The sequence below is a fragment of the Glycine soja genome, chromosome 6, assembly GCF_004193775.1.
Source record: "Glycine soja cultivar W05 chromosome 6, ASM419377v2, whole genome shotgun sequence".
In the NCBI taxonomy this organism is placed as follows: Eukaryota; Viridiplantae; Streptophyta; class Magnoliopsida; order Fabales; family Fabaceae; genus Glycine; species Glycine soja.
Window position 1 is genome coordinate 47,749,610 of NC_041007.1, and position 139,589 is coordinate 47,889,198.

The window sequence follows — 139,589 nt, forward strand, 5'->3', positions numbered from 1 at the left end:
AGTGTCATATTGGTCTTTTATTAAGTGTGTTTTTGCCTCTGTTTGTTTGTTTTATGCTGTACTTGTTGATCGGTGACCGGATAGTGGCATGTCTTATGCCTTTATCTGTGTCCTCTTTATATATAAAATTGCTTTTGTTTAACAAGAAAAGAAACAAAGACAACGATATTACATAATCAAACTATAAAATTATCTATACTCAAATATAATATTGTTGTAATTAGTTTTGTATCCCTTCGGTCTCTTCAGTAGGCATGCTCCTGCCTAAGAGCTTTGGATTCCGACCGATACTCTAGGATTATTAGTTGGACACCCCACCGCGCACATCACCCAATCCTTAGCCATTAAGCGACCTTAACAGTTTAAGATATGTATTCAAGAATCTCATAACAACAATTGAGATCAAATACGATAAAACCTTGAAGGAATATCGGATCGACCAATGGTGAAAGATCCACATATAAATCCTAATGTTTGATCTAGGCAGACACATTATACTTTAGACAAATTATACTTTACACTTGAAAGTTTAGGTCTCTTTTCACTAAAATACGATCTAACTACAAGAACAATTTTATACCAATGAGAATTGAAGAAAAGATTGAATTTGTTTAATGTACTTGTACTTAAAAGGAAGAAAAATGTGTTGGTTTGTATTTGAATTTCACTAGATCAAGTAATGTTGGGTTAGATGGCTTTGACTAGTGAAATATGTCTTTTGTTGATTAAGGTCAATAGTGTCCCCAATGATTTTTTTTTTCTATGACACAACTAAGATGTCATTATAAAAGATATTTCAATGCTCGAGTTAGTAACAATTTTATCAAAGCAACTATGTGAAATAAATACATACTTGACATTGTTGAAATTGATTGTTTTTATAGGACTTTGAGATGAGTTAAATTTTCTCTGTACATTAATTCTTTATTTTAAGTTGAGATATATTTTTCCGTATCTAAGTGTATAGTAGCATTAAGTATTTATATGGTGATGATGAATCAATAACTATTGATATAAGTGATGGAGACTTATATCTCTTAATAAAATAATATTATTTGGAATTCCAATACTTAAACCTATTTTAATTTTTGATTATGCTATGAATGGATTTGGAAATCATAATGGTTTTGTTGGAATACTTTGTAGGTATCCACAATTATACCTTATATTATGCTCTGTCCTTTGAACAAATAAATTTTACAAACTTCTAGTAGGCAATGCTTAAGGGTCAATGTCATGACAGCTGGTAGAACCAAAGAAATATCAATTCCCGTTTGTAAAAGTTATAACATTATCATGGACTCCTGAACTTCAGTATCGGTTGCTATACTACTGAATAGTGGCTATGTATTGGAAAGTTCGTCATAAAATATAAATGCTTATATAGAAAAAGGTCAATAGAACTTGGTATTTTAAAATATAATTTGTGAAGTTTTATTATTTAGGTAAAAAGAAATCGCAAGAAACACAAGTCTAATTTGCACAGTTTCACTAACCATCATTCTTCTTTATAACGTTTACATGAATCTATTAGCTTTTTCAAGTAAAAATCAATGCTTACAAACAAGTAAACCAAAGACTCGGGAATATCAAGGATAAATAAGACAAATCCGTATGAACAAAGGGGCAGTTGGGCTCTCACAAACCATTATATTTTGCTGTTAAAAAAAATGTTAAGCTTGTTTTGAGATTATACCAACGCGTTCTTGAAGTAAAAATAATTGGAATCTTTATTAAAAATTGGATTTGAAGATTCATATGTTTTTATATGTTAACCGATGAATAATTATGCATAATTATATTGAAAGTCATACTAATGATATATTTTTATGAGAAAATAAGCAATATACTGGTTGTGTTACAAAATGTACATAATCATTTAATAAGAATTTATCATTTATATTAAGTTTATTAATTTTTATGATAATTAGTTTTTTTTATAAAGGTTTATAATAACTGATTCGAAAATCATATCAACGATTATTTGTGATCGAATAATAATGTAAAATTATTTTACACTTTAAGTGTAAGACTATTATACTCTTTTTTCTTTACTTGAACCGGCAACATGTTATTATTTTACTTATTTGAGTAAAATTAAATTTAAATATCTTAAATAATATTTTTAGTTTGGGCCTTTAGACAAGAAAGACGTAGTTTAAATAATAAACCTCACTAAGAGAGTCTTTAATACAAGAAAAAAAATTAGTTTCCTAAAAATTTAAAGTTGTAAATGTTTATTCATGTCTAATTTATTTAAAAATAACATCACCAATAAACATTATTTCTCGAGAATATTTTTTTAATATGTTTCTCACAAAATTATTTACATGGACGAGCTCCCGAGTTAGAAGAAATTTTTTACTATTTGTAAAACTATCATGGTATTCCTATTATGTTATTTAATATAATTATGTGATAACGAGAAAAAGCATAACTCATTAATATTTGTTACATGCTAGTTTTATTCATAAGTATAGTTTAAAAAAAAAACAATTTAAAACAAATTTAATGTTATTAAGTAAATTCTTTAATATCATTAACTGAATCTTATAATAAAGAATAAAGATAATAAATAGCACTACTTGTTGTACTTATTAAACACAACGCATGATATTATTAAATATGATGTTTTTTAAATATAATTTATTAATTAATGTTAGTATTGATAATAATTAATGTGATATTTAGAAATCCTTCTAAATCTGTGAGGGACAAGGTTTCTCATAAACAACCAAAAATCCAACAATCCCTCTCTATTTGTGACGGATGTTATCCTTTACAAATTTGCGAGGAATTTATAATCCATCACAAACAATGAAGAAAATAAATATAAGAATGTTTTATTTATTATCAATTTGTAGTGACAAAATTTGTATACTTTGTCATAGTTTTCGATAAATTATAAAATCGCTCGATAAAATTTTTTGATGCCAGTTGTGATGAAAATCATGGTCATCACAAATTCCGCCACAATTGTGTCAGTGACGGATTTTCATATGTTTAGTGACGGAATTGACCCACTAATAATCATTTTTATAGTAGTGAATCATATAAACATAAAATGGTATTATTTTATTTATTTATTAAATTTAATATATAAATAATGAATACTATTATAAAAAACAACACTGTATTTAATGAATTGATATTGTATTTGCAAAGACATTAAATAGTAATATTTGTTATACTTATTAAATATAGTACATAATGTTTTAAATATAATATTTTTGCAATGTAATTTATTTATAAATGTATGTATTGAATTTTATTAATGTTATATTTATTTAAAAATTAAATATTATTAATTATTTTATTTATTAAATGTAATGTATGAATAGTTTAATAACATTATTAAATATCATATTTATGAAATAGTATATTTTTTAAAATTAGCGTAATATTTATATTTTTATTTATTTTTATACATAGTGTAGTGATTTGAATTTTATTTTCTGCAAATAATTAAATTAAAAACTAAAAATATAGATTTTATGTAATTTATAGGATTTTTTTACAAGAATTTATAGGATATTTGGTGTATCGTGTAAATTAAGTCACATTATTTTGTATAAGATAAATAAAAAAATTGAACTAAAAATTTAATTTAATTCTTTTATGTAACATTGAAAAACATAATAAGTGAAAAATTTTAATACCATATTATTAATTTTTTCATTTGAGAGAAAAATTATTAAGTCAAATTTAAAAAAAATATTTTTTTTGTCACTTTTTCCTTGTCTCCTTCGTAAAGCCTATTATAAGTCTCTCCTTGAAAAAAATGGTTCACCACTTAACTCAATATATAAATTTATAACGTATTTTATTTAAAATATTAAATTATTATTCGAATTAAAATCATAAGATTTTTTTTTTAAAATCATAGTTGAGCACCTTTAAAATAAAAAATCTGCGTCCTCTCAAATTAATTAATTAATTAAGCTATAAAACATGAATCTGACTTCATAGATTTGTCAAATAATGCATTCAATTTTATTCTCATTTCTTTATTTCCTCATTTCTTTTTTCATATAAATCATATTATATTTTTTCTCAAAAAAATAAAACAGGAAAAATCTAAGGCCCTCATAAATAAATATGACATAAATCATCCAATTTAAATTGACTGTAATCCAAAATCACACAGTTAATGCAGTCCCAATGCAAAGTGATGATAACGAAAAATTTGATATATTTTTTATAAATTAAACGCATTTCAATGTGAGTCATCGAATGAACATCAAATAAAACATTCTTTAACTGCACCCACTACGATATTTGTTGACAACAGCAAATCCAGATTGAGAAAGGGACTGCCGTTTAGAGCAGCCTTGCTAATGTCGTTTCTCAAACCATAAGTGAAGGTATAAACAATTTGTACGTAGTAAATCCAAATTGTTTAAAATAACTAACAAATGTGTACACTAATATATATATTATTTTAGATTATTTATAAAATAAATAAAATTATTATTAATATTACTTTTATGATAATAATTATAAAAATATATAAATTTATTATATATATGATAACTTATGATGTGATGATAATATATTTGTGTTTATATTATCATATATTTTTTTTGTTTGTTTTAGAGTTTAATGATTATATAATGTGAGTATAAATAATTTTACACATTTGTTAATTATTGTAAACAGTTAATTATTTAACATGATTCCAATTCCATACGGATAGAAGCCCACTTAAATATAAAATCTTACGTCAAACGATTATAATTCTATTTCTCAGTCAAATCTGACACCCCCAACAATGAATAATAAACGTACCCTCTTAGCAGACTTTCTAGAAGACTAGAACATCACCCCAAACTTGATCTATTTATGCTGAAATTGAATATTTAAATTGCTTACCTGACCCATAAATAACGCATCTATCAATTCTTCTCTCTCAAGAAAGATTTTTCCTCCCAATTCCACAGATTAACTCAATAGATTAGTATTATTAGTACAAGTCAAAGACACCACCGAAGCCGTTTATTATCTTCAACTTTTTCTCTCCCACTTTAAAATAACATTATTTATTATTCTTAATAAAATTTTAACTAAATATATACTATAGTATAAAGTATATTATTAATTTTATTATGTGTTTCTAGCTATACACATGCTGTCGCCACCAATGACGACTTTTTCTTCACAAATCTTCTTCCTTGCAATTCCCTCTCATAGACTCATACCCTTCTTCTTCTTCTTCCCTCTAAAACTACTTTGACCTTAAATATCTCCCTCCCCAACACGCTAACTCATCTTCTAGAAATTAATGTGTTATATATCTTTTCCTCTCTTTTCAGATACCCTTCTCAAAGTGTGTTCATAATTAAACTGACATACATACGCGTATATATATTTGTTGCACAACACAACCACAACATTTAGTTCAGTTAGTTACTTCCCTAATTGTATTTCCAACGTTGTAGTTTTTTTGTTTCTTCAAGCCTTCACATGTGTTTTCACATGAATCATGGGTTCTAATAGGCCAATTCTAATGACAGTACCATCTCCAACAACTTCTAGTAGTAATAGCCAACAACAACAAGATCACCCTCTCACCTCTATTGATCCTGAGCTTCCAAAATCAAACTCAAGTTCCATCAACCCTTTTGAGAACACTTTCAACAACTCATCATCACGCAGAAGTTCTGCTGGGAGCAGGAGCAGCAACAACTCTATCCATGAAGTGATTAGTTTGAGCCGTTCAGAATCCAAAACCAAACCTCTTAAGTACTATGGCTCATCCAAGGGTGGTGGTGGTGCAGAATCTGAAGGACTCAGCATGTCACAAAGGGAACTAAGAGATGAGGATGCAAGGTTAGTGTACATAAACGACCCTTTGAAAACAAATGAGGCTTTTGAGTTTTCAGGAAACTCAATCCGCACAAGCAAATACTCCCTCCTCACTTTCATTCCAAGGAACCTCTTTGAACAGTTCCACAGGGTTGCCTATGTGTACTTTCTCATAATTGCAATCCTCAACCAGCTTCCTCAGCTTGCAGTGTTTGGAAGAACAGTTTCCATCTTGCCACTGGCCTTTGTGCTGTTTGTCACAGCTGTGAAGGATGTGTATGAGGATTGGAGAAGGCACCAGAGTGATAAAATTGAGAACAATAGGTTGGCATCAGTTATTATGGTTGATGATGATGGAGGAGGAGGAGGAGGAGGAAGAAGAAGAAGCTTTGTGGAGAAAAAATGGAGGGATGTTAGAGTTGGTGAGGTGATAAAGATCGAGGCAAATGAAACCATCCCTTGTGACATTGTGTTGCTCTCAACTAGTGATCCAACTGGGGTTGCATATGTGCAGACTATAAATCTTGATGGTGAGTCCAATTTGAAGACAAGGTATGCAAAGCAAGAGACACATGGTAAGGAAATGTTTGGTGGGGTTATCAAGTGTGAGAAACCAAATAGGAACATTTACGGATTTCTTGCTAACATGGAAGTTGATGGCAAGAAGTTGTCACTTGGATCATCAAACATTGTGCTTAGAGGATGTGAACTCAAGAACACTAGTTGGGCTATTGGTGTTGCTGTGTATTGTGGGAGTGAGACCAAGGCTATGCTGAATAACTCAGGAGCTCCTTCGAAGAGAAGCCGGTTGGAGACACGCATGAATTCAGAGATCATTTGGCTATCTTTCTTCCTTGTGATGCTGTGTACAGTCACCTCAGCTTGTGCTGCTGTGTGGCTGAAGCGCCACAAGGAAGAGCTGAATCTGTTGCCATATTATAGGAAACTTGATTTTTCAGAAGGGGATGTGGATAGCTATGAATACTATGGATGGGGGTTGGAAATTTTCTTCACATTTCTCATGTCAGTCATAGTTTTCCAGGTCATGATTCCCATTTCCTTGTACATTTCCATGGAACTTGTGAGGGTTGGTCAGGCCTACTTCATGATCCAAGACAAGAGAATGTATGATGAGGCGACAAAGTCAAGGTTTCAGTGCAGGGCTCTGAACATCAATGAAGATTTGGGGCAGATTAAGTATGTTTTCTCTGACAAAACTGGCACTCTCACTCAGAACAAGATGGAGTTTCAATGTGCAAGCATCTGGGGGGTTGATTACAGTTCTAAAGAGAACAATAGCATAATGGAAGGGGATGAGCTTGTTGAACATTATGTGGAAGGTGAGATTTATTTTAGGCTAAAAAATATGTTTGCAATGCCTAATAAATGTCTGAATTTTATGATTGTTCCCGGTAAAACAAAAAAATTGTTTTTAATCCTTGACACATTTTTTAGTCCTTATAAATTACTAAATTTTGTGTTTGTTCCCTGATAAAAAATTTTTGTTTGTTATTAGTCCTTTGGAAAAAGATTAATAACAAATGAATTTATTTTATTAGAGAACAAGCACAAAATTTGTTAATTTATCATGGACTGAAAAAAGTGTCAAGGACTAAAAATAAAATTGTTGTTTTATTAGGAATTCAATATCATTTTTTTTTTTATCAAGGAACAAATATAAAATTTGGATACTTATTAGAGATCAAAAACATATTTTAGCCTTTATTTCATCATAACTTTCTAATACACACTTTTTTTTAGCATTGCCTTTAGTGCATCCTGATTTTGTTTATTAGTGATATAATAATATAAGATGTTTCTTTTGTGTCATTATGTGCTCAGCGGATGGAAAGATCTTCAGACCAAAGATGAAAGTGAAAGTTAATCCAGAGCTTTTGCAGCTATCAAGAAGTGGACTTCAAAATGTGGAGGGAAAATGGATTCATGATTTCTTTCTGACACTGGCAACCTGCAACACCATTGTGCCTCTTGTTGTTGACACACCTGACCCTGATGTCAAGCTGATAGATTACCAAGGAGAATCACCAGATGAACAAGCACTGGCTTATGCTGCTGCTGCCTATGGTTTTATGCTCATAGAACGAACCTCTGGCCATTTAGTCATTGATATTCATGGACAAAGACAAAAGTAAGTTGAATCTTGTTTTTAATACTTCTTTATCTTTCTCCACAAATGGTTACTGACAAACTTCATATTTGTAGCTAATAGTCTAAGAGTGTTGTTTAAGAAGATAGGAAATCGTGTCTAAATATTTTTGTTGGATTTTCATGTCTATTTTATTAGTAACCTATATATATGATAACTGGTAGAAGTAAGTCTTGATTCTAGAATATGCTGTATGCAATTTTTGTCTTTTTCTCCCCTGGCTCTATAATTATGATATAGGAGTGCACATGGTAAGTTTACTTATCTTGATGGTTAGATGATAAGCATGAGCTGAAACTCTCTAATGTGGTACAATGGTGATTACTCCTGCTAACAAAAACTAACAAATTAACAATTAACATTTTTTCATCAAGAAAAAAAACAATGGTGATTACTCTTTTTTTCTAATGAATCATCCCATTATGAGCATTGCAGGTTCAATGTCTTGGGTATGCATGAATTTGACAGTGACAGGAAGAGAATGTCAGTTATATTGGGGTACCCTGACAATTCAGTGAAAGTTTTTGTCAAAGGAGCAGACACATCCATGCTTAATGTGATAGACAGGTCATTCAAAATGGACTTAGTAAGAGCCACTGAAGCACATCTTCACTCTTACTCTTCCATGGGTTTGAGGACTCTTGTTATCGGCATGAGAGACTTGAATGCTTCAGAATTTGAGCAATGGCATGCATCCTTTGAGGCAGCAAGCACTGCTGTGTTTGGAAGGGCTGCGATGCTCCGCAAGGTTTCGAGCATCGTAGAGAACAGTCTCACCATATTAGGTGCATCTGCCATTGAAGATAAGCTGCAACAAGGTGTGCCAGAATCCATTGAGTCTCTAAGGATTGCAGGCATTAAAGTATGGGTTCTGACTGGAGACAAACAAGAAACTGCCATATCCATTGGCTACTCCTCAAAGCTCCTAACAAGCAACATGACTCAGATTATAATCAATAGCAAGAACAGAGAATCATGCAGAAAAAGTTTGCAAGATGCCCTTGTCATGTCGACATCTGGCGTTGCCAACAATGCTGGAGTAAGTTCCCATGTGACTCCAGTAGCCTTGATTATGGATGGTACCAGCCTTGTGCATATTCTTGACAGTGAACTTGAAGAACAGGTTAGTTTAGTACTTTAGTCCCATTAAATCTTGAATGGTGTTTACAATGTACTTTATTCCTTGCTGATTTTGGCTACTTCTTCTGTTGATTTCAGCTATTTCAACTTGCAAGTAGGTGTTCTGTTGTTCTATGTTGCCGTGTCGCTCCGCTGCAAAAGGCTGGAATTATTGCCCTTGTGAAGAATAGAACATCTGACATGACACTAGCCATTGGAGATGGTAATTGAGTTTTGTTATACCTTGTCATTCCCCTTCAAAAGTTTGATAGCAATAGAAAATATTGAGAAGTTTTTGGCTGGTCTGATTTATGTTCTGAGGTGTAATAAATTCCATTATGCATGTGTTACATTACAGGTGCTAATGATGTCTCAATGATTCAAATGGCTGATGTTGGAGTTGGCATCAGTGGACAAGAAGGCCGGCAAGCTGTAATGGCATCTGATTTTGCAATGGGGCAGTTTAGGTTTTTAGTTCCTCTCTTATTGATACATGGTCATTGGAACTACCAACGGCTTGGTTACATGATACTGTACAATTTTTACAGAAATGCTGTCCTTGTTCTTGTCCTATTTTGGTAAGTTACAATCCAACAAATGTTTGTGTGTGTAGCTGCTTTTATCATACAACTTCAAATTATGCCACAAACTTCACCTTCAAAAGTTTTTGTTATTGGGTGGTGTGCTTTGAAGCCTGTGTTTCATTCAACCAACCCTGTGATTTAAAAATAAATAAATGGCTTTTATGGTTCTTTTTTGGTGGCTTTTGACTTGTTCAATTTTCTCCTAAAGTATGATAATAATGATATTTTTCTCTTTTTGTCAGTTAGATGTTTTCTTCACATTTCAACATGTTAGTAATCTGTTATGTGTATGTGTTTTCTAGGTATGTGCTCTTCACTGCCTTCACTTTGACAACTGCTATAAATGAATGGAGCTCCACGTTATACTCAATAATCTACAGTTCATTGCCAACTATAATTGTTGGTATTCTCGACAAGGATCTTGGTAAAAGGACTCTCCTTAAGTATCCTCAACTTTATGGGGCAGGACAGAGACATGAGGCCTACAACAAGAAATTATTTTTGTTAACAATGTTAGATACTTTGTGGCAAAGCATGGTTATCTTCTGGGCACCCCTCTTTGCATATTGGAGTAGCACAATTGATGTGGCAAGCATTGGAGACCTTTGGACTTTAGGAGTTGTTATTTTGGTTAATTTACACTTGGCCATGGATGTCATAAGGTGGTATTGGGTGACACATGTTGTCATTTGGGGGTCCATTGTTGCAACTTTCATTAGTGTCATGATCATTGATTCTATCCCCAATCTTCCTGGCTACTGGTATGCATTATCCATTTCCTCCCATTCTTTTGCTTTATTTCATTTTTAATTTTTATACCATAAATCTAATGTCCTTGCATTCATGTAAGGAGGCGTTTGGTAGGGAAGAAACTTTTAGTTTCCTAGGAATCTTAGGCTGGGAATCTAAATATGTAACTTATTTTACTTTTTAAACCACCGAAGAAGAACAAGATTAAAGAAAGCTTGGTGAGAAACCATTAAAAAATTTCTAGATCTAAATTACTCGTATTTGGTTTTCAATGACATAGTTTGGTACATGGCCGACCTCAACTAGTAGGATAAGGCTTGTCTCGTGTTGTTCTATGAGTTGACTAATCATGGAGAAAACCATATCCAATTCATAAGATATTCTCTGTTGCCATTGTGTGCATTGAAAACCTTTCCAATCCTATATTGCTTCTGCTTCTGTATATAGAGACTAACCTTGGCATCTCCTTAACTTTGCAGGGCCTTCTTTGATGCTGCAGGAACTGGATTGTTCTGGTTATTGTTGCTTGGAATCATAGTAACAGCATTGCTTCCGCATTTGGTTGTAAAATTTGTTTATCAATACTATTTTCCTAATGATATTCAGATTTGTAGAGAAGCAGAGAAGATTGGGTATGACAGGGTTGTTGAAAGTGGACAGGTAGAAATGCTTCCTATCTCAGATAATCCATCAAGATAAGAGAAGTGATCTTCTGTCTTTTTTTTTCTTTCTTATGCATAGTTCCATATTCTTTTGGCTACATGAGAGTATATCTGTTTATTACCGGATTTCATTGGTTGCTATCCGAAGGATAGAGGTTTTGTTATCACTGCAGAGGTTTGTTGTATCTTCATTCTTTTGTATCATAAATTTAGCATGTTGTAAATTAATCTTGATTACAGCAGAAAAAGAAAAAGAAATAGTTGATTGCATGTTACAATCCTTGCCTCCTTGACGATGTTGAATTTATCCCTTCATTCTGTTGAGTTCACTTTTTTGTTCGGTTCAATTTTGGTAATTCATATTTTCTTTTGTTTGCATTGGATGTGGAATATCGTTGGCTAGCCAACACATGTTGTAATATGTTGTAGGGTGCATTTTATATTATGCTGGCCTAGGCATACTCTTGACTCTTGAAGCAAGAACATGAACAATAAGATTGGTCAACTAGTAAGGGTGAATGAACTTTCTTTAAAGGCTTAATTTGATTCCTATTATAAGCATAACATTGTTATTGTCACCTACAAGTGAATGAGTGATGGGTCTAAATGGTAATGGACTCATGTCTTTAAAGCAAGTACTCAAAGGTTCAAATGACTCTAGTGTATGGAGAAAATCTGAGTGTGAGAGGGGGAACTCATCTTTGAGTACCTTTAGATCCCCCGAAGGAGATTGGTCTCGGTAAACAAGGAAAAATAGTAAGACTCTTTATAAATACGTTGATGACAATGGTAATGATGCCAACAACAATAACGATCATTTTAGTGGTGGTCAGAGATGGATATATGATCCTTCCCACAGCTTTTCTTTAGTAATCTTTCCTCAAAAAGTTTAATAAATATACAATAATTAATAAAATATATACTTATTAATAAATATAATAATATAGTTATAAAATTATTATATATTAATTTTTTTAATAATATTTATTACTACTAATTATAATCTAACCCAAAGAGATATGTATACTAATTAATAGATATGATAAAAATGATATTTTATGACATTTTATCTATTGTTATTACCTTGGTTAATTATGCTTTGTGTATTATTATAAGTTTCATTTATGTATTTATATATTTAATTATTAACATTATTTATTATTAAGATTACATTATAAACATATTTATATATAATTATTATAAAATTGGATGACTTTTAGTTATTAGGATAAAACATTTTAGTCTTTATATTTTTATTGAATCTTGTTTTTAGTCCCTAAATTTTCATATCAAGCAAATTTAGTTCTTGATCTTTATAAAAGAGTGAGAGAAAGCTTGTGCCTTTTCTTCTTTCTGCCATCCTTGGAGTGAGCAACGACTCCAACGACCTTCTCCATAGCCATTGTGATGGAACTTTTCATTTGCGTCATTTGAAGATGAAGATCAACCTGTAATTGTCTACACCACATCACAGGGTAAAACGATGAATCAACTTCGGTAGTTTTTTTTGCGTTAAATAATGATTTCACTAGGTTGATCGTGGGACGTGCAACTTGTTTTTGGTGAACAAATGCCAATATAGTCCACGAAATGAATTGAACCAAAACCCATGTGAATATCCAATTTTATTTAGGTGTATTGTTATCTTTTAAATAAAAAGTATTTAAAATATTTTTGAAAAAAAAAAGAGAAAAGTAAAAATTACAGAAGATGTGACAGATACAAAAAGACTCTCATCAGAAGATATTTCAGTTACACTAGAGCAACGATAATTCAAATTGAGAACAAATAAAAGGTTATCAAAAGATAAGGTCATGAAGCTACAAGCCTAAAAATAAAAACAAGAAGATCATGATATAGTGAAATCAGTTAGTTACTTGGAGACCAAGTTGTCCTTGGATTATAAAAGAAATATCGAAGGAGGAAAAAAAAAACTGGTGAAGGGCAGGGAGAGAAAGACGATTTCTTCATAATTGTTTGAAAAGGTGATTATCCTGCTATAATGATCAGTAGTTCCACACTTGCAACATAAGTCACTAGGGCCTTATTCCCAATCCTAAATTAAGTCCAAGTTTGCAGGTTTCTTTTACTGTTGCGTGCTTTAGATCAAGTGTGTTCTTTTTCTTTTCTCTCGTTCATATGTTGTTATGTTTGGCTTCTTCATTTAATTTTTGGTTTCATGAATTCGTGTATGTATGCATCCCATATGTTTATTTTCTGAATAAAATACGTATATATATTGTGACCACATGTTTACCTTCGTATTATGAGTCAAAAGACAGTGTTTCTTTTTTTATTTTAGGATTAGAATATTAAAATATGTTGTTTTGGTGGATAAAAAGAAAGTTCAACTTTTTATAAGATAAAGAACTAATGATAACTCTAGGATACAAGAGAGATAAAGAACTAATGATAACTCTAGGATACAAGAGGCATGAAAGATTTTTTATTTCTTCATTGAGTTTATTTTTACTTTTGTTATTTTATCTTTTAAGTTAGAAATATTAAAATAATGATAAGAAAATGTAAGGTTGTGTCCTTTGCAATATGTGCTTCTTTGTATAGGTTAGTTTAGTTTTGATTTTCTTTCTTAAAAAAAAAAAAAACAAGAATACAAGGTCATGATTTAGTTTCAGGGACATGTATTTTCTTTTCATTTTCCTTTTGTTAGAAAGTGATGAATAATTTTCCTTGTAGTATAAAAGTTCTGATTTTACTTTCTTTCTTAATTCATATTGTTTGTGTTTTCAAATCAAAATAACATTTTTTTTAATTTATGCAATGGTTTGTGACATTGAGTAGCAATTCTACCTTTTACTTAAATCATAAAAGTTCATAAAATAACCATTTGTTATCTAAGCTTTTGGTGCACAGAGTTATTATTTTAACAAAATAAATAATTTTATTTGAGTAAGCAACAATCTATTTTTAATGTTATTTGATTGGGAAAATTTAATGACTAATAATTTGCTAGCTTAAATCCTTGTGCAAAGATCATTTCTCTCATATAAAAAAGATAAAAATGACAATAAAAAAACTAAAGTATTTTCTTTTTGGGGTAAAATAAATATTTATGAGATTGTTTAGATCTTGTGTAATTATTTATAAGTATCATTTTCTTAATGGGGTTGTAGGGTGTTAAAATCTTCTTTATGCGTAAGTGACTCCCGAACCGATCTTTAGTTTCAAAGACCATTTCTTAAAAAGGGTTTTTCATTATTTGTCCTGAAGATAAAAAAATATTTGTGGTGATTCCATTTTAAATATTTTTGCACTGCTCCCGTCGTTACCCCGTTGCAACAACCCACACAATATGGGACCAATTACAAGATCCATAAACTAGCCACAACAGATAACAAACCACCACCATACATAACATATAAGTATTTTATAATCTTCACTCCTTGGTTAGAGTAAGAAAAACTTCTAAATTAAATTAGTTTGTACAAAACGACTATTACGTAACTAACCCAAATTCCACGTGTGTGCTCACATTAAGGTTCATGATGGTGGGTCAATGGAAGGACAAATATGTCACATTTTTTTAAATTCGAGGACTAAAAATTAATTTTTTTGATCTTTCAAGGGTCAATTTGTCACTACTTGACACTTCTAGGTACGAAGATGGGTATTTATACCTTTTTCCCCTAAACAGTTAGGCCCAACAATTTTGGACTGAATGATTAAGATTGTTTGGTGAAATTGATTATGTTGGTGTTACATCACACAACACAAGTAGCATAGATTATAAGAAGAATAAGAAGAAGAAACATCCATGTTATTCTATAGTCACTGAAACAAAACTGCCTTGAACGACAAGGTAGAACAATGACCCCTTTTTGCATTTTGACCTTCGATTTTGAAACTCTTCAATGTTGCAAGTTTTTTATTTATTTTAATTGAACAAACAATTTGTTCATAGTCATGAAATGGTTTAGTCTTGATTCCATGTTGAAGGCTAGGAATTGCATGAATTGAAATAATCTAACTGATGGATGGGGTTATGGTTTCGTCATTAATTTTGGGTTTGTTGGATATTGATTTTTGCTATTGAAATCTAATTATATGCCATTGTGGGGTATAAGAATGGGAGAAGAACAATAACAACATTTTATTAAATAACAACAATGTAGGAATTACATAAAAGTAGATCCAATTACATTAAACTCGAATGAAAGATAAGATAATTGCTCACAACCATAGGGAAAGAAGCCCTTGTTGAAGAAACAATGGTAGATAGGTCCCTACGCATCCAAAGTTGTCACAAAAGAGTTCAATTTAGAATATTTTTTCTCTCCTTAATAGGTCTATTTAAAAGCCTAAAAACAAGGAATAGGTCCAAGCTCAACTAAAAATAGAATTAAATATATTTAAACATAATTCTGACACACCCCACACCGGTGTGCCTATGCCTCACACCGGTGTGGGTACGCTCACAAGGGTGTTGAAGGCGCACTAGAAGAGAAAATGCATGTCAAGAGTGCCCACAACACTGTGGCTCAATCCGCAGAAAATGTATGTCAGTTGTTCGCCTATTGGCAAGTGTACCGATGTGTACAAATAGTATATAAAACGGTAAGATTGAGTATTGTATCCACTTGAAATTTGTTTCACCTAGATTATGTATATTCAGTATGTAAACACTTTTTAACTTGAAAATAAAATAAAGATACAATGATGGATAAGTTTTCTGCAATGTGTTAAACTACTTAGATAATGGCAAAATAAACTCAAAGTTGTAAAGATGCGATAAATATCAAGATAAAAGCGTTAGGGGAGTTTTCTATTGAACTTTCTCTTGCCGTATAAAATATTTTTCTCTATTTAATGCTATTCTAGCGCTCTTGCACCAAGTAAATACTCAGACCATGATTCCTCACAAGAATGAGCTTAACTCTCTTAGTTTTTGTCCTTGATTCCTCAACAAACTCGTTCTAAAAGAGTTGCAATACGCATAGAGTGAAATCATACTAGATTACTGCATTCTATTCCTAGAAACTATTCCTAGAAACTGTATAAGTAAATGTAATCTTCATTTTTGGGTAATCTAATATATAAAAGATTTAAGACCCCTTATCATGAAATTACTATTTGGATGTATATAGTTTTTTAAAATTTCCCAAGTTTTTTTTATGTTGTATTTCAAGGGAAGACTTTAATTGTATCTGGTTTAGCTGAATCAAAGAAAGAACATGGAGTTGAACTACTTAATAAGCTGGAAGCTGGTATAGATGAGCTTGATCTGATAGTATAGGATAGGAATCGAGATGCAGTTGCACCAAAACAGAAAGAGCTTCTTCAATATGTTGAAGGGTAAGTATCTCAATTATTACTAAATCACTTACATAAACCACACAAAGACCTTATCCTTCCAGAAATGCGCCCTCTCGTTTTCCCGGTAATAAAAATCACTTTTTCTTCACTGTACCTTCATATTTGCTCTGCCCCTTTTGTTTCCCAGAATCTTTCTTTTTTTATATTATTCTTTCATTTTTGCTCATTTTGTTTTTCTTGTATATAAATAATCAGGGGAAAAGCTAGAACTTCAAAAGAGTGCGTCTTTTTATTTTCTTTCATATTTTATATTTGTCTATTTCATTTGGTGTTCGTTAGCTACAACTTTAACACTGACACGTATGTGACTGTGTAGGGCTACGAGTGAAAACAGTGAGGTTATGCTGGCAGGGTGTCATTATCGTCAAGCTAAAAACACCTTTAGGTTCTGGTTGAAATTTGAGTTATGATTTGAGTTATCAAGAATGGTGTTAGAAAAACTGAAATTTTGTATTTTTTGTTTTTTGGGCTAATGGGGTTTCTACAAACATTATTATCTCTGCATTTCTATGGAATTCTTTAGTTTTATCATTCCAAAGGAATGTAATGTATTATTTTATAACAAAGTTTAATGCTTTCTTAGTAATTGGTAGGAATTTGGTAAATGGGACATTGGAGGTACTGTCAATGATTTTTCTGTTTATTAGTCCTTTTTTCTTGGATTATTATGGTTTGTGTATGAGTTATGTTTGTCAAAACAATTTTTGTAGTAGTTATTATCATATGTATCTTTTTTCTCTTTGATCTCGTTTCAGCTTCATTTTTCTTCCTTAATTATCTATTCATTTCTCCTCACATCTATTATTTTCTCTCTTTCTTTATCATTTTTATCTTTCTTCCTTCCTTCCTTCTACCCAATGCCTCATTTTTGGAGTGTAAGTTGTGTCCATTTTCCTTTCTATAACCATATGCATGTTGTTTCTCATGATATTCCTATGTACAGGTTTTGCAAGAGAGCATATTGGAGCTAAAACTGAGTACGATTTTGGAAGGGTGAGAGTTCACGGTGAAAGATCACTTGGAAACAATAGAAGGGCACGTTTCAATGCATTATATCAAGTTCCAGAATATTGTGACATCAACAAAATTAAGGGGAAGTTTGATGGCAAAACTGTCATCATTACAATTCCAACGATTCCAGGGAAAGTCCCTAAGAAAGAAACACAACCAACTGAACAAGAACCACCCAAAGAACCATCACAAGAAGCAGAATCAAATCCAGAGGAAGAAAAAGAAGGTACTCCTCCTTCAGATGATAATCAAGAAAGTAAAGAAGAGGCTGGCCATGCGACTTCAACTTCAAACCCACCAAATGCCTCACAAGAAGAGTCTATGGATCAAAAGGGTCAAGAGGGAATTCCCCAAAAAGCTACACTTAACAAAGTTGAAAGTGAAAAACATGTTGGTCAAGAGGCTTCTTCAACTTCAACGCCACCAAAAGACACACAAGAGTCTAAGGCTCAAAAGGGTCAAGAAGGAATTCCCACAAAAGTTGATAGTAAAACACAAGTTGCTCACGAGGCTTCTTCAACTTCAACCCCACCACAAGACACGCAAGAGTCTTGCCTCAAAAGGGTCAAGAAGGAATTCCCTCAAAAGACACCATTACAAAAGTAGATAGTAAAAGTCAAGTTGGTCATGAGGGTTCAACTTCAACCCCATCACAAGACCCACAAGAGTCTATACCTCAAAAGGGTCAAGAAGCAATTCCCCCAAATGCTACACCAACAACAAATGCCAAGCTTCAAGGAGAGGAAAAGTTTGAAGGGGAAATTGATGAAAATGTGGAAAAGCAAAAGGTTCTTGGAAAGGAAGAAACTAAAGACCATTCCGAGAAGCCTTTGGAATCAGGAAAGCCACCTGAGAAGGTTGTGGTGGATGATTCCCCCAAAAAAGAAGGCAAAGAAGAAAGTAAAGGGTTGGCCGCATTTGAAGGAGAGAAGCGAAGGGAAATAAATGGGAAAATTAGCAATGATGTTGGAAGAAAGAGTGATAAGAAGGCCAAGCCTGACTCAACAATAAGGGCAACAATTAAGGAAGTGGCTGCTTCTGCTTCTCAAGCTATGACTAGTCTAGCAAAGAAGTTCAATGAAGAAGATAAACAAAGGATAGCATACATGGGTACAGCAGTTCTTGCGGTGGCACTAGGAGTTTATGCTACCTACAAGCTTCGTTCACGTGTACCATAGGCAATTAATGGCACCATATCTATTTCCTTTCACGTGGTTCTTTTCTTACAAAAAAGTTTCCTTTCAGAACAAACATGTTTGCTTCACAAGGTATTTGTTCAGGGCTATTAGTGTATGCAATTTAAACAATATGCTTAGAAATAACATTTGTGGTACTTGCAGTATCAAGGAATTGGGTAACCCCATAATTTTACTTTTTTCCTTGTTATTGATCTTTTCTCCTTGACATCCACATTAAATGAACTCAATGCAGCCTTTGAGTGGAAATATAGTAAATAAAGGTGTCATAAGGGGTGGATTAAATGAATTTTAAAATTTTAATTTTTCACATTTTTCTTATTCTTTGATTCTCTAGGATTAAAAAATTAATTAATCATTAGTTGATTATTTAATTGATCATAATTGAGTCTCTTAAATTTGAAGACGACACTTAAGGCATAGGCCACACTAAAAAGAGGCGTTTCAGATAAATTATGAACAAACGTGCACAAATATATATATATATATATATATATATTTTATATATATATATAAAGTTAAAAATTAATTTCAGAAATTAATTTCAAAACTAAATAGTAGTACTAGTACATCTACAGCAGAAAAAATGAAAATAAAGAAATAACATTTCACAATACTCTAAACCGGAACGCCTTCATTTGTACATTAAACAAAGTTTTGGACCATTATTAACAACATACACCCCAAAGCAGTTCAAATTAAGACTACTTAAAATCGACAAATGAAGAACACTTACATCGAATAATCGTAATACAAATAGTGAGATCTTAGTTTAAAAATTTATGAACACATTCAAATAACTTCAAAATCACTACCAACATTTTTAAGTAAACTTTCCATGAGAACGCATAAAAGCTCACATACGACTTGAAAGTCTAAAATTCATAACTTCTAAAGTACAAGTTTTGATCACTACTCAAAATACCAAAAGCAAAAGCAAAACAATCCAACTCTAGATCATTACTCCAGCAAATCATTCAAGCTCAAATCATAATAATCATCTTCCATATGATCTTCATACCCTTCATTATCCATGGCATCATCTCCATTAAGGTCATCATCATAATTATGAATCTACAAATCATCAACAGGGTAACACTACCATCACCATTAGCTTACTACCATCACCATTAGCTTACTCTCCATCTTGATTGAGGCTTCTTTATTTGGAATATCCAAGTAGTCCATATATATATCTAAACTCTCATGTTAGACGAACATTCATCATTATCCATAACCTAATTATCATTGCATGAAATATCATTTAACATTATAAACAAGTTTTCCCAGGTTGCTTCTTGGCTAATTCATCACAAATAAATAATTCATCATTTCTTCGTACGGACTTAAAATAACAAAAGCAAATATTCAACTGCCAGTAGATAAAAATGAATCTCAAAGGCACTCAAATTATGCTCACACCCAAAGGAACTGCATGCAACTTTAATATTTTAATAGAAAACATTTTAGAGTTCTATATGTCCACCCCCATAAGATTCAAGCCATCTTGATTTAGTTTTGGTGTTCCCTAGAATCGTGCCTATCAAAAAAACTTTTATTCATTAAGTCTTCAAACTAAGAATCAACCTTAGTTACTTTTAAAACACTTACCACCATCCTTTCTGAATAGTCATATAATCAACTTTTCACTTCAAAATCAACTTAAATCTAGGACTAGAGAGTAATTGAGGGTTAAGGTAGTAGGTTACAAGATGCAATGGCCTATGGAATTGTTTGTCTCGTCTTTCAGTAATGATATCCTGTAGAGGCATATATAATGAAGAAATAATATTACTTGTCAAACAAAGACTACCAAAATTTAAACTAAACTGATAATTTATCCTGTAGACACCATTGAAGGCATTTTGCATATTCTCTTTTGCCCAATCCATTTCCTCATATCACAATTGGCTTCTCATCCGAATCAACCAAACAATACACTTTGCTTAGATAAGCACCCCTCAAACAAATCAACAATGTTTTTTTTAAAACTGCTTATACATAATCATATTTTCAAAAGACTTCCCATCCTTTGTCTTTGCAAACCTAGATTACCATTGACTTGATGAGAACATTGTAATCAATGCTCCTTTGTTGTCATTGAGAGAGATCCTAAACTTAGGTAAGATGTGGGAAAGCAAGTAATGGCAGGTCCCACCAGATCTTTTCCTTTACTCCATTTTTCCTGCAACTTTGTAGTTTGCTGCATTATCTGTCACAATAAGGGCAACATTTTCTTCATGAATCTCCACAACAATGTAATCTATCATCTTAAAAAGTCTGTCAACTGTTTTTACAAGTGGATACAAGCCAACTAGGCTTGAGCCTAGCCAAGTTCATGATTACAAAACCCGAGTCTGACTTTTTTAATGTTACAGGCCAATTTTTAAGGCCTAGCCTGTTTGAAGGACTAGCCTAACCCAAGTCTACTTACATGGCCTGTTTTATATAAGGCTTATAAAAAGGCCTATGGGCCTTTAAAAAAATAATATTAATGACTATATCTTTTTATGTTATTATTTGGAGAAGGGAGGAGATGGAAAATGAGGGAGCTAAAATCCATCCCTTCTAACATTAGGAGGATTTTGAATTGGAAGGGGAGTGAAACTGGTTTGTAATTTTTAGAGTGTACTAACAAAATTATTCTTGAAGTTCTATTTCCCTTTCTCTTCCCTTCAGTAATTCTTATTACTATTATTTTCCCTCTCCTCCCCTAGCTAACCAAACAAGGGGAACCTCACTTCTCCCCTTCAACCAAACCAAAAGAGAGAGCCCTTTCTTTCCTTTCCCTCGTTTGAATCATAGTGTAACAAAAGTAATATGGGCCTCCATCTTTTGTTTATCCACCCATCCATCATTATGGTACATTTCATTTTCTTTCAATGAGCTCTACATTCTTCAATAGCTTCCATAGTCGTATTCATTATTCTTTAAAAATTTGACTCTAATATTATGGTAGGATGGTGGCTTAAAGTTAAACTGTATGCTATGTCTTGCAACAAATTCCATCAAACTTGTCAAATTCATCACCTAACCATATTGAATGGCCTGGCATCCTTGTAGAAAAAGGAAGCAATTGCATTCTTCTTCTCTCAAACCCTTCTTAACAATGTTGTTGATGGTGGAATGACTGCTTTCTCCCCTCTTAAAAATATTTCCCCAATGGTGGATTGATTTCTTCCTCCCCTCTTCAAAATGTTTCCACACCTCTCAACCTCTTTATTCCCTTTTCTTTTTTTCCCTTAAAAATGGTATTGATTTCCTAATTGATTTCTCTTGCAATAATAAAACAACTTCATACATTTTTTTCCTCACTTTATCTCTAATAGATTTGCAAGACCCAACATTTTTGTGTTCTGGCCAAATGATGCTTCAATCAATAAACACCACCAATAATTACCGTCTACATTGTTTGCATTTAATTTTTTGGGAATCCCCATCAACTGAGATAACACTTTCCATCCTACATCACTCCTATTTCCAGGAGCATTTTTCTGCATTTAAAAAATCCCACTCTCACTCTTGGCATCATCAAAGCGACCAGCAGCACCTGCACCCCCATTAACTCTCACAGCACCACTACTCCCACATGAAAACATTTCAAACCAGCATGATACAACACCAAAACAAGTCAAAATAGAGAAGCAAAGGAGAGAACAACTTCACAAGCACTTAACCCAGAAGCAAAGAAGAAAGCAAAAGCAAAAGAGAAACCAAACAGAAGCAATCAAATAAAATATACCAGAAGCAGTTGAACCAAAAGCAGTCCAACAACCCAATCATATAACGAGGCGGAAAATTAAAGAAAATGAACCTGGTCAAATGGAGAAGATGAACACAGAACAAAAATCTGAACGGTAAATGAGAAGTAGCACAAAGAGGTCAAAATGAGCAGGAAAAAAAGTTTGAGAATTTTGATGATGTGGGGCAAGGGTGGGTCAAATAATGGATCTTTTGTTTCTTTTTTATGCCAAACTAGAATCAGCCTATTCTAATGATTTTAGGCTCACTATTATGCAATCTGACCAACCACCCCAAAACAAATTCAGCACAGCATAGGATTGTAGGGTGCTTGAAAAATCATAAGATCACGCAATCCTACACAATTTTTAACTAGCTTCACAAACCCTCTTACACCAACTTCCATATCTGTATATTAAACAAAATACAGGACACTGTAAAGCAAAACAAATCTACATTAAAGTTTAAACTATACTTTAACTAAAACATTTTTTACATGGGACCACACAAAATTTAAACAATAAACACAAATCATTGTTAAAAAAGAAAGAAAAAAACAAAATGCAGAATGCAACAGTGCATTTATACAAAAGAAGACCACAAAACAAAGCATTGAGCATGCTTCAATAAATACAAAAGCAAAAGGGGTGTGGATTTTGCATTAACCTCAAACAACTCCCCCCCCACTTCAAAACTCCACCCACAACAAGATCCATCAACTCAGAATGGGATTGGAAGTTAGGCCTTTGTATGAGAATGGGGTAAATCAGTTTGGAGGAAATTTTGGGGGAGGGAGAGAGATGTTTATTGTTGGCTTTGTTGTCATTTACATGTGACACTTAACATACCAACAACAAAGTGTGTTGTTCATTGCTCCAAAATATAGCCATCCAATGTTTAGAACAAAAAAAGACAGACATATGATATGCAATATTTGAGGACCTCCACATGCATATTTTTTAGTTATAAACATGGTGGTAAAGTTAATAATAAGATTATTTAATCGATTAAATCAAACTAATTGAGAAATTTATTTAATATTGCTAAGCCAAAGTTTCAACAAGTTAACATTGGCCAATTCAGACGTATTCATATGAACTCAAACCTATATGGACAAAACTCTATTATCAATGAGGATGGCCAGAAAAATATAAGTTAAAGGACACATCAGCTTTCACTAGCCGCCACCAACTTAGAAACATAGGTCAAGGATAGAGAGAAAGGAGGCAAGTTTAAATAAAGCTATGCAAAGGTAAGTTTTTTAGAAAAGAAAAACAAATAAAGACAAAAAATAAAGAAAAAATAGTGCTTTTGTAAACAAGAATTTCATAATCTACAATTATTCATCATAAAGCCCACCACCATGAAAACCGTTACCATTATCTTGATCGGCCAAAGATTTGCTCTTAGGTTTTTCCGATTTGCTAGATTTTGAGGGTTTCTTAACTTTTTCTGCTTGTAATTCCAACACCTTCTCTGAAGGTTTCCGCTTTCTTTTCATGCGCCCAGCATCATCTTCATATTAATAGAAAAATAAAATATTATTATTAAATGCATAAGAGGAGTCAGAAGTTCGTATCAGAAAAATGCATAGACAATACATTGGCAAATCAACCACCCGTTGGGGATAAAAAGGGGGACTTTTAAGTCTAATCTAAATAAAATTGGGGAGACTTTGAAACTTTTTAGAAGCATAATTAGAGACTAAATGAACTCAGATTCTAAAGAACTCAAATACTAAGCAACAAGCATATAATTCAAAGCAAGCATGCCATTACCTTCAAGAGGACTTGATGCATGATTCATCATATGTCCATTTGGTCCAGCTTCTTCTGAAAGAGGGGATCCAGTGTTATTGCTGTCCAACAACTTTGAAGAACTTTCTACACATTTCTCTTGCTGCTCAGGAACATCACGACTAGGGGTTGATGGCAAGTAACATAACTCTTCTTGAGACATATCAGAATCACTGAAAGTGGCATCTTTCTCCACGGTTACAATGTCAACTTCCTCATCTTCATCAACATCGGGTCCTTTAACCTGCAAGCATATAACATCAAAAAAGAATGGGCAAAAAGAAAGAATGATGTCCATGACCAATCGAATAAAAAACCTTTTACCTTCTCAGTCTCAGGAATCAGATCAAATTCATCTTCACGCTCTACGTATTCCTCATTTTCCTCAAGCTCCTTGAAATCAGGAGCAAATGCACTCCAGTTCTCAGTATAATCTTTTGCCCATATATAAACTAAACCATTCAGCGAAACAGATACAACAATAGGATGCACAGGATGCCATGCTAAATCTATCAGAGCTTCCTTAGGTCCTTCAAGGATTTTCACAAGATGTCCAGCTCTATCCCATATGTAAATCTTGTGCTCACCTTTGCTAGCAGAACCACCAACTACCCACTCACCATCACCACTGAAACAAGGTGCTTTCCAGTGTACCTTTGTGATGGAATCTTGAAATTCCCGGAATAAAGTTAAACATTTTGATCCAACAGCCTTTAAATTCTCAATATTATTTAGATCGTTGTGGTTCCCACTCAGGTCATCAAGGGCTCTGACTTCATCTTTCAGAGGCAGAAGGTTTTCATAGATTCGTATTATTCGATCATTTGAATTCGTGAGCAGATACTGCCCATTCCTGCTGAACACAATGTTCTTTATAACAGAACCACCAGAGATTGGAACTACAGCATGCACGTCACCATTTTTGTAATCAATGACAAGAATTTCCCCTTTTGAGTTTCCCACATAAACCAGAGTCCCATACTTATTAAAACAAGCAGCAGTTGGTGTGAAGGAGGTAATTCCATCAGAACATTTATTACGTGAAGGAGGGGTTGGTCCATTGCATGTCTCTGAGACAGAAACTTTAAGTAAAGTTGTGTCTCCTGTATTCAGGTCAACAATCATTGGAGCACATGAAAGAGGACATGCTAAGCAGAGAGACGGGGTCGAGGATCCTGGATGAAGACGAGCTTGTAGAGGGGTTTGTTGCAGAACTATCCGCGTTATTTTCTTACCACTCATAACATCCCACAATATCAATGATTTATCAGCAGCAGATACAAGAATTCGATGACCATACTTTGACCAGCAAATGCTGGTTATGGGAGAAGAACATTCATCATCATGCAGAATTTTAGCAATGCCTCGGGTTTCAAAATCCCAAATAACACAACTTCCATCATTGCATCCAGCTGGTGGCTCAATTGAGCAAATCAAGATCAAAAGTGAGAAAATTGATATTGAAAATAACTCCAATAAATATTTAATAGTAGTTCAACACTTGCTATAATATTTACTCCACCCACATTTGAACAAATAGCACACAAACCCATTATTGCCTCACAAACTTATTCCAGTATAATGGCAAAGTAAACATCAACTACATCATACACACATGTTTATCCAATGCATTGAGCATCAATTGCATCATTACTACGTTAGGGAAAAATGTATGCATACCCTTTAATATTTCTTCATCACCAAGCCAAGGCATGAAAAAATTAAAAACAGGACTCCGGCCTTGATGCTAGAATCCCAAAGTTCCACATAAATCCCACAAGAAAAAGTGTCCAAAAAAACACCCTATACATACAATCTGAGTAAAAATAACGTCCTTTTCTTATCTGGGTCATCAGGGAAAAAGGGAATTACTCACTAAAGTTCGCTACTTTAACCTTGAAATCGACATTAAAAACATAAAACTCAGTTTTTTACCCACAACCCATTTTCCAAAACCAAATTATTAGCATAAACACAGGCTACCAAAAATCAAAAGATAAAAACTTTGTACGAAAATGCATCAAAGGAGAATACCCAGAAAGGACAGAGCAGCAGTTGAATATGAAAATAAGAGAGACAGAGAGAAAGGGGTTACCAGCAAGAAGGGTGCCACGGCGATTGAAGGCAATGCATTTCATACAGCCATGTTCCAAATACTCCTCTATCACTTCTGGGAAATCGCCCTGCAACGGATCTTCAATATGGTGCACAATACAACGTCAGCAAAACAAAAAACAAGGAAGATGAGTGAAGTGTAGATAAAAGAAAAGGGTGTGAGAAAAAAGAAAACGAACCAATGATGGAGGCGTTCATGGTTTGTTGTTGCTGGAGAGAGGGTCAAGGTGCACAACACAAGTGTAGCAGAGAAAAAAGAGAAGAGAAGGTGCACAACATAAGTTTATTCATTTAAGGATTTTTTTTTCAAATTAATTATCAAAAAATAATAAAAAGTTATTTAATATGTGATTGGTTATCAATTCATATGGATAACAAAAAGTGTGTCCTTGTTTTTAAGGTTTTAAATTCTCATTTGCCTTCATTTTTTGGTTAAAAAAATTAGAGGAAGACACAAAAGTAAGGTATTTGTTGATTTTGGAAATCCAAGTCTAAATGATTCCTTATGAAACATGTTCAAAATATTACTTTTCCAATAAATAACCAATTTAGCTACTAAATTTATATTTCTTATCATTTTAGTCTCTAAATCGGATAAAAACTCAGATAAATTTTTGGTTTATTTTTAAATTTCATCTAAGTCCCTAAAATTAATCTTCATTTCTCATTTTAGTCTCACAACTTTTATTATTAACACTCAAGTCCCTAGAGTTGGACCAAGATGAGAAAACTAGTTAATTTTAGGAACTTGAACAAAATGATGAAGGGACTTATTTGAGTTTTTTTTAATTTCAAGATGGCAACGAAATATAAATCCAAAGATTAAATTGATTATTTACTATATTTTGAAATGTGTTAAAGCTGGTTTGCAATGATACAAATAGGTTCACAAACATGTTTTCAGTAGTTTAGACTATAATTTTTTGTCGGCCAACTCCACCACATTATTTTTGTCACCATAATATAATAGTTTACCTTGTAACAAAAACTATCCCAAACCAGAAAATAACTTCTCTTTACATTTTTCAATAATTAGTTTGGGAAAATGCCTTAAACCTTCTTCCATTACTTCTTTCTGCATTGTTTCAAAAACCAAATTAAACATAAGGTGCTTAGGAAAAGCATTTTACCCCTGATGAAACATATCGATACATAAAGAGAGACAAAATAGCTTGATCACACGATTATATGCTCTAGTCTTGCATACAAAAATCTACATAAACACAAACCAATGAAGATAAGTTTTTTTCAGCCCAAAGCAATTAAACTTAAGGTCATATCAAGGTATACTTGCTAATGAGCGTGGTTGGAAACACGTCTTGGATCCACGTTCAAGCAGCAAAACCACGTCAAAATGATGCAGAAGTTACATTTACTTGCTTCTATATGGATGGAACATGAATCTAATTCAAACACGCACTTAGTCTACATAAAAAACAAATCATCAAACTGCCTGCACCCCATTGTAAGACAAGTTCTGGCTACTAGTTTGAGGAAACAAAATAAAAATAGACAAATCATTCACTTCCACCTGCAGGACCCACAAGAACCCCTTGAGCAGACCCTTCCTTCCTACCAGATTCATCCTTCACCTCAGCATCAGCCTTCCTTATCCTGATTTTATATTTAGCCTCAAACTCAGAAATTTCCTTTTTCTTCTTTTCCAATGCCTCGTTAAGCCTTGCCACAACCTCTTCGAGTCCTTCTTTATTTCGCTGCACAGCAGGCAAGACCTCTTTGATGGTTCTCTCCACAAGCACCCCTCCAATCATACGATAGCATCGTCTAGATTGGTCAAGTGGTTGAATGGCATTGGTAACCAATGTGTGCTCACTAACTTCCATCTCCAGTTCAGTTATTTTGGAGTAAATTTGGTTGAGCTCAGACCTCATTGCAGCATACATATTTGCAACTGCTTGTTCATTTACTGGTTCCTTGCCACCTTCAGCTTTGGCCATGATTCTACACAAATGAAAATAAAGCATCCTCAAGGTAAACAAAGAGAAGTGTAATAAGAATAAACACAAGTATACCAGGAAAACATTTCAAATATTATTAGCCTTTTCTTTCTATTAATTCAGTATAAACCATTTTTTACAGTGCTATCCATTCTATGAAGAGATATAGAGTAAGATGCAATAACATCGACAAATAATATGAAAGCAAATCCAAAACAATGCTAAACTTCACGTGTTTTGCCTATACTTTCTTGTAAAACTCTTTATAAGATGAATCGCAGACAGATAGAGTTCATTTATTTCTCAGTAATTAATCAAATTAACCCCTGATAATGAAAATTGTCTACTACCAAGATTATGCATTCAGCAATTACATTTCAGTTGTTGCCAAATTATCCTTCAAGGACTAAACTTTGGAAGGTAAATCTACCAATAACCGACTTGATGAATAAAAAAGACAAGGGGGCACAATTTTTTAACTTGCACAAACAGACGCAAGAAGAGAAAACAGAACAGCTGAACAGATTTGAGACTAAATATTGTTATAGACCATACATCATTGAAAGAAAGAAGCTTTCACCATAATCCCCCAACCCTTGACCCCACATGGGCACACCCAACTCATGCACACACACAGTCAAACCCCCTAGTTCCCAAATTCCCACACGCAAGTCACACACACACAGAATCAATTCTTCCCTTCCCTCCATGCACAGAAGTCAAATTAATCACTACTGAGCAGAGATTGGGAAGATGCAAGCGTAGGTGAACGGTGGGGTTCTATGCTCATGAATCTTGATGAAGGGTGAAGCTACGAACTAAAGGCCATACAAGACAAACTCAGGGTTGTTGGCAACTTCTCCCTCACTCAACCACAAACTCATGGGACCTATATATAGCTTCAATATATACACACAAACTCATTCTTTCGTCTTACAGCACTTGAGAAAATTTGAAGTTTGAATGCTACCAATGTAGCTTTTTAACTATATTCCATATTGTATTGAAAGTGTTGTCCATGCCTATAGATACTTGACAGAAGCACATAAACATAACAAACATTGTATTATTATTAATTAATATATTTATATAAAAGCATAAACATGTGCTTCAAAATAAGAACGGTACCTTTAAATCCCAGATGAGTAAGGGTTTGGTAAGCCGATACTGAAGCCGCAACCAAGCTGCCCTTCGTCCGTGGGTTGAAAATCGATAAAGGCAAAAACAAATGATGGTGAGAAGATAAAGCAAATACAATCAAAATGACAATGACATTCATTACACAGTCAAAACAAAGGCCCCTACCTACCACCGAAGCAAATATAGAATAAGAACATACAAATTTTCAAACACTCAAAACTAGTACAACCATGGGTAGTTACCAGTTCGTACGACACGACAGCGGCGCGACACACCTTGAACAGGGCCTGAGTAGACGAATGGAGATAGCGACACACACCTTCGACAGAGCTCAGTGGTGACGATGGCCACCAAACACGTACGACAGAGCAAATGGGACGCTAGCTGGGTCACAGACGGAGCAAATCAACAGTGGAAAGGGACGGCTCTTGTATCCAAATGGAATCCCTAGAAATGTCCTTTAATTTATTATTGGGATAAAATACATAAATACATAATCTCTATAAAAAAAATAATTTATTTTTAGTTTCTTTGTTTATTTTATATTTGAGATTAATTTTTTAGTAATAAAAATAAACGAACTACAACAAATAAGATTTTATTTTAATATGTATTAATTAACAAATTAAAAATATTTATAATGGAATAAACATAAAATTTATTAATTTATTAGGGACTAAAAATAAATGTCAAAAATTAAAAACAAAATTAGTATTTATTAAAAATCAAAACATATTTAAGCTGTTGTTTTATTTTTCTGTTTTATAACTATTGGTTAGGATTCTAAAAAAACTTATGGTTAGTAGGTGGCGTGGCAAAACAGTGTACACGTGAGGGATGATGAAGTCAAAACAAATCCAATCTCAAAACTCGGAAGAACAAGATACCTGTAATTTGTTGTTGAAAACTGAAAGCATCAAAACCTATGAAGCATTGACACGGACACAAGATACCTGTAATTTGGTGGTACAAGTGGACACCTTCTAATATTCAAAATATAAAACATCCTGTCAGTGTCCCGATACTAACACTCGGACACCGGACACACCAAGGAATTGGAGGGTCCGTGCTTATATATCAAAATAAAACAAAAATCTCACCACACAAGGTTGTATACTTGTACCACCAAAAGCCACAGTCGTAGTGTTAATTAGTACTTAGTGGATTCAATCTTCACTTTCATATTAACAAATCAACACAAATATTAGAGGTTGTGCCACTGATGGGGTAGTGGCATGGCACAGAACACTGAGAAAAGCATTGCATTCCTTTTCTGCTCCAACTTCTTGTATGTTGGCCCCAACCTCCCTGATGTTTGGGTTCCCAGAGAGCACACACCCCCTCACACCCTTTTTCCAGAAAGTCTCCAATGTAAGTTCTATGATGTTAATTTGAAGTTCTATGATCCTTTAAAGCCTCTACTTTGGTCACTTTATATTAATATGTTTTATTTTTTATTTTTTTGCTTGTTTGTGTCATGTGATTCCTTTAGGGGCTAATAATGGTCATAATGCTTTGATTCTTGAGGGAAAACCCAATTGCTAAACAGATAAAGCTTGAAGTGGCTGATGAGATAAGAAGGATGAAGAGTGGCATTGGGAAGTTTCCTAGACTGGCTGTGGTTTTGGTGGGTGATAGGAGGGACTCTCACACTTTCATTCACATTAAGTTGAAGGCCTGTGATCAAGTTGGCATTGAAACAGTGGCTTCCCAGTTGCCTGAAAACTGTGATGAAAGTGAACTGCTTGATGTTGTTTCCGGTTTCAATGAGGACCCGGATGTGCATGGCATTCTTGTGCAACTTCCTCTGCCTCAAGTAATTTATTTACCATTTTTCTTGTTTTTATTTTTTGTGAATCGGGGTATCCCTCCCTCAGCTTTCTACCAAGGACTAATCCTTTGATGTATTAAGATCCATTTAAGGGGTTGACCTTAACGATTCTTTTTTTTATGATATAAATTCTAAGATTAGGGGACATGTACAGTGGCTTCTGAGCTCATAGAGGACTTACCTTTACCTCTCCTCCAAAGAGAGGAGTGGGAATTCGAACTTGCAACATGTTAGATGCGAGATCTTGTGTTGCTCCACCCGACAACCCCTCGAGGGTGCTTAATAATTAAGGCTTATTACTCCCTTTGTTCCTTTTTATATGTCTTTTAAATAAGGTTTTTATGTAGAAATCAAGAAATGCAATTAGTTGTGAGGTTTCTTATTTTACCCTTTCTTATTTCTACTCTACATGTGTAAATTAATTAAACATTAGGTGAAAAGTAAGGGTATAATTGATAAAAGAGTAATTAATGATATCTTGAACTTGCAAATGACTGATAAATGGAAACAAAATTTTCCAAAAATCTGACAATTAAAAAGGAACAGAGGGAGTAGTAAACATGATTATGGACATTTTAGTTTATCTAAAATCTAGGGTCATTGAGTAAGATAAATATGGTAATGATAGATTCATTTCAGTTGAGCTATAAAATGTTTAGTCTTAAAGATATAATCATAAGATTTTTGGCATTGTTGGTGATTTAGTTTTGTGAGGTGGATGTTGATACTAATGCCTTAGTTATTCTAACATATTTGATGCAGCATTTGGACGAGGAAAAAATTATCAATGTAGTGAGTCTTGAAAAGGATGTGGATGGCTTTCATCCCTTAAATATTGGAAATCTTGCAATAAGAGGAAGAAAGCCCTTCTTTGTTCCTTGTGCTCCCAAGGGCTGCATTGAGTTGTTACCTAGGCACGGTGTGGAAATCAAGGGGAAAAGAGCAGTGATAATTGGAAGAAGTAAAATTGTGGGGTTACCCACTTCCTTGCTATTGCAGGTAACGTAAATGTTGTTGCTTTCGGAATGTCTCAATTGCTAAATGGCTGATTGTTTTATCATCTTTTTAGTAGAGGCACCACGCAACAGTCAGCGTGTTACACGCGTATACGAAGAACCCAGAACATATAACTTCTGAAGCAGATATTGTGGTAGTAGATGTTGGAGTCCCCAACATAGTTTGTGGCAATTGGATAAAGAAAGGAGCTGTGGTGATTGACATGGGAACAAATCAAGTTAAGGTAATGATTTTTCTTCTTCAGTATTTTAGTTGTGCCAATGACTTCTTAATTATTCTAGGTGTGCTATAATGTGAGGTACTAGAAATTTTTATCTTGTTATTTCAAGAACTTGGTGCTCTTTCCAAATGAATTATCATGTTTAAAAAGCACAAAATAGAGTTTGGAATAGACAAGAAACTATGACTAAAGCTATTGAGGGGAAGAGTATAAAATCAACATAGTAGAAAAATAAACTGCTGATACTATAAGGTAGCCAATAGCCATAGCCCCCATTGCAATAATTCAGCATGCTATACTGAAGGTCCATTATGAGCCCTCCAATAATTGTTTCAAGTATGCTTTTTATAGCTGCAGTAGTTTGAATATCTTTTCACAGGAATGACAGGATCAATAGGTTCATCCTGTAATCATTTTGGCAAGTAGTACTTGTTTGACTTTTAAAAATTCATAGAGCTTTATTGTATGCTGTAAAAATTAGAAAGCAAGAAGACTGCTAACATAGCTTTAAGATTTTATGGAGTGGGATGTTCCCACGTTTGTGATATTCTTTTTACTGGATTATTAGATTTATGGATTTCATTAGAATCTTATTTACACTTTTCACTTTGATTGTTTTTCAGATAAGGTTATATAAAGGATAATTCTTATAACAATCCCCATACTCTTCAGAGTCATGGTGCTCATTTTTTAAATTTAACTAATTTGACATGTCACAGTTTCTCAGCATGCCTATGTCAAGATTCTGTTATTGGCAGTAGTGAAGAAAACTAGATGCACCAAGCCCTGTTGATAGTTATAAATTTTTTTATTAACCTCCATCGAGGCTACTTAGACTAACATTCTGATAATTGATTAACAGAGGCTGAGAGGCACTACTGACTATGATTGTATTTTTATATCTGGCTAACAAAGAATCCTTATGGTAACATTTAGGTACTTCTATGGTAAAAAAAAGTAAAGTATGATTACTATAACATAAAATATGTCCTTGTGGACGTCACAGACTAAGTCATATCTGGGATGGGAATGAAGTTTTTGCACCCAGCTTCCAATACAGAAATTTTTAAGTATATAAGATTTCTTGACAAAACTGAAATGCCTAGGAACAGAAGTAGGTTAAAGTTAAATAGGTTTAAGAAGCTTGTCAAAGGTATTTTTGCTAAATGAAGTGTGGGAAGAGAACTTTTCAGGGAAAATTTAAGAAAGTACATTTGGTTAACAGATAACATACTTGACATGCATAAACTGTGATGCCATGGTATGAAGTGTGGTTAAGAGAACATTTCAGACTACTCATTGATTGCTTCATTAGTGTACAAATCTATATTTATTCTCTTGATTGAATGATTGAATAGTTTACTGAGCTTGTGAGCCAATACTTCAAATCAAATTCATTGCCAAATTAATTCATTACAATCCCTATAATGGTTTTTCATTGATATTAAATCCCTTTCTGTAGTTGTTTGTTATATACAAATACCCATCTTTATTATGCTTGACCAATGCACAAGCTTAAAAGAAAATGGATATATGTGGGTAAAAAAAATGTGACATTATTAGTGAAAAGATACTTTAAGTGTTACATAGAGGTGCCAAACTGGGACCAGGATGGACCTCATTTCATATGCACCTTGTTTCAAAACACAAAAAAGAAAAAGCAAACAAGCTGAAAATCTATGGTAGAAACTAGCAAGATAGAAGGGGTAGCTCCTTTTGAACTTATTATTATCCTAATGCATTTAAATACAATTTACAGGATCCCAGCGGCCACGGCTTTTGTGTCTCGGGAGATGTTTGCTTTGAAGAGGCGGTTAAGGTGGCATCAGCCATTACCCCTGTTCCTGGAGGCGTGGGACCAGTTACAATATCAATGCTCCTCTCCAACACCCTTGATTCTGCGAAACGTGCTTTTGGAATGGTTTGATTAGATGATGTCTTTTCTCCAAAGTTCTATAGTGGATCTTCCATCTATATATGCACATGAAACAGGTTTGCCATTTGTCATGCTATTTAAGAGAAAGTGACTCAATATTTTTATTTTTTTATCGGCAAATGTTAATTGCTAGTTTGTTAGTTTTTGTAAGCAAGAGGGATCGAATCCACGTCCTTTCTCTCCTACCCTTATTTCTTAACCATCCAACCAACCTTATATCTCTGAAAGTGACTCAATATTATTATCCCAATGCTTCATGAACATACACATTTTCTCTGCTGGGGCGACTAACTAGAGCATCTGCATGTTACTTTCTATATAAAATGTATTTGTTGAGGCGAGCTTGCTATATGATTGATTTATTGCATTGCGAGGATCTAAATACACCACATAGGATCTTCAAATTAGTCTTTTTCGCTTCATTGCTTTGCAGTGCAAACACCCCTCTTGCAACCAAGAAAGAAAAAGGAAGATGCATTTTCTACTGTTTTGCTCATTAAGTAGAAACTGATGTAGAATTTTGTGTACATGGTTTGTACAGCTATTTGAAATGCACTCTTTGCGGCATCTCTTTTATGGATAGTTAATTAGCTTTTATTAAGATTGAGTGAGGAGGAATCAATGGTGTGCATATGCACACTCGTACACACACTGATATTACTTCATTTATTTAATTGATGCAATTAGATGCTTCAGAAAATGAACATATAAAGAATTTCATTTGGTCCTTTGTCTGGCTTTCAGCATTATTCCTTGGCAGTGGTTGCTACAAGTATTTGTATTATAATACTTTAATGAAATGTATATAACAATACTTTTTAAGTTGTCATAGGCATGGAGATTGTGGAAAGAAGGTGATCCAACAGAATTGATTGATGATTGTTTCGGGGAATCGTACGTTATATCAGAAGCCTTACATTGCATACAAGTTGGTCTTTTATGTCTACATCATCCAAATGATAGACCTAACATAAAAATGTACCTATTGTTATACATAAAAATGAATTTATGAAAATTCTATGTCCATGACTTGTTAATAAGTCATTATTTCATATATATATATATATATTAACTATTATACTTTTATTGAGGTATATTTTTTTATATATTAAGTCAAATCTAAATATTCTTTTCTTAGAATGGAATTTGTGTAGAACAATTCAAACCTTTTAGAGATTTCAAGATTAAAAATTACTTTTTACTTATAATCAATTTTTTCAAAAAAGTTATAAGATTGACTAGTGGTTAAAAGAGGAAAGGAAGAGAAAGAGATCCTGAGTTCGAATTTCTTCCCCTAACAAAATAACTAACATTTATCAATAAAAAAATTGTCAAATGTTGAACGTAATTGTGATCATTCTTTTTGAAAAAGATAAATTAAAAGGTGTCAAATCACAATATCACATGCATGCTCATACATTCACCTTCATGATTCCAATTACACTTTTCGTTTTTCAAGATTCTAAAGAAAACGTTTGAAAGGATTAAAACATTAGAACACAACTAGTTTCATGCTCTGCTAGAAGCTGAGGTAAACTTGTAGGTCACGTAAGCTCCCAATGCCACAATTACAAGAATTGCAGCACCCATGTTTGCAACCAAAGGCTTTTCTTCATCATCCAAATTCCCTTCTCCAATTTTTGTGACAACCTCCGAAGCCGAAGCAACTACTTCTTTGATTCCCTTCCCTATTGTGTAGATTTCATCCTCTTCAGTCCTTCTCTTTCCTTTGTCAATTATGGTGGTGCTGGTTTCTTTTCCCTTCTGATGAGCTTTTGGAGGAGTAGAGGAAGAAACTGTTTCCTTTGGTCTTGTTGTCTTGATTTCTCTTTCTTTCAAAACCACATTGTGATCAACATATTTCTGATCTTGCTTTCTTCTCTCATGAAGCTTCTCATATTCTCTATCTTTGTTTTGTTTCTCCTTGACTTTTTCTATATATGTTGTGATGTCATTTTGCTTATTGGCCTCTTCATTCTTATATTCTATTTGCTTGCCAAAACCCATTGTTGATGTGGGTTTTGGCTCAATTTCCTCATGACCCTTTTGAGATTTTCCTGTTTCTTTTCTTGGGGTTGAAGCAATTGCAGTGGATTTCACCATGGTTTCCTCTTGAACATGTTGAGGTCTTGTCTTGTCTCCATAAGATTTTTCAACTTGCTCCATTCTACTAATTATTGGAGATTTTGGAGGCATGGCTTCCTTGGCCACCACTTCTTTAGGCTTTGGTAATTGATCAGGAATAGATTTCTTTGGAGGACTAATTAATGGAGTTGGACCTATTCTTGGTGTTGTTTCAACTTTCGCTTTTGGTGAAACTTGTGAAATGATAGGCTTCTTTGGCATTGTAATAATGAGAGTTCCTAGCTCATACTTGCCTTGAAGTTTCCCCACCTCACAATTTTCTGGAACTGGATATGCTTGCTCGAAATTGCTTATTCTATTGCCTCCTAATGGTCGTTCTCCTACAACCCTCACTACTCGGGAAGATCCCACAAAATTTATCTTTATCTTTTCCTTTACGAAACCTGTAGAACACAAAACACAATGATGTATTAATTGCAATACATGCATGTCACGTGTGTTTTGTATAAGTTTGAGTGTTTGAAAAATGTGTTACTTATAAGAGTTTGACAGAAAAATCTAACTTATGGGACAGTTTTGTTGGCATATGATTGCATATCATATCACTTTTTATCTTTTTGAAGAATCCTCCCTGTTTAGAATTACTAATCAATAGAGAATATGCTGTGTCATTTAGGAAAGGAAACAAAAAAAGCATGAAAGGAGATGAGATTAGACATTAAAAAATGCTTTGAAAATTTTTATGAAAAATATTTTTTTCTGCTTTTCTTCACTCAAGACCCCAAATAAATCGGTTAGAAAATAACTCCCACTAAAAATGGAGATAAGAGTAAAACTGCTTTGGGTCTTAATTGTAATTGACTAAGTAGCACCTTTTAGGCCTAATTGTAATAGTTTTCTTGCAATACACTCTAATTACCAAAATGGATTAAAAGAAGAGTTCTAAGGTTAATTTGACGGTAAAAAAAGAAGGAAGAAAAAGAAAGATTATGAGTTTTATTTTCTCGTTAACAAAATACTAATAATTAATAGGTCGATTAAAAAAATGATAATGGGTTAATAGATGTAAAATGCTTTGATTTTGATATATATTATGTTGCTTGACACGTAGAAACAAAAAAGACATATCCTATGTTTCAAGAAATTAAGGTACATATTATAATCATAAAATAAAATAAAAATAAAAAACGTGGCATGCAAAGTACGTACGCACCAGGAAGGTAAATATGAAGAAAATATGCTTCCTCCTTTTCCTTCATCTCTGACTTGGGTTCGAAGGTTTCATACACAGGACGAATGGAAGGACCTCTAGTTGTTCTTGTTCTAGGTGGTCTTGGCCCCGAAGCTGCCATGGCTCTTGCACACGTGTGGTTTTACTTAACTTTGTTTAATGAACACAAATTTGAGCTTAAACGCTTTAATTTTTGGATAGGATATCCTATGTAGGTTATGGGATTGGATGCATATATAGTATATATACATGTAGCTAGCTAGCTCTTCATTGGTTTTCTTGTTGAAGAGATTATTCCTTTTTGTGTACTTTGGTTTGTTAATGTAATTGGGTTGGATTTTTCCCTTCCCTAGGTCAAGTTGAGGTATAACTTCTTTTCCAAATAAAGCAATATATTGTTCTTTGTTTTTCCCCTACACTTACAAAGCTATCAGAATGTTAAAAATGATCATATAGGTTTGCTTATCGTTTTAGGTTTTTCTATCCAAATTGATCTGCCAACTTCTGTGGCTGTTGACATGCATGCAGAAAACGCTTTCAATTTTCTTTTCTGTTTTCTATAATTTTTTTCCCTCTCTCTCTTGTAGAATTTATGCTATATTCACTCTGGAGTCTAGCTGAAACTCTTATTTAGCTCAAGAAGCATACAATAGTGTGTTTCTAACGTCTCAAATTTACTAATAAAAAAATGTTTCAAATTGAGCTTCACATGAGTGCAATCAAAATCTTAGGCGTTATTTTATAAACTATAATTTTAGGGTCGAATTTGCTTTTATTTAGGTGTTCATATCATCAATATTATAAAACTAGGATAGATGATTGACTTGGTAACATTACAAAGTCAATGAATTATTAATCGAACCGATAAATCACGATTTAAATGGTATGAAGTATGAAGTAATATTGATTATAAAAACATAATATATAGTAGCGAAACTAAATTTTGAAGCCTTCACGAACTAGGATCAATTCTTGAAGGAGGCAATTTTTTCTTTGCATTTCCTTTAAGTGCGTGACACTAATTAACTGTTGCGTCTTTAGGCCTCGGACATCTTCTTGAGTTTCAACTCTAATTTTGTTAGCTCGATACCGTACGTATGCTTGCTTTCAAAGTGAGGCACTTGCTTTGTTATACAAAATTTATGTTTACGTGCATGTATAGCCTAGAGTTTCTAAGCAGAAAGCCATGCAAATAATGCTGAAATGATTTGATTTATGCAGCCGATATTGAACGAGAGCTCACTTACTGTCATTTTTCTTTTTAATGTAAGGGATGCAGGGTGGCTTAATCTTGTGAATTGTGATTGAGAAGCTGATAAAGAGTAAAGACTAATGTTTTGGGTGATGATTAAATATTGGTGTTAGGGTTCCTACAATATCGACAAAAATATTGGTGTTAGGGTTTCTACAATTTCCCTTCTAAAATAAGGCGCTCTAGAACGACAAAGAAATCCATTCCATAACTACCAGTGGAAGGATCATACCTGAAGCACACACAAATGTTAAACAACATTGTTTATATAGAAATATCAAATTTTCACTAGAAGAGAAAACATCACCCATACAGGCATGAAATGAGACAAATTGATCTCTTTTTTTGTTTCATTTGAGTACATAACAAAAATTTACAATAAATAAAGTGTTATCCCATTACATAAAATCAACTACAAGAATAACACACACCATAAGGAATAAAATTTCAACAATATTATTCATCATAAGATTCTTATTAAATTATTACACCAATACAATAAGAAAATAAATAAAAATTTAATTTTTATACATCATAAATATAAATATTTCTAAGTTTACAGCTAATAAAAAATCATATGTAAAACTTCTAAACTTCTAAAGTAATTATTATAATATCAATAAATTTTCATAGTAATTATTATAATATCAATAAATTTTCATATATGATATGATAATATATGATTGAATGATATTTATATGTAAGTGAATTCCTATAATAAAATCCTAACTCACTAAGTGAATTCCAATTAAATTAAAAAATTAATTATATAAAACGTTTAATTTTGTGTCAAATTTCATTTTTTAATTAGTACATTTACATTTACTTCATTGATTCTTTCTCCTCTCTTTTTCCTTATATCAAACAAATTCGGAACTTTTTCCACTTAAATTTCCATTTCTATTCGTCTATTCTATCTGTCTTTCACTTCTGCTTGTTCCATTTCTTTAATTTTTTTACATTAATTGAACCTCCTTGTTTCACTTCTGATCCAAACAGAGCATAAAATTAAACCAAAACAATTGATCATTTGAATAGTACACATAGTGAGTAAAAGGAATTGATGTTGTTGAAACATAATGAGAAAAATAATTAGGGTTTTATTACTTGATTCCCTAATCAATGTGCTCCTGAATGCCAAATCCCAAGCAGCCGATGTCGCTGAAGTTCCTCCTGAGCAATTCATACTCCTCGTTCCTCCTAATCCCCAAACAAACGCACAGTGTACCTAGCTGCAAAATATCATTAAATAACATCCAAAATCACACACTCAATCATTGCAAAAAAAAAAAAACAACAATAAATAATAATAATATTACCTTTGGAGAAAATAGTGGTTTGGCCACTGAGTTGTTTGAGCACCTAAAGAGAGAGAAACAAAAGAGTGTGAAAAAGATATCAAAATAAAATATATAATAATAATAATAATAATAATAATAATAATAATGTGCTTTGATTTCTGGACTTAGATGTCAAGGATCGGATCGGTTAATTATAACAATTGAATGTACTTAGAAAGACAAATTAGACTTCACATTTAAATGTACTTGAACTAGATCTCTTTCCTCTAAGATACGATCTAATTACTGAAACATTAATAAATTAAAATATTGAGAGATTATAAAAAAAGAAGAATGATCCGATGAGACTTTGACACACAACATTCTTTATGCTTGTCTGAGAATAGCTTATCGGAAGAGAAAGATAAAAAAACCTTTACAGTGGGGAAATTTTTATCCAGTAATAATGGAAACGAAACTTGGGAAAAAAATTTGAGATTAAAAATCAAACTTTTTTATAGCACTGGCATGGGTTACTCCGGATTAAAGATACCACCATATGAGCACCTTTAAAGTTCACTGCTGAGAGTTAGAAAGCACCAGTTTTTTTTCTCACTCCTTTGACTGAAGGGCTAAACAGCCCAACATAGTAGAATGTCTCCCAACAAATGAAGACTATATTAGAAAAAATCTAAGTCCCATATCAGTTAAAGATAAAATCAAGTAATAATATATAAGTGAGAAACAACCCCCACTCTTAATACTAACTTTTAGAATTGAGTTAGACCTAAATTCATATTGGCTAACGATAAAATCAAGTAATACTATATAAGTAAGAGTAGTTGTAAAATTGAGAAACTGACACCAAGGTCAGAAAATTCATGAGACAGCACCAAAACAATTGAACTTGTAAGTTCCAATAGGATGTTTTTCCCGGTTAATATCACTCCCCACATTGCCACTGGCGTAATTTGTCCCAACATACATTTTAATCAAACCAGGTTTTCCTTTTTATCTCTACTTTTTTATTTTTGTTATCGTTGAGTGATTCTAAATCTGATGAGTTTACTTCCTGCCTCTTTTGATTGTTTTATTTATTTTAGTGCTTATTTTAATATTGCTCACATATTCTGAAATTTAGCCCAAAAGGTGCTAGTCCCGTAGAGAACAAGTAGGTTATGGATTCTATTTTCAATATAAGTGCCTTCACAGAGAAATGTGAAATATTAGCTAGATTTTTGTATGTTGTTCTTGTTGCTATATTTGGTTTTCTTTTGGCACCCCTATTAGATGCTAAGAAAGATTAACCGTTTATGGATGGATTTATGGTAAATAAATTGTAGCAAATTTAGTGACACTGAATGATAAGGGACAGACCTATGACAATATTAAGAAATTTCATCCTTATGAATCTTCCAAGTTTTTACGGTTCTGAAATTCTGTTCAATTAGGCATTGTAGATGTATAATGATATTCCACATTTTAAAAATCTGTCAAACGTCAATAGGTTCCTTCATAACTACTAATAGATAGTTTGAAGTATTGCAAATTTCATGTTTCCAACATTCCTACATTATATTGCTTCATGCATTAGTTTTAAGTTGTTATACCTTTTTTGTCTTTGATGCATAAAATATTTTAATGTTCTACATCGTTTGTTCCAATTCTTAGGATACAATTTATATATATATATATTAAATAACTTCATTTAGTGTCAATTGTTTTAACCTGTAAAATAACATCCGCATGATATTATTTGGAAGTCGGCATTAAGGCCTTCCAATCCTCTTGAGCGACCCAAAATTCCACCTTATGTCCCTCCAAGAGCTACCTTGTGATCTGGAGGATCAAAGATTTGTTTAGCATGCTTCAAGTGCTCGACCGTAATTCTGATCCTTACATGTCCTACCCAAGCTTTCCTAGTCATCTACTCTATCTCATCCCCTAAAAGATGATGATTTGGGGAAAATATCTCTGCTGATTCAAGGTGTCAGTGGCAATATATGAATTCTATTACATATTAAACTAACAGATTCTTAATATACTGCAACTTGTCATGAAACTAGAGAGGGAAGGATTCGGAAGGTGCTGACACTTGTAACTTGGTACTAGCCGTACTTCAGAACACATTTTGGGACATTTTGTAACCTAAGTACTAGTTCTGTGAAGGCAATCAAAGAAGCCCTATTTGAGAGATGAACACATAGTTCCACACAATAGTGCCTACTTCATATCCCTGGTAAAAAAAAGTTGATCAAGGGCAAAGGGGTGAGTTCTGTATATTATTCTTGGATATTAATTCAAACTCTTATCAAACTCGTAGGAGGTGTATAACATTCCATTTTTTTAAACTAATTTAAAAAAGATTGTTATTTATAAATAAATAAAGTTTTAGAAAAATGATAAGATTTTTATAATTAAATAAATAAGAAGAAATAAATTTATTGATTAAAATAATGGTTTGAGAGAAAATGAAAAAGATATTTTATTTATTCATTTGATAGGAAATAAAATATAGTTTATTTTTATAAAATAATAAAAATAAATAAATAGAGGAAATGATAGGTTATGAGTACCCTAACTATAAATAGAGACATGTTAGGTCAATTTTAGTTGTTACGTCTCATATTTCTCTCAATTTCGTTTTCCCTTCTCTACCTCTCAAAACCCTCTCTTTTTCCCACATACCACCAAACCTTTCTCAGCAAAACAAATATCTCAGACTTATTCATCGTTGGATCGTTATAAAATTTGGTCACCATGTTTGGAACTCATTTCTGAAAAATTCTCACTGTTGGGAATTATGAAAATACGTCGAAGCTGAGAGAAATATCATTTGCATCCTAGATTTTTCTTTTCCTATAGAAACCCAAAATTATCTCAGTAAAACTACAATTCCGGATTTGTTAACCGTTAGATTATTGTGAAATTTTGATATGGGGTTTGCGATTCATTGCCTCACATCTTCACCGTTGGGATATGTAAAATAACATCTAGGGAGGAAGAAATACTCGTCGCACGTAGACAATGGAATGAAGGTCTCAATCCCTTCTCCTTCTCTCTAACGTTTGAGAACATTACAGAGCAGTCAGAGGAAAAACTTGAAGAATCTCAGAAAATCGCTAGAGATGTCGCTATTGCTGTCACAATACACACGTGAGCCCACTTAGAGGTAAGGGATGAGTTTATCGCAATTGGGGTTAGAATGAACATGTGTAGAGGTTCTTAAAGGATCAAATTGAGATTTATGTTAGGATGTTTATTGTATTGAAATTCTTCTTGTATCATTATGTGAAATTGTTTGGGGGGTTTTACTCCCCGTGGATTGAAAAATATTTTTGTATAATTTGTTTGTGTTTTGAATAAGAATAGCGTAATAGATAGTTATATTGGGATTATGAAATTATGATTGAAATTGTATATAAGTGATAAATTGAATATATAATGAATTGTAGAATAATATATTACATTGAGATTATAATATTGTTATGGAGGTTGAGTATAAATGCAAAGTTGAATGTGTTAAATTACGATATACATATAAACATGAGATGGTTGATTGTAACATAATGAGATGTGAAGTTGTGAACATGAGTTTTAGTTGTGAATAAGTGTGTGGTTAACACTTGATGTGACATTATCTGTGTGTGAGAGCTGTGAATTATATGATAATCCGACCAGTGTTTATCTTGAGAAAAGTATTTATGTGCAGTGTTAAAGAGAAAGTGTAGGTTCCTAGTTAGGAACTGGTGTTAAATTGTAGTGCAATGTGTTAAACGTGTTTGAAACACGAGTGTGGGGTCATGGATATTGTATAATTCATGAGTAGTGTCTGCTTTTAAAAATTGTTTTAGGGATTGGACCTGAATCAAGAAAGTGAGGTCCTAACGGATTCTTCGGAGTCTAAGCCTTGGAAGTAAAGACACTCGGTTTGAGTGCTCCTTTAAACCTATGTTAATCCCATATGGTTGGAACATTCTCGCAAAACGGAGTGGCCCTGACTAGTCACCTTATGATTTTACTTAGTGAGAGTGACCTGACATACTCATTGTGTGGTGTGTCTTGTTATGTACTCCTAAGCACCCCAAGGTGACTTTTTACTGACATGGTACCACATTACATATAGGCTTGAGTCTTAGCATAACTGTTGCATAATGTTTGCTAATTGTTTATTATGAAATTAATGAGTGTTATTATGTCTTGATTGAAGTGTGTAATTCATGTGTAATGTGATTGATGATTGAAAAGTGAATTTTAGATGACAGTGGTGGAATTACGTGAGTTATGTTTAAGTAAGTTGTATCTCATTTATATGATATGTATATCTAATTGTCTTGTTTATCTATTAGTTAGGAATGTGACAAGTCACTCCTCGTGTGTTATTGTGTTTGGATCATGTGATGATTTCAAACTTTTATTTAAATGTGTTTTAAGAACTTTTAATTAATTATAATTTATTATTCCTTATATTATTAGTACATATGTGTATGGGATAGAAGGTGTCACAAGGTGGGGGAGTTCTAGTACCTAAGGTAGTTGAGCCACAACCACGCTTACCAAAGGAATTTCTTAGTGCATTAGTAGCCCTCCTCTATGGCGTAAGTTTCTCTGATCATAGATTCCATTTTTGTGATCTTACTTTGAACCTGATTCTTCGGTCCTTTTAATTAATAAGGTATATTTAAAGAGTTTAATGTCTATGCACCGATAATTTTATCATGAGAAATCTCTTGTTCAATTCATCTTTCTATTTTTCTAATTTTATCATGATAAAAAAACAAACAAACAAGAGGACAGTCAAAATAATTTGTAAGCAACAGTTGATTCCAGCAATGCAACAAATTAATTCAGTAAACAACAAAGATGCTGCAATTGATGATATTAGGAAGTAACACAAAAATGTCTTTTTAAAGGAAGAAGTCTTCATTACAAACTTTGAAGAGTAATTCCACATATCTTCAATAAACAACAAGAAAAACACATTTTTTCTTCCAAAACAGAGAGAAAGCAGACAAAAGTTTAGAATACAGGCAAAATAATTGGCAAGCAACAGTAGGTTCCAATGTTCAATCATCATAACAAATCCAATGATAACAAAGAAATTACATTTGTCTTTATTATGAAAATGAAAATGTCGATTCAAACGAAGAAGTCTTGATTACAAGCTTTAATGAGCATCTCCCAAAACCTGCATTAAACACCATGGAAGAAGAAAAATCAAATGAAATCTTAAATTAGTCCTTTTTTAAATATGATGACTTAAAGGATACATTTTATTTGGGAACAGAATATGGAAATTTGTGAATATAAAATGAAAACAAATCCATCCACTGCTAGTGTAAAATGTTTTACTAGAAATCGATTTGCAGGTATGATTTTAAAGTAATAATTATAAAAGTAAAAAAATTATCATATTGTGATTGTATTACAATGTAAATACATATACAATTTTTTATTACCATTACATGGACTATTTCATTTATAAATTAGTCTTTAACAAGTAACAAACCTTAAATGCGCTGACCCTCACATGATGATTCAAGAATGTCACTAATGATTTAAATTTTTTTCTAGTGGTTGGAAAGTTTAGATGAGTTGGATCTAAGGACTTATGGATATCAATTTATGGATATGTTCATCCTATTGAACTTGCTAAGAGGTTCTTCTTTTGAGACCAATTGTATACCCAAAAAAGTAGAAACCAGTACCACACAAATTAAACACCTTTTATAAAGAAAATTTTATAAGATACACCACCTCACCTCAAAGACATGATAGAACCCCAGTATAAAAGTGTATAAAATAAAAGACTCAGTTTCAATGATAATGTAAATATGAAAGAATAAATGTATGCATGGCAGCAATGTAAAATTAAAACAAAATCAGAAGAAAGACAAACATAAGATTGAGGAAAGGGTATGTACCTTCATATTAGACATCAAAGCATTGACTAAAAGTTTATTTATGAGTCCTTGGAGGATGAGTGAATACTGCGGACTTTATAATCACTGACTTTTAGGCCAATCCAATGACGAACGAATACTAGGGGAACATGATTGATGATCTGATAATCTTGTCCGTTTTCCGGAACAATGCTCTCAACAAATTCAGTTGGCATACTAATGAAGTCAAGAACTTTAAGGTTCTCCAAGGCTTTGATGCCCGAAGATACCTTCTTGAGATGACTCATTTTAATAATTGTAAAATGTTCAAGACAAACCAAAGCTCCTTCTTCTATGACGACAGAATTCACTCTATTCAAGCGAGAGAGCTCCAGTTGCTTCAATTTTGGAAATCCTCGACTTTGAAAATGCAAAATTTTCACCATCGTAGGCAAACTAGGCATTGTCCCACAAACTAAGTTTCAACAAATTTGGCAAGTTATCTAGCCATCTTAAGGGATCATCTTTCAAATTGGATACACCCAACCTCATGTAAATAAGATAATCAAGTTTTGAAATCCAACTAGGCATCTTCTCCAATCTTGCTTTCAATTTAAGTCGTCGAAGTTGGGGTAGGGATGATATAGAGTTCAAGTCAATGATGCATCCTCACCTATTGCAGTGATATTAAGTGATTCCAGGTGTGTCATCTCTATCACTGAAGCACATATTGCATTTCCATGTTCCCTCCGAACACACCTCAAGCCTAACTTCCTTAACTGCTAAAACATGCTCATCTCTTGGATGAGATCTATTCCCCCATGATCTACCTCCACATGAGTAAGATTTTCTAGGGAAGTCAAGTTTTTAATACCTTTTTTCATTAGCACACCAGTTGTAAATCCCAAAACAGAAAACCCTGCTTGATAGTTTCGATAGAACGCAAAAAGATGTAACTTTTTGAGCTTGTTTATTTCACTTAGCAACTCATGAACAAACGTGTCTCTTATATCCAAGGTCTCCAAGTTCTGCAACTTATCAACAGATGTAGGAAGAACCCGTATTTTAGTACTCCTTAGATTTAGGTACCTTAAGTGAAAAAGATTCCCTAAATTACTAGGAGCATAGTTTAACGATGTACCTTCAAGTTCAAGTACTTTCAACCTAGACTTTGAAGATAATTGACCCATCATAAAAGGCTCAAGCAGTCCTCCTTTTCCAAATGCATGAATAGCACGAATGTGTGTGTTGTTAGAACTCTTAGGCACATTGTTGGAACTAGTGTCAATAGATAGGCGTCTAGTTATTCTACTTGTGCCTGATTCATCCCGTCCATGCACAAAATGGCATAAGTTTAAGTCCTTTGCTTTTGCTATAATCACTTCATGTAATAAATCATGGACTTGACAACTTCTAACTTCCCTTCAAAGCCAACTGTGGAGACTTGAACAAGATTTCTATGAATTAACTCGGATAAGTACTCATCTGCTACATTCTCTGAAGTTCTCCCATCATATTGAACAAACCTTTCAGCTATCCATTGTCTAGTTAACCTGTTATGATGAATGGAGTAGTCCTCTGGATATATACCAAAATACAAAATGCATGGTTTCAAATAGGAAGGCGGGTCATCATAACTAAGATAAAATCATAGTTAAACGAGTTAGATGGGCATTATGCTGCAACTCAAGGTTTAGATTTTGACTTACCTTTTGCCGTTTTGGATTTTGTTGGCAATAGATCACCAATGGCCACTATCTCCATAGGTAACCCCTTGCACTTTCTAAAAATTTCATTTGATATACCTTCAAGCTCTCCTGGGCAATGGCCATCTGGCTCAAATCTAAATGCCTTCTTGCAAAAGAGTTCCCATGCTTTGTCGGGAAGCAACGGTTGTAGGTTGTGAACATGAACAAGAAAGGATTTCTTGAAAAACTCAGCAACATGCCTCACTCTAGTGGTGACTATGATCCTGCTACTTTTGTTGTTATTAGGCATAGCAAATTCAACTTGGTCACAAAAATCTTCATGCCATACATCATCAAAGAATATCAAATACCTTTTTTGCTTCAAGTATTGCCTCACTTTAGAAATCAGTGACTTCTCATCCATTTCTTGCAACATCTGTGGAAGACGGTCATTTGTCTCCCTACAAAATTGCTTTATCATGTCTATCAATAACCCTCTCATAGTGTATGATTGAGAAACTTTGATGCAAGCACGACAATGAAAGTGACTTTTTACAATTTCAGAATAAAAAACGTGCTTGGCAAGAGTGGTTTTTCCAAGTCCTCCCATCCCTACCACTGAAATCACTGTGTGCTCTTCTGTTCCCTTCAACAACCAACCAACCAACCAATTCATCAATTGGCAATTCAAGTACTAGAATTTCAGTTTCTTTGATGAAAAGGGAACTCATTCTAGGATCATGCCATCTACTACTTGTGTTTGCTGCTTGATTGTTGTTCTTGTGAAGTTTGAAACCTATGCCTTTCACTCCTTTCCTTGATTAGAGAAAGAGACAATTTAATATCCCGAATCTCAGTTGCTATCTGACGACGAAGAATCAATGTTCTGATCAGACTTGGACCACATGAATCACCCTGAGGTATTCATAGACGACATCTTCTATACGGAATGATGCTTCTCTGACCTGCTTCACCCACGTTCTTATTCCATCGTTGGTGTTTGCTTCATCTGCTGCAGCCCTTCTATCTGCATCTTTGAGGAAGGTTTGAATGCTTTCTAGTTCATCTCTGGTATCTGAAAAATCTTTGTGGATGCCTCTTAACAGGTTTGTTTCTTTCTTTAGGATTTGGAAAACTTCTTCCAAAGAAATGGATACTGCAGTTTCTGCCATTTCACTCTTATCTCATTGCTACCATGCATGCAATTATGCTGTTCTCGTATGTATCCAGCATAAGCATTTCAGAAAATATGGTGGGTCTTTTTGTTTTTTTTGCCTTTATTCTTTCCCTTCGGTGCACTTAATCTTGCCAAGAAATATATTATGAAATCTAACTTTTCAAGATATGTTCTTTCGGGCAACGTATCAAATGCAGAAGGCTTAATTTATATATATAAAAAAAAAGATATAGCTTTAACTTCCAGGACATTCTATGAAAAAAATACTTCCTGGACATTTGTTTGGAATCTTATACCAAGCCATTTTTATTTTTGTTTATATCCAACTTGCATTGAGTTGCCATGGATTTGAAACAAATTCCCAAAGTTATTTATAGCATTTTCTCGGTCTTCAAGGCTTAAGGTCCAAGCAAGGATTTTAGGTCTCCAAAAAAAAGTTCCATTTTTTTTAGTATTAATATACCTCAAAAAAAATTATTATAAAATAAATGTTAAATAAAATTAATTATGATAATTTAATCGATAATTTTGTATTACAAAAAATTAATTTTAAATAAAATAATAATAATTTTAATAAATTATTTTAGACCTTATTTTCAAATTTACTTTAGGTCTCTAAGTTGAGTGGTCACTAAAGGTAGCAATAGCATTCATGTTGATAATAGAATATATTGGAAACTTTGTTCTTATTTATCATTAAAATTTTGTAATAAAATTAGGTAATTGCTATTTACACTCCCTTTATACTAATACACTCTTTTTTTTTTTCCTTTTTTTCCCTAATAATAATAATTGAGAGTGCCTAGTGATGGATGATTGAGAGTGAGTTCGACCCCTCTGCGGCTCTTCAAGCGACCCTTTCCGCCTCCATCACCGGCAAGCACATTCGGGCCTTACTTGCCCGGTGCCACGACTTCATGAAGCCCAATGAGCTTCTGCTTCTCCAACCACTTTCTTGCTCACTTTGGGCTTGGGCCCGAGGTGGGGGTGGCAACGAAGGGGAGTGTGCGACCATTGGAAATCATGGTGGTTAGGGTCGTGGGGTGAACGGGTGATGTTCCTTTGGAGAGTTGAGACTAGAGGGGGTTCATGAACACAATCAGCCATGGTGCCTCCTCAAAATGGAAAAGAAGAGGAAGGAAGACATTCCGATGGTTAGAAGGATAAGGGAGTGTTTTCATTTTTCTTTTCCGGAAGAAAGAGATGAGAGTGTGTGTAGCGGGTAGTTTGGGGATAAAAAAATGAGAAAGGGGAGTGGAAATAGTAATTTCCTAAAATTAAAATTGTTTTGGGCTGATTGAGATCTGTTCTAGATGAACAGGAGGGGTGCATTAATTAAATTTCCTTGGCTGTTGTTTCCTGCACAAATTTTATGAGTCAATATTTGGTGGATCAATCATATTTAAGTCTATAAATTTCAATGGTATAAAATTAATACTTATTGGGAATTATTATTCTCACTCCCCTTTATTACTAATACATTTCTATTAATAATTTTTTCCCCTAAAATATCCTTGTTCAGAATACACTCCCTTGTTTAACTTCTCCTGCCTCCTTCAACATCATAACAAATACACACACACTCCTGTACATTTCACTCACAAACCCTCACTTTTCCTTCACATTTTTTACTTTACACAAATAGCATTGTACCCAACTCGTACCTCACAAGGCAACCAATTTAAACAACATCAAACCGCAAGATCGCCAATTCACACGTTGTTCTACATATTTATACGAACCCCTGCAACCAAAGTACCTTCCAAACCAACATTGGCTATAGCTATTATAATAATAATAAGGTATGTGTGCATTGGGCTACACCTATAATTGATCCCTTAAAATAAAAGGTTCATCGACAACATTAATGCTAAATCCATATAATGCGCCATAATGCTAAATCCAACCCGTGGCAGCCATCAACGGCATTAAAATTGAAGGTTCATGAAGTGAGAGAGAGGCTATAAGTCCTTCAAATTTTCTCTCTCTAGAAAGAGAGAAGAATTCACTTCAACAAATTGCATTGCTAAAATATTTAGACAAGAATGCCGTCGTTTGGGAGGTGCAACACCGGCCAGGTCAGAGGCGGCGGTGTGGAGAGTGTAGCCACACTATTCAATCAAGAAAAATAGAAAAAGGAGTGCACGGCAAAATCAACCGAAATTAATCTGGGTAAACAGGATACTTTGGGAAAAGACTTATAAAGAGGAGTGTCTTAGTAATAAAGGGAAGTGGAAATAGTAAATTCCATATTTATTTTGTGTAATATACAAGCTAAGGGGAGTTGTTACTCCAATACTTATGTCCATGTAAGAGACTTGAATCCTACATCTTCTTATGTGTATCCTGGATTTTTTATTATTCAGTAAAAATATAATAATATTCTTAATGAAATTTTTATCTTCCAACTCTAACACCTTTCTTCTCCCTTCTTTCAACCCGTGACGACATCTTCCTCGATGGCACACCCTCACAATAGCATCTTTTCTTTGACGGCACACCCACAATAAAGATACCCCTCTCTCTTGCGGCGACTCCTTCCCCTCGCCCCTCATTCTCACGCTTCTTCACCTTTCTCTTTTCTTTTCTTCCTCCTCTTTCTCCCTTTATCAAATTTAATTAACTATAAAAACCTTTCAAAATGATCTTTCCGTAAGTAAAAATACTTATGGAATGACCTTTCCACAAGCAAAAAATGCTTCTAAAATGGTCTTTCCATAGGCAAAAATTGCTTATGAAATGGTTGTTCTGAAAGCATTTTTGCTTACAAAACGTAATTCTGGAAGCAGTTTTTTTAAATTTGGAGTAGCCTTTTCGAAAATATATTTTGTATATTCCAGAAAAGGGAGTTTTGGAAATTGTTATTGTGCTTATAGAAAGCTCATTCTAGAAGCAACAACTGCAATCCGGAGTAGCTTTTCTAGAAGTGTATTTTGTATTTTTTGGAAATGACATTCTCGAAAGCACTACTTTAGCTTATGGAACAACCATTCCAGAAACAAAAATTACAATTTGGAGTAGTCTTTCTGGAAGTGCATTTTATATCTTTTAAGATGATCATTCTGAAAATATTATTTTTGCTCACAGAAAATGTGTTTTATAAGATTTTTCTTTCTAGAATGATCATTTCATAAGAGTATTTATATCCCTATGCAACACCTATTCCAGAAATAAATCCAAAACTCAAAATAAAAATGCTAATTCCAAGAAGAAGAGTTGAACAAGAAAGGGGAGGGTCTAAATCTGCACTGACTGTGGGTGAAAGAAGAGGATGCAATAGGGAGGTGTAGAATTCAAAATAGTTTATGTTTTATTGTATGAAACTAAGAAAAATAAAATAATTTGTAATAAGATTTTCTCGTAGCTAAATCCAAAAGGTAACGAGTATTAACATTTTCTTCAACTTACTACTGATTACTGAATACTATAAATTTATTATGCTTGTAACTAAATGTAAAAATCAAATATTATATGTATTACTATTCAGATTAACTTGACTGGAGTCACATTTCCTTCAGATTAACTAAACTGAATAAGATTTAATTCAGCTTAAAGCCAGACTCGAGTTCTTACCGGCTGACATTGAATTATTCTATCATATATTTCACGTTCCCCTTCATCGCTGACCCAGTCAGTTGTATTACCTCTAGATTGATCCGTTTTGCTCCAAAGTTGGAGTTAATTTCATAACCGTTACGCCAAAGGATTTTGTACGAAATATGAGTACTAAAAAATTGTATCATATTATCCTACGTTGAAACCTGACATCAAGCAACCGCCAATCTCAGGATTAACATACATAGCCACAGATAAACAAAATGTTTCCCTCTGGCATTCATCATTAGAAACGAAGACACAATCTAAACATATACCTAAGGCTACGGTTCAGCACATAAAACAATCAGTTGTGTTCCTATTCTCATCTAAAATGTATTGAATCTTATTAGTTAATACTAATACATCAAAGGATTTGTCTAAGATACCTAGCCTATATACTTTATACACAAAAGAACAAGTTACATCATGATAGTATTTCTTTGATGAATATTTGATTATCAACTTTGTTCTTTATAAGGAGTCCAGATCAATTTGCTAACATCAACTTCGAGGCCACCCCTGCCAGCAGCTTTAAGATGGCGATCCAACACTTTGGGATCTGCACAAATAACATGCTGGCCTTTCCTGTATTGAATCAATTCTAGGCTCTGAAGAGTGGTTAATATGTCTTCAGCTTTAATGGCAGTCATATCACTCAGTTCCTGGAAAAAAAAAAAAAAAAAAACCTTTTTCAATTGGATAGCCTTGACAAGGCAATATTTTGGCTGAAGATCAGAAATACATGAGCAACCAATTAATCACCGAGTAAACTGCTCCAGCTTGTTCAGTTTTTAAAATTTATTTCAATATTAATTAAAATTAGAGCATGCTCAGATTTTATTTATTTTAATAATATTAAAAAGAAAAAAAAAACTTTATGGCTCCTATCTCTACAATGAGAGACTTAACAAGGGGGAATGGTTATAAAAAGCAGTTATAAATGCTTATCAAGAAAAGAAAAAATAAATACAAAGAATGTGATTTAAAAGAAGCAGAATAAAATGAATGAGTTATAATTGTCTGGTATTCATCCTATGGAAAAGAAGGGAAGCAATCCTTTATTTGATTTCATTAAGGAAAAGAATGGAAATGTATGTAAAAAAAATTGAAAAGCTAAAGGAAATGTATGTAAATAAATGTTACTTTATTACCCTTTATCTAATAAAGTTAATTTGTTAGAAAGATAATTAAATGAATGAGTAAGGAAAATGCAAGACCCAAGAACAATTTCCTTTCCCTCTCAATCCTATCCTATGCAAAATTGTGCAGTTCCTACTCCCTATTTATTGAGTCTCACTATTTGCCCAATAAATTTCCGCCAATAATAAGATATCTGTTGAAAAGAATGCATTAGAAAATGTGTTGCTAATATCTTTCTTGGCATGTTTGTTAGTCTTTTCTTTTGTTCTCTTTTGAGCATCTTTTTTCATGTATGTGTGTCGAGGACCCTAATGGATAAACTATATTCCAATTAATTAAAATCCGGGAAATAATCAAAATTCACATTTATCCACATGACATTAAATTGAACACAGGCACAATCAAATGAACTTTATTTGTAAACAGAATAGATGAATTCTTCAGTGTCTTAGAAACATTAATAGAAAAGAATATGGTACCTTGATAGAAATGTTTCCCTTGTGCTTCTTCAGAATGTCTAAGAGAACCCTGGTCCAATATCCTCTGTAGCTTAGCAGTCCAAGGTCCGAAAGGGGTCTTTCAGGTGTGCCAACTTTGCCCTCCTTTTTGGACAGTTCATATGCTGTTCAATTTTTGAAATTTAAATGAACTTCACTCACACTTTATCACATATAACTAGCAAATACAAAGAGACCAACTTTTGAGAGAGAGAGAGAGAGAGAGAGAGCTTACAGAATGCAATTAGAAATTTGCCATAGCCTTTCCTTTGGTAAGGTGGTAGGGTGAGGATACATGCCAAATTGTAAGATTCCTCAGAATGTTTTTCCTTTATCATCAAAAAGTAAACAAAATCAATAAGATTATCCATAACATAAAGAAACTAATGAACAAATAAGAATTCTAATAAATAAAAAAGTTGGAAAGTTAAATATGTCAAAATTATAACAAAGTTCATTTTTCATAAAACAACTAAAATTAAGGTCTGCCAAAGAACATCATAAACTTAGCTCCCCCAAAATAGAACTTCATAATTATATTATTAATGGTCCTGCTTGCTAATTCAAAGGCAGTTTTGGTAGGCCATTTAGATCACAAACAAACGTTAAATGGGCATATTAGCAGTAAAATATAAAAATCTGAAATATCTCATGTCAAAGCAAAATAATGACAACACTGTAATATTTTACCTTGGAGAAATAGCCAACCATGTGACATCCTCGATCATCACATTCACACAAAACATAGAACAGAAACAGGTCTACATCATAATAGAGGGTCTTGTGATCAAGAAATAACTTGGCCAAATAACAAAGGTTCTGCCCATAAACCTTGTTCTTTTTGCCATCGACCTGTTTCCAGATATAGCAATAATTATAAGTAATCACATTATGATAGTAATCAATCATTAATAACAAAAAAAATGTATATATAACTGTTGCAACTTGCAACTGTTATAACACAACGTTCTCAAAATTCATTCATTTTATAAATTGAAATAATTTCCAATATTTGAGATTTGAAGCTACCTACCCTTGACTTCATTTAGATAATTTAATTAAAAAAATTGTCTAAATCTTTTAAAAAAAGATAAAGAATTTAAAAAAAAAATCATTAGAGAGCTGATGCTCATCAAGCAATAGTTGAAGCCAGGGAAATTGGGGCAAGGGAGATCAATGGCTTTAAAAAAGAACTCTATTACAATTGAAGGAGGATAGTTAATCCTTCAAAAAAAAAAAAAGAACAGAGTACAAAACAAAAAAATGCAGAATAGTAGCACAATCTTTGTACATTTTTTTTTATCAGCAGCACAATCTTTGTACATGTCAGACAGAAACAGAAACATCCTTCAAGCACCCATTAATATCATAAGTAGCAAAGTTTTAAATTGTGATAGCGGATGTTTCATGCACTGAGATTCAGATTGCAGTCACTGTGGTTTGAATTTTCACAAGTTGGCACATCATATTAAAATCATATATATTATTTTACAAGATATTGTAACAATTTATTAAGAAAAATACTAAGAAATTCAAAATTCATTTTGAACTCGAGAAATTGAACATAATGGAAGCGGGGTACTGATGACAAAAAAAAGACTGACAAAAAATGTACCTCAAACATTGACAGTGTACCACTTCTGTATATCTCATCACCTGGGGGATGCTTAAGATCACATTTCCTCTGCATGAACAGGAAGCCAATGTTAGTACAAGGGTCTAAATTGGTGCTTAGTGATTTGCATTGGGTATAAAAAACTGACATCTTTTTTCAACTTTTTTTGGGCCCTAGGGAGAGCAAATAGAACTGTAAATAAGTATTAGCATAATAGATGCAGATTATGATAAATAAAAACTAGACTGTTTTGATACAATAAGTAGGACAAATACAGTAAAATTGCTAATGGTAAAAATTTATGGAGAAAAACAAGCTTTCTCCATAGATAAGTTTGGTGCCTTAGTTTTTTAAAAATAAATGAAAGATTAATAAAAAAACAAACTAAAATCAAAACAACTCAGCAAAATCAAGGGTCACTTGACTAAAAAGAAAAGACAATGCATACACACGCAAAAAAAGAAAAATAAAGTGCAAAGGATTTTTTCAGGCTCAGCTCACCATATGCCTCTGAAGCTGTTCTTTGCGCTTCATGAAATTGAGGCAAAACTCACAAAAGTACAGCTTCAAACAGTCATTGTATTCTGGTGGGAATGGGGAGAAGTACCAAGTCTCAATCTCATATCTTCCAAGCTCAATAGTAGCTATATTTTTCACTTTTGTAAATTCCTCATGTTCTCGCAAACTGGCAGCATCAAGCTCCTCATGTCCCTATAATTTAACAATAGATATATAAATTTTAAAATATAAGTAACAAATAGAGAGTGAAGCAGGAATAATTTGACCAGCCAGTAGAATATACGGGTTTCAACTTTTAAGTACAAGGAAGCAATGATCAGCATCAAGCTCCAACAAAATAATATCCCGATAACATGTTTCATGTGACTTCAATCAATCTTACTATAAAAGGTACTGGTATGCAAACAAGTTTAGTGTTTTGGAAGCTCCTAAGCACAAGATGTCTTAAGTGTGTCAGTGAGCACTAAATTTTTTTGAGAGTTGAGAAACAGCTTTTTTCATGAAAAAAGCTGTCAGAACCATTATCCATATATGTTTGCCAATTGTTAGAAATTCAGGTTATGATCTTTGATTTTTTCATTTTTGCAAAGGAAACAGCTTTTTCAAAACAAGCAAAATCTTGAAGCTAATGACTAATAACTTCATACACAATTTTGTAATTTTACTACAGAGAAAGCAATTCTTTTATACAAATCCAATCAAAATAGATTATTTTAAAATCACTTTTCATCTCACATATCCACATAAAACTTATTTCATATAATCAATTATAACAATAACTGATTATGTATGCATAATTGTTTTTTCACAGCTAATACAAACATGCACTTCAACGCATCATTTTGAGGTAGCACTCAATTACTGATAAGTTATTCAATCAGAACAGTGTAAACAAAGAGTTGTGCCAGTGCAAAAATTAGCAAATTATAGCATTCAATTTATTTTATGCCAAAATAGCCCCTACTCACCATTGAAGCACATGTACAAAGAGACTAAAGGTTTGAAGCATAGTATTGTTCTGTTGTGTGTATCTGTGTCTAACAGCCTATGTTCATGTTATAACTGAAAAGTAACAACTCTACCTCTACATAAAATTCTACCTCCTCAACTCTACCACAATTTATTTTATGCAAAAATAGCACCTACTCGCCATTGAAGCACATGTAAAAACAGACTAAAAGGGTTGAACTATACCATGTGTTCTTTTGTGTGTATCTGTCTCTAACAGCCTATGTTCAACTTGTAACTGAAAAGTAATAACTCTACCTCTACATGTGTCTCGTCAATCTTCCTCTTTTGGTGGCGTGTCATCTTCAACCCTGTCGCACCCTAGAAAACCATATGTGCAATATTATAAATTAGTTCAGTCATAAAGGGAATCCATATTTTGAAATAAGAGGTAGACATAACAGAGACAGTAAACACCATCCAAGATATTAAAATGAAGAACAGCCAGTACAAAGCACCTAGAAATGTATACTTAATTCCTGCCACCAAAATGAACATGACTGTTATGTTTTTTTCCAGTACAAGTCGTTAGGATACTAAAGTTGTTTTCCCTGTCTACCACCACATACCCCCCAAATGAGAAACCAATGAAAAGAAAGGATTTCAATTTAGATTTTAGAATAATAACCAGATATTCTAAAAGCTTAGTTTTAAACATAACACAATGGTGTTATTTGATCCATGTAGCCAAGCCAACCTAATGGAAAAAGACTTTTGTTGTTATGTTTGTAAAACAACAGATGTCTGGACAACATTATCACTTTTTCTCAGTAAACCTCCTCATCCATCCTTCTAAACATAAATAGATGAGTCCAAAACAATGCTGCCGTGCAATTTGGAGAATATATAATCATTACCTTGTCCTCCACTTTCTCATCAACAACAGCCTCCACTGAATTAAGATCCAACTGGTCAAGCTTCACCCACTCATCAAGCCTCCTATTGACTGCAAAAATAAAGAGTAAAAAAATAACTACGCAGTCAGCATCTAAGCATCCCTGCCTACCTATAGTAAACAGAAGTTACAGAACAACATAACAGAAATAGTTGCTAACATCTTAGCATCAACCACATACATTGATATCGAAACACAATGATTTCATCTTGTTCATTTAAATATGAAATTATTTACCAATAAAATCAAAGATTCAAAATTCTAAAAAACTACACAACCACACAACCCCTGAAATTTAAATTTTATTTTTTCATGTCTTTTATTTCCACGAAAGCAGTTATGGCTGCCCTGCCCTACCCTGATGGTGAAAACACCCGCAACCCCAACCCAATTGATTCCTTTCTCTGTAACAAAACCTAAACCATAATCCACACGTCCCTAGTAAATTCATAAATAATAATTTACAACAATCAAAGTTCTTGGCAGTGTTCTTACAACAACAGACTCACAGTGAACCCTAATTCAAGGTCACCTATCCACCATTAACCCAAAACAAAGCACCATATGAAAAAATCAATTCATATTGCATCCAAACAAACCCTAAATCAACACATACCCCAACCAAGCAACCCTTGAAACCAAAACCCTAGCCGTTCACCAATTCATCCAAATTGAAGAAGATTCGAAGGACGAAGAAGGGTCTTACACTCGGTGTAATGGACGTAATACTCGTAATCGTTGGGGATGGCGTTGGGAACCTTGCGGCGTTCGATGACTTTGACGGGGTGGTACTTGTTGTCCCTCCAACGGCACATGACGCGCGTACCCACCTCCAACGGGAGCACCGACGATCTGCGCCGCTTCGACGCGTCGGGCTCCGGCGCCGCCTCCGCGCCGTTGATGGAGTGGGATTTTCCGTTGCCGGCGGCGGGAGCGGAGCCGTTTTCCGCGGCGGTTGGTGCCTCGAGCGAACCCATGACAGAGAGAGAGAGAGATAGAAACGAATCGAACGCTAGTGAACCGGACGAAGAGGGGTGGGTTCAGTTTGGGGATTAAGATGTGACTAGCGACTGACACTCGGTGTTATCAAGAGAGAGAGAAAACAATTGAAAATATAATCATGAATGCCTTAATTTCAAGTTTGAACCATTTTTTTTTATCTGTGATAATTCAACTAAATAATAAAAATTTTATAATATTTATATATTTTATTTAACCAATTAAACTTTTAATAATTTCAATGATTTAAATACTCATTTGATATTTTCTTTTTTTATCTCTCTTTATCACATAACATAAGATCATTTTTTTATCTTCCTGTCCAGCAATAACTTGACACTCAATCCTTAAAATCGCACAATTGTTAGTGACACGACATGCATGTTGCATATGAAAAAAAATACTTAACAAGATTCCATTTAATCATGTTAAAGTTGATTCCAACTATGTCTCTCATCCACGTAAATATGTCGATAATGGACACTAATTTATCTTTCTTCTTCTTGCGTCCATGTTAACAGGAACTAAATGTGTGTGTTTTTTTGTTCGTGTGTATCCTCTTTTCAGAAGCAACTATGTTTGGAATACACTCGAACACAAAATGTGAGTATGAGAAATTTCAACTTTGATTCACACCATATGGGAGACTAACCTCTTTCAATGGACCAAGTAAGTCCTGTTGGTCCTAAGTTCGTGTTTAGTGAACTTTTGAAACGTACTTTTATGTATCAACAAATACATATCACACGCTTGAAATATAGTTTTTCATATAAACAAGAAGGTAACATATGTACCTTCAACATTTTGTCCTTTCCAGTTATTTTATGTTTATTGTGGGGGTGCAGGAAGCATAAAATGGAATAAGCCCGAAAAAAATCCTGACTTAATTGCAAAGTAAGCCCAGCCAATGACTATTCCCAACCTACAATTGGGATTTTAATTTGGGCTACCAAAAATTGGAAGTTTTTGGTTGCCAACATTTAAAAAAAAAAAAGGAATATGTTCATAGTTTTATATTGTTTTGGTATGTACAGAGCTGGTTGTATTTACTATAGCTGGCATCATACATTAGAATTCATTATATTTGCATTCTACAGCTACTGATGCACTTACAAGTTGCAACCAAGAGCATAGGACAATTGGCATACTCATACTGTACTTCTACACATCATAATCCAGAAAATAGCATACAAAATAGAGCACAAATATCACGATGCTTTCAGCCTTGTTTGCTTTTTGCCAATGCAAAACGTTTACATGTGAACTAATTTGAGAATATGTTCTCAACTTCATGTCCGGCCAAGTGTTAACTAAATGTCGTGTGTTCAATGTCAAGCTAAGTGATAGAGTTTATGGTATCTCATTTAATTATCACATGACAAATTGAAAAGCAGATGCAGAGAAGAAGAAGAAAAAAAAATCAATTTTCAGATTACTAATAAAAAAACACATCACAGTGACTAGACTTCAGTGTCTAGCAACCCTCTTATTAGCTAAACAATTTCTGACATTGTTAATATTTCCTTGTACTCGTGAGTTGGTAACCATATGTTAAGGACACGTAAAAAAACAAGACAACTTAAAAGGAAATTTCTGAACATTTTTTTGAATGGATATTTAGTACAAAGGTATTTACAAGCTGACAAGCTCGGTGATGATGCAAAGGAGGAAGATGAAGAATAAGGTCTGAATATGGCACCGATGAGCTGTGAAGGAGAAAGGCAGGTTCATGACTTACCACATGCCATCCACGATTTGTACCATCTTTACAAAAACCGTTCCAGCAACCAGCATTTCCCAACTACTAAATCAAAAACCAATTTTAAACAAAGTAACAAAATAAAGGCAGATGAATCAACTCATTTCAGTATCAGCATTAATAAAAGCTCATTATTCCCCATTCATATGGCCATAAGGGGGTCTAATGATCACTATGTTGAGCTAGTGAACATTTTCCTTTTTAATCTTTAGTAACATCATCAAAAACAACACGAGCACACAAGTTACAATTCTACTTTAGAATTTCGTATGCCTCAATCACCAAAAGACTACCTACGATTTGTTAAGATATGATATGATATAGATTTAAGGGATATAATTCTGCTATAATATAATAGAGATTAAGATATGATTCTGTTTATGATATGGTATTAAAAAGATAAGATAACTTATTTCTAGAAAAGTAGGAAACTTTTATCTTATCTAGTAGGATTATATCTCCAAGATTTAGATTAGATATTGATTAATCTTTTCCTTTTTACTAGCTTACCTTTTCTGTATACACACAATATTTGAGTCAATGAATAAGATGAGAGAAATACACAATTTCTCAGTTATGTCCTTTAATCTCAACAACCTTTAGTACCAAATGTTAGAAATTTAACCTGTGCGACAAAGCCTCATCTAACTAAACATTGGTTTTTAATATGCCTCAAAACCATTAACCACAATTCAGACTATCAATCAGGGTGCATCAAAAAGAGAAAATGGTAACATCATTAAGCATTTGCAAACACCGTACAGTAAGTTGCAAATGCAGATCCTCGTAAAGCAATAAAAGAACCACATAATCAAACCTGCTAAAGAATATATAGAGTAGTATACATCCACGATGGAGCTCAACAAAATACAATGCATAAATAGTTAACAGTTTCTGATATCACTCTCTCTTGGAAAACTTCTGAATAATGATAAGCCTATTGAAAGAATAGTGTAGATTTAAATATGGAAGAAACTATTGAGAAAATTGATAATCTAAAATCAAGAGAAGTGTATGCCAGCTTTGTTAAACAGAGAAAGCAGGTATAGGAATTCCTGCAATGTGAGCTTGGATGACCTTTTCTCTTCAAAATCTCCCTCTTTCAGAACACCCAAAACCTTGTCCTTGAATTCAGATTGCACCTCATCTGCTTCCCCATCCTCAACTTCCATTTCATCATCATCTGCTCCATCATCATCCATCTCCATACCTTGATCATCACCAAAACTAGAGAAGTCCATTTTAGCATCCACTTCCTTCAGTGAATCTTCTTGCCCGAGTTCCAGTGCCCGCACAGTCCTGTAGTTTTTTTCAAGCAAGGAGATCACGCTCTTCTGCCTAAATATCGAACCAAGTGTTTTGTTCTTCCTGTTAAAACAAATCCGCAAAAACCCATCCCACTCCTTTTGCTTAACTTCAATACGGGGTTTCCTGGGCTCAATTCGCACCACAGAGGAATCCACCTTGGGAGGGGGCCTGAAGTTGTTTCTTCCAACTTTGAGGAGGTGGAAGACTCGAGCATGTAGTTGAGTGTTGACTGTGAGACGACAATATAGTTTATCACCAGGCTGAGCAACCAGTCTCATGGCAAATTCTCTCTGGAACATTATGATTGCAGCCCTAAAAGCAGGTTCGTGCTTGAGTAACTTGAATGTGAGAGGAGAAGATATTTGGTAGGGAATGTTTGCAACACAAATGTCAAAATAAGGAAGTTCAGTCTTCAACACATCACCTTGGATAACCTGTAACCATGGAAAAATAAAACAAAATACAACAATATACTAGGCAAAACAAGAACCAGTACACTCAGCTAAACAACATAATTAAACATTTCCTGAACAGGGTCCATTAGGGTAAACTCCATGATTAAGACTATTCAGATAAATTTTTCCATGAAAAAGAAAACAAGGTAAAATGAATTCAGTTCACTCCCAAGTTAAAATCAACTTATGCAACTTTAACATCTATAGAAACCCTTTCATCTAACTTCTATAAAAGCTAAGGGGCATAAATGTGAAAAGTTTAATTCATTTTACATTCTTAATTCCTTCTCTGATAAATGCTTAAGAAAAAATTCATCCAAACAGAGCTTTGAATTTCTTCTCTTAGTAGTGTTTATCCATATATACATAACCCAAGTTCTAAGCACTCTGTGTATAAGTTAATTCTACAATTGAAGGGGAAAATTAGGTTAAATTATTTTCATACAAGTAAGTTGTCTTCATAAGCTATGCTAGTAAAAAAGCCTCATTGAAAATAAGCTATCCATGGTCTTGAAAAAATAGTCGTGACAGTGATTTTGGCTGGCATTTGTCTGCAATTTCTCGCAATATCAAGGACTGTGACCACAACTAAAAACCTCAAAGCTATCATAAGCTGTTTTTGTGAACTCTCCCAAACAAACACTAAGCATCTATGTTATAACAAATAAGCCATAATCAAACTCTTCTGAAATGTTCATCATATAAGCAATCAAGAGTTTTATCATATAAGCAATTATATAAGTACTTTTGTTATCGAAAAGGAAACGAAGTTAAATTGTTTTGGATCAATGGCAACCACATTGACGGCATTTATCCACAATTTCAAGCAGTATCAGGGATTGTGACAAAACCACAACCCCAATTTAAAACCTTGAAGCTATCATAAGTTGTTTTCCTAAAAATTCTCAAAAACACACATAAGTATCTATACAACAACATAAGTTCAAATAAGTTGTAAATAAACTATTCTGGAAAATGTTGTTTTTTTCATACCGTGAGGCGATTGGAGTGAGGGGTACCCTGGAACCGTCTCTGGAGCTCGAGAACCATCCGGGGATCGATCTCGATGGCGATGACCTTCTTGCCGGCTTCGAGAAGCTTCTTCGTCAAGTTACCGGTCCCGGGACCGATCTCGAGGATGACGTCGGTGCTCTTGACGCCGGCCTTCTCCACAATGGAATCGACGAGCAAGGGGTTCTTGAGAATGTGCTGACCCTTTGATTTGTGGAACGATATTCCGCCCTGGTAGGGCATGTGCTTCTGCTGCTGATGGGGCTTCCCCTTTTCCTTCTTCGCTTTACCTCCTGCCATTGAATTGAAACCAAACGCGCGTTCTCGCAAAGGCACTGTTTGTTTTTGTTCAAGTTATCAAAGCAACAACCTTAAGAAAAAAAAAAGTGATTTGAGAATGAATGAAGGTGCAAATATCAAGGGGGGTTTTGCTAATGCTTACCAGAGAAGAGGAAAATCTGTGCAGCTGCAGTCACAACGAGTTTGATGAGTCTGTGCAGCGCTGCGGGGAAGAAAGAAGACGAAGATTGAGACTTTAGGGGTTTTGCTCCTTCTAATATATATATATATATATATATATATATATATATATATATATATATATATATATATATATATATATATATATTAAATGTTTTGTTGAATGAGTGTATTTGATTTAGAAGAGACAAACACGCACGAGAGAAATAAAATAGAGTATAACAGACATATGTTCCACAATATAAAGTATATAAATTTTCTTGTATATTATATCTTTCCTTCAAAAACATACCTTAAGCGGATTAGGTTAGGATAAGAACGGATTTGACTTCTCTGCCGTCTAACACAACTTTCAAAATGACCTGTTCCGAAGGAACAGCTTAAAAGGGACAACAAAAAAATCAATTTCGGATACTAACATAGGTCTTTTATTATTATTATATTAAGTTTAATAGTAAATTTCATCGCATAATTTTTAATATTTAAAAAAATTTTATTATCGAATTTTTATGCATTTCATTATTATATTGATAACAAAGTAAAACGTTATTTTGTTTTTTTTTTTCTTTACTTTTTTTTGTTGGATATCAAAGGTGGTAAAATATAAAAAATTTAAAATTTAAATAATAACATTTATAGAAAAAAACTTAGATGATAATAATGTAAGATGATAAAAATTGAAGGATAAAATTTATAATTAAATTTTATTATTACTATTATTTCTTATAAGTACATTTTGGTTGATCTAAAATAAGCAGAATTTAGTTCGATTAAATTTACTTATTTCATTGAGATAAAAAAATAATGGTTTAAATTTTAGAGGAATGAAAATTAGAGAAAATATCTCTTAAAAATAAAAGTATACCATTAAACTCATGTCGGTTAAGTTTTTTAGGTCCTGAGACTATTTTTGACTGATGTCAACTAAACTTTTTTTCATTTGTTAAGGTTATTTTTTTTATTATTGATGTTGTTGGCTAGGTTTTTTTTAATGCAAGTCCATGAAACAATTTTCCTTTTAATTTTACCAAGCAACCTAAATTAAATTCTCACAAAAATATAGATATATATAGTTTCTCTTTTTCTTTTTCATTCTCTCTACCTAATTTCTGTTCTCTCTCTCCTGTATTTGTCTTGATTCCGATGCAAATGGTAATTGCAGAAACCCCAACCCTCCAAACTGTCCGTATTAATCGTTGTATTGAATCTCAAACGGGGAACTATGGCTCACTCAATGAACTACAATGTAATACTAAACAATAGTTACATGTCAACCACAAATATAATAACTAACGACATAAGTGTCCAAATGATATACATACCTCGAAAGATGCAAATAACGAAATGTGTGTTGGTGTGTTTGCGGTGACGCTGGAGATCAATAGATGACTGTATCTTCAGTGAAGCAACAAGTAGTTTATTGCTATCCTTAACAGACAGTACACGGTTGAACAGTACTACCTACACACAATACAGAAAATTTAACACCACAGTAGGAGTAGAGTTATGTAACGAAAAATAATTCAAACACACTTCCTGAATATGTATTTGTCATCCACAAATACATCTGCATATGGCTATTCAAGTATCCACATTATGGAGCATACAGCAAATGTGAACATTTCTTAATACGTTACGTACACCTTCATGCTACATATTCTTCATATCCTACTAGTTTTGTCAACAAATGGAGGAGAGGGAAGTATATTTGTGTTGTAAATTGTTTATGTCTGCCTTTCACTTAGTGTCTACTATGTTGTAATTGAGGTCTACATTTACTACATCTTGTTCTTATTACATGACATCCTAAATTCCTAATGAATTTGTGTTGTCTCTAGCACAATAGTATTGTGGTATAGATGATTGCAAGTTTGCAAGTGGTAGCAGTTTAAAGTTGATTACAACTACTAACAATTTAAAGTTGAAAGCTATGTTAATCATTAATGCAAACCTTTATTATTTGAATTATCGAGGTAAACTCCAATTCTGATTGGAGACCAACACAAAAAATGTGCACCGAACTCTTGCTTTCATAATTGAATTCTTAACACTCTTAATTTATTGTTAGTGCAGTGGATATGTGTCTGAAATGCACAGAAAAGACTGGAAAAATTGTTGGCCATTTCCAGTACATGAGTCTGACAAACAACCAACATTTCTGCCATTAGATGTACCAAAATATAGATGTTTGCATTGTCACAACTCTGCAGAAGAAGTTGCTGCCAAGGACATCCAGACAGACGACCAACCAGATTTTGATTGTTGCAGTACTGGATGCAGATTTGGTAGACAATTGCAATAACGCATCTCTTAAGTCTGGTATTAAGCAAGATCCAATGCTTGACAGTATTGAGAGAAGAGAAATTCATGTTAATGCTACCCTGAGCTGTGTCAATCATTGGTTACCAAATATTGAGAAAGGCAAGAAAGCTGGAATCGTACCTAGCAGAATAATTGGTAACTTGAATTTTAGTTCTGTAAATTTTCTTTATTATTTTTCAGTGTGTGGTTTGATTTTCTTTGTGTCCCCCAGACCTTGAGATTGCCTTGGAGGATATTCTCAATCACCAACTAACTAGTGTTCCATGACATAAAAATTATGCAGACCGAGCGCCAGAAGTGCACGGTATTAAGAAAGATATAGGTTCAACTGAAAGGCTGTAATACAGTCTCATCAAGGGGCAATACTTTTATTCTTTTGTATTTCATAAGTGACAGATTTCTGTATATTATTTTAGTATGTGCTTGACTACAGAGACTGCAATTTACACAAGTATTTTTTTCCTAGACACAGGATAAAGGTAATGAAGCTTCATTCCTCAGCAACCACAAGGACATAGAACAGACAATGAAGACCCCGTGGATACTCTACACAATGCATATGCATCTAAAACTAATTCTTCTACATTAGCTCCTCCTGCATTCACAGGGAAAGGGATGGATTTCATTCCTATCCCCCCCCCTGCTTGTAGCCAAAATAAATGAATATTTTGAATCTATAATAATAATATCATAAAAAATATCTTTACTTGTCATTACATTTGAAAATAAAACATTATTACTAAACGCATGAATTAACTAGTATAAGAATATTCTAATTTAATCAAAGGTCTATATATAATAACATTATTTTGCTGAAATAGAATTTTTTCGGGTAAAAAATACATATATTCTAAAATAAAGTAAAGGAGAACAGGTAATTAACAACACATAAAGTCTCAACTCTCAACTAGGAGCAGAGTAAAGTTGTAGAATTGCACAATTTGTTGGCTTGTAGCATGCGGCAATGGTTTGGTACTTCAAAACAGAGTTTACTAATAAAAAAGACAAAAAACCAGACTTGCTTCAAAGTCATATCCAATCCAAGAAAAAAGGATAAGAAGTTGCTGGCTGGTAAAGGATAGCGGCACTTGCAACCTCCACACAAGACTAATTTAGATGCAAGAACCAAAAAATATCTTCACTAGATAGTAGGGAAACAAACAAGAATAAAAGGGGTCCACCTATAGTTTTGGATATGATTGTTGCGAATTTAGTTAAGGTTTGCATTTTTTCTACATTGCATTGACTTGCCAAACTCCGCAATAACCGCTAAACACCCATGCTGCCCCAGCCCCCAAGTTAAAATAATCCTTTCTTTCTACAAACTGTATTCATGATTCCCTTTTAATTTAAATTGAACTTGGTTGAAATTTTATTAGTCAACAGAGTTTTTCTTTCCTATGGTACTATGACTTTTTTTTTCTTGTGTCACTTCTTAAACCTCTAGTTGTTATGGCTGCTTTTTCTAAAGACAATGTGATTGAAAATTTGAAGGTTCGAAAGACAATGTCATAAGACAGATACAAAGACAGGTGAAGGAGCCTGCCTTCCCTGCTGGGTCTGCACAACATGTCCAGAATCTAATAAAGAACCAGAGGGAATCCTATTTTGCTGATGCTCAGCCTCTGGATAGGGTCCTTTGTCTTCTGAATATGTATGCTTAGGAGACTAGGAGTTCACAGCGAGCGAGGAAACTATAGGGATATGTAACTAGGATAAGTTGAGATCCACCTTTCTACTACTAGTAAATAATAATTTGGTTCTACGAATCCTGTTTGATTTCTGCACCAACAATGTGGTTCTAGGAACAGAGTCATTCATCAAACATTATTGTCTGCCAATGAGAAAATCATAAAGCAGAGTTCAGTCTAAATGGTTTTCCTACTTCAATAACCATCTACGAATTGCAGGTTTTGCTAATGACAAACAAAAAATCTATATTTACATACAACCATGCTTCTATATGCCCCACTTGAAACACTCCCCCATATCCAAAGGGTGTCAAGACACCTTGTGGCCTGACCCAAAAACTCTCAAGGCATACTAAAGGGCAGCTTATGCAAACTTGCGCGTCCCTTTAAGCTACAATTCTAGAGGCAAAAATGAAAGCCTGAAACAGATTATTCAGAAACGCTACCAAATGTGTTGATATCATATAGGGTAAGAATTCCCAGAACCCTGAAACTCAAATAAAAGCAACAGAAAATAACTATGCCGCTTCCATGCTGTGAATTATGCCCACAGCCCTATAATATTGGTCTTTACAGAATTCCCACCATACAGATCAAATTCACAGCAACAGTAAACAATTCCCATAGCCCTATAATATTCGTCTTTACACAATTTAGTTTTCCTTATTATTCTCACCATACTTACAACCGAAGGTTGCTTCCATGTTAAGAAAAAAAAGTGATTTGAGGATGAATGAAGGCGCGAATATGAAGGGGAGTTTTGCTGATGCTTACCAGAGAAGGGGAAAATCTGTGTTTGGTGAGTCTGTGCGCCGGTGCGGGGAAGAAAGACGACGAAGATTGAGATTTAGGGGTTTTACATATTAAATGTTTTGTTGAATGAGTGTATTTGATTTAGAAGAGAGAAATAAAATAGAGTATAATAGATATATGTTCCATAAAGTATAAAATTTAAAAACTTTCTTGTATATTATATCTTTCCTTCAAAACAAACATATCTTAATTGGATTAGGTTAAGATAATAACATAGGTCTCTTATTATTATTATTATATTAAGTTTAATACTAAATTTCATCACATAATTTTTAATATTTCAAAAAAATTTATCATTGAATTTTTATGCATTTTATTATTATATTGATAACAAAATAAAACGTTATTTTTGTTTTTTTTTCTTTACTTCTTTTTGTTGGCATATCAAAGGTTGTAAAATATATAAAAATTAAAAATTTAAATAATAATATTTATAGAAAAAAAACATAGATGATAAAAATGTAAGATAATAAAAGTTGAAAGATAAAATTTATAATTAAATTTTATTATTTCTTATAAGTATATTTTGGTTGATATAAAATAAGTAAAATTTAGTCTGATTAAATTTACTTATTTCATTGAGATAAAAACTTAATGATTTAAATTTTAGAGGAATGAAAATTAGAGAAAATATCTCTTAAAGAATAAAAGTATACCATTAAACTCATGTCGGTTACGTTTTTAGGTCTTGAGACTATTTTTGACTGATGTCAATTAAACTTTTTTTCATCTGTTAAGAGGTTTTTTTTATTTATTATTATTCACGTTGTTGGTTAGGTTTTTTTAATCCAAGTCCATGTAACAATTTTCCTTTCAATTTTACCAAGCAACCTAAATTAAATTCTCGCAAAAATATATATATAGTTTCTCTTTTTCTTTTTCAATATCTCTACCTAATTTCTGTCTCTCTCTCTTCTGTATTTGTCTTGATTCCGATGCGAATGGTAATTGCAGAAACCCCAACCCTCCTTTCCTCTCCCTCCTCCTAGATCGAGTCAGGTTCTTTTCGTGTTTCTTTCTCATTCTTTTTTTTTCTCTTTCCCAATTTTGTTTTTGCATTTATCGTTTTCTGACACAATGAAATTGTTTTCTTAATCAACTTTACCATCAATTACCCTTTGAATTTTATGATTGATTTGGGTTTGTTGCAAATTCTCCATCATTTTTAGTACTATGATTCTAGGGTTTTCTGCAAATTTTGAGCTTGATTAGTGGATATGTCATTGATCGGTTGGAGGATTTTTGTGTGGGGGAGAAATGGGATTGTATCAATTTCGTTTTTTTTCTTGTCGGTTTGAATTAGAAATGGAAATAAAGTCGTTTTTCATTTTTGGGTATTGATAATTCCCAAAGAAAAATGCGAAATTCGCATGTGCCTTGATTGCTACAATTGATTTAGTCGTAGCAATTGCAAATTTGAAAAAAAAGAAATATACCTTTTTTTCCTTTTGGTTGTGTAAGTCCCTTGCTGGGAAATGAGTTGTGGGATTGCCTTCACTGGGTTCAGGGTTTTCTATTATGTAACCTTTTTTGACTTGTTTTTGGTAGCATATTAACTGATCGCTTGTTCATTCTTTCTCTTTTAGGGTATCCTATTTTATCTGGAGACCTGACATGGTAAAACAGTAACATAACTATGTTTTAAGCTGATTTATAGACTTTGCCCTCTGGTTCCATTGAATTCTGAACCATATTTATGATGGGCAAAGGGCGGCGGTAATTTAAGTCAGATGAAAATTCAGAACATTTTTGTGGGCAAAGAGGCAGAAGTTATTACTAATGGCTTTGAGGGTTATAGTGATTTCGGCGGTTTCTACAGTATTAAGCTTTGTGGGTCTGCAGTTTTGCACAGACTTGTCTTTGGATAAACTTACATCAGATGGACTGATCGGCTGGAATTTAATTCACTTGGACAATGCCAGCCAAGACATTGAGTTGCCTTTGGGTTTGTACACCACCATAGGGCTACTGGTGAATTGCATGATCAATGTATTTATCCTTCTCAATCTTTGCCTCAAGGTGAGTTTGTGGTCCTTTCCCCCCCAAAAAAAGAGAGGTGAGAGTTTGTTGTATTCAGCAGTAGTTACTAATATTAGGAATTCATGGATTGTACCAATTTATGATGTTAATTTGTGGTGGCCTGTATGTTCACCCTTCTGGCTGAGAATGTGTACAATAATAGCATTTAATATAGCTGCATTGTTAACTTTATTTCAGGAGTTTATGCTTCATTACAAACTAAGATATAAAGGGGGGAGAAGGGGGAGATATTTAGCTCTGAAGTCTTAACTAAGATGGCCACGTGCTTAGGTGTAATTTGCTGTTCTTGGTGTTTTTCCTATTTTGGGCTAGTGAGTTGATACAAAAATAGGATAGTGTAATTTAGTTCCTGAAAATTGTGATGGTCAACTATCATCAATCTTTTTTCTGCCTGGGTTTTGGGAACATATTTTATTTATTTATTAGAAAGATGTAATAGCAAAGATTTACACATTGTTCAATTTATGCTGCTTTTGGTTTCTTCTTTACTTTCTAAGTAATCTTGTAGGCTAGGGTGGTGTCCATGGTTTTTGTCCATGATAGTATAGATCCTGTTAATTTCTTTTATCAGTTAATATACTTCTTGCTGTTTATGGGCCCTCCTACCACTTGCAGGCAGTGTTTTTCACGGAGTTATATGCTTCTGAAACTCGTAAACTGGTTGAACGTTTCATTAATTATGTCATTTACAAGGTTAGCGCTTTTCTGTTTTGCTGGTTTCTGAAATGCGTCACTGTGACTGTGTGACTTTTATTCTGGTTATTTATTGACAATGAATGTTACTAAAGTATATGTTTGTTTAGAATCATTTTATTATCAAGTCTATTGTGCCTAATTTATGGATGGGAGCTACTGCATTGATTGAGCATCTCTTTTCTCACCTCCCATTCTTTTCTTTTATTGAAGATATAATTTTTTGTTGATGTGTCGGTTTATCGTTTGCTCCTAAGATTTGTTTTTAAGCAATATTCGATTAGTTAATTCACTTGATCATTGCAAGTGTTTCTCAGATATCTGGATTGTTGAATCTGTGAATAAACAAATCATACTGTGACATTTCTAACCATAAGTGGCATAGTAGGTCGGAATGTTTTTTTCTTTTGCTGGCCAGTTTGATGTGCTAGGATGCTATGGAAAACATCTTTATCAATATCATCATCATCAAATTATCCGCTTCATTTTTTTTTTTTTTACTTTTGATCATTGCTTAATGGTCAAGTGTAATGACATTAAGAAATTATCAATATAGTTTGTTTTGAATTTTACTTAAAGGAAAACATTTCTAAGCAGCCAGTTAATATGTAATTATGTATTAGCTTTGCAAAGTTTAAATGTAACTTAGGAACTGTGGGATGCTTATTAGTCATAAATTGACACTACTTAATTGTTATTTATATGTAATATTTAATGGTGGATGAACAGGGGATGTTTCTACCATTGATTGTGCCACCAACAATTTATCAAGCAGGTCTTTGGTCAACTTGGTTGACTGTGCTTTGTTCTTTGAAGGTATATATTATACTAAAAAACAACAAATGGAAATAATTCTGTAGAGATTTGATATATACAAACAAAACCAGTGTTCAGTAACGTGTTCTGACACGGTTAACATATTGCATAGATGTTTCAAGCTTTGGCTAGAGATCGTTTGGAACGGCTGAATGCATCTCCGTCTGCTACACCCTGGACATATCTTCGAGTATATTCAGCATTGTTATTTGTTTTCATGGTTGATGTTCTCTGGTACAATTTTCTCTTTTTTCTGTAACAGTCTTCATATTATTACTACTGCTATTATCATTATTACAATACTGGATATTTCCTCTATAATTAAGGGTGTGTGGAAAAAAATAATTAATGCATCTAGAAATTAGAAAAGGGTCTTATAAAAGGGACAAACAAATTTTTGAAAAGGGTCTTATAATAAGAGACGGAGGGAGTACTTCCTAGAGTTCCACTAGTTTTTTACTCTATAAATTCCATTATCTTCCTTTTTTTTAACTTCATTTTCCTTTCTTTTAGTTCATAGCTTGAATTAATAGTGAATGTATGTTAGATTTTTTATTATTAATTATGAACATAACTTTAATTTTGGATAAATTATAATTCTTTTGTGGCCACTCTGTGCTGCTATCTGGGATTACTGAGCCATTCCTTGTGGTTAAATATGCCCTTCTTTGCTCAAAAGGTGCTACTGAGCCTCATTTGTTAAACTAGCTTCCACTGATACTCTGCTCCTTTGGCATTTTCCTGAAAGTTGATTTTTTTTTTTTTTGGAAAATTGCTGCTGAATGCTGCTCTTTTTCATTGTATATGCATCATGTCAATCGTTATAGACTCTAGAGTGTACTTCTGGGGAGCTAAGGGTGGAGAATTTATGATTTTAGTTTTTAAATCTATAATATAGTCATTTCACTTTGAATATGTTGAGATTTAATTTTCATGAATGCTGAAACTATCTCTGTCATTATTGTAATTTGGTAGCTTCAGAATGCTTCTGACACTTAACTTTTTTATGCTCCTAGGATAAGGTTTTGTCTGACAATATATCAAGCACATGGGTCCTCTATGTATCTGTTATTATTCTTTGAGCCTTTCAGTATTTGTTTTGAGACCCTACAGGTATTTAGAATGCATCTTTGAAGATTTTTATCATCTGGTTAGCTTCCTGAGGTAGTGTTGCCTGGTTTAATGTTGTTTTGTGTGTAATATGATTTGTAGGCTATTTTGGTACATGGATTTCAGTTGCTTGACATATGGTTGCATCATTCAGCTTGCAATAGCAGTGATTTCCGAACACCTAAACTGCTTGACATGTTAACTGCAGGTAGTTTGGATAAAAACCTGTTTTTTAAACATCTAATAACTGATCAATATGATTGGGATATTAAGAATATGTATCTTTCTGTCACTTCTTTTTCCCCTGACCCTGGTTGTTCATTTACATTTATGGTTTGCAATACCAATAAATTGCTATCTTTTTGAAATATAAGTCCTTTCTTTTGTTTGAAAATAAAAGATCACTAATTTACTCATTTCATTGGTTTGTTTGCATGAAAAGTGAAGCTTGGTTTCTTAAGACACAAGACATTTCTTTGTTTCTTTGGAGGAACTTAATTCTAGCTTCCTGATTAAGTGGTGTAACTGCAGGTTCATTGTTGGAATTGAAGGGAATTCTCATTCGGAACTTGGGATTTTTATTAGACATGGCAACATTTTTTATGGCACTTGGCCATTACTTGTATATATGGCGGCTTCATGGCATGGCTTTCCATCTAATAGATGCATTGCTATTTCTAAATATACGTGTAATTATTTCATTCTTGATTCTTTGTGAATTTTACTATCCACAGAAATTTAACTGACATTTTCATATTAACTACTTGTAATCATTGATGTTGTTTTGAGCAGGCATTGCTTAGTGCAATAATAAATCGCATAAAAGGCTTTATCAGGCTAAGGATAGCTCTAGGAACACTTCATGCAGCTCTTCCTGATGCAACAACTGAGGAGCTAAGAGCATATGATGATGAATGTGCTATTTGTAGAGTATGCTAGTCTGCTGCCCTGTCTTTCTGATTGATCTTGGTATTGATTGGATATATTTTTAAATAATATCATGAACATGTTTATTTATGATAGGAACCAATGGCCAAGGCTAAAAGGCTAAACTGCAATCATCTCTTCCATCTTGCATGTTTGAGATCTTGGTAGGGTTGCTTTTATCCTTTTCTATTTGGGTTAATTTTATGGAGATACTATTGGTTGCTTTACTGATTCCAGGTTGGATCAAGGCCTGGCTGAGATGTATACTTGTCCAACATGCCGAAAGCCACTTTTTGCGGGTGTGCCTGGAAATGAAACAAACTCTGATGCGGGGACGATATCTAGTGATGAGCAACTTGCACGGCAAATAAGTGCTGGATTGGATCGGCCAAACTCTGCTAGGCATACCATGCCTACAGGATTCTATCCAAATCAGACACTAAACACTCCTGAAGGTGTTCCTTGGAGGTTCAATCTTCATACTCGATGCTACATGGCCTTCTGTCTCTTTTTTGAATTTAGCTGTTATTTGTTTGTTAAAAATGTAGTCTTGTAAAGTTATTAAGCCACAACTGAAGGTAATACAAAATCCGCAGGCACAGAGGCCTAACAAATGAAAACACTAATAATAAAAGCAAAGAAATAAACTCAATAGAACTCCTGAATGACTCAGTTGAACTTAAAGAAACACCTGGAATCCTGGACGAAGTCAATTAAACAGTTATTTCAATAAAAGGGCATGAATGGGATCTCTGCTGGAGATCCTTGATCTATATTTTTTTTCAACCATAAACTCCACAACCCTGAAAAAGGAGGACACTGCAGCATGGCCTTGTATTTCTTTGTTCTACCAAAGCCTCTGAATAAAATGAATTGAAAGTGTGATTATAGAGGGCTGGTGAAACCCAGGGTAAGCAAAAGAATTCTGAGGTGGCAATTCTGAAGTTGACCGGCCACTTCTCAATGTTGTAAAAATGACTATGTGACCCTGAACTTTGAAAACACATGAAATGGATATCAGGGAATGTAGCTGTTTAGGCCTACAAGTTTTTACAAGATATTTGTAAAAGTAGAGAAGGGGAACAGATTTTTTGTTCACTGACTTTATCTTTAGTAAAAGACCTGGAAGAGAAATTTATTAGCAGTTGAGTTTCAAATCAAATAGTTTAAGAAATACAAGCATAAGATCCTTAAAAATCTTTTTATTGGCTCCTAATGATGCTATTTCTTATGTTTAGGAACTTCATTTTTTGAATGAAGAAGTATAGTTGTATCCATCTATTGGACTCTGTAAAAGGAAATATGTTCAATAATCAAAATAAATAAAGGATACTGACTCTACAGTAACTGATGTAAGGAAATATTACCTAACTCCCTCTTATTTGATTTATTTCAAGAAAAGAATGGTTGATTACTTTTTTTTCTTCTTTTTATTGACAAACTTAGTAGTTACCCACTGCATTTAAAATATGTAGATTTTTTATATTGAATGTATTCATGCACTCTCTTTTGCTGATTTTACTTTTTCTTATCTAGGGGTGCAGGGCTGGACTCAGGTTGGTTGCATTCTTGGCCAAATCAAGGTGTTGATGGGGCCGGTCCATCTACTGCTATCAGAACAGTTGGATTAGGAAGAGTTCAAATGATGATGCGGCATCTTGCATCTGTTGGAGAAACCTATGCTCAGACTACCTTAGAAGATACCGCGTGGAACCTTTGGCCCATTAATCCCTCTCAGGCTTCTGCAAGTGGTTCAACCATTCCTCCCCCTGGTGGAAGATTGCCTGAAAGAACTGGTAGTTTACATTTAAGGACTGCTTCACAGTCTTCTAATGATAATGTTGCAAATATACTTGCCATGGCTGAGACTGTTCGGGAGGTTCTACCTCATATTCCAGATGACATGATATTCCAGGTGTGTTTTGGATATTTGCATTATATGATGTGCCAGAGTTTTCAAAACCGTTTCCATTCATTAGAGAAATTTTGTTTGAGCATTTAATATTGGGTATGCATGATGGTGGAGGGCCAATAAATGAAGTTTATAATGTAACTTTGCAGTTTCACTAATTTGTACTTTAAGATGCTGTTGTAGTAACATCTGTTTAGAAGTGCACTGTAGTGGTCTGTTATTCTTGAGTTTCTTCGTTGTATTATGTTTATTTTAATGTTACCGAAGCCTTTGATATTGGAAAACGATTGATGTAATGTAGCAGTCTGTTATTGCTACTGCCCAATCATTTGCATTTTATGACTTGCTTAATACTTGGATAACAATTTATTGAAGGGTAAGTGAAATGATCTGATATCATGTTTATAAAAATGGTAGATGGAATTGGTTTGGCTGACTTTTGTGATAGGAAAAATTTAAGAAAAATTGGTTGTAGGGGTAATAAGTCTACAAAAAGTTATTTCTTTAATATTTTATTTTTCTTTGGTTGCATGTATTGGTCAGTCTTTTTCATTATGTAGCTGTTCCATATATAAGAAAATGGATAATCCATTAGTGGGTTAAACATACAAGTGAACTGATGTAGAATTGCTATGATAAAAACACGATATTCACAAGCAAACTTTGGCTACTGATATTTGATGAATATCAGTGTACAAGGAAGATATATAATAGATTACACTCTGATATGGGAAAAACAAAGATAAGAGATAGAACAGGAGCTATGATGGTGTGTAAACCTTCCTACTTCAATGCCCGGAAACCATATCAAATGACTTCCTGCACTCCCTCCCTTGCCTCACATATACCATTCAACCTTATCCTTCTGCTCATGTGAGACATTAACCTACTGCCTTCTCTTTATTTATGCCCACATAGATTCTAGTAATAGGAAAATATCTGGACCATCACAAACCCGTAAACTTTACTTTTTTTTTTTTGCTCAGCAAAAGTAGATATTTTATTAATATAAGGAAGTACCAGTGGTACTATAAGTACATATTGGCTGTAGGGATCCATCTGGTTCCATTAATTACAGAACCAAAGAAGATACATCTAACAATTTTACATAGATTCATCATCTGGCAGACCCTTCTAGTTACTAAACTCTTCCCTTAAATTAGAGGACCATTGATTAAAATGTACTACAGAATCCTTCTCCATGGATTTGACCCACGTCCAAATTAGGAGGACTGTGTCGTCCAGCAGTTTGCTTCCATCAAAACTTGCATTTTGAAAAACTATTTTGTTTCTGTGCTGCCATATTGTTCTTGTTAGAGCAATCCACCAACATTTCCATCTTGTAGCCTTCTTTCCATGATATTTCCCGAGTCCATGCTGCAAGTAATGATCCCTTGGGTTTTGAGGCAAAGCTGTAGTTAGGTTAACCCAGGACAATGACTCCCACCATAGAGGGAGGATGTTGCTGCAGTTGAAGAATAGGCGAGTAGCCTCCTCCTCTTCATTTCGGCAGAAAGGGCACAGCGAATCTGTTAGCATCACTTGTCTCCTTCTGAGGTTTGACTTTGTTGGTAGTCTATCCCTAATTAGCCTCCATGCAAACACCGCTGACTTGGTTGGAATTTTGAGTTTCCATAGCTCCACAAAGTCTGAATTCTGAACTGCCCCCTCTTCTTCTCTCCTAATTAGGTCATACCCACTTTTTGTTGAGTAATGTCCACTTGAGTCGGGTTTCCATATTCAATTGTCCTCCCTTTGAGGGTGGATTTGCTGCTGCGATATCTCTCCGATAAAGGAGTCCGCCGTTGCCACTTCACTATCAAAAAGGGGCCTCCTCCAGTTGAACTTCCATTCACATCTGCTGTTTGAGTTACTCCTCATCTGCATGATGTTTTGTTTTTGCTGACAAGAGATCTGGTACAGCCTTGGGTATTTCTCCATTAGTGGTACTTCAGTATCTATCCAACGATCCTCCCAAAATCTAAATTTATCACCCCCACCCCCGTAAACTTTACTTAATTGTGGCTATAGCAGGCACTAAAGAAATTGTCTAGGTAGGTGGTATACCCTTAAACTTTCTCTGTGAATGATGTATCTCACAAATTCTGTCAGTGAAATAATGGCATGAGTTTTACGATCATAGATGATACATGTCATCATCGGAGTTCATTTTCAACTTCTCAAGGACAAATTATGTTATGAAAAAAATTAAAAAAAAAAGATGCTGAAAATTTTCATCTTATTGGATTGCCACCTCTGTTTGCTGCTCTGCATCCTATAGTCGATGTTGATAGACTTTGGATAAGGGTGCTGATTCCAAGACAAAAAAGTTCTAGAGTTTATAAAGTATGCAATGTTGGTGTAGAAGTTTTTACACGACCAACCAATCAGAAATCACCTTAGTATAACTTTTAAGAGATAGTTATTACAAAAGTCAACAAACTCATCATCCAAGAAGGATGATTTGTGATTGAATGACTATAATTTTTTTTATATTGTTAGGAGCATATATTATTTATTCAAAGGTTTAAGGGTTTACTTTCCACATATTATAGTTGAAAGGTAAGTTGCAATTGACCTATAGTTGGGGGAGGGGGGGGGGGGGGTGTTGTTATTTTGGATCCATGATTTTATCATATAAATTTCTTGCTTGATGTAATATGTATTAGAATCTAAAGCATTTGATACTGCAGGACTTGCAAAGGACAAATTCAGTCACGGTTACTGTGAATAATCTCCTCCAAATGTGATGAATCAAGGTATTATTTTACTCCTCAAGGAATATGAAGAAGGACATAGAGTTACTACTACAATTGTCCTTGGAAAGGCATAGGCTTTCATTTTATGTATATAGAGTCAGCACATTCAATCTGTTGTACTCAAGAAAGATAGCAGAAAATATAGGCATTTTCTTTCTTTCTTTGTCTTCTCCTTGAATCTGTAGTAAAATAAATGTGGGGTGTGTTCCCAAGTTGGGTAAGTTCCTATCTGTCATGGTTCCATTTCAATTGTAATTTTGAATTTGCTGCTACCTCCAAAATATGATGTAATTTTCTTTCCACTCCCCACTCCATTTTGTGGGGTTGGCAGAGAGAGTGAGGGGAATATCAATTATCTTCAAGTGACTCAATCTGAGTCATGCAACATCTAATTCAAATGTGATCTAAAACTATAAAATAGATTCTCTATTATCACGGTGTGATTGGTAGATGGTAGTAGAAAATAATTGGCTAAACTGCACATTTGATCTCCCTATTTTAGTAAAACTGTGATTTTGGTTTTCTGGTTTCTAATTCTGACATTTGGTGTCTCTTGTTTGAAAAATTCAGAATTTTGGTGATGCCGTTAAATCCTAACGATGATAGTTAGGAGTAATGTGTTGACTCACTAATTGTTGATGTGGCATGTACTAGGTAACCAATAATCTTGATTAGTTGCTCTTTTATATTAATTAAAAAATAATAAAATTAAATTTGCCTAAAGCATTCTTCTCCTAAATGTGTCAAGCCCAACCTGTTTTCCCTTTCTGGCTTTCTTTTAATCTGTTGTCTCTAATCACTGAAGCTCTACGCGACGGGCTTAGTGGTGACATTGATGAGGTGGTGCTGAACATGTCGATGAACAATGTGGCGAGTCGAATAGAGTCAGACAATACCTTAGGACTCAAATCAAATGAAATTTAAACCCAAATTAACAATCAATCCTAAAATCAACAAAGAAGAAATTAAAAATCAATCTCACATCTTGACTCTTGAGCACTGACACAACGATTTTCTCGCAATCTTCATCTTCATCAATCTGTCCACGCTGAAAGTTTTCTTGACGATGATGTATCGTTTGCGCTAGGGCGAATCAGCTTCTTCTTGCGCTCAAATTGCAAAGTGTGGTGCGGTTTTTATATTCTTCAGATAGAGGATGAAAATTGGTTGAAAGAACGTCGACGTGTTCAGAGAGAGAGAGTAGTAGCTTCGAGAGAGAACAAGAAGTACGACACGCTGAAGATCTTCTTTGGCTAGAGGTAGGGGTGGGAATAGGCCAGGTCAGACCAGGTTTTAAAAGGCCTGAGTCTAACTTATGATGAATTTTTTAGGCCTGAGCCTGGCCTATAGCCTATCAAAGGCTTTTATTTTGGCTCGGCTTGTCCTCTTTAAAAGCCTAACCTGACCTGATAGCCTTTTTAAAAGCCTTCACATTGAATCTTTAATATTCCTCTGGGGTAGGAACGTAATAGGAAAGTTAAAGAAAAAAGAAACGTTAGAAAAGCCAATAAAATGAGGAATATAAAGGGGCACATGACTCACACCTAAATTGTAATTAAAGTCTTACTTGATCATAGGAATGAAAGTTATGGAACATTAATGTGTAATTAAAGTCTGCTAGTTTAAAAAAAAATTAATTGTACCCAAAAAATAATATAAGTATATATACATATATATAGGTCAACCTACCAGGTTTATAAGGCTTTTTAATAAGCCTAAATCTGGTCTATTTAATTTAATAGGCTTTTAAAAAAGTTTAAGCATAACCTTTAAATTAAATAAGTCAGTTCAGGTCAGACTTTATGTAGGCTAGGTCGTAGGCCTCTGTAGGCCGGTCTGACCTATTCCCACCCCTAGCTAGAGGCTGATCGAAGGGTTGGTGGGGTGAGGAAGAATCACGACGAGGAGTTGGAGAAGCGACTGACGGTGAGTGACCGACAACGAAGGAGGATGAGATTGGGAACGTTTCGAGAGAGATGATGATTTTGGATTAATTTGAGAGCTTAGGGAAAGATGAATCACGATACTCACAGAGTCACAGGACTTTGATAATTATTAACTTTTTATATTAATTTAAAAATTAAAACTACAATTTAGTTAAAAGTCAAAGCAATTCACTTGACAGTCAACATGTCTAAGTAAATAGTCACACCAAATTTCTAAAATTTTCAAACAAGGAAAATCAAGTGTTTGAATTAGAAATTAGGAGATAAAATCATATTTTTATAAAAAAAAATACTAAATTTACAATTTAGTCAAAATGATTTAGTTCGAGTTTGGTGGTTGAGTGCTAACAAGTTTTTCTTCAAGTGCATGCACTAAGATATATAGTGACATTTGTATGATAGAATTACATCTTGTCTTGTGAAAAATTATCCTAACATTAGTTTTATGGTCTTATACTCTTATTATCTTAAGAACCATTCAACCTTACAAAGGAAGAAACTTTCTTCTCTAAGAGTGTTATCCTTGGTTAAGAATAGTGACAACAAGGATAAAATTTAAGATTTTTGTCTAAACTTAAGTCTTAAACTTTTTACCACCATGCCAACTCCAATGAGTTCTTCAAATGCTTAAAATTTTAACCAATATATCAAAGTAAAATAATATTTTAATAATTAAAAATGTTTGAATATGTGAATTTATTTGTTATATTTATGAATTTTATTTTTTAAAAATAATATTATATGAAAAAAATAAAAGTAATTTTATTATTTTAAAATTAAATTAAATATTGTTTAAAACAAAAAATAATAATTACTTTTTAAAATAAAATAAAAAATGATAATTTTTTTTGTTTGAAAGAATATAATTATAAACATTTTAAAAGTAAAATTAAAATGAACATTTATAAGATTAGAACCAAGTTGAGTGATTGGAAAGGTTTCATTGAAAGGGTTCAGGTGGTTAAGTCCATTATTCATAGTATGTTTCATCATCCATTTGGTTGGGTCTAAAGCCTAGCATACAGGATATTGTGATGAAGAACTCTTGTTGGCAAATTCCAGAGGCAATGCATAATAACTTGAAAGCCACAGTAGATGACTTCATGTCTGAAAGAAAATGAAGTATTATCCATTCTGCAATACGCAAACTCGGCACTAAGCACACAAGCTAAGGATGTTCATTCATGTTGTGGGATTCATTTGGTTTAGTCGAAATCAAGCATGCTTCCAACAAGGGTCTTTGTCAAAAAACTTCATATTGCAGGACACTGCAAGAAAGCTCCAAGTTAATTGGCATCTTCCCCTGAAAGGTTGGGTCTGGTGTAGGAGTATTTCGTAATCACAATGGTGAAAGGCTAGGATGTTTTGCTCAATCCCTTCCAGTTTCCATAGCTTATCATGTTGAGCTTCAGGCGGCCATGTTGGGGATTGAGATTGCTTTTCGTAAAGGTTGGAGAAAAATTTGGCTTGAGTGTGACTCTTGGTTTGCAGTTCAGTCTTTCAAAGACTCCAATATGATTCCATGGAAGCTTAAGACGAGATGGAACAACTGTATCTTCTTCACCAAAGCAATGCAGTTTGAAGTTTCTCATATCTACATAGAAGGGAATTGTTGTGCTGATGGTCGTTCAAAATTTGCCTTGCAAACAATTGGTTTTAGTTGGTGGGACTCTCCCCCAAGTTTTATTAGAGAACCACCCATTGTTAGGGACGACAGATTTGGTCTGCCAAATTATGTTTTTGTTAATTTCTTGTGCATGGGTTTAGGCTTTATGTCCCCCATGTTTTTTGTTCTTTTTTTTTTCTTGATTTAATAAATTCTGGACTTGTTTGCATATGATTATCAGCCGCTAGTTTTTCTAGTTGGAGATTGTGATGTAGTCATATTCTTGTATTACTTTTTGCTGATTTTAACAAAACTATCATGTTTTCTAGTCAATTAAATCTTTCTTCTTTTTTTTATTTTTAGTTTTTATTGCTAATTTGGAATTAATCATTCTGAATATCATCTTTGTGTAATCAATTGACCTAGAAAGATATTACTTCTACATAACTTGCATGATCACTAGTTATGAGAAATTCTAGTAGATTAATTAATTGATCATTCTTGTTTTGAACTTAATCTTTTTACCTAATACGATATTTTTATGGTCAATTGAGTATAATTAGGGTAAAAAAGGTTATTACACCATGAACAAAAGATTAATAATTCAATTTGGAAATACCAGTAACCTGACAATATCTGGGGTTTTGTTAGAAATAAAATTGGGAAAAATTGGGGTAAGTATGAAATCATAATCCTAAGTTATTTATTATAATTGTTTTCACATCAACTCTTTAATCTTAATTTTTATTTTAAAAAATTGAGCAATTGGCCACAATTATCTTTCATTTGATTTAACCTTAATTGCTTAGTATTACAAAATTAATTGTTTGGAAACACAATTGATTCTTTGGGTTCGATATATGAATGTTTAGTTCATTGTTACTACTACCTAGGGTATGCTTTTCCGCATCATGTTGTTAACATCATTGTTACGTTATCAATTAAGTGTTACTTGAAAGTAGAGACTAAAAGTGGTAATAGAGAAAATATTCAGGAACTTTGATTAGTCAAAATTTAGATTAAGGACTAAAAGTATAAATATGAAAAAAGGCATAAGAATGATACTAAACCCTAAATTGTAATTGAGACAATTAAATGATAGTCTCTTTGGTCCCAAACAGAAGAAAAAAAAATACTTTTTTCTTGGTCTCAAGTATAAGAAAATTTCAACTAACTTTACTTTATTTAATGTCATTATATCTAAAATATCATTCACTTAACTGAGGTGTTAGTTTCAATGATTCTTTCTTATCCTTGATATCAAGTTCCAATGAAGGGTAAGTTAAAAAAAATTATTTGAAATTGATGCAATTAGATGTGGTTAACTATATTTTCTAGCTAAGGTGTCATGTTTCTTTTTCTTCTTATATTTGAGACCAGAGGGAATATACGGTAATAACACTTAATGAACAAATTTTAGGATAAATCACAAAAAAGAATTAGGCTTCTGTTGGGAAATGAATCAAATTTTAAATTTTAAATCTCTAGAATATTGTTTGGATTTTAAAAGATATTATTTTACCTTTAGGATTTATTTAAATTTAAATATGCTATATGTGAATTAGAGATTTGTTTTCTAATATAAGATTAGGATGCTAGGTATAAAAATAGAGGTTCTTGGGATAAGAAGAATCTCCCAACCTGAAGAGGGGGTTATCACCATAAATGAGAGAGAAGAATCATGCGAAGGAAACGATGTGAATGTAGGCATGAGAGATCAAATCACATTAAATAAATTTGTGATCATTTATATTTTCTTTTTGGTGTTGCCTTTTTCCTTTAAGGTGTGTGATTTTGCATCTTTATGTGTAATGAAGAAGGGATGTTTGTTTTTCCAAACAATGGTATATAAGAGATTATAGTTCTTGCAACCTAATAACCAAATAAGAGAAGAATATTAAAGCTTGAGGAAGTTGATGGTGAATTTGTGCGGAATCATTGTGGACACATGTGATGCTCAAGGGACATGAAGTCAAGCAAAGTGTTCCATTGGAGGTAGTTGGGAATATAAGTACTAGAGTGTCACCACCAATACTTATGAAGCAGATTAAAAATTAATCCCACTGATCAACTTAATATACTCTCTCTATTCTCATTTATAAGAAAAAAAACTTCATTATATTGGGTCAATCTCAATTAAAAAATAAACTTTTTTTTCTTAAACAAACTCCTTATTATGTGAAGGATATTTTGAAAAAAGTCTCATTAATTAAGGCAAAAGTAATTGAAAAATGCTTATATTTGAGAACAAAATATTTAAACTTTTTTTGCTTATAAAAAAGAATGAATGGAGTATATATTATGAAAGATAAATACATAGATAGATAATAAATAGAGAAATGTTAAGATTACACTCTCTAACACACTCTTTTGAACATCATTTTTCATTGGAGGGAATTTTTTAAAAATCACAAAATTCAGTGAATCGCATATCTTATTTAATAACTCTCTCTCTCTCTCTCTCTCTCTCTCTCTATATATATATATATATATATATATATATAATTTTATAATTTTCAATACATTTTAACCAATAAGAAAAAATATGTATGAAAAAGTGTATTAAAGAATGTGTTACTAGCACTACTCTAATAAAAATTGTTTCATTGTAATGACAAAAAAATTGTAAAAATAAACTTACATTGCATAGATTAAAGAAATCACATTTAAACTAACATGTCAACTAATAAAAATATATTTCAATATATTTTTTGAACTAATTTACTTATTCATCCATACATCGGTGTGTCCATATCTAATTTTAATACAAGATTTCAATGATGGAATGTCTTATGTTGCGAAAAGAAAAAAAAAATCAAATGAACACTTATCTTTCTTATGTCCCAAAAAAAGAAAAGAATACAAGACCCTAAACTACAGTCAAGATTTGAATAAAACATATAATTATAACAAGTTAAAAGTGTCAATAGGCCAAACAATCTTCCTCACAATCCACAACCAAACAATTTCTAGTTTGCATTAAAACTATTATCATCCATGCATCATATGCTAGCATTTTGGTTGGAAAAAGTTGTAGCTAATTGCAATCCAATCCACATTCCTCTAGAATGGGCCCATCTGACTTGGGTAAAAATGGATCAATCTTCACCCACAAGACAGAAAAGAAAGAGGCAAGAAGGATTGCCCATACAAGAACAATGGTAGGAGTCCTGTTATGCCTACCTATCATACCTTTGAGGAATGGATACAAATGAAGAATTACCCACAAAGAAAACAAGAGTTTACCTAGTAGAGGCCCCCAAGACTCAAAGCCATTGTTTATTGCATATGAGACTCCAGCAACTACAGCAATTATGTTTAGTACCAACAATGTTGTTGGTATGATGAGTAAAGTGGTCCACTTCAAAGCAAACATGTTAGAATGCTCCTTGTCATCTACTTTTGATGCCACAATGAAGTTTGTTTTTACACCTGCCAAGACCTTAAACATCCCTAGAAACACTGCAAGAAAATGTGCTGAAACCCCTCCAATCACCCAAAATTGTTCATTTCTCCACCATTCATCAACTGTAACACCACTCCATCTCATTTCTAACACACTTGTGGTGAAAATGCAAAAGAAAAGAGACACAAACCACATGCCAGCTGCATTACTGAGCTGCAATGCCAACAACGATATTGATAATAAGCATACACATTGATTTTATTTTGCAATATTATGGCATTAAGAATTAGAAACCAAGTCACCTTTCCCCTCAATTAAAAAGTGTCTCCTTCCTGTCCCCTAATTAAAAACTAACAACCAGGGGATTGTTACTATTTAACCATGTGTCACTTTTTAATTGGAAAGATTAGGAAGGGATAGGAAATGGTGATAGGTGATTTTAATTAATGTATTGCTCCATATCACTTAAATACATGCTTCTATTTATAGAGTTTATTGGGCTAACGGCTAACCAGATGTAACTAACTTCCTAGCCAACTAACTAATCATATACTTTATTAGCCAAGACTAAGATTGCAATCATAATATGAAATTAGAAAACTGAAAAACTCTTTTGGATACAAAAAAAGATAAACTTTATACCTCAGGAATGATAAATTTCCCAGTGAGCAAGCAGATAGCAGGTAGGGTACAATATACCACCAAAGGTATTGATGTCCATGGATATACTATGGCATTTATGTAAGAAATTCGTTGCAACCACTTTAGTCCTCCTCCATATCCATACCAAAGAGGGCAATGTTTGCTCATGAATATCTCAATGGATCCAAGGGCCCATTGAAAGACTTGTTGCAAACCATTAGAAAGGTTTCTTGGGGTAGATACTTTAAATCCAGGTCTTCTAGGAGTACAATATATAGATCTCCATCCATGACAATGCATTTTAAAACCTGTCAATATATCTTCTGTAACTGAACCATAGATCCACCCAACCTGAGCAATTAAAGGAATTTTTTTAGAGTTGAATCCATGCTTACAAGTTACAACTTGAGCAAGAAGACTTAGAGAAGAACATAGTAATTAATGGAAAGATTTCATTACCTCTTTTCCCCATTCTGTTTTCTCTTCATAGCCACAACTAATGACATGTATTGCTTCTGTAAGTTGAGAAGCAAGGTTTCCATGTTTGAGTGTCTCACCATCCACCAATTGAATAGATGCGATGAAAATTGGAGATTGTCCATATTTCTTCACAAACTTTGGATTTGAAAGGTGAGCTGATGTTTCATCTTCTTTGCCTACATTCAAGGTTTTACTAGTTTATATTAGACAATGATATATTTATAAAACATTTAGTTCCCACTTCATAAGATTCTTCACTGAACCTTATATTTTCTTCCAAAGAACAATCGAAAAGGAAAGTGTTTCTAATCGGATTAGCATACAGGCATAACCATGCTTAAGAGAATTAAATGTAACTTGCAGGCAAATATAATAGGAGAAAAAAGATTATATGTTGACACCGTCATCCAATAACAATCCACCATATATGGTAAGTTTGTTGACTTTTATGATAATCACTTTAAAAGTCATATTAATAGTGAATTATGATTAGACAACAATATAAAAGTGCATGACCATTAAACTCATATAATATTGTACTATATTCAATATATTTCAAAGCACCTTCCACTATAGATGATTCAGAATGTACTTTTCTATGACTGGTCTCCGTTATCTCAAACTTGGGTTTCTTCAACTTCTTCTTCTTCCTCTTTCCCATAAAACAACATCCAAAACAGCACCACTTGGGCCAACAATTGCATGTCTTGGTTGGAGGCTTCTTTTTTCTTGGAGAATCAAAACCATAGAGTGCTTGCCTCCTAAAAACACATCCTGTCCCAATATATGTAGGTCCTTGTATACCATCCAAGCCTTTCATGTTAATCTAAAAGAGAAGAGAATTAGTTTATTTCAATTCCATTTAGAATGGAAATTCAAATAAATAATTTTTGTTTTTCTTAGAGTATTCATACATCAATGAATCCATTTGTTTGATTGGCATATTGCTCATCACTAGCAATACCATCAAATCTCTGTGAGAACTGAACATAGGAGGCCCCTTTTCCTAATAATGGGTCCATCATGAAACACATTGCCTCTCTTACAACCTTGCTATTGTTGATGCAATGATTATAGTCCAAGTTCAACACAAAAGGCGCATTTGAAAGCACAGCAGACACTCTCACCTGTTAGATGGAATCATCAACAAAGAAATAGATTAGAAAGTTTGCACTAAATTAGATCATTGCATTAAATATTGGAGCTTTCTCAAGCTTCTTGTCACCTTCATTATTTTAATGTGTTGCTTACCAATGCATTCAATGCTCCTGCCTTTTTTTGGTGATTGAATTTTGGCCTCTTTTCTCTAGAAACATATACCAAGCGTGGTAATTCTTTGCCATCCATGTCACATCCCCCAGTCTCTCCAAGAAAAACCTGAGGAAGGATTGACATTGTCATTAATTATGCAACAATGGCCATAAATGCATAAGATATGTTTTTAATTTATGAGTCTAATTTCTATATATGCATGTCAGTGTGAAAAATTTCACATTAGAAATTATCATAGTTATGGCTTTCAGAATAGTTATTAAAATCAACCAACTTATCGTTCATTTAAACCCCCTTACAGGCCATGGTGTCAGAAGTAGGATACCATTTAAAAATGGTAATCGATCTAATAATCTTGTATAAATATATGATCTCAGTATAATGGAATATAGAGTCACATGATATTTTACACTTTAGATTCATATACTATTTACTTTTTAACTATTACCAACCTGTATCATTCCTGGGTGATCACGAACATTATTTCCAGGCCATGGTGTTCCATCTTGCATTGTCCACCCTTCTTCTGGGACCTTCCTAGACTTAGCAACTAGAGTATTGATTCGAACTCTAAACTCTTCATATTCTCTCTGCATGCAGTATAATGAAAATAATTTTTTTACCATATAACATGAAGATTCATATAGGATAAAGTATCCAAGACATGTAGACATTTTTACCTTCATTGCTCTTCTCTCTTTCACAAATGATGGCTGCACCTTATCATCTAGGAAGTTTATCTTCTCAGCAAAGTACCGTTCAGGAGCCCTTGGCTCAATGTTAAACTTCTTACAGAAAGGAACCCATTTCTTGGCAAATTCAGAGGTTTCAGATAAAGCCTCAAATGTTAACATTGCTGCACCATCATCAGATACATAACATGACACCTTTTCAGCAGGGTAATCTATGGCTAGAATGGAAAGAACTGTGTTTGCAGTCACAAGAGGAGGCTCTTTTAGTGGATCCATTGAGATCACAAATATATCAATTGGAGAAAGTTGTGAAGGTTTCCCTTCCTTTTCATACCTATGAATAGGTAAGTTAAAAATTTGTGAAAAAACTAGCAAAGAAACATCACAAAAAATCCATATATGTATGATTAAAAGTTAGGCTTGTTCCAAGTGGCATAGACTTTATCTAAAGAAAATAGAACTGTTAGTATAAAACTACAAAGATTACAAGTGTATATATACTATAACAGTATGATGCTTTTAATTAGCATAGGAAATTGATATATACCATTGGTGCACCTGCATAAAACTATTTTAATACATCATATTGTTAGAGCATAGACTCACAATATTTATACTATCAGGAGATATAAGATTGACTTGGTAGTGAAGGGAGAAGGAAAGGGGGAGAGATCTTGGATTTGAATTCCCCTTCTAACAAAAACTAACAAACTAACAACTAACATTTTTCATATAAAAAAATATATCTATACTATCTGATCAATTTGTTCAAGACAAAGTTTATACTAATGAGAGCAAATCAAAAGACTAGCATTTAATATATGGATTTTATTTGTAGTGAAAGCACACGAAATGCAACACTATTATGGATAAACTATTTGTAGATTAATTACTTACCTCAAGGAAAGCCTGTCTAGATAAGTTTCTCTCATGACAGGAAGCCACTTTGGGAACTGGTCTAGAATCCATGAAAGAGTGAACCATATCTCACAAATTATTGACACAAGCCACAAAGCATAGGCATGTTCTACAGGGTGCGTAACTCGGTAGTGGAAGAAGAAACCAAGAACAACAAGTCTGATTATTATGATCATACGATAAGGATTAATTTGACTAGATGGAACAGCCAACTTTCTTGACAATGGTTGTCTTCCTTCATCCATTCTGATCAACATAAGAAAACATATAATCTGATCATAAAGCAATCCTTATATATGTATATAAAATATATTCATATATATATCATTCTGTGTGCGCATCCACACACAAGGTCATCAAACTCCGAAGTTTGAGTAGACTTGTAGGAGCTTCATACATTCGAGTAGACTCGTAAGAGTTTTATATAAAAATAATAATAAAATATTTATAAATAACATATCAACTAAATATTTTAACAATATAATAAAACAAAATAATAAACCATAAATTCTACAATACTTAAATAACTAAATTTAATAATGGATCACTATTAAATAATAACTAGTGGAGGTAATAGTAGTGGTAGAATATTCTTATAAAGAGTTTGATGTTGTTAGAGGCGACGGCTCTTCGATTTAATTAAGAACGATACACAAAATGGAGGTATGTTGAACTCTAAATGCGTATAAAACGACCCTACATTTTGGTCTAATTTTTTTAACTCGTTGACTTAATAGTAAACTCAAGAATCTATCGATTTTACATCAAATCTACCAAATCTAACCTAAATCTACTAAAAAAAAGTGTTTTTGCACATGAGTTAATCCACTAAAGATAAGTGGACTCATAACTCTTAATTAATAGTTAACTCAAGAGTTTGATAAACACATATACATACATATCTCCCGCCGAAAGCCAAAGTCTAATTCTTTTAGAGGTAATAAATCATTAAAATGAAAATTCTATGCGCACAATTAAATCCTAATCAACATGTTTAAGGGACTTAACTATGTGGCTATGGAATGTGTTATGGCTGTTTATATTTATTAAAGTTGAAGAAATTCCAGAAAAGCTCTTACATAAGGAATTCAGTGTCATCATCTTCTACAGTGTTATCTGGATCTTCATTGTCATTTTCTTTTTTCATATCACTAATTTTCATTTGTCTTTGCTTCCATATCTTCATCTTTTCCTTCCACGCAATACTACCATAGCCATAAGCAGCTAGGTCCTTGGAAGGATCCATTGGTCTTGCTTGCAATGCAACTATCTCTTTGCCCAATATGGTTGAACTGGAAGTAACCAAAGCATTATGTTCTTGAGAAGTTTCTTCACCCTGTTCCTATATAAGCGCGTTGCATGCATGCAAAAGATAAAAAAGTAAGAAACTAGAATAAAACCATCTCCACTTATATTTTTTTGTTATAAACAAAAAATTTAAACTTGTTTTCGCAAATTACTACTACAAAATATTGTAATTTATTAATAAACAAAAACTGCCAACTTTTAGGATTGCCTTGTTAGTATTATAAATTTTCATCTAACTGTTAGTATCCATAAAGTATACATAAACACTAAATGTCTCATACTATAATATTCGATGTAATAATAACAAATTAATATTTTATATTAACAAAATTATATGGTAATATAATATGAGAAAATAGTATATGTACCGGCAGTATAAATAATGTATATTGTAAACCAATAAAAATTATCATATATAATAATTTTTTAGCAATTTTCATAATATTATTTTAAATGTCATATCTAACATAATTTATAATTAGTTAATATTAAAATATTTTACATTATTAATATAAATTTACGTTATTTATACTATCATTTTTATTTTTGTTAAAAAATTATACTATTAGAGTCTATTCTAATATCAATTTGTTAGTAAATCATATTATTTTTAGGCTTAAATAAGTAATTGATACCTATAAAATAGGTTCTTTTAGTCCTTTTAAATAATTTTTTATTTTTAATCTCTTAAGTAATAACCACATTGATAATGTATTGATTTATTATGCATTAAGGAGTTTAATAGTGTAGTCACATATTTTTTTTAATTTTATTTTTAAATTTCTCATATATTCTAAATAGTTGATGATATCAAGCTATTTCAAGACTAAAATCTAGAAACTTTAATTAAACTGAAACAGTTTCACATTGATTCACGTGTTTAATGGTATTAGGTTACTTGATTTAATATGGCTTTTTCCTTCTTCTTTTTACAAAATAAGTCTTTCATCTTTTAATAATAGGCCTCTTATATTAATTAGTGTATAGTAATTTAGCTTGTAATTTTCTTTAATTAGGCCCACGTATATATTGACGAGCCAGTCTTGGGGACACTATACAATTACAATAAAATCATATTATATATTTATTTAATAAAATAATTGCTGTAGTTAATTTCCCTTTTTGGCAAGAGGAATTATGAATAAAAAGGATCGGCTTTTTTTCCCCTTTAGTAATAAAACTTGTATTATCATGGTTTTCATTAAACTTAGTAAATATTTAATTATATAATAGAAATTTTTTCTTGTTGATTGAATCTTATATATGAAAAGACAGCATAGGAAGGAATGAAAGGAAATAGAATCATCAAATTTATTAAAAGTATATATGCTTAGGAGTTTAAAGGCAATGGATGGAATGGCAAAGAGTAAAGTATATATTTAGGAGTTTAAAGCCAATGGATGGAATTACAAAGAGTAAAGGAGGAAATGAAAGGGAATATAATCATAAAATTTGTTTAAAGTATATATTTAGGAGTTTAAAAGCAATGGATGGAATGAGAAAAGAGGAATGATAGTGGAGTCCAAATGCATGCCTAAAGAAGAAAAAAAAAGTATATATAATTGGCGATGCATTTGTATAATGAATTCTAAAAGAAAAACTCAGTGTAATTCATGAAACAAAAGAGTAAGTAATACATAAACAAATTAAATATGAGAAAACTTGAGCATAATTTGCTATATTACATGTTTTAATATTACGTACACGGGACATATAAAACATGGGTATATATATGTATGGGAAATGTTAAAACAAATTAAACTATCACTTAGAATTTAGCATTACCTCATGAGACATGGACGTTTTCATATCATGTAGTTTACTTTGTCCATCATCAAAATCGAATTCATTCTCCAAATCATCATCAATATCCTCCTCTTCATCCCCCTCAACTCTAGCACACCCTATGCAACACTCAAGCCACGTACATAAACAAAGGAGTAGTAATTTTCCATAATTAAAATATTAAGGTAATATATATACTTTGTATTAAATAATTTGCATACCTTTGAGACGCTTGAATCTTGTTTTGCATTGAGGGCAGACCTGGTTTCCCTCCCTACGTTCATACTCATAACAGCTTTTACAAACAGGAAAGGCACACTCGTTGCAGGCCACAAAGAGGTCACCGTCTTCATTAACCCCTATGTCATCTCCACATAGTTGGCATATTTTACCATGTAATAATGGTTGCAACTCTCTTTGCTGCACCACACCAAATTAAAACAACTTGCTATATGTCAATGTTTCCATCCATTTCTTCCTCTACATGTTTATAATTAAGTTCATATTCATATACTTTATATTGAAAATCAAGGGCTGGTTGCCAAATTACAAGGTGAATGAAATTTTAGAAAAATAGATAGATAACAAGAGTAAATAGTATATGTAGTAACAGTGCAAATGATTTTTACAACGTTCATCTAATTACAAACTGACATATAATAATTATGTTTGTTGATTTTTTTCACTATCTTAAGTCATATCGATGATATTTTTTATATATATATTAGTAGATAATATAAATTTTTTTCACTAAAGAAAAGTTTGATTAAATTTGTCCATATATTTCAATTCTCTTGAGATATATAGTCAATATATTTTTAGGAAATAACCAACCATATTAGATAACTAAAATTTTTATGACTACCCCAAAGTCATAAGGTGATTTCTCTAGTGAAAATACGTACATTTCAATTTGTATAAAGAGCTTATATATAATTGTTACTTACAGCAAAATCTCCATCTTGACGTATGATAATGAATTCGTTGCTGTTGTGAGAACCTGCGACCAACCCCAAATTGGTTTCCATTTAGTGTTGTTGGATAATGCCCACACACTATCACTCTACCTTACCATATTTTCTAATCACACAGTAGCATAGTGTTTTCCTCTTCACCATATATATTTTACAAAATTAATCCTTCTTTGCCTTTCAACTCAAGGAAGACACAAAATCCACTTTACTTGATCAGGAGAGAAGCACCGTTAGTTATTCCTTTTTAGCCAAAACAACAAAAAAAAAATTACTAACAACTATATATTATTATTATTCCAATCAAATATTCTTTTCTTCTCTTTTGTTTTTGCTCACACGGATCGGACCCTCTCTTTTTCTCCGCCCAAAACCCCTTCCCATTTTGTTGCACTTGTGACACCTTTGCTTCTTATCCTTTTTTGTTCATCTATAATTCCGCCAACAAAGCTTTAATTTTGCGTCATCATCTAACAAAAAGCAAAAAGAAGGATCTTTCCACATGCCTCGTTACATAGCTAGCCACCTCAACAACGTGTCATTTTCTATATATATATATTATGATGGCTACAACGATTCTAGTCCATGGATAAAAACAGCATTAGCGACATTATTGTGAGTCCACTGAGGGGAAGTCTACAGTCACCAAGTGAAATCTGGCTCTGATATCAATTGTTAGGAATATTTGAAGGGTATACCTGTGAATCAAGAATCATCATATAAAGAAGTTTGACATCATACTCTAACTTAAAATCTTAAGGCTCGGTCTTCTCCTCACCTATATGGTACTTAATCTTTTTACTTCTATTCGATGTGAGACTTCACCTTACACAGGTAACCGACAATATATATTGTCAATCATGATGGGTTATATACCTTTCCCAAGCAACACGCACAAATTTAGTGTTTAGTACTGTTGGCTTCATTTTAGGAATAACACGGACCATATACTATCTAGTTTCATTATTCATGTGGGCATGTGGCTGAATTGGGTAGAAAATTAATTATTGGTCCATAAATTCAAGTTGTACGTCAATAAAAATAATACTAATAAAGTCTACTTTCACGGCAAATGCGACGATGGTATAATTGTACTTAAAAACGAAGGGGGAAAAAGTTACCACGCTCAAGGAAGAAAAAAAAAAGTCTCATTCAAAGGAAATAATTTAAAAGATGCATGGGTTTATTTTTACAATTACACCCAATAATATAATATATCATTCAGGCCGGAGGCCACCAACACATTAAGGACAAACCAGAAAGTTTTTTTTTTTTTAACAAATGAGAATTTTTTATTTTATTTAAATTACAAGTATTTCTATAAAAAAAATAATTTTATTTGAGTCCGATAAAACTATTATAAATGATTAAATTTTCCGTAAGTATTTAATACCTTTGCTTTACCTAAGATTTAAAGAAAGACCTGTAATTAAATTAAATTAAAATAATTAAATTAATGTAAGTACATTGAAGAAGTTGGTGGTAAGATAAATGAGTTAGTTGAAAGGTAGGATTTTGATAGTTAGCGGAGTAAAGGAAAGGGGATCAGATTTTTCTACTGTATCTTTTCAAATGCTGTGCCTGTACTATCTCTTCAAAATGAAGATAGTATTGTAAAAATATTAACGCAACTCTCAAAACGACATCATTTTAAAGGGATAAGATTGGGATAACATTTGAGAAAAAACAGCAGCAGAGAAGTCAATTTGATAAAGAAGATGTAGCAAATTAGCACACGTGATATGGTGGCATGAAAAGCTAACATTAACTGGTAACTGCACCCAAAGACAGTGGACACAACCCAACATTTCTGTTGTGTGCGCCAATCATGGAGACGCCAAGTGCATGCTGGGACAACTGGGTCGGAGAGGCGCTCGAGACCCTTTACTCTCTCAAAGTCCTTCGATCTCTCAGACCCATTTGCCTCCGCAGTAGCCAGCCTCGAGAATTCGGGGCGGACGATGATGCGTTCCAAGTGTTCGACGAAATGCAGCACTGGGACCGGTCTTCTGTCGAAGTGGAAATTGCTGAAACCACGTTTAGTAGATGGATGCATGACACCCCTAGTTCTGGTACCCTTTATTCTTCTTCGGCCATGTTTTTTCTTTTTCTTTTTTAAATGGTTTCACTAATAACTCTAGACTCTAGTTACCCCAGAGGCCAGAGTAATTCATCAAAGTATAATTGAAGTTACATCAAAGATAAAATAATATATTTAATCTCCTAAAATTAATAAAAGATAGTCGTTTTACTCTTAAAATTGCAAAAACAAAGACTAAAATGACTATATTTCATAATTTTAAGGACTAAAGTCACATTTCTGTAGTTTTAGAAACTAAATTGACTCGCACTCTCTTAATTTCAATAATTCACTTTATTTATTTATTTATTTTTAATTTAAACAAAATGAAACAAAATTTAGAATTCATAAAGGGAAAGCAAAAACAAAAATAGAATAGATAGTGTAAGCACTAACAGTTTAATGAGTTTTTACATTATCATTCAATCACAAACTGTCATTTTATGGTAAATTTGTTGACTTTTACAATAACTACCTTAAAAATTATATCAATGATGGTTCCTGATTGGTTCACAAGTTAAAATTTGTTACAAGTTAAAACAATACATGGAAATTATACTAGAAGTATTTTTTTCTGATTCCACTACATTTTACTTTTCTGCATAAATGTGAGTATATTGAACATAATGTGTTTTGTTCTGCTTAGTGATTATTGATGATAATTTGAAATTCTTTTTTTGTTGGTGGGGGTAGGTGATGAGATTGTTTGTAGCGCAACAGGTGGTGATGGTAAAGCAGGGGCATCTTATGAGAAGTTTAAAAAATTAATTTTGTTTTCTGGAAATGATTATCTAGGCCTGAGTTCCCATCCAACTATTGGAAAGGCTGTTGCAAAGGTGTGCTTGCAAATTTTGAATGACTTTTAGTTGTCTTCTTACTGAGCTTTAGTTTATGAGTATTTGTTTCTACTGCTTTCCTAGCTTGAGCTTATTGCCTGGTGTTCATTGTTGTGGATCAGGCTGCCCAAGAACATGGTATGGGACCAAGGGGTTCTGCTCTTATTTGTGGATATACCAATTATCATAGGTTACTTGAGTCAAGCCTGGCAGATTTGAAAAAGAAAGAGGTAACAGCTGGCTTGCAAGAACTACATAAACCCTTCCAGTTTGTTTATTCGTTCTACTTTATATCCTAACTGAAGAATAATTAGCTGATGGCTATGATCAAATCTGAGAATCTAAAATCTTATGCCATTGTTTAGTGTAATTGAATACTATGAAATGGTTCTCAGTCCACAATTTGATGCATTACTTGTGAGCTATGAAACATAGGTATGGGATACGACACGACACGGATACGGTGATACGGAATATTTTTTAAAATTAAGGATACGATACATCTTCAATACGTTAATGAAAAATTATTAAAAAAATAACACATGTATGCAAATTTGCAGATTTCTGAGGGAAGTAGCATTTTCCCCTAAACCCTACCTTTTCAGCATTTTTTTAATTTTAAAATTTCAATTTAAAAATATTAAAATTAAAAAAAACTTTAAAAAATTCAGAAAATATGTCAAGTCGTATTGGAGCCGTATCCCAATATGGCTTGAGCCATGTCCCCCCAACCTAAGTTGTGTCCTAGCCGTATCCTTCTCGGATACATAACGGGGCATATCAGGGCAGTATCGGTGTCTGACACCGGTTCATTGGTCATTTTGGAGTATCGGGGCTTCATAGCTTGTGAGTTGTGGTTGATCTTTTGTCCCTGATTGATGTTGCCTGATATTGGTAATTATTAAAGAAGACTATAGAGTGCATTCAGAAGAGCTTATTTAGAATTCATTTGGGCTTATTTTATGACATAAGAACTTGTGTAAGTGCTTAAGAGAGCTTATGTTATATTCATAAGTTGTTTCCAATTTATTTCTATAAACTCTCTAGGATAGCTTATGAAAATAACTTATGAAAACAACTCTAATAGTCATCTAACCGAGTAATTTGCCCTTTTGTTCTTCCTTCTATAATAGACTTGTAGGGTTTGTTTGAGCAGTTCATTCTCATGCCTAACAGTTTAGTATTTTTTAAGGAATTAGTACTTGATAATGATATGGCTTGCCTAAAATTGAAATTATAATATATGCTTTTCTTTTATTGTCATTTTTACTTATTTATGAATATTTTTGCTGATAAAAAAAAACTTATTTATGAATATGGTTTCAATGACCATGATTGAATCTACTTATGAGTTGCCAAGTATAAAATTAATCCCATTGAGTCACTTATATTTTCTGGCCACCTTCTTTTGATTCTGAGGAGCTTATGGGTTACATTCTTCTCAGACCCACCTATTGTCTAATGAATTGAAGAAAGGACCCAAATAGATAATAAGTCTGGATTATGTGAAATGCTGACTCATTTTTGGTTTAAAATCCATGCTATAGGATTGCCTTCTTTGTCCCACAGGGTTTGCTGCCAATATGGCCTTGATGACAGCAATAGGAAGTATCGGTACTCTCTTAGCTGGGAATAGCATACCTTCAGAGGATGAAAAGATTGCTGTTTTTTCTGATGCTTTAAATCATGCATCAATAATTGATGGCATTCGTCTCACTGAGCGGCAGAAAAGTGTTAAGGTGTATGTGTATAGACATTGTGACATGTCCCACCTCAATATGCTTTTGTAGGTTTTACCCTATCCTGAAATCTTCATATTCATCTCTTTTTCCCCTTCTGGTACAGTCACTCAATGTGTTGACGATGACATTTATGATTTTAACAGATCTAATTGCAGAATGAGGAAGAAAGTTGTGGTGACTGACAGGTTAGTCTTTCTGCTAGTAGGAAAATAGGACTTTTTCAAGGTTTAAAACAACTACAGTATTATTTGCATATATATATATATATATATATATATATATATATATATATATATATATATATATATATATATATATATATATATATATAGTGAACTGTCTTTGGGGTAGACAAATTTTTTAAAAGTATATTTAGTGAATATTTTGTTTATGGTTTATACACTTTTTTGCTTTATATGCTTATCAGTGACTGCAATTAGTTAATCTATAATTATATATAAAGGGGATATCATGTTTTGGTGTCCACATTTTTTTTCCTATTTTACCCTTAAAACTACCTTTTAAAATCTTTTTTTTTATTCATATAACTTCTCTCTTCAACCAACCCACACCTCACTATTCATAAAAACTATCCACTATTATTTAAGTTTTATTATTTTTATTTTTCAAAAAATTGCAGAGGCACGGTGTGCCTCTTTTTTCCTAGTAATGATTAATGGAGATAGTTTTTTTTTAAGATATCTTTGATTAGAAGGGTAACTTATTTTATATTATTAGATTTTCAAAAGAATTTGTTTAAAACAAAAGTCATTAGGGGTTGGTCTTTGGTAATTCTTCAGGGTAAACTTTCAATATTAAGGGAGTAAAGCATGGGTTGATTACTTTATTGATCTCTCTTTCTGTTCTCTCTCTTAGACACACACACACACACAAAAGACAAAGGTCAGGATTGTGAAATCTGAATGTTGTGATACTTGATGACCGCAGTTAATAAGTTTCCATGACCTATGAGAGTCACTAATCTACAGTTCAATTTTATTATCTATTTTATGTAAGTGGAATAACAATTAGCTAGTTTATAATGTAGTACAGTTTCTTTTATTTCCTGATGTAAGTATGATATTTGTATATCTAGTTTCGCTTTCCCCTAGAAGTCTACTTACTTTCCCAGAAAAGAGACTATGCATGACAAGCATGCATTCTGCTTAGTGTACATAAAGAGCTTAGAAACACACAGGAAATCCATTGTGAATAGTTCTTCTGTGATGCTTTAATAAGATCAGAAAAGCCAAAACTGTTTCATAGTCAAAGCTTTTTCAAAATTATGTCTTATTTAAATTCATAAATCATAAGTAATGATTTTGAGCAATTTAATCATTGTTTTAACTGCAATAACGGAAAAATGGGAGGCATATCACTATATTTATTTCCACCTAAAAGATATATTGAAGTGATGATTTAAGTGCCTTGTTGACAAATTCCAATTTGTCGTCATGCTAAAAGCATGCGTATTTGGTTTTTCCTGAGTATTTCGTCCTTCACCATAACTTACATCAGAATTACCTGTGAGTGTTGACAGATCAAAAAATAACAGAAAAAAAAGAAAAAGATAATTATGATTTCGATGCTACACTATCTTATTTCTTATTGTTTCTTTATATTTCTGATGACAGCAAATTTTGCCTATACTTTGCATATAATTTTCCTTGTGTAATATTGTTCATCTTATTTTTTGCAGCCTTTTTAGCATGGATGGAGATTATGCACCAATGGTTGAGCTAGCAGACCTTCGCAAGAGGCATGGCTTTTTGTTAGTCATTGATGATGTAAAACCTCTTTTTCTTTATGAAGACAATTTATGACAATTTATTATATGCTATTATTTACATGGTTCTGAACTTCTGATCCTTGGACTAAGGTTAGTACTTACGAAGAGCTGACGATAATAATCATAGTACATGTATAGCATAGCATTATTGTTCCTAGATAGAAATCACCTACTCCCTCTACCATATATTATAAAATTTTATGTCATAAAAGAAAAATGTGGCTTCTCCTTGCTACAAAGTCTTACACAACTATAAACTATCAAAATAAAAATCTTGTGTATATCCAGGCCCATGGAACATTTGTTTGTGGCAAAAATGGTGGTGGTGTTGCTGAGGAATTCAACTGTGAGAAGGATGTAGACATATGCATTGGTACACTAAGTAAAGCTGCTGGTTGTCATGGAGGATTTATAGCATGCAGGTAACTATTTGAGTGCACTTGCTCCTGAAATTAGTTTCTGCACAACATTGGTACAAAACATTATTTCGTGAATAATTCACCAATGAATTTCGCTATTCTATGAATTCTTATAGCAAAAAGTGGAAACTATTAATACAGTCAAGAGGTCGGTCATTCATATTTTCAACTGCTGCACTAGTTCCAGTTGCTGCTGCTGGTCATGGTGAGCTCCCAATGTTCTACCTGAATTGATATACTCAGATTGCACTTTATGCTTCATTTCTAAGTATTTACAACTTGCCCTGGTCCTTCATATTTATCAAGTTGAAAAGTGTTTGCTACACGCTTTCTAACATACTATTTTTAACACACTCTATTATTAGCTAAAATTTATTGGAAACAACAAAATCATGAGTGGAGATTCATCAAATAAGGAGTGAGACGCACAATTTTGTTATTCTCAATGATTCTTGGCCAATAATAAATAAAGTGTTTATAAGAGTATGCTAGAAAGTGCATTGCTACCATTTCTCTTACCAGGTTGTATCCTTATATGGCGTAGTCTTGTGATAAATTTCTTATCTTTCATTCTCACTTCTAACATCATCATATAATTTAGAGGAATAATATCTCAATTTACCTGATTATTGCATTCACAACATTGTTTTACTGTAGATTGGTTAATTTTAATAGGAAAAATGTTAAATTGGGACTACCTTCATTCAGATGGAGCAATCAATACAGTTATGACATGCATATTTGTGAGCACAAGAGTGATTTTAGATGTGTTAATAATTTCAATCTGATGTTAAGGAAGAATTTTTTTATATACTCATATACCCATAGTTAAATTGATCTCCTTGTACCTTTCTTGGAATATTTGTTCAGAGACTAAATATATATTATCATTTCTTTTTCTATTGCTTAGCTCCCCATGTCTTGTGGGAATCACTTATTTGTTAAAAGCATGATGTGATTTTCCAGCTGCGGTTAAAGTGGCAAAACTTGAGAAATGGCGTAGAGAGGCTATTTGGAACCGGGTGAAAGACTTTCATTTGCTTACAGGAATACCCGTTACAAGTCACATTATATCCCTAGTAGTAGGCAGTGAAGACAAAGCACTTCAAGCAAGCCGGTAAATTTCCATCCCTTAATAAATTTCATGTACTTAGGCTATTATTCATTCTGTCACTAAACTTTCTCTTCCATGCATGTTTGGGAAGGATTAATTATGAGAAAATAATAATTTTTTCGTTTTTAAAAACTGGCAAAAAAATGATTATTCTTCTACAATAAGCCGAACCTCAGCTTCACAAGCTGATCTTGAAGGCATTTTAACACTAAGCATTTTCAGTCTTTCTGGAACAGGCATTTATTGCAATCTGGCTTCCACGTGACTGCAATCAGACCACCTACTGTGCCTCCTAACTCATGCAGGTTTATATCTTTTTATATGATCATGAGTAAACCTATAAATTAGTCATCCATATTGTAAGTCTTGGAAGTTTTAGTCCGTAACTTTACTAAAAATCCTTCATTTTAGTCATTTTCACCTTCTTTTTTTATAGTGTTATTGTGCACTAAGAAGTATTAAAGTGAATGGTGTTTTGCAAAATCAGAAACAAGCTGAAAGTTTTTAAAATCTCGAGGACTAAAATGCCTGACTCATTATTTTGAGGACTAAGTTATAGATTTCCTACAATGTGAAAGTTGAAATTTGTATACCTTTATTTGATTATATGTTGTTTACATGTGTATTTCTGCTATTTATTTTTAGGCTGCGAGTGGCCCTAAGTGCAGTCCATACAAGGGAAGATCTGGAAAACCTTGCAGCTGCACTCTCACGTTGCATCAATTTCCAAGATACCCGCATATATGATTCCAATGCCTATGCAAGACTGTAGCTAGCTCTTGATTTTTCAGGATGAATTGCGTCATCAACGATTTTGTGACTATACAGGAAATAAGTACACCTTTAGTTCCTCATTAGCAAGTTCAAGTCAATTACATTCCAATTAGAGTGGTAGCTTATATTACCTCATGTTATATCAAAATGACAAGCTATTTTGTCAACATCTAGATAAATATTGTTAAATATTGATATTTATATTTTATATGTATTTAATTTTGATTAACTTTTAGTGTAGGTTCTCTTTCTATTACTATCATCATACGTCTAGTCATGCATAATCACATCATTATTCAATACACTATCATATACTATCATCATTTTTGTCAGCATATGATTACAAGATATCTTATAATACTATCATTTAATAATGTATTCTTGACATATATACTACCATCATATGCATTCTTAAGATCATAGTATATGATAATATTTTATCAGCATATGATTCCAAGATGGTGTGGCGTGTTTGGGGAGGAGCTTTTCAGCTTTCCAAACTCATTTGTGCAATGCAAATGGGATTTTGCCATGTCATTGCGTGTTTGGTTTTGATAAATCAACCAAACTTGTCTTTAGAAAAACCTTTGACTAAAATACGTAGTTTTTACATTAAGCTAAAATTCTATACTAGCTTTTATAAATAAATAAAAAATGCTTTTGAGATGTAAGTTTATAAACAACAATCGTTTTTACTTTAAAATTATATTCAATTAAAATTAATTTTATAAAATCTAGGTCATTTAAACTCAATTTTACAAATGTTCCCCCCTTTTTTTTGGTGAATCTTAAATGTCCTCTAAAATAGAATAATATTAAAATCAAATATTTACATAATCATGAACTATGGATACTATCAGTAAAATATAAATTGATCAATCATCTAATAAACTTAATTCTTCTAGATGTATCAGGCCAATGTCAAAGTTGCACCTCTTAAGTCCTAACACGATGATAGCTAGAAAATAACCTTATCATAGAAAGAGAAGAAAAAACAAGGCGACAAATATACAGCAGAAGAAAGTTCATGAAATGATTAAACTTCAAACTTGATTAGAATGTGAAACTGAAATTAAGGTTAATTTGCGCAAAAAATGCATTATAATTATAGGAAATCAATCATCAAAGCAGCAAATAGTATTGCTGCGTTGCATCAGAGAGTTTGCTAGCATATACTTACGCAATGACTGTTCTTAATCACAAGAAAAAGTCAAATTCTTTTACTAGTTCATGCTGCAAATATTAACTATGTCTAATGCAGATGCCATTGCTGCTGCTAGATTGGACTATAATTGTACTGAAACATTTATCGATGGATCAGCTATTTTTATTAATTACAACCAACAAGTGCAAGGTGGAATATCTTTACTTAAAAGCAGCAGATGCAGGGGCTGGTGGATTAACAAGAAATATGTCAAGAAGTTGATCAATAGATGTGTAGTTATAATCAGGATATAGCTGTGAAGCTTCAAGGTCGTTTTCTCCTAGCTCAAAGTTCACGAGGTCCCCTTTAACAAATACACTATGAAGAATGGAAACTGGAATGTTGTGACTCAAGAAGAATTGAAAAGTTTACAATTAGTTAACTCAAGGAGAACTTTTCAACTTTAACATAACAAATTTTGAAGAAAATAATCTAATTATATTCAAAAAAAAGAGAAAAAGGATTATGTAAAATAGTTTTAGACCGACCTCCAATTACAAATTTTTATGTATAAAAAGTTTGTTGATTTTTATAAAATTATCTTTAAAATCATATAAACGATAATGTGTAATTAAATGACAAAATAAAATTGTTTTACATTATTAATGTATCACCATCAACTCATCGAAAATGCAAAGTTTATATATCTTTAGTATTTACACAATATTAATCAAAATTTTGATATCAGGTAAAATAAAAGTTTATATATATATATATGTGCACTTGATTAAATATGTCTTACTCTGTGATAGATTGGCAATCTCTTCCTCAGAAAAAAAAAAATCCTTGCAAAAATTCTGGCCACTTTTTTGCTCCCACAGTGCTATCAACTCATTTTGTGATATGATATTCTTCGAGGGTCGGTAAATAACAACACGATTGTATGTTCTTGGATCATTTACTACTTTAATAGTGTACATGGCCACATCTTCTTCATAATTTAGCACGGCTAATAAACACAAATTTTACATGAGATTATTAAAACATGACCTCACGTGTAAAAAATATTTAAGAAAATATTTTAATTAATAAAAATTAGCATATAGACAATACAAAATATACATTAAATTTAAAAACAAAAGCATATTGAATTTTTTATCACAGAAAAAATTAAAAATCAATTTAATTAATCAAATTTTATTTTATTGTTGATTTATAAACATTTTATAAAGCTATTATTGATTGAAAAGTTTAGTATTATTAATTAAAAAATGAAATAACGTTTTATCAGATAATTAATTAAGAAAAATAAAATTTAGTACTTTAAGGTAGTATTTGACTCAATTTGTTTTGAATTTTATTTTTCTTAAAATGAAAAGATGACTAATTTTTTTAAAAAAAAAGTAGTTTCTTTCAATGAAGAAAATTTTGGATTTTTTTTTAATATCTATTTTTACTTTTTCATTCTTTGTTTTAAATAATCTCAAGACTCAAGAATACAATACTTAAAAAATGTATAACTCAAAAAAAATTAAAATATCGTTCTTTGTCTCGCAAGGACGAAGCAAATAATTGACAAAGTATGCACCAAAACAATTTGCAGAGACAAAGGTACATGGGATCTTAGCTGCTTCAATTTCCCTTCTAATTTTTCTTTTCTTATCAAGAACAGCTTGGAACGGAGGAAAAGGGTTTACTCTATCCTCTTCCACCCCAAAATCTGATGGAAGAAATCTCTGCAACACCAATATAAAAACAAGAATATGGAAAAGGGTTTACGCTATCCTCTTCATTATAAGGTCTGCAGAAGGAAATACTTAAAGAAAGCTAGTGAATCACGTTGGATACATCAACTTTACATGAATTCAACATATATATAATACCACGATAAAGTGATATTTCAAAATATGACAATGATTGGATCAGACTCTTATTTGAACAATAACACTTTATATTCAAGATGTAACGGTTGGTTGGAATTTATTTAGATGGATATATTATCTAGTTTTTGGGGTGAAGAATCAATTAAGTCTGATTTTCTAATGTTTCATATATTTCTGTACTTATTTTTAATGGATTCTTATTTGTAGTCACGTTTTTCGCATTTTTACATTTTTTGGCATTTAAATTTTCAAGTTGAATTGTTGTTCGTGTAAAAAAAAATGCTAATATAAAGAGGGAAAATATCGAATTTGTGATTTGAGATTGATTTTGATTAATTCCTTTTTGAACAAATTTGGTCCAAATAGAATTTTGGCCCAAAACAAATTTGGAGGCACTGACCCACGATAAGCTTCGTAGATGTTTTTCAAGTTGTAACTGGGTAAACAAATACATTGCAATCTAAATCTAAATTGTAATTGGTACATGATGCAATTACCTTAGAACAAGAAAGTTGTAGTGCCTGAGATTGCCCAAATTATGACAAATCATCCCATTATTATTTTTCAAATAAATTTCTGTGTCAAAATTTATAAATTTCTCATGTCAAACTTTAATAATATTCTTAAAATAACTGAATCAAAGATAAGTATTACCTTTTTTTTGTCAGTTTGTTTAAACTTTTAAAAAATAACTGTGGTACGTACCTAGCTCCAATCTATACATATAAAAACTTAATGCTTCTCTACTTCATCCTTCTGTATTCTACCTTCTAAGTACCACCAATCTATATACATACCTGCATGATGCATATAGTTCCAGCTGGTTCCTATAATATAGTGCATACATATCCTTGTTTTCAAGTTGTGGGTTTGCATCCTGGTATTTAAATATGGACAGCTCAAGTGCTAAAAGTTAGATTGATGTTTATAGTGTTTCTGTTTTTTTATTATTATTCTTTTAAATGTCTTAACAAGGGTAAGACAATAATAATAAAATTATAATTTATTTTACTTTATTTATTTACCAGATAATTGAATGAAAATTTTATTAAGTTCCATCATAAAATATTTAAATAATTTTTTTATTTCATTCCATATTAATATATTCCACTCCATTTTATATTATTTAACTCACTATTGCATATCCAAACGATGCCAAGGAAACAAAATGTCAAATAGTATATATATATATATAACTTAATCAATTATTATATTATTTTATAACTTAACATAAAATGTAATTTTTATCGATCGTTGAATTATATCTACATATTGTTAAAATTGTATTTATCAAATTTTGTCAAAATCAAACAATAAAAAAAAAGTAATCAAATGATTCATATTTTAGTATTTTTAAAAATTTTATGTTATGTTGATTTTAATTTGTAAGAATGAGATAACAAATAATTTTAGATTAATATGAAATTTTATATATATGATTTATGTATAAAGAATGGATAGATTTAAAATATGTATTATCTAATAAAAATTATTTATCGGTGTAATTCTTAATCACAAGATACACAATCAAATTCTTATGCAAGCTTGTTCTTTATATGGTACATGAGTATACTATACCAATCTTATTTAGAGAACATAGCAAAACCTAGATTGGACTAACAAATCTTATCCTCAAAGATAAATACAATTATGCTTTAGTCAGCGGTATTTGGAAGATCACAAACTTCATTTTAACAAACTTGAAAGGGCTTTAATTATTCGAAAGCAGCAGATGCAGGGGGTGGAGGATCAACAAGAAATATATCAAGAAGTTGGTCAATGGATGTGTAATTATAATCAGGATATAGCTGTGAAGCTTCAAGGTCATCTTCCTCTATCTCGAACCTCACGAGGTCCCCTTTAACAAATATACTATGAAGGATGGAAACTGGAATATTGTGTGGAGAGGGTAAGGCTGCAGCATCATGAAAAATTAATTACCATTAGGAAAGACCAAATATACCCATCAATTTTAATACTACATCCATTATTATATATAGGAAACAAATGTGTAATTCATCAAAATAAATAAAAATAACTAATTTGGTTAACTTTAATTAATATATAGTATCATAAATTTGAATTTTATTTTAAAAATATGCATTGAATCAAATAATTTAAGTGATGACTGCATGACATTACTGAATTTTTAAGGAATAATATCTTTTACCAATAAACATGACTTATCTTGTTAATAGTTTTTACAATAAATAAAAATATAGAAAACAAATTATTAATTAATGTATTTAAAAGTAATCCTATATTTCTTGTACTAGTCTTGATAACGTTTGATAAGAAATTAAATGAAAAAAATATATATTTATTGTAAAACTCATAGGAAAATATAAGAAAATCATGTACGACACAATTTTATGTATGTCAATAATATTTTTTTCATTTTAGTTCCTTAATTAATATCTTAAAGACACTGATTAATATTTATTCTTTATATTTAGAAAAAAAAATGTTATGATTTCTTTCTTATATATAAGTATCAAAACTTTGATTTTTACTTTTGCATGATATATGTTCAAAATTATTCAAGATATGATGAAAAGCATAAACTTCTATAAATATTATAAATTTTAAGTGTATAAATAAATTAATCACATAAAGCTAAAATACTAATTTAACAAAATCTCTTACATACATTGTGATAGCTTGACAATTTCTTCTTCCGAAATGAAAGCCTTGTGAAAAGTCTGACCACATTTTTGCTCCCACAATGATGTCAACTCATTCTGTGATATGATATTCTTCTGTGGCCGATAAATAACGACGCGGTTGCATGTTCTTGGATCATTTGCCGCTTTAACAGTATACATAGCAATGTCTTCTTCGTAATTTAGCACAGCTAATGAACCCAAATAGAATGATTTTAATTACAACATAACCAAACTATGACATGTGTATAAGATATTTTATATTTTTATTCAATTATATGGTTATGAAGAAGAATCAATTTACACCAAAAGTATTTTTTTTAAATTATTTTTCAATTTAAAAAATAAATAAATGATAAAGACAATGATTAAAAATAATAATAACTCTTTTAAAATTACTTTATATACCTTTTGCTTCCCCGTTGCCATAGACAGTAATATCCTTCACATTTTCATATGGGTGAAGTAAATAATTGACAAAGTATGCACCAAAACAATTTGCAGATATAGAAGTGTAAGGGATCCCAGCTGCTTCAATTTCCCTTCTAATTTTTCTTTTCTTATCAAGAACAGCTTGGAATGGAGGAAGAGGTTTTACTGAATCTTCTTCCGCGCCAAATCCTGATGGAATGAACCTCTGCAATGCCAATAATATATAAAATTATTAATAACCTTACGTGCCGGGTATGATCACTATTAGGAGTATATATGGGATGGTTTGAATAAATGTTGAATCAGACTATTTTTTTTTTTAAAAAAAGAAGTTAGATGAATAGTTTATTTTCTTATTTACATTTTATTAAAAATAAGAAGTCTAAATAAGTTATTTTTAATACATTAAAAATATATTAATGAATTTTAATTTATTCATGACTCGTTTAATTAGGAATATGGCTCTTTATATTATAGTCACAGTCCATATCATTTATGAAGGGGCCAATATGCAAGGGACGTACGCTTGTTAGTGAGTGGACAACCTCATTAATCTATGATCGATCATTCCTCAGCCACACAAACCCTATTTGTCCCTGTCGACATTTGTCTTGCTGTATAGATTATGATCGATGTTTATTCTTTTTTTATTATTATTATTGTATGTATAATATGATGTTTAAAATTTGATTCCATGTGTAACGCCAAAAATCATTAGAAAGCATCCACTTCCAGTGTGCCCCAAATTAATGCAAAATCAAAATATACATAGGGCTTAAAAGATTAGCACGATAATCCTGATAAATATTAAATAGTTGGGTGCAGGTGGAGATTTATAATTAGTACTTTGAACTTATTTTTTTGATTGATGGAAATGTACGTACCTTTATATTACCAGCAACTTTGATAGCATCTATAATTTTGAGTTGCTCCATCACTTGAGGGGATGCCAGAGCGCATATCACAATGTCTACTTGTTTAATCACAGCCAAGATCTGCTCATGCTCAAGTTCACCCTGCACTTTCAATTCAAACTCATTAGGAAAATGAAACCTAGCTTCAACAACATATATCATCTATTTTCAAGAGAGAGAGACACACAGAGAAGAAGATTAATATACTAACATACATGGACAAGTGTGACCCCTATGGAGTTAAACTCCTTGCAAACTTGTGCCTTAGAGGGAGGAGTTTGTGCATTAAGAGGGCGAGTGTATACCAAAGTTGGATGGCCTAAAGAGACACTTGCCCTCACCAAATACTTCCCAATGTAACCAGTTCCCCCAAATACAAGAATCCTATTCTTCCTCTCCATATTTTCTTTAGTACTCTCTTCGATCTCTTGCAAATTCATGGTTAACATGCCCCTTTAAATACTAGCGGTATCACATTATTAACAAGAAAATCCAAACAAGTGGGTATTCGGATGGCACGTGTTTTCCCTTTTTAACGTGCATGGATGGCTTAGCAATTCTAATGCATAATTCATAATGATAAGGTCGGCATGCAAACAAATGGTCACAAGTTGCATATACTGAATTCTTGAAAATCTCCATCGGACATGATAAGAAAGAAGGTGACGTGAATCTTACGGGCGGAACGTTTGACACGGGATTGTTGACGGAGAGGGACGTCACTTCCAGAGATGGAAGATAAGTCACGGTGACACCACAAGGAATCAACCTTGATAAGTCAGAATTTGGTTCAATAGGAACCCTGAAAGAAGCTTTCTCACGTATTTGAAAAGAATGTCAAAAGTCCCTTTCATTCATTTTGACGAAGATATATATAGTTCACCAAATCCTAAAAATGAAATAAATTGGTGTAGCTGAAAAGGCATAGGTTTCAGCCACAATCACCAATTTTATTTATTTAATTGCAAAAATTAAGTAATAAAATAAAAATAAAAATTATGGAAACATGGGCCTTCAATCATCATCAATGGTAGCTATACAAATGACGAGCCTTGTCTCTATGACGTGTTGGGCCTATTTAAGTCTACCTCTAGTCATAGGCCCTTCAAGTGCTTCATGGTCCTTGCCCTTAGTTGTGTCCTTATCACTGGGTTGGGCCTTTTTAAGTCTACCGTTGGTCATGGGTCATTCAAGTGTTTCATGGTCCTTACCCTTAGTTGTGTCCTCATCACTTCCCCTATCAGGATATTTATTAAGTGTCTCGTAACTTGCACTAAACAGATGATAGCAACTCCAACATCACAGTACCTACTAACAGACCCATAAGGATCACTAAGAGGCCTAACCATCTCAAGGACTACATGTAAGGGACAAGCAGCAGAAGATTCCATTGCCTATCGACCCAATTCTGGACAAATAGCATAATTCGATTATAACCAATTATGCAGATTCTGTTATTTCAATTTTGTTAATTCCATAGACATTTATCAAAATGTATCTATAAACAATGATACTGGCAATGGAAATAAAACAGAGAAGAATTATCCAACACCTATTTAATTAGTGTAGTTTAGCATAGCCTAGTTCCTAACAAATTTATCCGACCTACCTCCTATGGCTGCTCCCCACCTTTGTTCGTTGCAGCCTATCCACATAGCCATCCACCACCACCACCCACATTTGCACTTATTCTACCCCCACAGGTCTCATCCCTTCGGTTTCACCATTCAACTTCTTTTTATGTACACCTAGCTCAATCCCTTAGGGTTGATTTTGTGAGTACCCGGGACCGTCTGTTAAGCTTGTTTGGTACCATGGATTTGCAAATTGTGCTAGCTTTCATCCCAAGTCTATCTTCACTCATCCAACCCTTGCTCTCAATCTCAGTTGTTGCTTCAAGACACAATCCTCCAACCCTCAACTCCTCCAATCAGTATTTGCCACGTTAATCCGCACTCAACTACATGTTTTGTTTCCCTGTTCTATGTTCTGTCTTCAACCTCTCTAATAAGTCTGTAACAGTAATGGCTTCATCCAATAAGCCACATGGAACATCATTTAGCATGACCTCTACCTTTGCATCACTTTCTTCTCGTGCAATGATCCTCCTTTAGAAAGCCTCCTTGGAGCCATGGTTTGAAGTCCCTCTTCAACCTTGAGGACAAGGTTGATTTTCCAGCGGTGGATAATGATAGCAACCCCAATATCATAGTACCCACTAGCAGACCTATAAGGATCACTCAGAGGCCTAACTGCCTTAAGGATTACGTGTAAAAGACACGCAGTAGAAGATTCCATTGCCTCCCCACCAATTTTGTTCTATAGCAAATAGCATAATTCGATTATAATCAATTATGCAAATTCTGTTATTTTAATTTTGTTACTTCCATATACATTTATCGAAATGTATCTATAAATAGTAATATTGGCAATAGAAATAAGGAAGAGAAGAATTATCTTGTACCTGTTTAGTGTAGTTTAGCATAGCCAGCTGGTTCCTAACAACAAATCAGTGCATGACTAGTCATAACTCAATGTACCAATATTTATGTTTATATTCAATTCATTATCCAAAATACTACTAAATATATTAAGCGCTTCAAAATCTTCATCAAATATTTATTGAGTTTCTCATAACTTGTACTAGCTAGATCAATGTATGATTAGTTAATGTTCAATGTACCAATATTTATGCTTATAGATTAGATTATTATTAAGTATATTGAGTTCTTCGAAATCTACATCATTTATTTTCTGTCTTTAATTATAAGATCATTTTATAAATTTTTTATAAGATTAATCATTTTCTAATTTTTAGATGTATTAATTATTTTTCTCTACATACCGTTATTTAATTATTATTTTTCCAAAAACAATTAAATGGATAGAAAGATAAAAAAAATTGAAATAATAATACAAATAATTGATAGATTTAATATGATTAACTAATTTAATTATATTTCTAAGAAATGTAAATTATTTGAAAGAATTTTAACGTAAGAAATCGATTTGAAGGCTTTTGTAATTACTACCACTTACGGTTGTTGGTTATCGGACAAAGAGATGGTTGTTGCAGCAGTGGCACCGGTACATTCACGTATAATTTTGTTTGATATATAGAAGTGAAATTTGTGTAAAATTAAGAAAAGAGAATGAAAACAGATGAAAGATTAAAAAGAAAAGATTGGTTAAGATGAATTAGAAACGAGAGAGAATTAAAAAGTAATGAATTTTGAATTACACATAATACTTCTTGTTTTTTCTATCCCTACATTAATTTATTTAATCATTTGAAAATAATTCACTGACACTACCAATATATTACATTAAATCCTTTAATGGTTTAAAACTTATTATATAATATACTTTTATAAAAGAGGTTAGTATAAATGTAAAAAAAATGTGAAATTCTAAATAATAAAAAAATCAAGAGATATTAATGTAATTTAATTATAAAATATTTATGACAAAATAATAAAAATGAAAGAAAAATGCTTATGGTACACATTTGGGAGTATTTGTTATATTTAACAATGTTTTTGTTAACTCTTTTATTTCTTATTGTAAATATTTTTTTTATTTTTTTCACTTATTTTTTACTAATTCTATTTCTTTTTTTTATTGAATTATCTTATTTCCTGATGTATCTTTCTTACTAACTAAACACATCATTCTTTGTTCCCTGAAAAAAAATAAAAAAACTGATCACATTACACATAATTCATACCACAATCTCGTACGTGATGTTGACGCCACATTTGGCAATCCTAGGTCTTTCCCCACTTGTTAATTGAGCAATATTAGGCATTGATAGCACGTTGGGTATTGGAGATTCCTTTTTCATTTCATCAAAATATAAAATACAAAAACAAACTAATAATTTTGTATCTAATAAAGTGTCATATGATGGATAGATATTATCTCTTAAATACGTGATTATAAATTCAATCACGATTTGCCCATATAAAAAAACACCTGTTGAAAAAAGTGACAATAATAATTTGGCCAACAATTAAATGAGTGACAATAATTTATTTCAAATGAAAATTTATTTTTCTAATTAATTGATTAGTTAATTCCATGCAATAAAATTTATTAAATTGTATAAAATTTATTGCATTCAATATTTATATAATTAAATTTATAAAATTCTATATTATTTAATAAATTTGTAAAATAATCTCGTGCATGACATGGGTTAATTAACTAGTATTTATTTATTTTGCAAATCTTTTATCATACTATTATATTTCTAAATGTCTTTAATTTAATATTATTTATTATCACTGATAATATTTATGTATACACTACTTACTATTATTATTATTTTATAAAATGTATGTAATCTAATTTTTTATTTAAAAACTGAACTTAGTTTAATGTTGATAATGTAAATTACATTCCCCTTGATAAAAAAATTCTCACAATAAAATTAATTCTTGAACATTTCAACTAGAATTACTGTCCAGTTTTAATATGACTAATCCTTGTTATTAGAATTAATTTATGATTTCTCACCAATTGCCTTGATTATCATCGATGTAATCATAATTAGACATCATTAATATACTAATTAATTCATCATAAATTAGATGAATTAATTATATTAATGATGTCTAATGTTAAGAACATCGGCATCACATGATTAAATTGTAGGCCCTTGCAAAAGCTGTGCGTTCCAGAGAGTATTGATTGCAATATACAATTTCAGCCACAATTGCAAATTTGCAGAATTGAATGTACCATGGACGGCATAGGGATGTAACAACCTACCTAACTATTTTCTTTTTCGTTTGAAGGTACATAGTAACTTACATTAAACTTAAAATCAATTAAGATTTATCAAGCATTTTTTAAATTATATTTAATTAAAAAAAATTGTAAATTTGGTCCCTCTATTTATCTCAAAATTCAATTTTGGTCACTCTATAATTTATTTCAGGAATTTAGTTCCTCAATTTTTCACAATCATGTTATTTCAGTCATCAACCATGAAATTGGATTGACTATTAATTATTTGCTTTGACCGTCATGTGTCATACTTTTATTGAACATTTATCATCACGTGTTGCGCTTTTATTGGACTTTAAAGCTAATTAAGTACATGAAATTAACGTCCAATAAAAATGTGACACATGACAGTCAACGTCCAATAAAAATGACATGTGACAGTTAATGCAAACAATTAACAGTCAACTTCTAATTCCGGGGTTGAGAATTGTAATTGAAAAAAATTGGAGGACTAAATTCATGAATTAAATTATAAGAGATCAAATTTATAATAATGAGACAAATAGGGAGACCAATTTACAATTTTGCCTTAATTAAAAGATTCGACTTCAAACTAATTATTATTCAATTTTAACGTAATATTTTGAAATTATATACTTATTATTCGTTTAAAAAGTTTAACTTTTTTAACTTACATATAATTTTATATTCATTATCTTATTAAGAGGTAGGTTTTTTAAACTATCTAAAAATCTTATTAATTACAAAATAGAGTTTCAAGCAGGCTATATATGCTTTAAAAAAGAAAAAAAAAGACTTCATAATTACATTTATGAAGTAAATAAATTAGACTCGGATCTTAAATTAGAAAATCAGATTAAGTTAAAATCTTGAAAAACCTAAACCAACTTATTTAATGTTTTTCTTATCTTAGTTATATATGATATTTACTTAATTAATTTTTATTTTGATATCATACTCTTAGAGCTGAATTTAGAAATTAAATAAAAGCAAAATTTGTTTATTAAAAAAGAATGTTCAACGTGCTTTAAATATGCTTTTCTGTGAAAGGTGTTCATGTGTTTATGTGTTTTAACTTAATTGGCATACACATCAATAGTTGGGCTTTACTCACTTCAATCTTCCTCTTCTTTTTACTTATATATACACACAGTTCTTGGTGAGACTGTTGTTGGATAATAGAGACACAATCTTTATTTTTCAGCGAAATTCCATTTTTTTTTTAATTATTTACATAAAATGTAATTCTTATATAAATTTTTAATATCTACAAAATTATGCTATTTTTTATATTTAATTCCTTAAATTGGTCTATTAAATCTTCACGAGTTGAAGATTTGATCGAATTACAAGGTTTACGTCTTAAAACACATCCCTAAAAGCACATTTCATTCACAATAATATAGATAAAAAAAATATATTCCAATGTTGATCAAGTCTTAAAAGCAATAAACACCAAGATATAATAAAAGGGCCTTCAGAAGGAAAGTATTTTTCAAAACTATGTTTTAACAAATAAAAGGGTATACAATTGAAAATAAAAATATAAAGAGTAGGCCGGGAGGGGTGTTCATAGAAATATAGAGATGTAAATAGCAAGTGCCTTTCTATTGTTTTGGAACTGTAATAAGCAATGGGCTGGAGGCCCAATGAATTAACTTTGAAATTTTTTGGGCACAAATATTCGCAAAAAATGATTTTTTTTATGTTAATAATTTCTATGTAAATTAACACATATTTATATTATTTTGTTATATACAATTTAATTAATGACCCATTAATTTAATCAAAATGATCCGTCAACTTAATTCTTTAACCCACCCACTCACTAGTCTGAGTTTAATAACTATGTGTAAGTGTAACAATTCTTTCTGATTACAAGTACCAACTATAATATATGTAATTCCTGCTTAATAGATATTCATGATTTTTTTTTTCTGGGTTGCCTCGTGGAAAGGTTTAAGTAACTTCCAGGAATAAGCGATCTTGCATCACTTAAATTAGTGAAAATGAGTTGTTTCAGTAATTAAGCAACAATTGTGTATTAGAGAGTATCCACACCACACGTGTGTACACAGGTCATGTGCAACTTCAAAGTTCTACGCACGTTCCTTTGTAGAGACCAAAGAAAGCGACATTCAAAGTTAGTGGCAGGACTGACTGATAATAGTATTGAGTATGACAATGACACTGTTGAAATAGAGTTTTGAATAAACATGTATAGGTGAAGAAAATAAGAATATAAAATAAAATAATTTTATTTCATAAGTTATAATTAATTTATACTTAAGTTAATTTGTATATATAAAAGTAAGTGTTTTCATAACAAGAAAATTGTCTTGATGACCGTGTGGTTGATCATGAATTTAAATCCGGAAACAATTTGTTTGCATATGTATGGATAAGATTTGATTCAACAATCCTCTCTCACAGTTTTGCATAGCAAGGAATCTTTGGATACTAGAGTATCCTAATTTTGTTTATACTTAAGTTAACTTGTAGTTTTATTATTTAACCCTTCCAAAAATTGATTTTAATTTATGTATAAATTAATTTTAGCCAATAAGAAAAAAAATAATTCATTTTATCTAGTTGTTTTTTTCTTTATAAGTATTTGTCGAAAAGTTATCCAAAATGATCAATATTGTCTTGTATTGATGTATACACAATTAGACAATTAGTCAAGAAAGGCTGCACTGTGTTTTAGGTACTCGAGTAAGCAGCTATGGCAGTGGGATTGGCAATTGCAAACGAGGGAAGAGGTTACAGTGGGAAGATAACTTCTATTGTGATTCTATCTTGCATGGTGGCTGCCACTGGAGGCATTATCTTCGGTTATGATATAGGAATTTCAGGCATGTATATTTAACATAATTTCATATTATTGATATTTATTAATTACCAGTATCTAACAGTGGAAATATGTGTTAGCTTGTAAGAACATATATGGTGTTTTCTGGTGTACTAAGAACATGGTGTTGTACCTTTGTTACTGCTTTCATGACCACACACACGTGTGGATAAGTTTAGTGGAGGAAAATTCATTATTTTTATTTTAATCTCTTACTAGTTTGTTTGAGATGTGGAACTGGATTAAAATTCTGTCTATAAAATGACTACAAGATTATCGTATTCGGTATCACTTTATAAACTTGAGAGCATAAGCCACTGTGCTATATATTTTCAATATATAAAACCGTTAAATTTGCAACATAAAACAACTAATTAATTTCTTTTACATGTGAAAATTTAGAAGGTTTTTCATTTTTGGTTGGTTGGGGTCAAAAGACGAGTTTGAAGACAGTGAACCTTTATTGCCTGCAAGACCAAGTATTGGCAAATTGAACCAAAGAGGGGGAATGTTAGCATGATTGAAACAAAGGTGAAATGTTTTTAGAGAATAAGATAGTAACTTAGCAAGCATATTTGAATAAGCAATATTACTATGCACCATTTTATTTTTTTTGGAAAGCACTATCACCTTATTTTTTAAGGATGAAAAATTCGGGGATGATTTTTTTCATGCAATGTTTATATTAACTTTTATCCCTAAGCAGAAAAAAAATGTTGTTCAACCATTTTATTATTGTATTTCTACTTCATAGGTTTTTGTTCTACTCTGTAAACATTTTTTACTTAATTAAAAGATATGCATTTACATATGTTTGCAAGTTTTCTCCTTCAGTTTGATCACTGATATTGTATACTTTGATCAACTTCACTAATTTGCAAGAATTGCAGGTGGAGTAACATCTATGGTGCCATTTTTGGAGAAATTTTTCCCAGATGTGTACACCAAGATGAAGCAAGACACCAAGGTTAGCAACTACTGCAAATTTGATAGCCAGCTCCTAACAGCATTCACTTCATCACTGTACATAGCAGGCCTTATAGCATCCTTCTTTGCCTCATCAGTCACAAGAGCCTTTGGCCGAAAACCATCAATCCTCATAGGTGGTGCTGCATTCCTCATTGGAGCAGCTCTTGGTGGTGCAGCTCTCAACATATACATGCTTATACTTGGTCGAGTTATGCTTGGAGTTGGGATTGGATTTGCCAATCAGGTACCTTTTATCCTTACAATCTCCTTGCATATTTATTTGATTGGTCCACTAGAAGTGTTCTAAGGTATCAGTTAAGGTATCACTAGAAGTGTTACTTAAAATGGGTATTAAATGATTTTGAATAAATAATATATGCACTTGCAGCGTAAAGATTTTGGTTTTTTAAGAGGTCATCCACTCATAATCTGTGATATATAGTATGTGTTTCTTGATTTTTTTACGGTGACTATCTTATTGGTTTACCGCATAAAAAAAATTGTACCGAAAAAACATGTCTGCTAAATGTTCTTTTTTAGAGTATAAAAAATTTATATTTTCAATCAATTAAAAATTATTATTAGCATGATTTTCAATTATGATTGTAATTGGATGATACGGTAAAAATTATTATTAGTCTATTTAATATTTCTGAATTGCTAATGCTTAACATTTGCTATATTGGATTATTTGGGCATTGTTAACATAATAAAAACATGAGTATAATCTTATATGGATGCAAAATTTCATTGTTTTGCAGTCAGCTCCATTATATCTCTCTGAAATGGCACCTCCAAGATACAGAGGTGCCATAAACACTGGTTTCCAGCTTTGTGTTGGCATTGGTGTTCTATCAGCTAATCTGGTCAACTTTGGCACAGAAAAGATCAAAGCTGGTTGGGGTTGGCGCATTTCTCTAGTTATGGCAGCAGTTCCAGCCTCAATGCTCACTTTTGGGTCACTTTTCCTACCAGAAACACCAAACAGCATAATCCAACACGACAAGAACCATCAGAAGGCTAAGTTAATGCTGCAACGAATCCGCGGCACCGATGATGTCCAACAAGAACTTGAAGACCTAATTGAAGCAAGTGAGATGTCAAATTCCATCAAACACCCATTTAAGAACATCTTGCATAGAAAATATAGGCCTCAACTTGTCATGGCAATAGCCATACCCTTCTTCCAACAATTCACAGGAATCAATGTCATATCCTTCTATGCTCCAATCCTCTTCCTAACAATCGGATTAGGAGAAAGCGCTTCGCTTCTTCTTTCAGCAGTTGTGACTGGATTTGTAGGCACTGCTTCAACATTCATATCAATGCTCATGGTTGATAGACTAGGCAGAAGAGTCTTGTTCATATCTGGGGGAATTCAGATGTTCTTCTCACAAGTTTTAATAGGGAGCATCATGGCAACTCAACTTGGTGACCATGGTGAAATAGACAAGAAATATGCATATTTGATTCTAGTTTTGATATGCATATATGTTGCTGGATTTGCATGGTCTTGGGGGCCACTAGGATGGTTGGTTCCTAGTGAGATTTTCCAACTGGAGATTAGATCAGCAGCACAAAGTATTACAGTTGCTGTGAACTTTTTCTTCACCTTCATAGTTGCTCAAACTTTTCTCATCATGCTATGCCATTTCAAGTTTGGCACTTTTTTCTTTTTTGGGGGATGGGTGGTGGTGATGACAGCATTTGTGTACTTGCTGTTACCAGAGACCAGGAATGTGCCAATTGAGCAAATGGATAGGGTATGGAGAGAACATTTTTTTTGGAAAAGAATTGTGGGACAAAGGAGTTAAGGCACCAAGATAGTGGTGCCTTGATATATATCACTCCACAATTAAGCAAGTTACAAGTAGTCAAATGCTTCTCATGTTAGTATGACTAATTTCTATAATTTGATTGCCAAGTTGCCTCGATCAAATTTGGAATGATGGGAGTAGAACAAAAAAAAGGATCGCCTAAAAATATTCACACACAAGCACATTTATATATATATTCATCTCCATAATTTAATTCTTTTAAAGCGAAAGAAACACTTTAATTAAAATAAAAAAAGTAGAGAATTATATTTATGGATTATAAATAAAAATAGATATTAATTGACGGATTAGTTGAATAACACAATCTAACTTAACCTTTTTTTTTTACATATTAAATGAATTGATGAGCTAGATTCAATCAATTTTGACATACCAAGACATTGTTATGGGTCAAGGTGAACAAAAGCAACAACATATGACAAAAATATGAATGATTGGGGATAATTTTTTGTCATCGTTTGATGAATAATAGACAACATAAAATAAAATAATATAAAATTTAATAAAATAATATTTTTAATATTAATTATATTAATAGTATTTATATTATTATATATATTATAAAATAATATATATTATTATATATTTTAATATATCATAAATATTAAAAATAATATATTAAAACTGTTATAGCCATAATATTTATATATTAAATCATATTTATCATACATTAAAATATATAATATATATTATTTTATATATACATATTATAGCTTTTTAATTCAACGTGTGTTTTGAAATAAAAAAAATTAAACAAAAATAAAAAAAAAATATAGAAATTAGAATAAAAAATTTCAATACATTTTTCTTTTTTGAAAAAAAAAACCTCAGTTACTATTTGTACTACTATTGATTAATGGAGAGAGAAAGAGAGAAGAATAAGGATATGTATTAATGTCTTTTTATTATTTTGTATATAGGATAATAAATTATTCATGACCTTCTAAGTATCAAAACTGATATTTTGTTATGTTCTTATCTATTTAATTTGTGCAATAATCATTTTTCAAATCAAATTTTAAACAAAACTGATATTCTGTCTAATATCACATTATTTAGCGAATGAAATGTGAAAATAATAGTCTTTGAACACTAATACTAGCCAAATGCTACCATCCGTGTTCACTCAAATGTGGGAGATATTCGTGTAACCATATCCTGAGAGAAGCAAACCAACCACCCAATGCCTTGGCAAAAATGGTTTTGAGGGAAGATGTTTACCATATTTTTGCTTTTGCTTCTGACTTTATTTTGCCTACTTTAAGAGTTTATATGACTCAAGTTTGTTTTCCTAGAGGTTTCTAGTCCTTTTTCTTTTGATGTATTTCTATATGTCCAGACACCAATGCGAGTTAATAGCACATTAAATGTTCAAGAAGTGTGGATGTTTCTATAAGTGTTGTCAGTTGCTTTTTGGACTGATTGGTCGGGGCCTATTATTCAAGAATTGCAGGACGCTTTTGTGAGACAATGCCATTCATGGCACAAAACACAGCTGAGACATTAAAAGAAAATGGGGCAACGTTAACATAGTTGCGTAATAGAGGTGTTTGCGAGACAAGTTAAGATGGAATTGGTTTTGCCAATCAGATACCTTTATCCTTACAATTTCCTTATATATATATATATTTATTTCATAGGTATAGCTTGGTTTAATCTAGTGTTTTATCTTTTAAAAGTTTAATTTAATCAATTATTTATTTAAAACGATTCAATTTGAATGGTCCCTACCATCCATCTAAAAGTAATGCCGAAAATAAAATAAATATATTAGTCGCTAAAATTCATCATAAAATATCAATGTTACTTCCTCCCCCTCTTCTTCAAATTTCTCTGTGTTGTCATAAGGTCTACTAGTGAAAGAAATCAAACCAAATAAAAAATGGATTCAGTTGGGTCAAACACTTTTTTTAGTGTTGGTGTGGGTTCATACACTGATGTCTGGTTCTTTGGGGTTGGTATCAAGGTGTGTTTGCGGGACGTTTTTTTTTTCGGTGTAGTTATGGGTATCAGGGTTGAGTAGCAATTGTGTTTTTTAGTTTTGTTACTAGTTATAGACTCTGTGTAATTTTGTCTTTTATCTGACACTTTCTATCCCAACATACATATTTATATAATATTATATATGAAAATACAGAATTAATTAAAGAGATTTTATTCAACAAACATAAAAGAGTTCATGTGGATAAAATGTTAATATCCACATTAATCATCAAGTTAAAAACTTATCAAATAAGAGTATGAAAACATCTCCGACCCAAAATAAGATTGTCAATTTTTTTTTTACAAAAGGAAACAAGTTAATTAGCGAAATAACATAAAGTAACATGTTCGAAATATTATGCAAATAATACAAAAACTCATGTTTCAATGTCACATCCTATCATAGCGTTGTGTTTCAGCATCCTCTAGCACAAGGTTCTTTAAAATCATCCACCTAACCATCTGCTCCCACGAACATAAGGTTCGAAATCATCACAAGATTCATTACACATGTGTTATACAACAGATACACTAAGACTCAATCCTATATATAATGTGATATCATGTCAGTGAAAATCCTCATCAAACACCTACGAGTATATGACAAAACAAACCACACACTGGTAAGTTAGGTCACTCTCACTAGGTAAAATCATAGGGAGACCAGTCAAGGTCACATTGTTTGACGAGAATGCTCCAACCATGTGGAATCGGTACAAGCTTAAAGGAGCATTCAAACCGGGTGTATTTACCCACAAGGCCTAGACTTCGAAGAGTCTTTCAGAGCCTCTCCATCCTTATTCAGGTCCAACCTAGAAAAAATTTTAACATGCAGACTCCATCTATGAACTATAAAAAACACATGACTCCTTAATTGTTCTCAAAATAATTTTAACTCGTTGCATCTCAAAGTGATTAAACTCATTGGGTTCCCACAATGGATCCCATCATAATACTCATTGTGTGTTAATTTGTCGCCCTTAAAGAGTCTTACAGTCATGTAATTGTACAGTTTATAGCTCACAACATTTTAATACATGTGTGATCTCACAATTTAACACATACTCAACTTGTCACTTATGCACAATTCACACACATTCATAATCCCAAGACATCACATCATCACGCCTCATGCATGATATACATATCACACAATAATAATATTAACATGTTATGTTCATATGATTAATCATCTCATTAAAACAAGCATTTAAAATCATATATGTGTTGTTGGAGTTTGAACTATACAATACACATAATTACTCAATTGTTTTCAAAATCATTTTAATCACATTACGGCATCAATTGTCCAAAACATAACAATCTCATAATTATAATCATAAAGACAGAATTACAATATAGTAAACATCCCAAAATAAACCTCAATACGGCATCAATTGTCCAAAACATAACAATCTCATAATTATAATCATAAAGACAGAATTACAATATAGTAAACATCTCAAAATAAACCTCAATTTGATCATTTAAGGATCCCTACACATATTTATTTTAACCCTAATTGCGATAAACTCATCACTTACCTCTAAGTAGGCTCACGTGCGTAGTACGGTAGCAATAGTGGTGTCTCTAGCGGTTCCCAAGATTCCTCAAATTTTTCCTCTGTTTACTTTGTTAGGGTTTCCAAGCATTAGAGAGAAGGAGAAGAGATTGGAGTCTCATTTTCATTGTCTTTGTGCGAGGGTCATTTCTCTTTCTGTAGATATTATTTCACAAATTCCAATGGTGGTAATGCATGAAAATAAGTTTTGAACTTGGTGTCCAAATTTAAGCATGATCCAACGGTTGACAAGTTTGAGTTCATAATTTTACAGGGACAAATTTGAGTGTATGCGAAAAAAATAAGATTTTGGAAGAGGAAGAAGGAGAAATGAAATTGAGAGTAAGAAAGAGCGTAGAGACATATCATAAATCTAAAAACTGACTTAATATGTCTTTATTTATAGTTGAGGTATTCTCAAATTAAAACATCCCTTTATTTTCTAAAACATTTTATTGTATTTATTTTATAATAATACTATGAAACCCTTATTTTAATTAATAAAAACATTTTTCTCTCATTTATTTAATTTCTAAAAATTCTATTAATTTTTAAACAAAACTCTTTTTATTTATTTGATGAAAAACGGGATGTTACATTTTAGACACACTAATCACACATATGTGATTTAGTGTGTTTCTCTTAATTAAAATTGTTTTTTTAGTTAAATAAATAAATAAAAAATGTAGTCACGCAAATGATTTTTTAGGCATTCTATAGATTCACATCACATTGCATGCTCTTGATGCAGTGTCATACTCAGGTGAAATCATATATAATTTTAAGTTTTATCTGTGTTCTTTTATACATGTTACTTACCAGTTACCACTGTTCTTTGTTAAATTAAGTAGACTTTTTAAAAAACAAAATTACATATTATTATGCTGGTGGAGGTAGATTATTGAGACCAATTAGTACCTTGTGGTTCTAAATATTAAACCAGATTTAGAAATGCCCAACCACACTTACCGAATTTTTGTTAATTTATTTGTATAATATCGAGCTGGAAATCAATTTCATGATCAGCAAAGTGTGATAAGAAGCTTTTATATGCTTCCAGTTTCTGTTATATCCTTATTCAATAGATAGATATGGGATTGTAAAGATGAAAAGGAACATAAATTGTTTTGTGCATTAATTATGGGATACTATATGTGCATGAGCTTATGTGTATATTTTCTAATTATACATGATACTTTCCCTGTCGATATATTGATTATTAAGAATCCAGTTCAAAACTAAATATTTATGAGGTTGAAAGATATGCAATAGTACAACCAAAATAGTATTGCTAGTACTAGCCTTTTCGGTTCTCTTTTGATTGAGATAAACTAGTTCATTGTTATTATCAGATGAAGCTCTTGCATCCTTGCATCATGCCGGGGCCATTTCAGCAATTAGGTCTACACTAAATTTACATGAGGATGCAGAAGTTGAGAGATCCAAGTTCAACTTGATGAAAAGGTCTCTCTGAGATATGGTGTGTCATCATGACTTGATGAGGTCCATGCCTCCTTTTTGTTTTTCTTTTTTTGGTTGGTTGGAGCATGAAATATAATGATATGAGAGATTAAATCTAATGGAAATTACTGTGTATCCTTTGACTAATAAATATAATGGAAGATTATATTATCTAGGTCTATTGTCATTTTGTTTTTTTCATTTGTCAAGTGCGATTCATGGCTCACTGTTCTGTCAATCATAGTAAAATGGAAAAGATTTATGTGCCTCCAATTTACTTTTAAATAAATGCATATGTATTTTGAAGATAAAAGATTACAACAAACTAGCATTGAAGTTGCAATTTTTGGTAACTGTAACTGTATATATGGTTAACAGTAACACTACTAGATTAAACCCTTGCTTGGACCGTATAAAATATATGATATTTGATCATACGATGTCATTACCGAATGTGTAAGTAATTGCTAGTAAAACATGAGCTTCATCTTTACGCCTAGGAATTAGTTTGTTGTTTGAATTTTGTTATTTACATATGCCTCAATTCTCAACTATATGCCATCAGGCTTATTGTTTATTATTATCACATAACTCAGTGAATAACATAATCCAATTAAATTTAGTACTCCCTTCCCTACGTCACATAAAAAAGTCGTGTAAAAAGAAAAACTATTTTTTTATTTATATCCCATGTAATATTAATAATGAACAACAAAAATTGTAAATAAATTACGGTTAATTTTATAAAATTATTATTCTCATTAATTTATTGATTTTTTTAATATATTAATTTTTTTTGTCTGTAAAAAACTTAAAGACAACAAATATTATGAAATGAAGAGAATATATTTTTAGAACCTAATTAATAGGATATTTTCTTAATGGGACGTTTAATATAAGGAAAGTTTTTTTATGCCTTGAATCATCATCCTATTTTGAAAAAATCATGATTATTATGAATGATTAAATTTGTTTTGTTGGTCATAAATATTTTCATACAAGTTTAAATAAAAATGTAACATAGTATGTTTACCACATTTAGAGTAACATAATGTTTTTATAGCTATAAAACTTTCTTTCAACTTGAAAAAGTAACATTTTCATCTCTCCCATAAAAATATTTTTGTGAAAAATGTAGTAAAAATAATTTAAAAAAACTTTCCTGATAAGATTTTTAGGAAACTAAAAAAATTTCTTGTAGTCAAAGGCTCTAATTAGCATTTTAAAATATATAAATTTCTATAACCAAGATAAGAGCGGAACATTTTTAAAGATATATTAATGTAATTGGCATTTTAAAAGAGATTTTAAGTCAAAGATTTCACTCATATCTTAGTTATAGAAATTCAACCTCGCGTGCAATGTTCCTATATTCACAATTATGAAAACGCTGCACGTAATCCTTGGTACCATTGGTCCCATGCACATGTTCTAGTTAACCAAATTGCACAATTATTATTTTGAGGAAAGAAATCACTATTGAAGTTGTCGATTTTGTCCTTAAGCATATGGTTAGAGGCACATCTCTGTCACAGCGCATATAAAATGATTCTTCTCCAATTATAGAGGCAATGTAAGTATGCAAGTTTGACTTGTCTAGGTAGCAAGTTTGTCCCACTTTGATTTGAAATGAAAGAAACACGTCTCAATTCTCCAGTAAAGAAGTTCTTTAGGCCTTAAGATCAAAGCTAATCAAATTTCAGTAGTGACACTTAATGTTGAAAATTTCAAACCAATATACTGTTCTGAAATTTCCACATACCCCACTTGGACTTCATGTTAGGTTTTCCAATTGACTACAACAAGAACAACAAAGTTTTATCTCATTAGGTGAGGTCAATTACATAAATTACACAACCTCATACTGCACGGTTAAAAGTTAAAATTCTAAAGATATTATTGAGTCTAAGATCTCCCTTGATGATTTTCTCCAATGTCATTTTCATTCTCCCTCTTCTCCTTTTTTTTGGACTAAAAATCATGTTATCCACTCTTCTATCTGACACCTCTTGTGATCACTCTTCCAATTGATTACACAAGTCAAGAAATATTATTATTTGCTTATCATGACTTATGCATGATCCATATATGCAACCTCAAACTCTCTTAAGTTTCTACCTGTTTAAGCAGAAAGAAAAGACTAATGGCAGTTGGGTTGGCTATAACAAGTGAAAGTGGACAAAACAATGGAAAGATAACCCTTTATGTTGTCCTCTCTTGCATGATGGCTGCCATGGGAGGTGTTATCTTTGGTTATGACATTGGAATAACAGGTGGGGTGACCTCAATGGAGCCATTTCTGAAGAAGTTCTTCCACAAAGTGTACCTTAAGATGAAATTAGCTGATGACAAAGTCAGCAACTACTGTGTATTTGATAGCCAACTATTGACCTCTTTCACATCCTCTCTTTATGTTGCTGGTCTTGTTACTTCCTTTTTTGCTTCTTATATCACCAAAGCCTTCGGTCGCAAGCCATCCATCGTAGTCGGAGGTGCTGCATTTCTTGCCGGAACAGGACTAGGAGGTGCAGCTTTTAATGTGTACATGCTGATAGTTGGTAGACTTTTGCTTGGAGTTGGGGTTGGTTTTGCAAATCAGGTAGTTACTCTATGTTTCATATTTTTTTTCTTCATGTTTCTATAGCATCACAAGCATTTCAAATATTGTATATAGCTTAAGATTCGATTGGAAACTAGAAAATAGGCAACAAAAAGGAGAACTTGAATTTAGGATATAACTTCTTTACTGCAAAGTGCATTTAGATCGTTAAAGATAAAAAGAATAACCATTGATTATGATTTTTTTTGTTAAACTATTCTCATGCTAGTATAGCTTATAGGATCACTGCATGATCTATATTACACATCCATAAAGGGAAAATTGGTAATTCTCATGCTTTCTATGAGATTGTTGGACTATTCTCATGCTTTCTAGTAATGTCTATTATGTTGCCAACTGGCTCCAACCATCTCAAAGATACATATAATTTCTTGGCAAATACTAACAATTGTACTTAGGACATTGGTTTAGAAAATAAAAATAATAAGCTTTTATAGTAAAAAAAAATGCATTATTATATTAAACACATATTATTCGTTCCTTAATTTTTTAAGTAATTAGAATCATAATGCTCCATAACCTTTGGACCCTTAACAACAAGGATTTGACTCCTCCAAAGTGAGCAACTCATTTTAGAGAATAAAGTAAATAATATTAGTCATGGATGAGAAAATTAGCTATCGATTAGGTGCACATGCACAACAAATTATGATGTTGGAAATATCAAAATTGTTTTTCTCAACTGAAATTACATTATTTCTTACTTTAGAGGGGCCAAATCCCAATAACAAGACACTAATTTCTTTCAAATTATGTACTTGTTTTTGCAGGCAGTTCCTCTGTATCTTTCTGAAATGGCACTACCACGACTAAGAGGGGCAATTAACAATGGCTTCCAATTAAGCATTGGCATTGGTGCTTTGTCTGCTAATCTAATAAACTACGGAACAGAAAAGATTGAAGGAGGTTGGGGTTGGCGCATGTCCCTAGCCATGGCAGCAGTTCCAGCCTCAGTCCTAACACTAGGTGCACTTTTCCTCCCCGAAACTCCCAACAGCGTAATCCAACGCAGCCATGACAAACAAAAGGCCAAGCTAATGCTTCAGCGAATCCGAGGCATGGAAGACGTGCAAGCAGAACTTGATGACCTTATAAAAGCAAGTTCTCCTTCAAAAACCAACAACAAACAATCTCTTAAGCTCATTTTGAAAGGAAGATATAGGCCACAGCTTGTGATGGCATTAGCAATACCATTTTTCCAGCAAGTGACAGGGATCAATGTCATTGCCTTCTATGCCCCTTTACTTTTTAGGACAATTGGGTTAGGAGAAAGTGCATCGCTGTTGTCAGCTGTGATGACAGGAGTGGTAGGTACTGGCTCAACATTCATATCAATGTTCGTAGTGGATAAACTTGGAAGGAGAACCTTGTTTATGATTGGGGGCATTCAAATGTTTGTATCACAGTGTATAGTTGGAGGCATAATGGCACTTCATCTCAAAGATCATGGTGGATTAAGCAAAGGGTATGCTTTTGTTGTTTTGGTTATGATATGCATATATGTTGCTGGGTTTGGATGGTCATGGGGGCCACTAGGTTGGTTAGTACCAAGTGAGATTTTTCCTTTGGAGATTAGATCAGCAGGGCAAAGCATCACAGTGGCAGTGAGCTTTATCTTCACTTTCATTGTTGCTCAGACTTTTCTGTCCATGCTTTGCCACTTCAGGTCTGGGATTTTCTTCTTCTTTGGAGGTTGGGTGGTGGTGATGACTACGTTTGTGTACTATTTCCTGCCAGAGACCAAAAGTGTGCCACTTGAACAGATGGAGAAAGTGTGGCAAGAGCATTGGTTTTGGAAGAGAATAGTGGGTGAAGTGAGTGATAGACAGCATAAAGGTGAGATATGAATCTGATGCTTCAAGGAAGATCTAAATCAAATGTTCTACGGATGTTAGCCTTTAGCACAAGAATTTGTCCGTATATCATTACACTGATCATAAAAGCAATAAAATTGTTTTTTGTTTGAAAAGATAGATTTTAAATTTATAAACTGATTAGCAGTATTTGGGGAGAGAAAGAGAAAATCGAACACTGGAAAACTGCCATAGAGAAAGATGTAAACAGGAACAAGTTATCACTCTAGAACTCGAATGCATCTTGACTTAGTCGTTTTACTTAAGAGTAGCTTAACTTCTTATTTTACTTTTTTATTTGTCTGATCAGTGTGGAAAATTCAAGTAAAATAAGACATGGTCAGTAAGATGAATGCTAGTTAGCCATTGCAGTTAAAGGTACCATTGTTCATATGGCTGTTTTCGAGTACAGATGAAGTGCATGTCAGAATTTTCTTAGAGTGTGTTTGGATAGAGTAATTTAACTAGGTAATGTATTTTTTATAGAAAATTAAATTCTTTTTTATTAAAAGCAACTGTTTGAATATTTTAGTAAAAGGAATTCAAAATTTTAGAATTTTAAAAGGGATTTTAGTTAGTTGAAAGAATAGAATTTCAAATTCTACCTTTAAGAGAATGAATTTCAAATTCTCGAAAGCAAGTTTTTCTTCGGCTACAACGATCCAAAGTTCTGGTTCCCCAAACAAATACCTCCCAAGCCGGAATCTCAGACTACTTTGACGTGGACTGCGTCTCCGCAGTCAAAAACCAACGCGGCAAGATATGTCGCCGAAGAAGAAATCCGGCGACCAGAACGCCACCATCGCAGACTACTTCGACGTGGCCGTTGACACCGGAGTCGGCAGCATCTTCACGGTGATGCTCTTCTCCATCAAAGTCCTCGCAAACCTGTAAGAGAATAACCACCACGATTTCCTTCTGCCGCTGCGTCCCAACCTCGACGATCTCCACCAGCACCGGCACGCCTCCTTCCTCCACCAGCGCCGCCCTCGCCTCCAGTACTGCCACCAGCATGCTCACCATGTATGCCGACTTGTCCACCATGTTCGACTCGAAGTCCGCCATCAACTCCACCAGCACCTTCATGATCCCCGCCTTCACCGCCCTAATCTTGTTCTCCTTCACCATGCACAGCGAGTACAGTGCCGTCGATGCATCCTTCTTCGCGTGGAACCCCCCACTCTCCAGGAGGCTCACCAACAGTAGAATCACGCCGGACTACCCGATCGCCGCCTTGCTCTCCTCCACCTGCGAGAGTCTTAGCAATGCGCACGCCACGTTCTCCTTCGTCGTCGGGGTTCCCGCGCGCACGTGCGATGCTCTTCTTCTCGACGCTTCAACTTTTAATAAAGGAATCCAAATATAGAATTTTAAAAATAAAGGAATTTAAATTAGAGCATTTGAAATTCTCAGAATTTAAAATTCTTAAGAATTTTAAATTGTCTCATCCAAACACACTCTTAGTTCCCTAGATCTAGGTGTTTTCTTTCTATTTCACGAAAACTAAACAGAAAAACTCCAGTATCTTGAACCAAAAATTTGTCACAGAAAAAAGGTGGCAGATATAATTCAAGTGCGTATCACTACTCTTTCTTTAATTTTACCTCTTCAAGACAGAAAAGGTGTTGGTAACTGACATGAACTGAATGATCATGTTCGAACATGGAAGTACCATGTTGGTAATCTTATGAAATGAAACAAGGTGATTTTCAAATCAGTCATGATGTCATTTTTCCTTAGATTGGTTTGTAGCAAAAATGATGATAACAAAATGGCTTAAATAAGAGATTTATTCTGCTTGTATATGTAGAGATTCATCTTAATCAATATAGCAATGCGACGAACAAGCTTACGCTATAACCATAAACCATTTAATCTCAGGACAGGAAGTGTGGAAAACTAAGAAAATTCCAATGTGGCGGAGAACTGTCCATCCACATTCAATTCAAGCACTCTCTAACCTTGTGCATTATAACAATCACAAAAATAACAGTAAGGTGTTGTAAGACTTGTTATTAATTCTTACTTCTTAGGCAGACAACATTCAAATCTCGTAGTCTGAAATCTTCATGCAAGCATAGTTGATATTGCAAACAATCTTGCACAATCAATGTTAATTGCTCGGTTAATATCAGATGCAAGAATAATATTACAATATAAGCACATTTATGAGCCACTAACTTTCCCTGACCAACAAAATTAGCATGCTGATTTGAATTAATTGTTGGAACTTGGAACATACTCATTTCTTGAACAGTCTCTCTCTCAAGGTAGCACAGTAAAAACTTCCACATCTTTCATTGCAGGGCTCTTGACTGAGTATTTAAATGTCCAACCATGGCAGGCACCAGCATGTTCCCCCTTTTTATTGAGGGCAACAATGGCTCCCAAAAAATCTGGAAATTTTCTTGCTATTCGTGTTATTGCATCTTTAGCAGCAAGTTTGGGTTCCATTCCCAACCTCATACTCTCCACAACTTGATAGCTGAAATTGAATAGAAGTGTTAATCTTGATATTCATAAGAAAAAACACATTAGAATAGGTAATTAAAGTTGTAACTATACAAGAGTAAGACAGCTTGAAACTACCAACAAGGTAAAGAATGCGTTTTCACAGGTCAATGTACCAAGAAAAAAAATTAAGTTTCAATACACTACAGTTGCAAAAGGATTACCATTTAGCTATTAATCAAGAAACATTACATGATGGATCAGGTATTGCTCCTCAAGATTACCAAGCTTTAACAAGCAATAGATACATAATCAAGTCATAGCAGTAGTGAATGATAAGACATTTAATATAAAACTGATTTTGTGTATATGCCATTATGAATAATAACTTTCTGAAGACAATCAAACAAAAAGCAACTCTGAATGTAAACTAGAGAAACTAGAGAGTTTAGGCATTACCATGGAAGGAAGCGCATCATGATGTCACCATCCCCAGTTGCACAACATGCACCAACTTCATCAATGGCATATGCTGAGGATCCAGCAATGGGACCATCTCCTACTCTGTAATCAATGAAAAAGATTCAAAGAAAACCTAATTATAAAATGCATCAATAGAACATACAAAGGATGATTGATAGATGCTGCATTAACAATGTGTGGTGTATATCTGAGCATATGTACTTGGGAATTGATAAAGGCAATTTGTGAAGGGCTAAATGGAACCATTCTCGCCGGTGAGATATAAAGAGCTCTAATTGATAAACCCATCCCTTCTCATTCTAAGTATAACAGTCATGAGAGTTAGAGTGTATTTGTTGCCACAACAACAATAAAAAATAAAAATAAAAATTGCATGTGGCTTTTATAAAATTGCTTGATAAGGAAGAAAACTTCGGCCATTCAAAAAATCAAAAGATCTGTCCACTTCAAATACTGGCACTGGCAAGGTGGCACCCACAAGGTTACCTGCCAGGAATCTTGAATGTTGCTCCATTAGTTGATGTGCCAACAGCAATGTGTCCCATCTATGCCAAATAAAAAGTGTCATTTGCATTTGACAATATGATGCATACAAATCAATTTTATGCTATATCTTACTCTATCAATAACAGCCATTGATATAGTATCATGGCTATGAAGACCGACACGAAGTAAATTGGAATTACTAGTTAGCATCTGAACAGTACTGGAGCATGTTTCATCAGGATGCCCCAGATAATTTGTTGGACGATAAGGACCACAACTATTTGCAGGTGATACATTTTTCCTGAAATTTGGTTGGCAGCGACTATCTTTCCATTTGGCCCACTTCTCCATAGATTCTGGTGAACTCAAGTTCGTGGGACCTGGAAGACCCATTGAAATAGCAAATTCTGATGCTTTCTCTCCTACCAGCAAAGTGTGTTCAGTATGTTGCATCACTAACCTGGCAGCTTTAATTCCATCCTTTACATATCTCATGGCTGCAACAGCTCCTACTTCCATTGTCACCTATGCATCCACTTAGCAGAAGATAGGACCAAAAATCATGCCAATGCATGAAAAAGTATAAAGCAAGGCACAAAATAATCAGCAGATGCAGAGCATGGTGATTGGTAGTTACCCCATCCATTATCAGAGCATCAATTGTAGTTTCTCCATTCTCATCTGGACTTCCACCCGGACCAACTGTTTAGAGTAGGATATCCAAAAGGCATCCATAAGGTAAGAACTATGTATAGAAAGAACAAAAACAACATCAAAAGTCTGTCTGATTCATTCTTATAGGGGTAAAATAAAGAGAAATTTTCACAACTCTCCTCTTCCTACCAAGCTTTATTGCCAATGCCTATCTTCCAAATAAGTTGTTCATAAACCACAACAAAACAAGTCACACTAGAGCAGAAATTTTGCTAAGTTGCAAAGTATAATATACAAGTTGCCTGTAATAGTAAAGCATATGAATCATATAGCAAGCTTCTGGCCGTAAAGTCGAGTAAATAATATTTTGTGAACCTAGTGTTAGTATCATCCCCAATAAGCACTCAGTAATAATAGAAGAAGCTCTTAGTCAAAATCATCAATCAAATACTTCAAAATCACAAAATGGAGAGATACATTGTTTCCAAATTCCAATAACATTACCCCCCCCCCCCCCCCCTGCACACACAGAGTTGTCAGCTTCAGTTTCGATAATCTTCTTAATAAGCACTTATAAGAGAAGAAAATAAAAGGCAATGAACCAAACGTCACCCATAAGTTAAATCAACTTATGCACCTCAGCTTTAAGAAAGTTAGATAAGAGAGATTATGTAAAAAGTTTAAGGATATAAATTGATTTTAACTTACAGTAGTTTAATTCATTTCATAATCTTATTTTTTTTACTCCTATAAGTACTTATTGAGTTATCCAAAATGGGCCTTTATCAAAATCAATTACCAAATACTTAAAAATCACAATATGGAGAGACAAGTTCACACGCACACACACACACAATTTACAGGTTCCATTAAATAAAAAACAAAATTAAGTTGAAATATTGATATTGAAAAATCCTTGTTATGTTCCAACCTGTCCCATCACATCTGAGTTCCTCACAAGCTGAGCATCCTTCAACCACAGAATCCACAGCTGAAGAGCCAGCATCAACAGCCCTCCATGCAGCCCTAACAGCCTCGATAAAGGGCCACGTGCTCACAACCAATGGGTACTGTTCCGATTTCACAGTTTCATGCCCCACCACCACCTGATCACAAACAAACAACACCCATCACATCGAAACTTGCCTAAAGTTGAAAAGATTGAGACTTTAACCCAAAAGTTGCTGAATTTTGAGTGTTGGGAAATTCAAAATTGTTCATTTTATATTCTGATTAGGGAGGGACGGAGGGAAAAATGAGTTGAGAGAGAGAGAGAGGAGTGTGTTGGGTACCAAAGAGAGTAAAGGGAGGAGGAGGAAGATAATGTTGAAGGGCTTTGCAGCCATGGAGGTTCTAGCACTGTTCTTGAAGGCCTCTGAAAATGGAATGAATAGAGAGCAACCCAATTGAAGACTAGGATTGAAGTATGAAATGGGATAAAAATATGGTTAATTATAACTATTAAAAGTTGAATTGCAACCTCTATTATTAAAAAATTTAATCAAGTATAAATATTTCAATTGAATCCAAAGCAAGATTCCTATAAGTGTTAGAGATAACACATCCTCTTTCACAAATAATTTTTTCATCTTAATTAAAGTTCATTTAAAATTATGATTTAATTATTCATTTAGTCTCTATAGTTTCTAAATTTATTCAATTTAGTCATTATAGTTAAAAAGTGATTTTTTTTATCGTTAACGGACCTTGGCAAAACTCCCTCTACACCGCATCGTACCGCAAAACTCTCTTTGTGTTTTGAATTCATCTCCCTCTCGCTCACTTTCGTCCATTGTTGAGAATTAAAACTCATTGCGATTTGCTGCAACCAAGCGTTGACCTATGTCGTTCATTGTTGCAACGAACTGAAAACTCATTGTGATTTGTTACAACCTCGCACCTTAACCTGCCTTCATTCTCTGTTGAAGAAGAACACGTCTAGTTTTCAGTTCGTTACAACAATGGACAACATGGACTAACATTTGGTTGCAGCAAATCGTAATGAGTTTTAATTCCCAACAATGGATGAAAGTGGCCAAGAGGGAGATGAATTCAAAATGCAGAGGGAATTTTGCGGTGCGGTGGGAATTTTGCCAAGATTCTTTAACGGTGTTAAACAATTTTAACGGTAGGGACCTATTGGGAATTAAAAAGTAAACTAGAGAGACTAAAAAAGCCATTTATTAACTATAGAGACTAAATTGGATAAATTTGGAAATTATAGAAACTAAAAGGATAATTAAACCTAAAATTATTTATCTATCTCGGATAGCAAACAAGCAAAGGCATAAAGAAAGTCACATTAATAATCTCTAACAAAAAACATATTCACCATCTTCTATTAAAATTTAATGAGATGTTGCATTTCCGTTCTTTAATTCTTTTGTTCGTAACAATATTTTTATTATTCATTGTATATGATTTTGACTGTAATAACATTTATTTGATCTTAATTTTTGGTTGTTAATAAAATTTAACAATGCTTCATATTTTTTGTCATTTGATTTAACAAAGTTTTTTCTTCACTATTTAAATGATGAACATATAAAAGACGCACCAATATTTAATTGATTTGTAGTTATGAAAATCATAAATTAATAAAGTTTCCAGTTGACTTTCACAAGTCTTACTTTTAATTTAAACGAATACTCATATTTGTTGCTTCTAGTGGTCTTTGTGGACTAACTTATTTTTATATTGTATGTAATTTCTTTCATTTTCACAAGCTATTATGATAAAGGTCCTCTAAATTTCAGACATTTGTATAACAATATAATAAAATCAGGTCATGTGACTTAATTAATGATTCATTATTTGACCATTAATTCAATAGTTAAATATTTTGATTCAATAGATTAGTATTTTGATTGGGTGGATCACTGGTTTAATTTTTAAAATTTTGATTGTTGGTCACGCAATTGATTCACTTCAAGTTCTCCAAAGGGCAAGTAAAAATAGACGTTAACAATGAGGGAGGCTGAGAGTAACTACATAGCAACACGAGTGCCCACTCTCCAATTCAAATTCAATCAATTAAGAACCCTAGCTAGGGTCATGGCAGAGGATAGTCCTTATTCTTCTCCTCCTCCAACATCATTAGCTAATGCTCCTTTGGGTTTCGAGTGTGATCTTCTTAGTGAACCATCTTCAGGACATATTTTCTCGCGTTGGCTCCCAATCCACCAAGTCGCCGTCATCGACAGCCAAAGCAATGGTAAGTCCAGTGTCCTCGAAGCACTCATCGACTGCGTCTTTCTCCCACGTGACAATGAAATTTGCACGCGCCTGCCCCTCGTCCTACAGCTCGTCCAAACCAAGGTCACCAACAACGACGATGATGAGTACGACAAGTTCCTCCACCTCCTCAGCCGCAAATTCCACGACTTCTCCGAGATTCGCAGGGAAATTCAGGTTCATCACTTCATCCTCTTTTCACTATTTAAGTGACTTGATCCTTTGACATTAGTGAAATGGATTATAATTGAAGGTAGGTTAGTTAAATGAACTTTGAGGGGATATATAAGGTGAGTTAGATGGTTAAAGGAGAAGAGAAGAGGGAAAATGTCATGGGTTTAATCCCTCTAACAACAAATAAGTCATTGGTTTAAGTGGACAAATAAGGTCTTGGGTTCAAACCTTGTGGATGGAAAAAACATATTTGGAAGGGGAGACCCCATTAAAGGTAGCCAAATTTCCAGAGATTAATCATCAACTAAGCTAGTGGATATTCCGTGCCAATGTGATGGATACAAAAAAAAAACTAACATTTGCTGATAAAAAAATGAACTTTGAGGAATATTGTTTTCTCCTCTGACACTCTAGCTTTCAGTGAACCATTATGTACAAGTAATATTGTCTTCATTGAGGGTCCATTATCAATTGGAATTGATTTTCATGCTGTAAGATTGAAAGGTGGTTGAATTGGAGATTTTCATTATTTGAGTCTTTACAAAATTGATTATCTAGGGATTTCTATATATGTTCATTTTAATTCCCAAGCGTAAGTAACTCATCTCTTACCTCGATGTAATCGCTCAAGCGTTCTCCGTTTGCAATACTCTCTATAACTCCTCATCCGATTGCTCTATTAGGATTCTGGAGCTTCAAAGAAAAAGGAACATAAAATGTTTTGTAAAGTTGCTCAGGATTAAAAGTTTCTTTATATAGTGAGGAAAATGACGACCTAAATTTTATTCTTATTTTTATATATTTATTTATTTTATTTTTTTAAAAGAAAAACCAAAAGGAACAAACTATTACATCACATGTGTAGTTCAAAAGCGATAACGACGTCTCTAGTGGTTTCCTAAGATTTCTCAAGTTTTTTTTTATTGCTCTACTAGGGTTTTCATGCGTTAGAGGGAAGGAGAAGGGATTTGAGCCTCCATTTCATTGTCTCCACGCAAGGGACATTTCTTTCTTCATAGACATTATTTAGCAAATTCCAATAATGGGGATGTGTGAAAATGAATTTTGAATTTGGTGTTCAAATTTCAGGAGGATCCAATGGTTAACGAGTCCAAGATCGTAATTTTATGAGAACATATTTTGGTGTATGCAACAAAAATAAAGGATTTGGGGAAAGAAAAAGGAAAACAAATTTGAGAGGAAAAAAAGACACAAAGACGTATCATGTAAAAAATGACTTAATGTGTTTTTATTTATAGTTAGGGTGCTCTCAACCTATTATTTATTCTATTTTTCTTTATTTTATTATTTTATAAGAATAAACTCTATTTTACTTTCTATCAAATGAATAAATAAAATATTATTTTTGTTTTTGAAGAACATATATTTATTTCATTTACCTTAAAACAATTATTTAATTAATAATTTTTTTTCATTATTTATTTAATTACTAAAATCTCATTATTTTTCCTAAAATTCTATTTATTTTTAAATAAAATCCTTTTTGATTTATTTTACAAAAAATGACGTGTTACAACATTGACTAGAGCTATTTTTTAGTTAACATTAGTTTTAATTTTTTGGCCAAAATGGGCCAGGTCAGCCGAAAAAACCCTAGTAAAAAAGCTCGTGGATGTCAGCCAAAAAATCCTAGCCTATGTCGACAAAAAAAACACTAGTCAATGTCGACTAAAAATAGATCTATTGATGTCGGCCAAAAAATTCCTAACAATCTTGCTTAAAAAATAGATTTGGACAATGTCGGCAAAAGAACACGAGTCGATGTCGGCCAAAAGTGGATCTAGTTGATGTCGGCCTAAAAAATGAGTGTTTTGTGGTCGGTCAAAAAAATCTTGTCAAAATTTATCAATATTTGTATTTTTAAATTATTAAACATTTAAATATATTTTTTAATTAAATACTTCAAAGTTAGATAGTGTTTGTTTTCTATAAAGTTCAATATTGGAATTTTATTTATTTAAAATATAAAATAAAAATTTGCATATGGAGAAAATTAAATTGTTCTATCCAAACAAAGAATTTAAAAGTTTAAGAAATTT

General features: G+C 32.7%; 15 protein-coding genes and 2 pseudogenes across 31 annotated transcripts; 7 read left to right on the forward strand and 10 right to left on the reverse strand.

The window, feature by feature from the left end:
• Positions 1 to 5,221: 5,221 nt before the first annotated feature.
• LOC114417395 (phospholipid-transporting ATPase 1-like) lies at positions 5,222 to 11,365 on the forward strand. 2 transcript variants are annotated; one of them, XM_028382575.1, is made up of 7 exons: positions 5,229 to 7,145; positions 7,648 to 7,954; positions 8,408 to 9,095; positions 9,191 to 9,314; positions 9,450 to 9,669; positions 9,978 to 10,436; positions 10,905 to 11,365. In XM_028382575.1, the coding sequence occupies exons 1-7, from the start codon at positions 5,483 to 5,485 to the stop codon at positions 11,122 to 11,124; spliced, it is 3,681 nt and encodes a 1,226-aa protein (XP_028238376.1). In that variant the 5' UTR covers positions 5,229 to 5,482; the 3' UTR covers positions 11,125 to 11,365. The 2 variants fall into 2 exon arrangements, with proteins under 2 accessions (XP_028238377.1, XP_028238376.1); XM_028382576.1 differs by lacking the exon at positions 9,978 to 10,436 and having other exon boundaries at positions 5,222 to 7,145.
• A 4,989-nt stretch (positions 11,366 to 16,354) lies between these two features.
• Positions 16,355 to 18,610, forward strand: LOC114416389 (inactive protein RESTRICTED TEV MOVEMENT 2-like). Its single transcript, XM_028381248.1, has 3 exons — positions 16,355 to 16,400; positions 17,365 to 17,996; positions 18,116 to 18,610. Exons 1-3 carry the CDS (start codon positions 16,355 to 16,357, stop codon positions 18,608 to 18,610), a joined length of 1,173 nt encoding a protein of 390 aa, XP_028237049.1.
• A 726-nt stretch (positions 18,611 to 19,336) lies between these two features.
• LOC114417396 (protein RBL-like) lies at positions 19,337 to 26,571 on the reverse strand. Of its 3 annotated transcripts, none has more exons than XM_028382580.1 (6): positions 26,460 to 26,571; positions 26,261 to 26,359; positions 24,490 to 25,577; positions 24,148 to 24,409; positions 23,747 to 23,884; positions 19,337 to 19,702 (listed from the first exon to the last, which is right to left on the reverse strand). In XM_028382580.1, the coding sequence occupies exons 1-6, from the start codon at positions 26,476 to 26,478 to the stop codon at positions 19,695 to 19,697; spliced, it is 1,614 nt and encodes a 537-aa protein (XP_028238381.1). In that variant the 5' UTR covers positions 26,479 to 26,571; the 3' UTR covers positions 19,337 to 19,694. The 3 variants fall into 3 exon arrangements, with proteins under 3 accessions (XP_028238381.1, XP_028238379.1, XP_028238378.1); XM_028382578.1 differs by lacking the exon at positions 19,337 to 19,702 and adding an exon at positions 19,737 to 19,866; XM_028382577.1 differs by lacking the exon at positions 19,337 to 19,702 and having other exon boundaries at positions 23,377 to 23,884.
• Positions 26,572 to 27,439: 868 nt separating this feature from the next.
• Positions 27,440 to 29,820, reverse strand: LOC114417398 (probable prefoldin subunit 2). 2 transcript variants are annotated; one of them, XM_028382582.1, is made up of 3 exons: positions 29,621 to 29,820; positions 29,367 to 29,422; positions 27,440 to 28,242 (listed from the first exon to the last, which is right to left on the reverse strand). In XM_028382582.1, the coding sequence occupies exon 3, from the start codon at positions 28,236 to 28,238 to the stop codon at positions 27,798 to 27,800; it is 441 nt and encodes a 146-aa protein (XP_028238383.1). In that variant the 5' UTR covers positions 28,239 to 28,242; positions 29,367 to 29,422; positions 29,621 to 29,820; the 3' UTR covers positions 27,440 to 27,797. The 2 variants fall into 2 exon arrangements, with proteins under 2 accessions (XP_028238383.1, XP_028238384.1); XM_028382583.1 differs by having other exon boundaries at positions 29,367 to 29,427; positions 29,621 to 29,814.
• Positions 29,821 to 30,392: 572 nt separating this feature from the next.
• Positions 30,393 to 35,397, forward strand: LOC114417397 (bifunctional protein FolD 1, mitochondrial-like). 2 transcript variants are annotated; one of them, XR_003667738.1, is made up of 6 exons: positions 30,393 to 30,749; positions 30,871 to 31,194; positions 31,972 to 32,208; positions 32,282 to 32,449; positions 34,206 to 34,438; positions 35,215 to 35,397. XR_003667738.1 is itself a non-coding variant. In XM_028382581.1 (5 exons), the coding sequence occupies exons 2-5, from the start codon at positions 30,961 to 30,963 to the stop codon at positions 34,371 to 34,373; spliced, it is 807 nt and encodes a 268-aa protein (XP_028238382.1). In that variant the 5' UTR covers positions 30,393 to 30,749; positions 30,871 to 30,960; the 3' UTR covers positions 34,374 to 35,082. The 2 variants fall into 2 exon arrangements, 1 of the variants encoding a protein (XP_028238382.1); XM_028382581.1 differs by lacking the exon at positions 35,215 to 35,397 and having other exon boundaries at positions 34,206 to 35,082.
• Positions 35,398 to 35,769: 372 nt separating this feature from the next.
• Positions 35,770 to 37,915, reverse strand: LOC114417399 (inactive protein RESTRICTED TEV MOVEMENT 2-like). Its single transcript, XM_028382584.1, has 2 exons — positions 37,681 to 37,915; positions 35,770 to 36,910 (listed from the first exon to the last, which is right to left on the reverse strand). The coding sequence occupies exons 1-2, from the start codon at positions 37,817 to 37,819 to the stop codon at positions 35,892 to 35,894; spliced, it is 1,158 nt and encodes a 385-aa protein (XP_028238385.1). The 5' UTR covers positions 37,820 to 37,915; the 3' UTR covers positions 35,770 to 35,891.
• A 7,271-nt stretch (positions 37,916 to 45,186) lies between these two features.
• On the reverse strand, positions 45,187 to 49,065 carry LOC114417400 (annotated as a pseudogene).
• Positions 49,066 to 52,744: 3,679 nt separating this feature from the next.
• LOC114417401 (histone acetyltransferase of the MYST family 1) lies at positions 52,745 to 59,396 on the reverse strand. The gene is made up of 9 exons (XM_028382585.1): positions 58,955 to 59,396; positions 58,211 to 58,299; positions 57,612 to 57,674; positions 56,328 to 56,537; positions 55,827 to 55,895; positions 54,902 to 55,063; positions 54,447 to 54,540; positions 54,194 to 54,336; positions 52,745 to 53,236 (listed from the first exon to the last, which is right to left on the reverse strand). Exons 1-9 carry the CDS (start codon positions 59,223 to 59,225, stop codon positions 53,033 to 53,035), a joined length of 1,305 nt encoding a protein of 434 aa, XP_028238386.1. The 5' UTR covers positions 59,226 to 59,396; the 3' UTR covers positions 52,745 to 53,032.
• Positions 59,397 to 61,718: 2,322 nt separating this feature from the next.
• On the reverse strand, positions 61,719 to 69,181 carry LOC114417403 (ribosomal RNA small subunit methyltransferase-like). Of its 5 annotated transcripts, none has more exons than XM_028382588.1 (6): positions 69,048 to 69,181; positions 65,583 to 65,721; positions 64,553 to 64,622; positions 64,223 to 64,282; positions 63,763 to 64,115; positions 61,719 to 62,748 (listed from the first exon to the last, which is right to left on the reverse strand). In XM_028382588.1, exons 5-6 carry the CDS (start codon positions 64,078 to 64,080, stop codon positions 62,008 to 62,010), a joined length of 1,059 nt encoding a protein of 352 aa, XP_028238389.1. In that variant the 5' UTR covers positions 64,081 to 64,115; positions 64,223 to 64,282; positions 64,553 to 64,622; positions 65,583 to 65,721; positions 69,048 to 69,181; the 3' UTR covers positions 61,719 to 62,007. The 5 variants fall into 5 exon arrangements, with proteins under 5 accessions (XP_028238389.1, XP_028238392.1, XP_028238390.1 ...); XM_028382591.1 differs by having other exon boundaries at positions 63,763 to 64,150; XM_028382589.1 differs by having other exon boundaries at positions 64,553 to 64,639.
• A 762-nt stretch (positions 69,182 to 69,943) lies between these two features.
• On the forward strand, positions 69,944 to 79,775 carry LOC114417404 (E3 ubiquitin protein ligase RIN2-like). 3 transcript variants are annotated; one of them, XM_028382594.1, is made up of 13 exons: positions 69,944 to 70,030; positions 70,673 to 71,105; positions 71,742 to 71,819; positions 72,549 to 72,635; positions 72,748 to 72,869; positions 73,652 to 73,748; positions 73,848 to 73,953; positions 74,277 to 74,434; positions 74,538 to 74,675; positions 74,769 to 74,836; positions 74,910 to 75,140; positions 76,209 to 76,587; positions 79,278 to 79,775. In XM_028382594.1, the coding sequence occupies exons 2-13, from the start codon at positions 70,866 to 70,868 to the stop codon at positions 79,332 to 79,334; spliced, it is 1,761 nt and encodes a 586-aa protein (XP_028238395.1). In that variant the 5' UTR covers positions 69,944 to 70,030; positions 70,673 to 70,865; the 3' UTR covers positions 79,335 to 79,775. The 3 variants fall into 3 exon arrangements, with proteins under 3 accessions (XP_028238395.1, XP_028238393.1, XP_028238394.1); XM_028382592.1 differs by having other exon boundaries at positions 69,957 to 70,085; XM_028382593.1 differs by having other exon boundaries at positions 69,959 to 70,080.
• Positions 79,776 to 85,590: 5,815 nt separating this feature from the next.
• LOC114417405 (probable cellulose synthase A catalytic subunit 3 [UDP-forming]) lies at positions 85,591 to 94,516 on the reverse strand. The gene is made up of 13 exons (XM_028382595.1): positions 94,346 to 94,516; positions 93,620 to 93,818; positions 93,399 to 93,517; positions 91,385 to 91,647; positions 90,285 to 90,551; positions 89,376 to 89,721; positions 89,148 to 89,285; positions 88,675 to 88,800; positions 88,338 to 88,550; positions 87,988 to 88,249; positions 87,403 to 87,599; positions 86,944 to 87,294; positions 85,591 to 86,514 (listed from the first exon to the last, which is right to left on the reverse strand). The coding sequence occupies exons 1-13, from the start codon at positions 94,424 to 94,426 to the stop codon at positions 85,933 to 85,935; spliced, it is 3,144 nt and encodes a 1,047-aa protein (XP_028238396.1). The 5' UTR covers positions 94,427 to 94,516; the 3' UTR covers positions 85,591 to 85,932.
• A 1,373-nt stretch (positions 94,517 to 95,889) lies between these two features.
• On the forward strand, positions 95,890 to 103,358 carry LOC114417406 (8-amino-7-oxononanoate synthase-like). 2 transcript variants are annotated; one of them, XM_028382597.1, is made up of 11 exons: positions 95,890 to 96,441; positions 97,143 to 97,285; positions 97,408 to 97,515; positions 98,833 to 99,071; positions 99,171 to 99,212; positions 100,727 to 100,814; positions 101,105 to 101,238; positions 101,352 to 101,440; positions 102,202 to 102,352; positions 102,572 to 102,654; positions 102,995 to 103,128. In XM_028382597.1, the coding sequence occupies exons 1-10, from the start codon at positions 96,198 to 96,200 to the stop codon at positions 102,612 to 102,614; spliced, it is 1,281 nt and encodes a 426-aa protein (XP_028238398.1). In that variant the 5' UTR covers positions 95,890 to 96,197; the 3' UTR covers positions 102,615 to 102,654; positions 102,995 to 103,128. The 2 variants fall into 2 exon arrangements, with proteins under 2 accessions (XP_028238398.1, XP_028238397.1); XM_028382596.1 differs by having other exon boundaries at positions 95,892 to 96,441; positions 102,586 to 102,654; positions 102,995 to 103,358.
• Positions 103,359 to 104,390: 1,032 nt separating this feature from the next.
• On the reverse strand, positions 104,391 to 106,953 carry LOC114416390 (annotated as a pseudogene).
• A 717-nt stretch (positions 106,954 to 107,670) lies between these two features.
• On the reverse strand, positions 107,671 to 110,574 carry LOC114414266 (eugenol synthase 1-like). Its single transcript, XM_028378562.1, has 5 exons — positions 110,375 to 110,574; positions 110,130 to 110,261; positions 109,222 to 109,450; positions 108,801 to 109,004; positions 107,671 to 108,065 (listed from the first exon to the last, which is right to left on the reverse strand). Exons 1-5 carry the CDS (start codon positions 110,558 to 110,560, stop codon positions 107,866 to 107,868), a joined length of 951 nt encoding a protein of 316 aa, XP_028234363.1. The 5' UTR covers positions 110,561 to 110,574; the 3' UTR covers positions 107,671 to 107,865.
• A 6,998-nt stretch (positions 110,575 to 117,572) lies between these two features.
• LOC114417407 (hexose carrier protein HEX6-like) lies at positions 117,573 to 120,670 on the forward strand. 2 transcript variants are annotated; one of them, XM_028382598.1, is made up of 3 exons: positions 117,573 to 117,766; positions 118,653 to 118,975; positions 119,493 to 120,670. In XM_028382598.1, exons 1-3 carry the CDS (start codon positions 117,637 to 117,639, stop codon positions 120,543 to 120,545), a joined length of 1,506 nt encoding a protein of 501 aa, XP_028238399.1. In that variant the 5' UTR covers positions 117,573 to 117,636; the 3' UTR covers positions 120,546 to 120,670. The 2 variants fall into 2 exon arrangements, with proteins under 2 accessions (XP_028238399.1, XP_028238401.1); XM_028382600.1 differs by lacking the exon at positions 117,573 to 117,766 and adding an exon at positions 117,799 to 118,293.
• A 6,841-nt stretch (positions 120,671 to 127,511) lies between these two features.
• Positions 127,512 to 130,318, forward strand: LOC114417408 (hexose carrier protein HEX6-like). The gene is made up of 2 exons (XM_028382601.1): positions 127,512 to 128,173; positions 128,965 to 130,318. Exons 1-2 carry the CDS (start codon positions 127,718 to 127,720, stop codon positions 130,039 to 130,041), a joined length of 1,533 nt encoding a protein of 510 aa, XP_028238402.1. The 5' UTR covers positions 127,512 to 127,717; the 3' UTR covers positions 130,042 to 130,318.
• Positions 130,319 to 131,953: 1,635 nt separating this feature from the next.
• LOC114417409 (probable isoaspartyl peptidase/L-asparaginase 3) lies at positions 131,954 to 135,559 on the reverse strand. 4 transcript variants are annotated; one of them, XM_028382602.1, is made up of 7 exons: positions 135,414 to 135,559; positions 135,053 to 135,227; positions 134,105 to 134,169; positions 133,600 to 133,992; positions 133,468 to 133,526; positions 132,958 to 133,062; positions 131,954 to 132,532 (listed from the first exon to the last, which is right to left on the reverse strand). In XM_028382602.1, the coding sequence occupies exons 1-7, from the start codon at positions 135,465 to 135,467 to the stop codon at positions 132,313 to 132,315; spliced, it is 1,071 nt and encodes a 356-aa protein (XP_028238403.1). In that variant the 5' UTR covers positions 135,468 to 135,559; the 3' UTR covers positions 131,954 to 132,312. The 4 variants fall into 4 exon arrangements, with proteins under 4 accessions (XP_028238403.1, XP_028238405.1, XP_028238404.1 ...); XM_028382604.1 differs by having other exon boundaries at positions 132,099 to 132,532; positions 133,600 to 134,003; positions 135,414 to 135,515; XM_028382603.1 differs by lacking the exon at positions 135,414 to 135,559 and having other exon boundaries at positions 132,099 to 132,532; positions 134,105 to 134,212; positions 135,053 to 135,174.
• Between the last annotated feature and the right edge of the window lie 4,030 nt (positions 135,560 to 139,589).

Excerpts from the sequence above, each read along its gene's own strand:
- LOC114417395 (XM_028382575.1), top strand. The coding sequence starts at position 5,483 with ATGGGTTCTAATAGGCCAATTCTAATGACAGTACCATCTCCAACAACT. Across the intron at positions 7,146-7,647 it reads TGTTGAACATTATGTGGAAG|CGGATGGAAAGATCTTCAGA; the intron begins GTGAGATTTATT and ends TTATGTGCTCAG. Across the intron at positions 9,096-9,190 it reads ACAGTGAACTTGAAGAACAG|CTATTTCAACTTGCAAGTAG; the intron begins GTTAGTTTAGTA and ends TGTTGATTTCAG.
- LOC114416389 (XM_028381248.1), top strand. The coding sequence starts at position 16,355 with ATGCAGTTGCACCAAAACAGAAAGAGCTTCTTCAATATGTTGAAGG. Across the intron at positions 16,401-17,364 it reads CTTCTTCAATATGTTGAAGG|GTTTTGCAAGAGAGCATATT; the intron begins GTAAGTATCTCA and ends TCCTATGTACAG. Across the intron at positions 17,997-18,115 it reads AAGAGTCTTGCCTCAAAAGG|GGTCAAGAAGCAATTCCCCC; the intron begins GTCAAGAAGGAA and ends ATACCTCAAAAG.
- LOC114417396 (XM_028382577.1), bottom strand. Across the intron at positions 25,578-26,260 it reads CCGTGGCACCCTTCTTGCTG|CTGGATGCAATGATGGAAGT; the intron begins GTAACCCCTTTC and ends TTGAGCCACCAG. Across the intron at positions 23,885-24,147 it reads TGCATCAAGTCCTCTTGAAG|ATGATGCTGGGCGCATGAAA; the intron begins GTAATGGCATGC and ends ATTAATATGAAG.
- LOC114417398 (XM_028382582.1), bottom strand. The coding sequence starts at position 28,238 with ATGGCCAAAGCTGAAGGTGGCAAGGAACCAGTAAATGAACAAGCAGTT.
- LOC114417397 (XM_028382581.1), top strand. The coding sequence starts at position 30,961 with ATGAAGAGTGGCATTGGGAAGTTTCCTAGACTGGCTGTGGTTTTGGTG. Across the intron at positions 32,209-32,281 it reads CCACTTCCTTGCTATTGCAG|AGGCACCACGCAACAGTCAG; the intron begins GTAACGTAAATG and ends TCTTTTTAGTAG. Across the intron at positions 32,450-34,205 it reads TGGGAACAAATCAAGTTAAG|GATCCCAGCGGCCACGGCTT; the intron begins GTAATGATTTTT and ends TACAATTTACAG.
- LOC114417399 (XM_028382584.1), bottom strand. The coding sequence starts at position 37,819 with ATGGCAGCTTCGGGGCCAAGACCACCTAGAACAAGAACAACTAGAGGT. Across the intron at positions 36,911-37,680 it reads TCTTCATATTTACCTTCCTG|GTTTCGTAAAGGAAAAGATA; the intron begins GTGCGTACGTAC and ends TGTGTTCTACAG.
- LOC114417401 (XM_028382585.1), bottom strand. The coding sequence starts at position 59,225 with ATGGGTTCGCTCGAGGCACCAACCGCCGCGGAAAACGGCTCCGCTCCC. Across the intron at positions 55,896-56,327 it reads AACAGCTTCAGAGGCATATG|AGGAAATGTGATCTTAAGCA; the intron begins GTGAGCTGAGCC and ends CTGTTCATGCAG. Across the intron at positions 55,064-55,826 it reads GTACACTGTCAATGTTTGAG|GTCGATGGCAAAAAGAACAA; the intron begins GTACATTTTTTG and ends ATCTGGAAACAG.
- LOC114417403 (XM_028382586.1), bottom strand. The coding sequence starts at position 64,080 with ATGGCAGGAGGTAAAGCGAAGAAGGAAAAGGGGAAGCCCCATCAGCAG. Across the intron at positions 62,749-63,762 it reads CTCACTCCAATCGCCTCACG|GTTATCCAAGGTGATGTGTT; the intron begins GTATGAAAAAAA and ends CCATGGTTACAG.
- LOC114417404 (XM_028382594.1), top strand. The coding sequence starts at position 70,866 with ATGGCTTTGAGGGTTATAGTGATTTCGGCGGTTTCTACAGTATTAAGC. Across the intron at positions 74,837-74,909 it reads CTTGCATGTTTGAGATCTTG|GTTGGATCAAGGCCTGGCTG; the intron begins GTAGGGTTGCTT and ends TACTGATTCCAG. Across the intron at positions 76,588-79,277 it reads CAGATGACATGATATTCCAG|GACTTGCAAAGGACAAATTC; the intron begins GTGTGTTTTGGA and ends TTGATACTGCAG.
- LOC114417405 (XM_028382595.1), bottom strand. The coding sequence starts at position 94,426 with ATGGAAACCAATTTGGGGTTGGTCGCAGGTTCTCACAACAGCAACGAA. Across the intron at positions 93,819-94,345 it reads GTCAAGATGGAGATTTTGCT|CAAAGAGAGTTGCAACCATT; the intron begins GTAAGTAACAAT and ends GGTGTGGTGCAG. Across the intron at positions 90,552-91,384 it reads GATGACACTGAATTCCTTAT|AATGGATGAAGGAAGACAAC; the intron begins GTAAGAGCTTTT and ends TATGTTGATCAG.
- LOC114417406 (XM_028382596.1), top strand. The coding sequence starts at position 96,198 with ATGGAGACGCCAAGTGCATGCTGGGACAACTGGGTCGGAGAGGCGCTC. Across the intron at positions 99,072-99,170 it reads TCCCACCTCAATATGCTTTT|ATCTAATTGCAGAATGAGGA; the intron begins GTAGGTTTTACC and ends TGATTTTAACAG. Across the intron at positions 102,655-102,994 it reads GTGCCTCCTAACTCATGCAG|GCTGCGAGTGGCCCTAAGTG; the intron begins GTTTATATCTTT and ends ATTTATTTTTAG.
- LOC114414266 (XM_028378562.1), bottom strand. The coding sequence starts at position 110,560 with ATGGAGAGGAAGAATAGGATTCTTGTATTTGGGGGAACTGGTTACATT. Across the intron at positions 110,262-110,374 it reads TAGGGGTCACACTTGTCCAT|GGTGAACTTGAGCATGAGCA; the intron begins GTATGTTAGTAT and ends TTGAAAGTGCAG. Across the intron at positions 109,451-110,129 it reads AAGTTGCTGGTAATATAAAG|AGGTTCATTCCATCAGGATT; the intron begins GTACGTACATTT and ends TTGGCATTGCAG.
- LOC114417407 (XM_028382598.1), top strand. The coding sequence starts at position 117,637 with ATGGCAGTGGGATTGGCAATTGCAAACGAGGGAAGAGGTTACAGTGGG. Across the intron at positions 117,767-118,652 it reads TTATGATATAGGAATTTCAG|GTGGAGTAACATCTATGGTG; the intron begins GCATGTATATTT and ends CAAGAATTGCAG. Across the intron at positions 118,976-119,492 it reads GGATTGGATTTGCCAATCAG|TCAGCTCCATTATATCTCTC; the intron begins GTACCTTTTATC and ends ATTGTTTTGCAG.
- LOC114417408 (XM_028382601.1), top strand. The coding sequence starts at position 127,718 with ATGGCAGTTGGGTTGGCTATAACAAGTGAAAGTGGACAAAACAATGGA. Across the intron at positions 128,174-128,964 it reads GGGTTGGTTTTGCAAATCAG|GCAGTTCCTCTGTATCTTTC; the intron begins GTAGTTACTCTA and ends TTGTTTTTGCAG.
- LOC114417409 (XM_028382602.1), bottom strand. The coding sequence starts at position 135,467 with ATGGCTGCAAAGCCCTTCAACATTATCTTCCTCCTCCTCCCTTTACTC. Across the intron at positions 133,993-134,104 it reads ATGCTCTGATAATGGATGGG|GTGACAATGGAAGTAGGAGC; the intron begins GTAACTACCAAT and ends GTGGATGCATAG. Across the intron at positions 132,533-132,957 it reads ATGATGCGCTTCCTTCCATG|CTATCAAGTTGTGGAGAGTA; the intron begins GTAATGCCTAAA and ends ATTCAATTTCAG.